The following is a 144179-nucleotide window of genomic DNA, read 5'->3' as shown; positions in this document are numbered from 1 at the left end:
TTGTCCCAAGTGGGGTCGCAGTGAAGCAGACCCTAACCCAGCAACACAGGGCATAAGGCTGGAAGGGGAGGGAACACACCCAGGAAGGCACCCCAAGAGAAGCGGGCACCCACCAGAGAGCAGGACCCGGCCAAACCCGCTGCACCACCGCATTCCCTGATGCAGAATATAATTAAATACCAAGACAGGGTATTTAATTGACAGTAAAAATACACTGCGGAATAAATAGGTAAATCTTTCAAAGTCTAAAAGCTGATTATCTAATACTGTAAGTTACCCTGGGTAAAGTTGCCATGTTAATAAAGTATTGCTCCCCAACTGCAGTACATGTGTCACACCAACCCTCCTTGGTGAGGGCAGTGTTGCCAAAAAGAGCGTTGGGTCCACTCATTTCTTGGATGAGAAAGTCACAAGCACAGAAGTGCAGTGCCAGTGAAAGATTTTAACGTTCTTGTGCAAAGTACAGGTTATTTACAAGTCCATAACACATAGTTCTACAAAATATACAGGGGCTGTATGTTCCATTCTGCCTCCATTCTGCTCTCTTTTTGTACCCAGGGTCACCTTACATGCCACAAGCCCCACCCTTCTTAGACCGTACCATTTTTAAAACCAGTCTATGTATCGAGGCCATGGAAAACATAGAATAATATAAACAACACAAAATAATGCATGTAAACTAGCATTTGACACTTAAAACATATTCAGAAACAGATGTATAAATACACAATTCAGACCACAGTTGCCAATACGTCTCAACATCCCTGCCAAAATGGTACATTCCAAGGAAAATGTGGCTATTTTCCATAATGCACTGTAAAGCAAGTCCAAAGGGATTGCTTCTGTTTGACAGTAAGGAAAAAATACCTAGTATGCCAGAGAGGTAGTTTGGAAAAACAGCAGAAAAAAAAATCTAACAAAGGTAAGTGGTGCAGTACCACAGATGTACATGGTTATGGTAACAATTAAGTTTTTACTTGAGTACTGGTTGATGCAATAATTGAATTGGTAGCAGTATGGCTTAATGCTGTGTTTTTGTGTGTACCCACAAGGGAAATGTTGTGATCTTGTTACCCATGTGGTGAAAATGGTTGTGTGTTTCTAGAAGGTTCTGTTAGTGGTCATACTGGGACACCACAGTTTGTCACTTTTGAGAGCAATAATGATAAGTTTGAATCTGTAAATCAAAATTTGCATTACTTCTCGCTGGCCTTTCTCCAACCCATCCATTTCCCTGAACAGCTGAAGTAACAATACACATAGTTTTGCTGAACTCCTCCATCCTGCCTTCTGGATGAAAACATTTTTTTGACCGTGAAAGTGACAGCTCTGCTGAGCTGGTGTTACACTTTTTTCCCTCCCTTCTTTCTGGCAGCGGAGATTCCCATTATGGAGGACGATTCATAAAATCATACGCTATAGATCTCAGCCTTTCAGGTACCAACAGAAAGTGCCAAAGTGGATGAGATGCCACATAATAAGCGATGTGTCAAAAAGCAAAGATCTTAGAAATGCAACAATGGACATTTGTTTTTGCTTGTGCATGAGCCTAAAGTGTATTAATATGCAAGTGTGGCTTTTGAGTAAGTGAGTTTGGATTAAATGCTTTGGTTAAAAATTCAGAAGTGTACACAGAGGAAGGATTTACATCACATTCGCAAAACACACTGTTCATATTTTTTAAAACTCTCATTTAGTTCTGGATCCGAAAGGGGTCGCTGTCCAAGTTAGGCTTTTTCATAACTTGGTAAAATCAATATTCTGAGATAGGTGGGGAATGGAGAGCCGTTAAATCATTCAGCTCCAGGGCTGATGCAGGTGAATAGTTGAAAAGGTGAATGCCTTTGATTTTTCTTCTCTTCTTCTGAGAATCACGGAGACAAGCATTAAAAAAAAATCAGGTAGCTGATGCAAGGACTTTTCTTGGTGTGAGAGCCTCAAACACGGTCACAAAAAAAAAAAAAAAACCATACATTTCATCAAACGTGTTTGCTTTTTAAGATTTATGTCTTCCAGAGGATTTGTCAGTAAACATTCTGGGGTACATGAAAGCTGTATAAAGAAAATAAGTATATAAACAGCAGATCATCAAGGCAGGAGTGTTGTACGTTGAACTTTTTCTAAGTCCGGTAACTTCTAATCATGGTCAGTCACCCTGGTAACAAAGGATGACTTTTTTTGCTGTTCTATCTATCTAGACCCTCAGCACAGGGGCGTCAAAGAAGACAAAAAAAAGTGTCTCTTTGTCGCCTCGGCTTAATTAACACAAGAGACTGAGTTTAGGGATTACTCCAGGAGGGGCGGCGAATTAAAGTGCAGCTAATGAGTTGAGGCTTCTTAATTTGTTCTCCTCCGTAATTCTGGTATGGATAAGCTAGTCTTTATTCGCCTTCTCCCTTCGATTAGCACGCCACTCAGTTTAGGGTTTGGAAGGCAAATCGGGGGATTACAGAGCTTATGAGGAGACTAGCTTGACGGATTCGAGGTGTTTGCGAGATAAGGGAATTCACCTTTGCTGATTGGGAACACGGAATTGTTCCCTGCAAAAAAGAAGCTTGGTGCTGCCTCGTGGACTTTGAAAGGAGGTGATGGGGATGGGGGAGTTCATCCTTTGTTTCTCCCTGACCATTAGTCTCCAAACATCTCCAGAGTATACTGCCATGCAGAATGGCATACAGGGCACTTCAGGGTCCTGAGGCGGAGAATGTTGTTTCGTGTGTTGGGAGCTGTTGTTGCCGCGGGATTTAAATTAATCCATCTGGTTATTTGTTGATTTTTTTGTTTATAAATAACAAAACAATGCTGGGTCACAGCAACCCAGGGACAGAAACAGTACATTGAGAAATTACCAATACGTTTACATACATACCATAGGAGTGAAAGGCTGCAGTATTTCATAGGTGTGATCATAGTGCTCCCTAAGAAGTTCCAAAAGGATGTCCAGACCTGCCAGTATGCCTTTGAATTGTTGTGTTTATCATGTTATTTTTTGTAATAGCAGAAAGTTAAACACTGCTCACCCATATCTTTACAGAAGGAACTTCATGTTTAGACCATAAAATAAAATACATTTCCTTGGCAATTATGTAAGAGTAATCAGCGAATGTTTTGAAAATTCATCAAGAAAAAAAGATTGTGCTTTGTGACTCAACAAGAAAATGTAGAGGAACAAATCAAACTTTTTAATAGACTTTTTGGATAGTTGAGTGAACACCAGTCCAGTAAGACTGTATCCTAGGCCAGTTATAGATGTTGAAGTGGGAGGGAAAATGCCAACAAGAGGGTGATCTTTTGGTTTAAAAGGCCATGAGGGGTTCCACACCCACTTGAATGGCCTCAGAGGAAGGCTTCACCTTCAAGATGCCCCAGTCTGTGCGCCTGCCACGGGCTGTGGCAAGAGATATGAGTTCTTCATTTAAGCCTCAGAGGCCTGGAGCATGGTGGGAAGTGAGGGCGGTCAGCCAAATACAGGGCCAGAACCTGGCGTTACACCTGACCCTGATAATTAAAATTGACAGGTCCTCTTTTAGTCTATCAGTTCTCATGCCAAACTGCATCCCATCACAGCATCGCCAGAGGGGTAAAGCAAGCCCCCCAAAGGCACAAAACCCAACTAAGCAGGTCTTGTTCTCACCCCCCACCTGTTTAGTCAGCAATGGACAAACATACAGAGACAAAACTAATTATTGCGTATCTACACAGAGCCTCGCATACAAACACACTGAGTCCAAGAGCAGACGTCCAGTTAATTAATTTCACAGTCTTACCTCAAGTGCCCTGCATTTACCCCTCTTACGCAGAGGAAAGGGATACGATAACCAGAGCATAATGAGCTGCAGGCTTTTCAGCCGTCTTTAATTCTTTTTCTCTGTTTTGTTTATTTTATGTGTATTAATTGCAAATTTCATTTTCAAGGGGCTGACAAACAACAATCAGCCTCACAGGTTCTTGGCTTCAAAACGTTCAAAAATGTCACGTCTGCCTCAGAGTGGGACCAGGTGAACACACAAAAGAACAACTTAGGCCATTGTTCAACAGGTAAACATACTCCTTCCCCCATCCAGCCCTGCGTTGTCTGGCAGTGCGATCCTTAGGGCTCTGGCCAACAGGCACAGTGGAGGAGATCGTGTTTCCACTGTCTTGTCTGGGTTTGTTCTGGGTATATCATTTGTGCAGCCCATGTGCAGGTATGTGTTCAATATGTTGTTTATGTTTATTTGGATTGACAGACATCCTCTGGCCAATCTGGCCATCTCTGCTGCCCCCATTATGTCCGGCATGGGCAACCGAGATGGCAGGTATTCACAAGCTTAAAGGAGGGTTTTTCAGAAGTGGTAATACTGTTGCGTTGAATTGGAATGGTACCCCTTGCATCACACACAATGTAAACCCTCATTAAACCTTAGCAGGTGGGTGGAAAAGCATTTGGGGAACATGGCAGCTCAAGGAGCATGAAATAAAATACCTTGAATTAATTCTTCTGTGACCTCCTCCGCATGGAAAGGCACGTCAGAGCACGCCACGGTGCACTCCTGGAGATGTGTGGCCAGAACCATGAATTCAGAAATTTAGATGGTGACCCACCACAGGTCAAGTGGACACCCCGGCATCTCATTTGTGTATGGCAAACAAAAGGATTGTTTGCCAATGAACCTAAAACAGCATATTGCGATATTTGTTATCGCTCGTGATGCTGGTTGTCAAACGTGTAGGTACTGCTGTGAGCTTAACAATCATAATGTCCTGATCACTAATTTTCAGAGACAAGACTATGGAAGATTATGAACTTTGTGGTTCTTTAATGCTAAGCCATGTTCAGATATTATAGTAGCAAAAATATCTCAGCCAATATTTTCATGCAGTGACACGTTTGTTTGTGGTCCACATCATCACGTACTGATAGGTTTAAGGACTGAAAAGCAATCCATTGAGCATCCCTTAAAAATCCTTTCCTTAGTGATGGTAATTAAGGTGAAAGGAAAGCAGTAGGAAGATAGGAAATAGTGAGTAAAACCAAAAATCCTCATGTTAACACTAGAGTGGCAACTAGGCTTCAGCTGGTGTCTATCCTCAGATTTGTCCAAGCAGAGCATAGACCTGCTTTGTGCTGAAAGCCTCCCCTCAGTTCCCATTTATGCTCCAGTTCAGGAAGAGCTGAACAGCATGGGGCATCAGCTCAAGACACAGCAGCGAGGCCTGGGGTACTTCTCACGTCGTGTGATCTCGGCAGGTGCCCTAGTAGCTTTTGGGCGAAAAATGAGCCAAAAAAAAGGAAAACATATTTACATGCAACTCTGCCAGCTCTCCACTCAAATACTATTTGACTTTTTCTTGCTCTCCTACTGTCCGCAAAAGGACGCCTGAATAACATTTGGTAACAGGTTTCTGCAAACGTAACGACCTACATTCGGCTCACTTGCTTCCCCATGAGCGTCCTGGCGTACGTTACCCGCATGTTTTGAAGTGGGACAGCTGCCTGCTTTTCTCATCAATGCTGCTAATTTCAGATGAGCACCTTCGGAGGTGAGTGCATATGCAGTTGTGGCAAAGTGGCGTCTTGTAAGTGGCTTAATGGCCATTTGTGCATTAGCTCATTTACCGTGATTAAGTCATATGTAAATGTTTTCTTTCTGCAGTGCAAAGAGTTTGGTTATATGACTGCCCATGCATAAATTATGAAATACAATATGGCAATCAGTCTTATCCTAATCTAGGCCCATTTTGTCAAGGTTATGCCTTTAGTACATCATGTCTCTTTTATAGTAATGGTGCTTTGAGTTAAGCTCCCTTAATTGCCATCTTTGAACACAGTAAAATGGCTCCTGGAACCCCAAGGTGCACATATAATGGGGACAAAAAGAATACATTTATTACGTGTTGAGGTATATTCTTTTATAGAGGAAAGATTATTGCATTACTCATTTTGAAAAGTCTGAAGAAAAAAAGCCTACCATCATTGTCATTATTTTTTCTCCAGAATTCATGATACAGTATATTTGTCAGGCTTCTTCCATACCTAGTTTGGTGATTATCGTCTGAGGTGGCTTATCCCTTGGCTCAGGTTCTGCTCGGTTTGCATATGGAGAAGTAATATTGCGATGTCGAGGCAGATGCACTTACCTGGTGCATGTTGTCTTCTAAAAATTGCATCCAGCTTCACCTTTTGACTGTAAGTGCACTGGAAATATGAAACAAAGGCAGAAAAAGAAAGGAAAACTGCAAAGTGGCATCTCTCAAGTCGAGAGTCACTAACATCTGTTTGATACGGAGGCCTTAAAGTTACTAATATGAATTTCTATCCTAAAAATGTGTATGGTATCAGTGCAGATCTAATATGTGTATGGAATTAACCACTCTTTCTACTCCGTTCCTGTTAGGGCATCCATCAGTTAAGACCTGATATGGTTTAAGCAGAACATGGGCTTTTGGTATCAAGACTAAATATAGATATTTGTTTACTGTTTTTCCCATGGGATCAGTGAGATGTCTGCTTTTTGAGGTTACCCTGGGGCAAGCGTGCTCATGTTAGGCTTTGTACCAGAGGAATGGCACCAGAAACTGTGGCAGCAGTCCATGGTGGTGATGTCAGACTTGACGGCTTTCCCAAGCTAGAAGAAATATATCTCCACTTGGGCAACTAATATTTTTGTCAATGTTTTGCTTAGTGTTTGAGACGGACGAACTATCCAAAGCTTTCTGTGCGGTAAAACACCCTGCGGTCCAATTCTCATGTCTGAAATGTGCGTCTGTATGTTGAAGGCAGCAAAGAGGCAGGTGCGAGTACACATGATATCCTTGTGAATGTGATGGGATTGTACCTAAGTTTGCGATCAGTTTCCCCCACATCTACATTATGCCCTAGTTACTCATGTTGGCGTGGTGTCAGAAGCTTCCTCGCACCACACAGGAGGAGCCACTCTGCTCCTCGCACCTCTCTGATGCTGACTCACTCTGTCAGCTCTGGCACCATGCTGTCCGGATGCGTTGAGGGGGCAGCACCCCCTCTGGCACCATGACCGCCTGGCCCCAAGACGTCAGTGGAGACCCTTGTCACGAATGCCAAGGTCAGCACCCCGCGGTACTATTTCATTCTTTACCACAGATGCACAAGTACTCGCAGAACTGCTAGAATACACAACGACACACACAAATCACAAAAACAGCTCTGCAAGATTCCATTACACTTATTCGGAAATTCCCTATATTTTCCCATATTTTAAACTTTGGGCCTTGGGACACAGATGACATATCTTTGAGTCTAGAGAGACTGGAAATTAGAACACCATCCAGTTCCCGTAATCATCCGAGGCTATTCAAACACAAAATTAAACTTGAAGATTGAAAGCCATATTGTTGTGAAATGCTTTTTTTTCCCTGCATTAAATAAGGTAACATAAGAAAAAGAATGCTTAAGTGGCAACGTAAATAATGGCACAAAAGCGCTTTTTCGGTTAATTTTTAGAATCGCAGTTAAAGCTAGGATATTAAATGTAGAGCGCGTTCTCCCAAATAACTCAGAGTAATGGCGTAATTGTGAGGATTACTAAGATGCAGGATTTCTTGACGACTTTCTGGTAATCAGCATTAAGGATTTTCCATCTGCAAGCTTTTAAGAGCGACCTCCAGGTGTCTAATCAGATGCAGCTGGAATATCTGATCTGAGAGCCTCGCTATGAAAAGTCGAAGTTAACATCGCGCTCAAAACCAAAAGCCGAGGCACCCATGCAGATCGAGAGCAATGTCAACGCTGGGTCGGTTGAGCTCTGTCCATTTGGGTCAAGTTAGAGCGACGGCGCCATGTGTGTGAGGGGCTTCAGCAGCTCCGCACGTGTGTGTGTGTGTGTCGGGACGAAGAGCTCTCCGGGGCTGTGTAAGTTAATTACAGGAACTGCACTAAATGGAAAGGACAGGCTCGCTGCAGAGCAGAAGAGCGAAGATGCTCGGATGGGATCCTTTGATGTGGGCACAGAGAGACTACCCTTCCACTGCCCTGCAGATATTTAGGGAGCCAAGTCTCCAAAACAGCCCCTAGGTGGTCTGAGCAGAAACCCTAAACACACGGTCAATAGGTAAAGCGCTGGCAGAGATGGGAAACTGCTAAAGACATCAACGGAACGGTCGAGCCAAGCACGGAGACGGGCTGCGACCGACTGGGACAACAGCACGGCTGGCCCTGGAATGGCCACTCTGCTCCGACCTGATAACATTTTCAGAACCCCAGTTATATTTCAGAGTTAAATGGGTGTTTGTATCAGGCAAACATTTTCAGCTCCCCCCTGGAGTAGCTGTAGCTGTGGAAGGTGGCACATTGGGGGTCGGGGGGGGGAGGGTCTGGGTGGGACAGAAAGAAACATTTTTCCACCTACTGCGAAAACAAGACATCACAGAGGTGTTTGGGGCGAAAAGGTCACGCCCGCCCCTTCCGAGCGTTATCTTTCCGAGACCACGTGAAACACCTCGCTGCCGGTGTAGAAATGCATTCCCATCCAGCCAAAGCGGTAATGATGAAGCCCACCTCGTATGAAAATGGGGTAATCTTTAAAAAAAAAAAAAAAAAAAAAAATTACCTGTTTTTTTTTTTCCCCTCCCCACTTTAACTTGGAGCAAGTAGACACCCACTGGTGAGCTGGAGTATTGAATAAACAGCCTGTGGAGAAGGGCCCTCGATCCAAAGCATGTATATGAAACATGCTTCTTCACAAGCAAGAACTCAGGAAAAACTGACATCAAGATGTTCACTTATTACTGTTGCTATAAGATAACATGATAATATTCCAGTCAAAGATTAAACTTGTTAAAAAAAAAAAAAGGTACAAACTGACCTAGACTCCCCATAATCACTGGGAAACCAAACACATACTTCAAGTGTGTGTTGAATCACACACACATTTTCAGAACCGCTTGTCCTATACAGGGTTGCGGGGAACCAAAGCCTAACCCGGCAACACAGGGCGTAAGGCTGTAGGGGGAGGGGACACACCCAGGATGGGACGCCAGTCCATTACAAGGCACCCCAAGTGGGACTCGAACCCCAGACCCACCGGAGAGCAGGACTGCGGTCCAACCCACCGCGCCCCCCCCTGTTGAATCATCACGCAGTAAAAAGAGTGTTCTGCATTTCAACTGCGCTATTTTTACTTCGTAGGACTAAAGCTAAAAGACATTTTGTGGAGCGTGTGATGAAGAACATAACCTATATGCAGCCGTCTTATGGACAGAACACCGGCGTGAACATCGATACAGAACAAATAACGGAGGCCTGCTGGCTTGTGGCTGTGCGGGCTTTGCCTGGAGGAAGTGCTGCCTTTTCAGAGAAATGATCATAATACATCAGAAGAGGAGCCTTTGGGCAAACCGAGGGGGGTCCCGGGGGTGCGGTTCCTTGTTTTCAAGGTAGCGGCCGGTCAGAAATAGAACATATCATCTTCTATGCGGGGAGGGAAAAACAAAGTGCAGAATCTCGGCGTTATTGTCTGAGCCGAATAAACAATGCAGGCAGGAACTCCGTCGAGTGCGGGGCAAAAGGCCCTTTCAATAATGAAAATTCACTGGGTTCTACTTTCCCCTGTTGGGTAGCCTCCGGTATATTTTTTTCGATGCTTGTCAGCGCACCCCGCCGCATGAATAGGAATTCCTCTTTGGTGCGCTGTTGCAAGTCCCGATGCATGAGTCCACTGTGACCTGAGCACAAGGGACCTGCCGCGCGACCGGAAAAGGGAGCCCTTTGTGACTCTCAGCTTGAAGTGAGAGCAGAGCAGCCTCCGCAGCGATGGAGGCAGGCAGCAACCGACTAGGAGAATGGCTCGGTGCCCCCCCCCAGAGGGTGGCGGATGAGATAGGGCAGCGAGACAATGCACTGTGACTCTTCCCCATCCATGACTGCTGTCATAAGCGAAAATGGTTTCCTCCCTTTCTTTGACTCCTTGCTTGCTGTCATTTCTCTGAAGCCACCGTTTCTCATTAATTTGTGTACAAATAAAATTAATTTGTGTGCAAATTGTATTTTCAGCAGGAACATGCGCACGCAATCATATGCAAACAGTTCTTTAACCCCACAATTATCGAAACAGCAAACAAAAAAAAAAAAGCATAAAAACATCCTGATGTACTCTCCTGCCTCATCGGACTGTGCGCGTATGAGAGCCGGTCTGTTCTTGATGCTATTTTTGCCGGATGTTTCTGTGTGGCCCTCTTTAAACAGCTGGGAATGAGCATGGCCCCTCTCCAGAAACACAACACAGCTGAGGCACATGGCCAGATAAAGCAAATGTTTCTAATTCAGACAGATGAGGCTCAAGTCTCACTCGCACACCTGTAAAGAGACAGGGGGTCATACCTGAAAACGTGACGGAAGGTCTCATGATGGCCACGTTGAATCTCCTCTACCAGAGCAGCAGGTCACATACGACTAGAGCTGCCACCTTTGTGCCTGAAGGACGCAGGTTTGAATGCATCCTCCTTCTGAAGGCCCTTACCCTTGAAGTTAATTACCCTGGTGTATAAATATGTAAGATTACCCTGCTTTTAAAGGTGTAAATAACTACGTAACTTAATGCTGTAAGCTGTTTTGGTGAAGGGGGCGCGGTGGCGCAGTGGGTTGGACCGGGTCCTGCTCTCCGGTGGGTCTGGGGTTCGAATTCCGCTTGGGGTGCCTTGCGACGGACTGGCGTCCCGTCCTGGGTGTGTCCCCTCCCCCTCCGGCCTTACGCCCTGTGTTGCCGGGTTAGGCTCCGGTTCCCCGCGATCCCGTATGGGACGAGCGGTTCAGAAATGTGTTTTGGTGAAAACAGTGGAGCTTCTATCACTTTGACAAGGAAGAGGTTCCACCCACTATTTTTGCACACTCTGATTTTTGAGCAGTCATCTTGATGAAATGGGAGGGCATCCAACACTTTTCTGGGGCACCTGCCTTGGTGGGGCATTTCCAGTATTTTTCCTCAATCCCTTCCACTTGCAGAAATTGATATGGACCAATATTTAGTCTGGGTACCATGGAGGTAAAGGCAATGAGTGCACAGGAGGCCCTTATCTAAAATGGTCAAAGCTCAGTAAAGATTACAGATTCTTTGCAGTTGTCTCTCTTAAGAAGTTACTGGCTATTAGCTCAAATGGAACGAGCAGAAAAATGAATATTAAAAACCCTTAACCATCAAGTACCAAGACCGCAAGCTGCCGTGCTCTCATTTTCATAAGGCGGTACAGTAACCCCTGGTCATCATTCTCATTGCAATGCTAAAAACGGGATGAAGAACATGATTCAGTTCTCTCTGTTTCCTCATGCCATCCCAACATGTAATTAGGAGGTTTTGCCCTTCTGGTTTAATAATCTGTCACAGCGGTAGAACTTCGTAACGATTGTCTCCGGAAGAAAAAGAAGAAAGTAATTCTGCTTTCCAGCCACAGGAGAACAAGAGGAGTGTGGGAAGTTTTTGTAACTCGCGCAGATCGTGCTCCCGAGAAAGGCCCTCTTACCCTCCGATGGCGAGCATGGAGGGGCCAAACGTCACGCCTCAGGTGCTCGGGGAATGCAGAGTCAAGAGGCTAAGGATCTCTGAGCGCGGTGGACCGGTGGGGTGGGAGGTTATTTGGAAAGAAGGAGCGCCCCAGCTGCGGTGCGTCACGCTTCAGCGCTCAAGGAGGTGCGTGTCGGAGAGGCCACGAGAGATGGGGTGGAGTGAGGGTGGGCCGAAAGGATGAAACTGGAGGGGGGAGGGGGGTAATCCCCCTCCAACCACTTCATAGAGCAGACAGCGGATCCTAGGCCGCCATGCATATGCCCAGAATCAATTTCTCCCCTGGGTGAGCTGCAGCGAGATGAAGCCGCAAACACAAGTGGCTCCTCGAGGCCAGCCCCAGTGTGGATTTAACGGATACACGCGCAGCGCAGCCGGAGACCTCGGCCGTCCCCTGCGGCAGGCACGACGGGAGCGAGGCATCGACTCGCGGCTTTCCCACTCTTTTGTCGCATGAAATCGTGAGGCTCGCAACTTCTGGATTGTTTTCCTTGCTTGTACAGCAATGCCACAGTTTCTGTTCTGGTACCCATTTCGCTCGCTCGCTTCTCAGCGAGTCCACAACTTGAGCATCGGGTGCTATGTTCTGGTTTTGGAATTAATTCTTCCTCAGCCGTGTTTATACCTGAAACACCAAGTGAAGTGGCTTACTGTACAGACAGATGGTGCTGTGAAGCTGAGAGGTGAGATGCGGACACCCCGATGTTCTGGAGGACCGGTTGTGTCAAGCCCAGTGCCATTCCACGCTTTTGATCTTTCCAGTAACCGTGGCTGGTGTTTGACTTGAACCTGTACACCCTTCCCTTAACCCATCAAAACTCCCACCTGTCAACATTAGAGCCCAGCTGACTTGTCCAAATCAGACCTGCTTGCTGACAGCATGCAGTCTCGCTGCTTTGGCGAAGTGGATTTGAACCTTAGATGAAAACACTTAACATCCAACTTTGTGCTATGAAGATGAATTATGGAGTTACGCGTGCCAATATTAGCGAAATGTTCGTGGGCAATCAGTTGGCGTACACCTCTGCACTCGTAACGGGCAAACTGGATTTTAAGTTATTAAAGTTTGTTTTTCAATCCATATATATAGGTTGCTCATGCTTATAAACAGACGTTTCCTTGTACAGAGTCTGCAGCCCGAGGGCAGGCATCAGATGAGTGGCGTGTCCTGGAAGGGGCTGTCATTACAAAGCGTCAGGAAACAGGTTTCCATTTTCCTGTGGCATTATGAAAATTCAGTACGCGATAATAAGCCATTATTATGATACAGGAACACTGCAGATGGGGAGATTTAATGCTCGCTTCTTATGCGAGTTTGCTTATCTGCAGAGTTTTATTACCACGGAGGGTTCTGCTCGTGATGGGGATGAGGGACTATACTGAGCTTTGCCTCACTCCTCCTACCATCACCAGCACCGGCCCCCCGTGCTCACAGCCCTGGGCGTTGCTAGGGATAGGTTCATCTTGGGACCTGGGCTTGCTGCTTTGAGCCCCCACTCAATGAAATTTTGAAAGTCAGGGGAAAGCAAACTGCAGCTGGCAGAGGAGCAGGCGCAGGTACGAGTCGGCACGACAGCTGTGCTTATTCAGGCGAGCTGGCGGTATGAACAGCGCCACACTCGGCAGATTCCTGTCTGGCTGCCCCCGGCAGCATTACCCCCCCATCTAATCCATTGGGCCCCTAGCTCTCACATACAGCACCAGAGACACGGGCCTTAGAGTCCTGGCTGTCAGTGAAAATCAGAAGAAATCCTTGTAATTGTTTTTCTAATTTTTTTTCCTTTCATTTTTGTCACGCTTCTCGTAATAATACAACTAAAAAAAAGTATACGGGATATATCTGATTTTTTGTAGAGTGGCTTGCACGCCCGGCTTCATTCCATTTCCCCCGACAAACAGCATACAATAGCAGCACAGCTGCTATGTGAACTGTGGAGCTATAAGTAAAAAAAAAAAAAAAAAAACACGCTAAATGAATTTTTCAGCGCAAAGAGCAGTCTTCGTAAAAATGGAATTTAAATTTGTCTTTCAGAAACGCTCATTTGCCTCCTTGTATTTGCATGAGTTAAAGTCTAATATCTTGCCTAACATTACTCTATGCATGGAGAGGAAAAAAAAATAAATACACGCAAAATGAAATTTCACATAATATAGTGCATCCCCCCCGTCAAAAAGTTTTTCCTTCCGCTTCCACGTCCCAGGCCTACCGCTGCGGAGAAAATATAGTTGCTCCGGTTGTTATACGCTAGCCGAGAAGTGTTCCATCAGAACCATCTACCTGCGGCTTTTCAAGTGCACCAACGGGTACCGTGCAAAGATGGAAAACAGAGAGGAGAAAAAAGCTCATAATCAAATGGGAAAAGGCCATCCATCACCCCGTTGTCAGCTGGTTCCATGAGAGTGCTGCCTTGTGCTGTTTTTAATGTTAGCATTATTACAGAAACCCCTCCAGCCTGATGAACGGGGGCATTTCCAATCAGTCACTGTAATACCAATCCTTCCCTTTGCTGTCGAGAATGAAAAGGCTTTTTTTCCGAGGGCCCGTTATACCCGTCTGCCTTCTTTTTTGACAAATTCCATCGCGTGCCTTTTTCGTTCGGTTACGCCTTTTCTGTTCTCGGTTTGCGGAATATTCTCCGGCCGCGTGCCCCGTGCTTCGTTCCGCACTCGCGGCTACGCGCGATCTTGATTAAATACGAAAAGAAGGCCGTGAGCAGCTAACCAGAGTGCCCCGTTTCTTTTTTTCCCCCCGCATGGAAGTGTTCATGCCCCTCTCTTTCACTCCCATTGGCTGTTGGGCAAGTGTGAAAGGAAATGCTGACGGAGAGTCTGCCTCGCACTCCGGGGCATTATCCTCCCCCAGCCCCCTGCTCCTGCTCCTTCTTCGCTGGGGAGGAGGCGCTAGAACCCCGCGACCGTGCGGAAGTCGACAGGCCAACGGGCCTCGGGATTAAGTGACGTGCTCTTGCGTGACTGAGCAATTAGGACAATCTGCTGATGGCACGGGGGCTGGGTGTCCTCTGGTACTAGGGCAACATGGACAGCTGCTTCTTAAGGCGCCAGCACCTTGACCACATCGAGGAGGCATCGCATCTGATGACTTGTTGCAACGCTAATGACCGAGCAAAGGTCGGATTAAAATGGCAGGTAATCAATACCTAAAAGTCACTGAGCACATAAGACACAGCGTTGACGTGTTCATCAAATGTTCATCAAATTTTCTATTATCACGCTTCAGGAATGCAGCTGTCTTATTGTTGCTGAGGCCAGCTTAACTTAATCAGCTTTTTTTTTTTTTTTTTTTAATAATATATACATTTAAGTATAGAGAAGCAGAGCTCCCAGGACTCAAACCAGCAACCTTTCCCCCTGCTTTCTTACCTGCTGCTTGAGATACCTTCATTTGCTGTGCACCGCAGCAGATTTTGATAAGGGAGGGATGCAAATATTTAGAAATTTTTGAATTTCATGCATATTTACAGATGCTGTTGCTTTCGAGCGTGAAAGAGGACAGAGAAGCTGTGAATTTCCATTCCCGACCACCTGCCTCACTCAGGACTCTTACTTTCATCCTTGCTTTCTGGGGCTGCGTGCGTGTGTGTGTGTGTTTGTGTATGAGGCTTGCTTCAAAGCATCACTCCCTTACCCCTCCCACCAGGAGGTGCCTTGCATCGTCAAAACCTGGTTCACCCCGTTTCTGCTGTTCCTCTTAGGACAGCAGTCGCAAAGTACAACAAATACCCCTAATTGCGCTGCTCATCTTGATTGGCCGAACACAGTCATCTGAGTTCTGCCATTGTTGGCAGAGCCCAGCGGGGAAGGGAGGCTGGCACATGGGATTGTGTCCTGGGTGTGCACTACAACAGCAGCAATTTGTGCTCCAGGTAATTGCTGACATTTTCCCTGCTTGTGTGTTTAATTGCTGATTTACACCAGGCCTAATGGCATCTGAAGCCTGATCAACAATCGGGCTCGGAACCCCACCCCTCGGCGTCCTTTCAACACCCTTTCCCCACCTCCAAGAGTCTCTTATTCCTTCGGTGGCATCCTTCATTTAAGTAGCCTTTTAAGAGGCCCCATTCTTCTTGCAAGACGCCAAGGCAAATGTTATTTAAAGCCCTGATGAATTAGCCCGGATTAATTTTCCCCTCTCGTTTTCTGTCATTCCCATTGAGGCGAACCATTGAAGCAAGTCTCGTTAAAAAGTTTAAGCAATTGATTAGTGGATGCGGTGCAATGCGAGCTAGGCCGTAAAAACCTCTAAAGAAATAACCAAGCCACAAATAGACAACGCTTTGTTTGAAAATGTCATTGAACACAATTTACCTTGTGTACAGGTCCCATTTTTGTTCGCATTACCAAGAGCTGTAGTGCTGCTAAACAACACGGAACAGTTATTGATTAGTTATTATATGCGCTTCAGGATAACCTCTCCTTTGTTTCCTCCTGGGTAAGACAAAGCGCAGATGATGCCTGGCAAACATTCAAAGCAATCATCCTTGTTCAATGAAACTCTGAAGGAAGGGGGAGGGGACAAGGGCATTGGTGGGGGTGAGAGAATGGGAGGTATTTTTTGTGCTTCGATAAATCCTCTGACAAACATCTTGACGGATGATATGCCAAGCCAAGCTGAAGAGCAGTCATGCAGGCGTACTAGATGGAAGCAGAGGTATCACAAGGCATGATAAGCTACCACCATCAAGCCTTCGGACTTTCGCAAGCTACAGACATAGGGAAGCACTCACCATCCAGAGTGTGCAAAAAGTGTGTTTAGCGCAGTTACAATGGTGAATTCTGTGTTTGGGAAAAGAGGGATCCCACTTGTGAGCCGCTGATGCTGCATGTATGCTAGACCTTTGGGATGACAGTATTTTAAGTTAAAGAGTATATAATAGTGAGGGGGTGCGGTGGCACAGTGGCGCAGTGGCGCGGTGGGTTGGACCGCAGTCCTACTCTCCGGTGGGTCTGGGGTTTGAGTCCCGCTTGGGGTGCCTTGCGGCGGACTGGCGTCCCGTCCTGGGTGTGTCCCCTCCCCCTCCGGCCTTACGCCCTGTGTTGCCGGGTAGGCTCCGGTTCCCCGTGACCCTGTATGGGACAAGCGGTTCAGAAAATGTGTGTGTGTGAGTATATAATATATACAGATGTTTTCACTAATGTGTAATTCTTAAAGGAATGTGGGTTTTTGTCATATGTATTTCAGACAGGGCACCGTCAGTACAACTTGTTTCAAATGAATTGGGTCCTTGTATTACCAATGACAGCTTAAAATTTTTTTAAAATATTTAAATGAAATTTTCCATGTTATTTTTAACTGTATTTTCTTCATGTGGTTATTAAGATGCGCTGGTGAGCTAACCTATTTTAAATGTAGCTCAAAGTTTATTAAAGTCCATCCAGCTTCAACAACTGCTTCTCCCGAGTGGGGTCGCAGCAAGCTGGAGCCTAACCCAGCAACACAGGGTGCAAGACTGAAGGGGGAAAGAACACACTCAGAACAGGATGCCAGTCCGTCGCAAGGCACCCCAAACAGGGCTCAAATCCCAGACCCTCCACACAGCAGGCACCAGCCAAACCTGTTGCTCTACCACACCCTGCTGTGCAGCAGCTTTATTAAAGTATTTTTATTTATTACGACAGTAAGTACTATTTACCAGTGGGGGGCACGATGTCACAATGGGTTTGGCTGGGTCCTGCTCTCTGGCAGGTCTGGGGTTCGAGACCTGCGTGGGGTGCCTTGCGATGGGCTGGCATCCCGTCCTGGGTGTGTCCCCTCCCCCTCCAGCCTTGCACCCTGTGTTGCTGGGTTAGGCTCCGGTCCACCACAACCCTGCCTTGGGACAAGCGGCTTCAGACAGTGTGCATGTGTGTGCATACTATTTCCCAGATATTTACAGAATCTAACCTGAGTGAGGTGTGGCTGTATTAATAACCATGTATTGATTGTGTGAATCTGAAGTTAAAAATAGCTTTCCAGGTCCAGTTGGGTTTTGCTGTTCCTCTTAGGAACCCAACTGCGTTCATAAGCTGAGGAAACACTGTACTGTTCTGGAATAATGAAGAATAAGAAAATGACAGGTGTACATAAAATGCAACATAACAATAGCATTCTGAATAATACAAGAAAATGCACATAGAGACACTTAGTAAATCAATGTTAGCTCTAATGTGTTTGAGAGAACTTTTCATTGGATACTTTTCGTATCAGTGTCAATAGATTATCTTCTCTTTTAGATTCATAGTGATTGTAGGGATTTCAGTTATGTAGACTCCATCAATGTATGTTGGTAGATACGATCAGGCTGGCAGGATATGCTGTCTTCATGTTAAATCATGTCCCCAGTGTCTACGGTTCGGACCTAAGTGGCTTTACCAGAACAACAAAATGAACAGACAGGAAATAATGGAAGGAAGTGTTGTGTGACTTCACACAAAAACCACTTCAGTTCCGCACGTGTTGTGTGCTAATTGCATCAAAGACATGGGAAGAGTTCATGGGGGGGGGGGCGGGGTGTTTGGGAAACAATGCATTCCTCATAATTACATTACAGCCATTTAGCAAAGATGGCATGTCACAGAATGTGTGCTGCCTAAGAAGGGCGATGAAGAGTGTAAGTGGAAATGACAGTAATGGTTGCTCCAGCCCTTATTAAGCCCCTTCATATTGCGGTAGGTGCATTTTTCTCTTCCCCAAATGCTCCCCCCTTGTCTCTTCGTACCCAGACATTCGCAAATGACATGCAAGCTTTACACTAATGGCTGCTTTGCATCCGCAGACGCCATCCTGTTTGTGGCTGTGAACATATGCTTGGTCAAAAAAGCTTGGATAATTCAAAACATACACTCAACTTTCTCCCAGGCTCAAATCACCACTGGAGCATCACTTGCCCTCTTCTTTAGCTCATTACAAATCTACTCAGCGACTTCACAGGCTGCATGAGACGTTTTTCCATCCCCGGTTTTCGGCAGTCAATGAATGGCATGGAGGCAGAATGTGATTTAAATGTGATTTAAATAATCACGGCGGATGCAAACGGAGTGTGGACGGACACATTCAAATTTAACTTAAGGATTCAGTAGGCCATGTGCATATTGACATTTCTGACAAATCAGCTGTAGCTTTGTATTCTGCTCTACACAAAGCTTCAATTGGATTTGGTATAACTAGAGCCGTCCTCGTCAGATGTATCCGGAATATCCACTAGAAGCCATATTTTTCATTCAGGGCATTGTCGGCTGCAGAAAGGCGATAATCTTCTGGCTCTTTTTTTCTATTTGTGTTGGTTGGGTGTCTGATGAAATGTCTCATTATTTTGAAGTAATTCCTCGTGTCTGCATTGTCGTTTGGGGGTTGACGACAGCTTGCAAATCGCTCAAGCATCTCCTTCTCCCTTGGATCACCTTACCGTGTTGAAATCTTACCTGCCCTGAGCATGTTTGTCAATTTTTCCCCTCTTCTGTAATTCTCCTGCATCAAGGATGGCTTCTCATTCTCCTTTCACTAAACAGAGTTTGTGTTTGGGCTCAAAGCTTGTTTGGACACATGTTCAGCTTTCTTTTGTTTGTCATCCGTTATCTCATCCACTTTATACTTGCATATCTGTATAATTGTTGATTTCGGCTTTATTGCTCCATATTTTCCTTCTGTTTTCTCTTTGCGCCAAGGGCGTTAAATTATGTTCACCGTTCAGGGTTAGGTAAAACAAATGCTGTGAGTCAAGATGGCTTTGCGCTACAAAGTTTATTCAAATCAGTCCAATGAGCACTTTCAGAACTACTCAGGGGCCTGAACGTTTGGAACAATAGGGCAGTATCAATTAAATGAATGCAATTTCAAAGCAAATACGTGCAAAGCATTTATTCCTAAGAATTCTTAAAAGATAAAGTGCCTTTCTGAGCGAAAATTTGATCATTCATTCTGACGTTTAATAACCCTATTGATTTATCGGGCATAGAGAGGGAGCACGGTATTGAATTACATAGGGGGTACAGAAAATGGAAGGTAGAGAGGATCAGCTACACCCACCGTGTGATTGCGCTAGATGAAAAGTCACATCATGTAAGGTCCTGCATTTGACAAAGGTTCCAGGGAGAAGCTTCCGTTGTGTGATTTGTGTATTAACGCCTGCCAGAGCTCCGCATCCACATACTGTTCACTCTTGTGAGGCGGGTGGTGTAACCTTCCTCTCCTCATTTGAGAGCCCTGAATCGACCAGCTCCTGGGCAGCCGAATTTACTGTATACAGTTTGAAATGAAACACTGACATTTTCATCAACTCAGATCTGTTGTTTTCCTTTAACCCCAGAAAATAGAACTGTTGGAATCTCGTTCCGAGTATGGATCAAAATATCAAGACCGCTTTCTGACAGAGGGCGTTTGTTCTTGTGATCGTGAAAAGGTTTCTGGTAGTCATACTTCGTACTTGTGAATAGTCCTCCTCAGCAGGGCGCCCAGCACCACTATTTCCATATCTGAAGGGCTACCTTTAATCCAACCTTTAATATAAGAGTAAGTTGTCCTCCAATGTAATCACACCCTTGTGTAACATCAGTACTCCCCTACAGAACTGAAAATAGGGACTTCTTTCATTTACACTTTCACAATTTATAGTTCCTCAAAAGCAGGCGGACAAAATCAATTCCCCCAAAGTGGAGTGAGCCAAGGATCTCTGTAGAAAAATTTGGTGAACAAAGACTCAAAAGAGAAAAGCTTGTACTAGGAGGTCCATCACAGAATTGATTCACTCTTGGTAAACCACACACTGGTTCAGTAAAAAATACCCCATTGTGTTGTGTGGGTCAAATTACACTATAAGCTCTTTTTGAGGATGGGATATGGGCACACTGGGTACCCTCACACTTCTAGGCTGTCAGTTTGGATGTAGGTTTTAATCCATCTCAGTCTGGGTGGAGTTTACATGTTCTCTGCAGGCACATATGGGTTTCCTTCCATAGTCCAAAAACATGGGTGTAAATGTATGAATTCGTCAATGAATTACCCTTTATTGTATGTATGTAGGGGGTGTGGTGGTGCAGTGGCGCAGTGGGTTGGACCACAGTCCTGCTCTCGGGTGGGTCTGGGGTTCAAGTCCCGCTTGGGGTGCCTTGCGACGGACTGGCGTCCCGTCCTGGGTGTGTCCCCTCCCCCTCCGGCCTTATGCCCTGTGTTGCCGGGTAGGCTCCGGTTCCCCGTGACCCTGTATGGGACAAGCGGTTCAGAAAGTGTGTGTATGTGTGGGTAAATGAGTGTCTGTGATTGGCCTGAAATGGACTGGCATCCTGTCTAGGGTGTACTCTGCCTCTTCCTGTACTTCTGGGATAGGCACCATATCACTATGACCCAGCATCGGACAAGCGGATATTGTTAATGGGTGAACAATATTCTGTTGGGTGGAAGTGTCGGCTAGGGGACAAAACAATTCAGTGAAAAGTGAAGGACTAACAACATTATGAAAGAGGAGTGCATAAAACTAACACGGTCAGTTTGACACCATGGGGGTTTTTTGATGATTGTAACAAGCATGTTTACATTCAGGACCCCCTTTCGTCCGTGTGCCATAGTTACAAATCATTAGCTACTCGTGGCAAGAACTAATGCAGATTTCGAATGAAACGCATATTTTTGAAGTCGGGATTAAAACACAGGCTGAATGCTTGATCATGTTGTAAAAAAGCTGCTCGCTGTGGTCATTCTAAGCTGTTTTTTTTTTTTTTTTTTTAGTTTTCTTTCCTCCCTTTGATTTGTCCCACAGCCCAGAGTTCTTTTAATTGGAAACGCAATTTCAGTCAGGGGAGGAAAAAAAAACACAGAAATACTTTCTGTTCTGTGCAAATCCATCCATTTGTTTCATATCCCTTCAACAAAGAAAATTACAGAGGAGAGCACATAAAAGCTTTTCGTGACGGAACAGGACGAAGCGTGTTTGACAATTGATACATGTAAGCAGTGCACTCGCGAACAAGAGGTAAATCTCGGCCAGAACGTGGAGAAAAGTACAAGGACAGGCTCTCTGACGCGATAAAGCATTTTGCGTTTCTAATTTGAATCCCAGAAAACTGTAAAGCTTTAAAATTGCACATACATCAGTGGTAGCTGTACAGGGGGAAAACATGGGACCACTCCAACCTATTATTGCTCCTCTCACATCTATTGTCCTTGTTTTGCTCTTGGAGTGCTTAATTTACATGGGAAAGTAAAGAGGCTGCCCACCATAATGAATACAATTGGACTTGCAAATTGAACGGATGGCTGTGACGTCACCCTGCTGTATGCCATTAAATATTGGGAATTATTCGAAACATTTTAGCGATCGGTGATCTGCAAATTTCATGCTTCGTTTTGCTTTGTTTTTTTTTTCCCCCTCTCTCTCCATTTTTCCAAAGTTGCAGAACAATACAAAGAGGACACAATAGAACAGCACCTATGATGACAAAGAAGTTAACATGCACAAAGCATTTAATTTGCATAGTTTTCAAAGTTTTTTCTAATCCTTAAGCCTGCTGGAGTGCACACCTGGAAAGTCGTTGAAGTCATGGCCAAGGTCCATGGTTTGAATCCCAGCACCGGCTGCGGTAACCTTGAACAAGATACTAACCCTGGATTAAAACAGTAAAATTACCCAGCTATGTAAAAAGGGTTAACTATTGTAGGTGGCTTAATATTGTACATCTAACACTATAAGCTGATTTGAGCCAAAGTATCGGCTGAATGAATGACTTATTCAAAGATATGTTAGGTGGTGGTCTGCACCTTTTGACCCTTTCTGTAGTGGTCAGGAGAATTCTTCAGATTTTAACCTTCCTGCTGGGGGGCGGTGCAGTGCGGGGCGGGGCAAGTTTGGCCAGTGCCTGCTGTGTGGTGGGTCTGGGGTTTGAGCCATGCTTGGGCTGCCTTGCAGCGGACTGGCATCCCATCCGGGGTGTGTCCCTTCCCCCTTCGGCCTTGCTCCCTGTGTTGCCAGGCAGGCTCTGGCTCGCCGCGAACCCGCTTGGGACAAGTAACTGTAGACATTGCATTGCATCCTCCTGTTACTATCCTGGGTCACAGATTTTGGGGCAAAGTTGCAAATCTTGTATCAACCCACTTTTTACTCTTGTGTGTTTTACGTCCATTAGGGCAGTCATAATGCCGGGATACACAGGAACTCGGGGAGTAGAGGTAATAATAGCCCGACAGTGAGGCACTCAGTGGTGCCAAGGTTGCAGGGGGCTGGGGATGGCAGTCCCTGCTACACAAACTTTACTTCAGGCTGACATGTGATGGCACCTACCATCGACTACAACCGCTGATACACTTGTCGGCTCCAATCAGGTTTGCGGTCCCCTTGGTGACACAGCTGACTGCGGAGTAAACTTACCTCTGATAACCATAGCTAGACAGACAGCATTTGGAGGGGAGGGGAGGGGGTACCATGGAAGGGTCGAAATACAGCACATTTGATCAAGGTCTGTAACCTTAACGATCTCCAGGGAAATATCCAGCTGTGTCTAAAGCCATAAGTTGCTTTTGAGTAGAACTGACAGCTAAGCAACACAAAAATATTACTGATGTCTTGACCTTCTTGGAAGGCATTAGGTTGTTTATTTCTAAGTGTATCTCGGTTCCTCTGCTAGAACAGGTTTTTTTAGTCCAAAAGTTGGATTATTTTTACTTCCTATCATGCTTGATATCATTGCTTAAAAATGGCTTTAGCTGCAAAGTTCTGAACATTTCTTGCATCAGCCAGCAGCTTTTCTTGATGAAATGTTGTATTACAGTATATATCTGTGTTGCTGTAATGTCTTGGAAATCTGTGATCATAAAGCCCAAAGTCAAAGATTGTGAGAGAATTTATTTTCCTCACATGCATAAGGCATACATTTTAAACAGCTTCTCCTTCTACTGTCGAACTACATCACCTGCCACTCAACTCCATCCATTAGAACTACTTTCAGGCCATGAAGTGGATCAGCATCAGGAAGATTTGACTTCTGCCCCCTGCGTTTATGTTTACGCTTGGGCCTCCAGGAAGCTTGGTTGCTGCTGTCAAGTTACCAGGGCTGTGGACGGATGCACAAGGATGTGCGTGTCCCTCTAGTTAGGATGAGGTCACACCATCAGAGAAGAGGTACGATCTTAGAGCTCCCACCCCCAACCCCAGTGCCCATCGCCCGACCTTTATGTCACGCATTAGCTCTGACAGGAAGTGCCTCCTGCCATCTGTCCATCTGGGACATGGTGCAGTCTGGCTTGGATCACAGGGGGTTGAGGCAATGCGCAAGGCCCCAATTTCACCCAGTCATTCTGTGTTCCGGAGCATGAAAATCTCCACGCACTTGCTTCAAATGCACATCTTTTCCACAGAGGATTGTATAGACGCCAGACACTCGAGCTGGCGCAAAGTCACGGCGCCGCAGGTGCCAGGTCATGTGGAGATTTTTAAAGGGTAATGCATTATAATGGAAAGAGGTGACCCAGCGCTCTTGTGTTAAATGTGAACCAGAGCGTTGACATTTTTTATAGTATCATTCAGTGGTACAAAGGTCTGCAGTCACAGTCTGGCGACCTGAATCCAACAATATCCCACTGAGCTCTCATTAGAGTCAAGCAGTTGGAGACCCCCTCTCCCTCCACGAACACTTAGCTGCAGTTTAGTGGCAGTGCGATGCGGCCAACAGGCCTCCCAGCTCGGCTCGCTAATCAGCTCCGATGATCTGTAGCTGTGCTAGTGAGCTGCCTCGCGTCGCCGTTAATGAGATCGAAATGTCCTGTTCCTCCTGGTTTTTCCTGAGCTTTGGGCCATTGCCGGGGCTTTAATTACCAAGCGTTAGCTCCACGTTTGGGCATCCTGGCGGTCCAAGGAGGGAAACTAGTCGCCCCTCAAGTCTTTTGACTAGTGCACAAACAACGGCACGAGCGCCAAACCCCTGTCTTCAAGCTGGGAAGAAATCCGGCGAGGTGTGCGTCGCGAGCGCCAAAGGTGTGTGTCTGCGATATATGGAGATATCAGATGAACAGGACAAAATCCAAGATGCGACGCTGAAACGACAGCCCATGTTTGGACTGACAGCGGTGATCTCAGCATCACGCTGGGAAGGAGGGCAGGGAGGCAACAGCCAGCAGCACTCAAAGCGGGCAGGCAGCTGGGAGTCGGATCATGGCCCCAGGCGGTGCTGGCAGTGAGGGAAAGTTCAAGAGGCAGAGAAAGAGTGTGAGGAGCGGTGGAAAAGCTCTTCTGTAGCTTTACACAAGCCTCCCCTCCACACCCACTCCCCCGCCCCAGCCCCCCGGCCAACCTCTGCTCAAAGAGGATTCGGCGGAGTCCCCAATGAGGTGAGCACAGCAAACCTGTGGTAGCCCTGGGGGCAAAGATACGGCTTCGCTCTCCTCCCAAACCCGTTCTCGCTAAAATCACACCCACCGCTCTGTAGACAGCGCTTGGCCAGCCAGCCACGGCGAGGCCATGTGGCTGTTCAATTCACCTCAAAGCCTCGCAGCACTTGAGGGCTCGGGCAACTCCCACCAACATTTGCTAAACCTGAAATATCCAAGATGGACAGGATGCTGTTGGGTTCATGGTCAGAGGTTAAAGTGAGAGATTACAGATTACAGCCAGGCTGACTAACCCTCCTGGGTTGGATTCCCACATTGCTGACTAAGTTCCACAAAAGTATAACCGGCTACAAGCCTCTCTTGATGACGGCTACACCTGAGGTGGTTATTTTATATTTATAAAGCTCATACTTTTTTATGATTAATGAAACACCTTTCACAGTGATTTTGAAGAGAAGTATAAAGCCTTCATCTTTGTAAATTGTGACATTCAGCTCCCCAGATCCCACCGTACCATGTTAAGTATAAAAAAAAAAAAAAAAAAAAAACTGTTTTTTTGATAAACAGCTTTTTTGAAGATTGCTTGATCTACAGTTGTGACATTTGAATCTTTAAAGAGAACTCTCTGGAAGGTCGCTCACTTATTGATGCGCTTTACCCCATTGAGGATACCAAGACTGAAAAACAAAATAAATGTGATATATTTTGGGAATATTTCCCACGCAGTATGACTGCTTCCACCGCGGCAGAGCTTTTATATCATTAGCACCTTGTTTATAATCGTTGTAAAATCATTTAAATGCAATTCTTTAAAAAAAAAAAAAAAAACCTGGAGAATGTTTCTCATTTATGACATTTGTTGTTGCGCCGCAATGCACATAAAATATGAATCACTTTGTTTTCTATCTCTGTTTTCCCTTTTTATTTCTGAGGTCCCATTTACTATTTAAAATTTGATGTAGTTTTACGTCGTCGTATTTTCAGGGTGTGGAAAGGCAAATTTGCTGCGATCACTTGAATCTCTCTAAGTCTTTCTGCAACACTGTGAGAGCCTGCAAGTTGGCCTAAAATCCTATGGGGTAAACTTGTCTTTGATTCTGCGGACAAGTGGACTACCTTGGAAAGTCTACCCACGGAGGTTACTCGCAAAGGACATTCCTATTTTTTTTTTTTTGTGGAGAGCAGCCAATTCCTCCAGCCCCAGTCTCTGACACTGATATCATGTCTACCATCGACCGCTGGCTTCATCTAATTCCTCATCCTTTCACCCATGTGGCTGGTCTGATAGTCCCAAGATGAGTTTATAAATTCCAAGAGATTTCCTAAGCTTCCGGTGCCTGTAACAGGATATATTTTTTTAAATTATTTGCTAGTTTACTCCAGTCATTTACCTTCGCACCCTGGTCAAAGATACAGCATGGCTATGTCCAAACAATGTCATGGGGGGGGGTTAGATATTTCATATAGATTGATATCACAGAAACCTCCAAATAATAAGTTCTTAATAAGTTTAAAGCCTAGAAATAACACACTTTAAAGAGGCAGTTTAGTTGTCTAACAACATCTTTCTTTTCTCAGCCTGACTGGGTTTCTTAACATAATAGATGTTTGAAGCAGTATTTTGAGCTAGGAATTTTTAGGCACACTTCCACCTTGATAGCTGTTCTATACTACCCTTGAACCTGGCAGGGTCTTTGCTAAAAGCATGCTTTTCACTCCCACTCTGCAGAGTGCTCTTATTTCACCTTGATGATAGTCCAACTATGGACACATTGTGACAGTCAGAAGCTTATTAGACTCCAACTCCACTGTCTTTTGTTGGTGAAGTAACCAGCTTTTCTTATCAATTATTTACAGTTATTTATGTAGCTGACCCTGCTCTCCAAACCAGCTTTGTGTTAAGATACCTGCAGTTATTTAGCCATTCATACAGGCAGAACATTTTTACTGAAGTCATTCAAAGTAGGCAACTTAATCAATGATATTGCAGTAGGAGGTTGGATTTCAATTTGCTATTCCAAATGCGGCAACTTTAACCACTATGCCACCTGCTGCTCTATCAGCGTGGTTGTTGTATCATTACCCACCACCTTTTCTATTAGCATAAGAAGGAGTTTAGCACTAGCCCCGGTACTGCCTTCTGAGGGTCAGAAAGTCGTTCGACAGGTTAATCAGCGCCTACAGACACTGCAGTGCAAAAGGATGCATTTTGGCTAAACATGTCAAAGAAGCCGTCCAACCCTTCCCCGGGGATGTCTTTAGACTCCGGCTTCATGCTGTCGATCTTTCCGACTGGGGGAGTCCCTTCTTCTCCACAGCTGGGACTAAAAGAGAGTTTCCATCGCATGCAGATGGGTTACAAAGCATTTGCATTTAGATTCCTTCTGCACAAAAACATGGTTCAGCCACACGCCGTCATTAACCGTGACAGTGGGTAATACAGCCTCTTTATAAAGGCGTTCCAAAGACAGCGGAATAGCCAAGATGACTGCGCTCATCTCAGTACCTTCTGCGCCAAATGTCTTTGACGTCAAGGAGGAGGCTGAGACACGAGGCGATGGCTGCAGCAAAAATGTGCCGGTGGAAAAAGTCACATTCGCAGCAGGCTGTGAAAATCCTAATTACAGGCTTTGGTGACCACAAACAAACCGGGAGCCATTATGTCAGTGCTGTGAATGCCTGACGCAGCCATTTCCTGCATAATGACCAAGAAGGCGACAGGGTTTGATGTAACCGTAAGAGGCGAGAGAGGGTCCTCGAATCAAGCCTAAGTAGACGATTCATCAGCATCCCGCTGGGGACGGAGCGGGATACTTACACCGGGACACACTGGGCCTGATTGGCATACATGCCCCCCACAACCCCCCCACCTTGCCCCGCTTCTCAGCATGTCAGCTCCCATTTAACCGATCCCTGTGACAGCGGGGGAAAAGACAAATGTTTTGATTAGAGGTCTCCTTCAATGTCACTGGGGCACCAAGCAAAAAAATAAATAACGCGAAAGAGTTCTCGGCCCACAGAGGATGAGGATGAGAGGAAGATGGATGCTCGAGCTCTGAGATGACACTAAAAATCCCTTTTTTTATGAGCATGCAAAAGTTCAGAGAGGTGCCAGGGTTATAGGAAATTTATGATAAAAAATAAAAACATTCTCATATATGTTTCCCCCCCCCCCCTTCCCCTCATTGTATTATTGCATTTTCCAGATCCCCCTGCCTGGTTACTGCGCTCATGGGGACACTTGTCTTCTGAGCGCAGTGCTGGGCATTGACTCCTCTGCATTTTGTTCTTGCAAATAGTTAGAAATCATAGCTACTGTGGTGCTACCTGCAGTTTGAGGTACGGTGGGTCAGACTCCCGCATTGCTTCTCGGTGAGGGACCTTGCATCCAGCACGTCTCCCATGCTAGCGTGTCATTACCGCTCCCCTTACATTTGCATAACGCGCTGTAGGTTTTTCTTCCTCATTGTCATTTGAGGCAACAGGGAGTTTAGGATTAGAATCCCATTACTCCAATGCCACCGAAAAGACTCGCAGCCTTCTTTTCCCCCCGCAAGCGGCCACATTAGCCGCGGTTCTCTCGCGCAGGGTTTTGCTCTGATGGTAATTCATTGTAGCAGACCCCCGAAGAGCCACCAAAGAACTTATTAAAATTCCTCAGATGTGTTTTAATGGACTTCAACCCCGGGCACTTCTCATCCTGGAAAGGAGATGCGTTAACTTAAGCCATCTCAAGCTAGCTTTGTTCGTTTAAAAAAAAGGGCAAAAAAAGTGCATTTTGATTTGTAAAGTTGCTCTCTGATTCCACTGTTTTTTTTTTTTTTTTTTTTTTTTTTCTTTGGCTGACGGCCTTGGGCTCCGTTTTTAGAGTCTTTTGTACTTGCAGCAGGAGAATCAATCGGAGGAATCAAAGTCATCGGGGCTGCGCTTCTCTTCTCTCTCTCGCCCCTCTGCTTGTCTTTAATCCACAGAAGACGAGGCACACCAGAACCTATTGTCTGATGTGGGGAGATTTTACGCTGAGCGGGTACAACATTCCCTGACACACACGTGAAAAAAAAAAAAAAAAATCCACATGTTATTCTTTCAGATTTATCGTGCTAACCCAGGGCACAACAAAGCCCTTGACAGAGCTTGTGAAGATACGGAGCTGTCAGGATTGCATTAACACCGCATGGGTCCGACTCGTTCATTTACACATGCCACCACGTCCGCAGGTATAATTATGCACAATTAGAGAAAGACACAAATGAGCTTCTCAAAAGTGTAGAGTTGAGGCTCCCACTTCAGGCAAATTTGTTGTTCTGACAAATCAATCACAGTTAACACTTTACAAAAGCTTCAGTTCAACAATATAAGTTCATGGCATGGCACAGCAATCTGCAATCTACAGCGGCAGACACGTCTTTATTGTTGATCGGAATTTATGGCTTTGTTTTTTTACTCCGTCAAAATGCTTCTGTCCCCTGCAAGTGTAAAGAATATATATGGGGATTCTGACCATACAACACAAACCCTTATGTCACACCGTTTTAATAGTCTCTCATCTGGTCTGACAGGCCGTAAATTAACTTTCTGTTATTATTATTATTATTATTATTAGTAGTAGTAGTAGTAATAGTAGTAGTACTGGTAATTATAAGTATTATTATAATTATAAGTTGTCTATTTTTTATTTATTTTATTTACTTTTTATTTTGTCATATTGGGACATAGAGAAATTAAAATCTTATCAGGACCCTAAACAATTGCCATGCGAAAAAAAAAAGAACTTTTTTTATGCTGTAGGCTTTTGGTCTTTTTTTTTTTAACTTATCATTACAATTATTTTATTTCATCTACAAATTGTTACCCAGGGGACCTAAATGCCACAATGCAGGGAAATGAAAGCTATTTTTATTAAGAATGTACAAAAGTGCCATCAGCAGCATTCATATTTAATTGCTGACATGGTCTGTTGTGCACTTTTTACCTTTCCCCGTTGGCAGCAACACTTAAACGAAGATGACAAATTATCACTTTATATCTATTCAGGAGGAAAGGGGATAGAATGGGAAAAAAAAACTACAACAACAAATTACACATGCATCCTTTTTCTCAACATTCCTTTATATAGGTTAATTAAGAACACAGAGGTGGGGGGAGCGTGAGTAGTATTTTGTTGAATGCTGTTTGTTTGATTAAGAAATTACCGAAACTACATCCATTTATTTGATTAGGGACTTTAATCTAAGTATATTTTATCATTATGGGGTCTTGGTCCCAAGTTAGTGAGGAATTAATGATGCACCATTTAAATAGTAGATAGAGATGAATGAGATAGCAGCCCCCCCCGCAGCCCCCACCCACAGCACCATTTATAGTATTATTGTTTTTGAATTCTGCAATAAAATATCTCTGTTCTCGCAAATTCTCTGTGCCGCTACCTTCATAATCCGTACAGCCCAATTGCACGGTGCTCTGAGGACAGGGAAACAGTGACTGTCTGTGATCCTCTTACTCCAAATCTTCCTCTGTTTGTACAGCATGCAAAAAAAAAAAAAAAAAAAAAGAAAGTGGTCTTCAGCCCATAGGAACTGAAGTATCACACACCCAAATTACATTTTCTCAGTTTTAAAATTAGCAGCATATGAATGGTTTACATTTTCATTTAGCTGACACTTTTCTCCAAAGCAACTTACAATGTTAAGGTTACAATTATTTACCCATTTATACAGCTGAGTAATTTTACTGGAGCAATTCAGGGTAAGTACCTTGCTCAAGGGTACAACAGCTGGAAGTGAAGCTCAAACCTGCAACCTTTGAGCCCAAGGGCAGTTGTTCTAACCACTACAATACCAGCTGTCCTGTATATATATATATATATATATATATGTCCTCTTGCCCACCCACAAGTTTCAAATAAAGAGAGATATTTTAACTGATTCCTCTCTGTGAAGCTTTGTATACCAACTTACAATTATTTACCCATTTAAGCTCTTTTTTTTTTCACTGGAGTAAATCAGGGTAGATTCTTTGCCAAAGGTATCACAGCCAGTGCAGGAATTTGATTCAATGGTCTTTGGTTGTAAAGCAGAGGCTCTAACCACTACGCAACTCACTGGCCGGAGTCCCAGTGCTGCACAATAACTACAGTTTAATTCTAGCCAGCTCATGCATTGTGGAATTATGTAGAAGACACAATTAATGTTCAGGTGTTTGTCATATTAAATCTTTGCAAATCCATCAGCATGAGTAAAATGAAGGAAGACTAGCCATGGTGACAGAATGGGACTTTCCAATGCTTTGGAATCCCACTGAACTCAGACTCAATATCCTTATCCATTTACATGGCTTTTACATGTATAGTAAACACAGTTTATGATTGAAAGAATTTGATTTCTGGGAAACAAATAAATAATACTTTTCACCAGGTACATCTTTTTAAATTTCATCAATACAAGCTTCATGGGGTTAAACCTTGTTATAGTGCATTAAGCCAGGTCCAGAATAATATGCAATTTGCTTTGAACAGAGGTTACCTTGGTAACCAGAGAACTGTGTTTTCTGTTTTATGGTGGACATTATAATTGGGGGTCAGATTTGTACCATTGTTTACCACACACAATGATGCAAAAAAGACACTATTTTGCATTTGCATCAGCTCTGCATTCCCACTAACAGGTCAGATGTCCTCACAAACGACGATCAAATCTGCACTCCCATTACAACATGAAAAGTATGAAAATTTAAAAAAAAAAAAAAAAAAAATTAATATCTCACTAAGCTGTACAGCACTTCTTAGTCTTTTTTTATTAAATCTTTTGTGCTGCCCTTTTCATAAATGTCTATAATTCTAAGCACTTTAACGGGTGTTTGTAGAATCGCGGATTTGTCATTATTTTCTTGTCTTTTTTCTTTTTTCCCCCCGATGGCTTTTGGGTAAAAGATCCTCTAGGCTTACCTGTCACGTTTGTAATTTTATTTATTTAATTTTTTAAACTCATCGTCGCAGACAATCCGTCTTGATTGTGCTGCCGTGGATGTCTTGTTCTCTAATGTGAGATATGAACAGGGGAATAAATATACAGGCTTCCCGCAGCTGTGATGTTTATCTTCACTGCTCTGTGTGTTAACGCTTGCTGAGACAAATCTTTACGGCTACAGAGGCTATCACGCTCTTGGAGAGCCGCTCTATCCTGGCCTTGCTGTATCTGTTTTACCGTTGGACATATAGCGGAAAATTAGTTTATACTTCGTGTTAGTGCAGACACACAATGCCGTTTCCCCAAGGTTGATACAATCCAGCTTTCAGCCTGATTTATTTTATGTCGTTTTCAAGCTACCACCTCAAGCGGTTGCCACCTTCAGTTTTTTTCTTCTCTTTGGCATTTATGTAATGACACTATTAAGAAAAATCATGAGGCCGTACATTTAAATCCAGGGAAGCGATAACGTTTGTATAATTCCATCAGTTCCTTTCTGTCATCCTTGCATCCTCTTCTCAGAGATTGTTTAGAATCGACCCTTGAAGCACTTTATCGGGTTTGTCAGAAATGTATTCGTCTATGGCAAGACCAAACAAGGGATGTGGTTTTACCATTTACTTCCGAGTCTTACTTCACCTAACAAATCTCAGGGAGCGTCGCTATTCTTACTTTTCCTCAGTAAAATATCTTTAATGGCCTTCTTTCAAAATGCCCCGACTCCATCAAATGTAATTTACACCTTCCAGAAACTTCTGTGGCAAGATCGAGATAAAAGAAATTTCTCCCAAGGCCCCAGCTCTTAAAAGTCAGCACAATTTTAGACTTCTGAACATCTTGTTGGAGTTTTTAGGTGTAATACCCAGGTCTCATTTGGAAGTGGCAGTTTATAAAAGGCTTTTTTAAAGCCTTGCTGGCAAGTTAGTTGTTTGTTCCACCTTCTCGTGATTTGTTTGGCATGTCAGGGTGCCCTGGCCTCACATGTGTCCACCGCTTCCTGTCACAGACGTGACTTTCACACCTGGACTCCCAGTTGGAAATGTATTTTGGAACTGTCGCGTTCAGCATTACTGCGATTTTGCTTCCAGGCCGATGCTCCTCTCCAGAACAAATTGTAATTTTGTTCATGTATGCAGCTGGATATTTGACCGACACAGTTCTGGTTAAAGGAAGGGGAGGTTAAGGAAACTTTGCCCAAGGGCATTTGATCAAGTGAAGCTCGCTTGATCAAATCATGATACCTTCTACCCTTCATAAAATCTACAAATAATAGTCTTCGATTAACTTCATCACTAAAAAATATAGAATAAAGTAACAGCTCAGTTTAACTTAAGAACACTGTATTTGTGATGATAACAAGTTGAATAGCTATTAATATTTTATTTTGTGAGATTTATATAACTTGGCACTTTTTTACTGTATCAGCCCAGGTTAAACTAAACCCCACTACAGCAAGTCGGATTCAAACCGTGGATCTTTCATTTGGAACCTGACAGCTCTAACTGCTACACTTCCTTGTTCAAATGATGTGTCAAATTTGAAAAGTTTTTGGTAAAATTAAATATTAAAGACAAATATCAAAATCATTGACAACACTTTAATTGGTGACCTGTGTCAGCTCTGCAAGGGAATGTTAATCCGTATTTCGGTCTAATCTTCTTCCGGACACTCATTACTGAGTTTTTATGACACATTTAAATGTCTCGCTCTGCTTGCTCATGCTATATAGCAGGGCTGTTCAACTCTGATCCCTGGGGGACTTCTGCAGTTTGAAGAAAATACTTTTTAATTATTGCCCAAGTGACACTTGAAATACCAGGTGAGGTGAAATACTACACCACTAACTACTTCAATATAGCAATTAAGAGCTGAGGCTGAGCCAAAAGCAGCCCACCCTGCGGCCCTCGAGGTCCAGAGTTCAGTACCGCCAGTGAAAACACGTGGTAATCCACTTCAGTTCATGCACAGGATCTGTACCTGACTCCCGGTAACATTTCTGTTGAGTTTTTCCCTCCGCTTATAAAACTGAAAAAATGCATCCCTCTATGGGAAGGAGGAGTGTTACGCTTACCGACCCCCCGAGATCTAAACGACGTAAACCCACAAACCCAGGCGAGTAGTAATAGATGCACTGCCTCTCTGATTTACATCCCCTTAATTAATTGATGCGCCTCTCAGCGAGGGATTGTGGGATCGTTGAATTAGTGATTGCACCGTGGATAATTAAGAGCATCAATCAAGGAAGCGTAGCGCCATGCCGGTCATGCCACAGTGGGTCCGTGGCTTACATTGTGCTCACCCACCGCCATGCCAGCAGGGGTAGGGACTTGTCGTGAGCTTTGCCCTTTCTGGGACAAGGACCACTTTAGGTGTGAAGAGGCGGAGCTCAGTCCACATCGGTGGCTCAGAGGCAAAGAGACTGCTGACATTTGTGGATTATATAGGATGACCTCCACCAGCACAACAGCTTGCCGTAATGTGTTACCCAAGGTGAAATGGTGGAAAATAAAGGGGACTGAAGTTTACTGTAAGTGAGTGTACTTATGTTGTTTATGTATACAATTCGAGGAAAATATTCAATTTTTAAAATGTTGGCTTAAGTGCAGAAATGTTTCTTCAAAGGTATAATATGCCACGGGCTTTTTAAATAATTATACTCTCCTTTCCATCCTGAAACTATCTGCATGTACATAGACTAAACTTAGGTGAAACTCCCTCAAAAGTAAATTTTTTGTCAATAAAAGAGAATATGGGAATAGAGTTCCATAGTGTATTTTTAGGCTTCATTTTGTAATTTTCATACATCATTACTGTGAAAAGACTGAACTGCAGCTACAGTACTGTGCAAATGTTTTAGGTACTTGGTTGGGGAAAAAAGCTGTAAAGTGAGAATGCTTCCAAAAAATAATGCTCTTAATTAATGAACTTCTTACGAAGCTTAGTAACCATCCATCGTCAACAACCGCTTGTCCCGAGAGGGATCGCGGCGGCCTTGGCGGGAACCCGCTCTCTGGGGTTCGAGACCTGCTTGGGGTACCTAGTGATGGACTGGCGTCCCGTCCTGGGTGTGTCCCCTCCTCCTCCAGCCTTGCTCCCTGTGTTGCTAGGTTAGGCTCCGGTTTATCGCAGCCCTGCTTGGAATAAGTGGTTTTAGGCTCTGTGTGTGTGTGTGTGTGTCTGCATACTTCCTTTCTTTAATGACATATAAAACCCTTACTGTAATACTATAACTTTTTTACAAAAAGAATGCTTAGAAATCTAAAATATGCTCTTTCCCATTGACACTAATGCAGAAGACACTGAGTAACCGTCTAAAACAAATATTTCTGTGAAACATCTAAGTGCCTAAGACTTTTGCACAGTACTGTTTGTTATCTGCCGGGCCTTGGGAACTGACATTTTTGTCCTATCCGCACACGCTGTCCTCAGTTACCTGAGTTTTGTTTTTAAAAATTCTCCTTCATGTAACTTGATAGCTGGCGCCTAAATTCCATACGGCTCTCATAAGCGTTTTCTCTTCAACATATGTTGCTGTTATGGCATCTGCTTTTTCGGTATAGTTTTGTTTGGTGGCAGAAGCCAAGATGAATGCCGTGGTGCTTTGTGTGCGAGTGTTTTTTTTTTTTGCACAGACACAAGTCTGTGTTTATACTGTAGCTGCACTGGGCTTAAGCGATGGGAATTAGTTAACCAAACTGATGTAGAGGACGTTAAGCTTGGGGGATGAGCCGAAAACAAACAGTGTGATATGGATCCATAGCTGGAAAGACGCAAAGTCCAGATTGATCTCGTGGCAGGGACACTGCAATCGGTACAATTCAATTTGGCCAAGACGGAGCTACAGTACTGCTTGAAAGTATGTGAAACCCTTGCGCCCCTTAGTTTTACCTCATCGTGCTTATTTAATAAAAAGAAGTATTTCTGTTCTGACCTAACAGGTGCGTAATGACTAAATCCATATGTAGGTTTAGAGGAAATCACATATATGGTAGAAACAGGGAAGTAGTGCAGGTGCAAAAATAAGTGAACCCCTTGTTCCATTGGTTAAACCAAGTAGGTGAAAAAAAATCAGGAGTAATTCATAATCATTTATTCATGTTATAAGTTTAAGATTTAAGATTGAAAGGTTATAATTTAATTTTAATAATTTACACAAAAATAATGTTTATCCCTTTAGGACTCACATACTTTCAAACAGCACCGTAACACCATACACCATGCAACACCATAATCCATATTTCCATTGACTCAAATTCTCAGGCACAGCATATTACGTCTCTCGCCATTATTATATTCCCAAACGCCATGCACTGCTCCCATACAGGTGCTTAAGGCTCGGAGCCCAGTGCTCCCTGTTCGCCAGTGGCTCTGTCTTCTGGAGCTATTCATAGAAATCCAATGAAAACAGAGGGTGGAACCATCGAGCATTGCTTGTTTGTTTTACACTTGACTGAGGTTGTTTTCTAATTTATTTATTTATTTATTTATTTATTTATTTAAAAGAGAGGACATTGATGAGGAGCAAAACAGCAATGCCATTTTGTCATTCCTTTTGCATGCTCTTTACCAACAGCTCACTCGCCGGGGTCCCTGCAGTAAACAGGAGGTGGATTAAGCAGCGGTGGACGGCTTCCACAGCTAATGAACACACTTATGCCATGCGGAGACCTTGGGGGAGTTGGGGGGGTGCAGTGCATTTTGCAGCAGGAGCCCCTCAGATCACCATGTGGGCACCAGGCTCACATGAAAATCCAAAGAGGCACACAGCAGGATCCACTAGGTGGCGCCGGCACACATCTCTGATTTGCGGAGCGGCACCGTGCTTTAATTGCAATTTCCAGTAGCGATTGGCTGAGTGCTCCAAAGTCGTGGGCTTTCGTCCGACAGCACCATTACGATGGGCAATTTAGTGGTTTATGCAAATGCCCCCAAAGCGTGCGGTGCGGCCGCAGCGGAACGGTAAACAAATTACGTGACAGGAAATGGTAGTATTAAGAGGATGCCTGGGAGTCACGGTAGCACCCTCAATGGCATGATGATGCCTACACGCTGCGCAGGAACCCCTGCTGTAGAAACCAGACATCCCTATGCCCCTTTTCCCATCATGCCCCAGCAAGGCCTGTTGAGCAGTCACAGACGGCCTCCTCGCGGTTCGTTGGGAGGTGGGGGATAGCAGGCGGAGGTTTGCGTGGTCTTTTGTCAGGGCCCCATCTGCGGTGATTAGAAAAACAGTTGGAGCGAGACAGTAGAAATTCTGAGCTCAGATGTCGACGGCATGTGACTGCAGATGAGGGGCGGGGGGTCCTCCAGGGTAGGGGTGGAGGGATGTAGGGGGTGGGCACCCCCTGAGGTAGTGCTAAATGGCACTCTCGAATCTTCATTAGGAGCTTTTGCGTGGGGGGACGGAGCGTATCACTCATGAGTGATTGCCTGGCGTGTTTACCGCTGAGGCAAATGTCACAGGTGCCTGGTTGACGGCGCGGGTGACATCTTCATTCCAGCAGGAGGGGGGCACAGAGTGCAGTAATGCACGCGGCGTGGCTCTGCTCAACAAACACCTGCAAACAGGTGCGAGCTGGGACCGACTATGGACGTAGTATTGATGCCGGGAAACAGAGGCCCGATGATATGATGGCTTACTGATGTGGCTATATAAGCCATCGCTTATTGTTAAGATCTCCGTTGTTTGCTGCATGGACTGAACTCCTCCCACAAACCGTCAGCTGGCTGCTTCGGGCTCTGGTCTTGGATAGATAGCAGATCGGCACCACCCTCGAGCTCATAGCCAATAACCCTTCTCACAGTAATGAGAGTCCTGTCAATAGAGATGGTCAGCAAATTCCTTCTAACCTGTACCCTGAGGAGACCTGAAGAAAAAGGCCACTGAGATTTTAAATTTACTAAACAACAGTGCATTTCAGCAACAGACAGAGAGGTGGCCTGATTTGTGAAATAATCAGTTAGTTCAATCCCACAGTTTTTGCCAGCATGCATTACACTAATGGCTGTATGTAGAACTGACAAACAAGTTTTTTTTTTTTCTTTTTGGAGAAGATAGAAATCAGGAGAGAAGTGAAGCAGGTTTGAAATAGATGTTTTCTGAGATTCTGCTTGAATGTTGGGATCTATTCAGCAGTTCTGGGTGCGAAAGGAAGCTCATTCTACCACATTAAGCCAGGACAGAGAACTTTTGGGCTTTAAACATTCAAACACCAAGCAGCCAGAGGTAGAAGACCATAGTTTGCAGTCTAGTGGGTATGCAGCAAGCGATCGGATCCTGCAGGTATTGGGGAGCAGAGCCATTGACGGTTTTTCAGGTTGTAACCAGATAGTTGATTTTGATACAGTCTGTTACAGGAAGCCAGCGAAGAGAGACAAGGAGGGGAGAATACATAGGATGCTTTGGCAGGAGATAAGTAACTTGTACAGTGCAACTGTGGATCATCTGGAGAGGTTTGAAGGAGGAAGCTGGGAGGCCAGACAAGAGGGAGTTGTAGTAGTCCAGATGGGATATCGCCATGAACCAGGAGCTGTGTAGAGTTTGTTGTGAGATAAGGGAGCTTCGTGTGGATGTTATGCAGGATGTATCTGCAAGACTGGGTTATGGCATCAGTGTGTGAAACTTGAGTCAGTCGTTACTCCCAGGCCCTCAGACAATGAAACAGGTGAAATGAGCGAGTTGTCCAGTTTGAAAATTCGCGATAGGTGTTTGGATCTGCTGGGAGGTGAAGGATTTCAGTTCTGGAGGGGTTCAGTTGTAGATGGTGATTAGTCATCCAAGCAGAGATATCTGAGCAGCAGGGAGTGATATGTCTACAGCAGCAGGGGGAAAAGAGAAGAAGAGATGCGTATTGTTGAAACAGCAGTCGAAGGAGAACCCATGAGAGGTGATGACAGAGCCAAGAGATGTAGCGTAGATGGAGAATAGTAAAAGATATTAATTTATGGGTATCTTACACTTTTTATAATTCTATACCTTTCCTTGTTAACTGATAAATATCATATTCTTGTTATCCTATCACCCAGGTGTTTTTACAGATCATCACTCTTTCCCTACTATTAGCACAGTTAAAAAGCATCATTAAATTGGCTTTCTACCTGCTAGACTTACAGCAGCTGGGTCAAGGCAATCTAACACTTTGTGTACATTGACTAGTATACATTATCCATCCATCCATCCATCCATCCATCCATCCATCTCTTCCGGTGGGCTTGCATCCCATTCAAGGTATACCTTGCTTTGTGTTAGTAGAGTAGGGTTTGGACAACTGTGACCTTCCACTGTACAAGTGATAATGGATGAATAATTACTAGTACTATCATAATACAAACAAAATCAATCCCTCCACCTGAAAATGGATGGACAGACTGAAGCTTGTTTTATTGTCTGCAGCTTGTCAAACCATCTGCTCTTCGGAACCATGTCAGAGGCGCAGAAGAACATGTCGCTTTCACTGGGATAGTCCCAGGGCACCACTGGACCTGCAGCTGAAAATCTGGGGCTGCAGTAATGGTCCCCTCTGCACCCAATGCAGTGGAAAGTGAGGAGTTGTGAGTGGCTGAGTGCCCACTGGCTAATGTCTTTGAGCCTTTGGTCCATCCTCCTTGTTTGTTCATACAGGCCATGTTTGCCTCTCCATAGCAAGGGCATGGTCCAAACAGACCAGTCCTTCTTTTACTGGTGCTGAGTATGTTGGTGATGAAAGTCCACCTGTTGGAGACTAGTCTTGTTCATTAAGCTTTTAGTTATGTTTGATCAGGAAAGGAGGTACCATGCCTTCCCAGCCCTTCAGTTTCCACAGATGTAGGACACTGGTTGGTTGCTTTGCTTTCACTCTCGTGTCCAGTTTGTCCCATTCAAGTATTGGCCAGGTTTCCCAGGTGTGCTCAGACTTTGACTAGTGCTGTAGACCCAGACATCCTCCATTCTGTTGCCATGTGCTCAGCTTTGAGAATTTGTAGCAGAAACTTTCTCACCTGTGTCATTGTGAGACAACAGCCCCACGCAAATACCCCAGTGATGTGCAAAGCGAATGGCAGGACAAAGGAGTTTCCCTCACAGAGTAACATTGGTAGTGTTAGAGAAACACTGGGAGAGGTCTTTTGGATATTCAAAATAAACTCCCCTCAGAGCCATTATTCCTCTATGAACATTTATGAGGAGTTCATTAGATATTGGAATTCACCAACTGCCACGTTTTTTTTTCTTATAATGTCTGCCTTTTTGTTATTCTAATTAGCCCTTAGCGATAATCAAAATAATTATCCAAGGCTGTGTACTAATAATTACAGGACAGCGAGAGACCTGGCACTGGGGGAGTTGAGGCCCTGGCAACCTTCTAGAAAATAATCATAATCTGTCTAATTTGTTAGTGTGACAGGAGGGGGTCTGACAAGGCGGGGAATAGGGACTCACACGGGAAGTTGGATGGGGGAGGGTGGGCCTACAAACTGCCAGCATTGAGACATCTCAGACATCAAGTCAATTAAAGCTCGGGTTAACATGCCGCACAACAGCAATCCTAGTTCGCAGGAAAGAAAGATACAAGCCTTTCCCAGTGTGCAAGTATGGTGGGAGCAAGAAGCTATGAGGGCACAGGGTAGTCAGAGATGTGGGTGTGACTCCCAGAATAGAAACTGCTGTTTTACTTGTAAACGGGGTGTTTTGGGAAAAATTAACAAATATCAGGAAATGTAATAAGATTAACAGTAGCCATTTAGTTCAAGGGCTTGATCTTTCTTTTTCTTTTCTTTTTTTGCTTTTCTAAAAGCAAACTACATACCAAGGGAAAAAAAAGACAAAAAAAAAACAAACCTGATTTCATAACAAGTACAGACTATCGACTATCGTGTCTTACAAGAGAAAAAGCAAGAACCTATGAATACACCCCGAATGGAACGAAATCAGTGTTACACAAATGAACAAATGAGCTAACAAATGAACGAACGAACGAATGAACGAACAAATGAATGAACCAACCAACAAACCAACGAATGAATGAGCACAGGGAGGAAGTCACAATATTTAGTAAAAGCGGCCACATAGTCCTGTTTAAAAAAGTTCCAGAAAGGTGAAAAAATGTTCTAAAAATCTTCTAATCTTTTAAAATCTTCTTCTTTTATAATTAGGATGCAGGTCATACATTAACTTTTAAAGTGGAAGTCATTTGAGTCAACCATGCATTTGTAGAGCAAGTATCTCCAGTCAATGAATTATTAAGGCTTTATAAAGACATATAAGATAAATACCTCATTTCATTCCTTTAGTGGGTCCTTATGTGAAGTGCTGCCAAATTCGGTTTGAATAGTCACTTTCAGAGGGAAAAAAAAAATGACAAGACAGATTCACTGAGTGAGGCTTGCTAAATGCTGCTGAAACAAATTGACGACACGAACATGGATGCAGCAGGTGGCATAGTGGTTGGAGCGGTCCTCTTGCATACTCCCGCATACCACAGATAGTGGGTTTGAATCCCACGCTCCTGCCCTAGCACAATAGAATGAGTGAATGTATATGTGCAGTTGCACATCCTGGCTTCTCAGACCTGGCAGGCATAGGAGAGAACATGACATCTCATGATGCACAGCTCAGGAATATGCTTAAAGATTCATTGTGTGTGTTTCATAACATTGATTTAATAACAGGCTAGTGCTCAGCAACAGGGCTCTGTTAGGAAAATCATCATAAATCAATCAGTGGACTTCACATTCACCTTTTAACAAGCCATTTGTCAATATTCACCACATTCAGGGCAGAGGGATGACTGATGTGTTTACTAATACGACACTTCAGCAGAGAGAAACACACATCACAATGGATCACTGTAATCTCCCGCTGCAGTTTTTTTCCCTCCATTTCTTTCTTTTTTGTTACTGAAACACAATAAAAGCGATAGATTTTTTTTTTTTTTCTTTTTGTAATTAAGGCTCATTAATTACTTTTGGAAAGCATGAAAAGAACAAGCCAAACAGAGTATATAAAGAAATGTGTTAAAGCGAGCAATCCAAAAATAATTATAAGGACAGACACCCATTAAATAGAGAATGAAATCTGCAGTATATGGTTCCACAGCACTCATTTCAAAACAATCAGGGGATTGTTGCAAATCCACTTGCTGTAGGCTGCACGCACATTCGGTATTGACATGTCACGATCATGGACAGTTTTTCACAAACTCTTGTTATGTAAGCAAAAAATAAGAGCTTAGTGAATCCATACTAGAACCTCAGTAGTAGTGTCCACTTTGAGTTGAAGGTTGTAAACTCTCAAAAAACTAACTGCATATTAAAAGTAACTGGTCCCATGACCTATTTTTAAATCAAAATTATTCAAATGTGTATCATCACATACAATTAAAACTCACTGAAGAATGTTAAACCAAGTCATGCATCGGTCTGTGATCCGAGAAATTGGCTTGTGCATGCTTCACCCCTGCATCAATTTTAAAAAAGAATTTAAAATCAAGAAAATCTCTAGATGAAATCTTTAAAAGTTTGTACTTGTAGTTTTGCAGATAAGGTCCTATTTACGGCTGCTATAATCTGATGGTTGCTGGTTTGCTTGTTTGAGGTACCTACCCTAAATGGTATTCTTCTGTTCTTAGAAAATATCAGACCCACTTAAGTATTTAAACTTTATTATTTAAAGAATTATTAAAATGTATTAATTTATCATTATTTAGAGGTTTGACAAACCTCTTTCCACTGTACACATTTGCTTCACAGACTACTATAGATCCAATATATCATATGCAGAGACAGTCATATTCGCAATGCAAAACAGCTACAGGCCTACAAATGAAAAACTCTTTCGATGAGCGTACTTGTACCAGTGACAGTCAACATTTCCATATAATACATTATTTCCAGTTTCAATAAAAAAATGTAAGGCAGTTGCTTGATTTTGCAGAGGGCTGTTTGAGATTTTTACATTCAGGCTCACATGAAAAAAAATTATAGAAAAATACATTATACTATATGGAAGGACCACCTTTTTAAATTGCCAAAAGTACATTAAGTCCAGATCTAAGTCCATCAGTTATATTGCCCTTCGGGCACTAATGAGAAATAAAATTATAATATAATATAAAGCCTATGATAAGATCCCATGATAGTGAACTTAGAGTGACAGAACAGGAGAGTGCACCAACGGAGTGTCAGACACGACAAAATTCTCATTTACCACACCTCACAGTGTGTTTGTTGTTCCAGCTTGGGAACAGGGCGTGAAGACCGTGGTACGAGGAGTCACAAGCCATCCTGGTAAACACCTAGGTGTAAGAGACAACCGTGCACAGAACTCATTTTAATGCCGGAAGCAGCCATGAAAATGCACACATTTCTGTCTGTTTCTCTCTCTGTCTCCTGCCCCATGAGGCATCGCAATTATATGGTGCGTATTCACGCAGGGGGGTTGTTTACACTGTTCGGTACAGCAAATGCTCCTGCTTTGTCTGTGCCGTTTGTCAGCAACGCCTCCCCCTAAGAGCTGAGTCTACTCAAGTTCGTGAAGTTCCTCTCAGCGACCCTCCCGGCTAAATGGGCCTCTACAAGGTGTTCTGTCAGGGTGTGGGCTGAGCTTCCAGCCGACTACGCCATTCCCAAGCTTGGCATGCAGCACACGATATGACAGGTACCTGGAATTTCTGCGCAAGACGGAGGCAGGTCAGGGGCAATTGTGACACGCTCATTTGTAGATGGGGCCTCGGAGGACTGTGGGGACGGCGTGATGCAAGGTGTCACATGGCTCCGCTTTTCACCCGCATTTCCCTACAAGCTCAACGTCTGACTGTTTTTCAGAGCCAGAAAAACTGGGTAGGATAAGAGGAGTCAGGTCCTGTGATTTGGGTAGCTTATGTGGGGCTCTCTCTCTCTCTCTCACTTCTGTTCTCCAGGGGTACGTGCCATGTTCTCCCAGCAACCCCAGGATCTGGTGGTGGTGGCGGGTCAACCAGTCACCCTGCCTTGCTCCATTCCAGGATACCATGGCGTCGTGCTCTGGATAAAGGATGGGCTGGCACTGGGTGTTGGGAGAGACCTTTCAGGTAAGACTGTGACTGCTGCCAACTCCCTGAGCCTCCAACACACACACAGACACACTTTAATCTTTTCAATATGCCCTGTTTTATTATTTCAACTCCTCATTGAGGGATTTCAGATTTTTTTCCCTTGCTGTTTTTGTTTCTCGCCAGCCCCTTGTCATTGACGTGTCAATCAGCGGGCCGACAAGCACGCAGCGCAGCGGTCCTGCAATGCACGGGCTTTCATTTGAATTTAATCACAAATTAAAAACACTCCATGCATCCCCAGAGAGTCCATCTGATTCACTGATAGCTGCTTTTCAAAACCTCATGAGTAGTTTCAAAGGTATTTGACTTTGAGGATTAGCTAAGTACTGACACAAAAGATTAGCCAAAGCCAAATTAGTCTTTCACAAAGAACTAACCCTCTAAAATGCATAAATACAATAACACTTAGCACAGGAATGAAATGCTCACGGCAAAAATACATTTTAAAGGTCTGGTTTTGTTTTAATAACATCGGTAAACAGGTTTTAATGAATTACTTGTCCCTAATTATAATGTCCTTAAATAATTACCTTAGTGGTTTAATTTCCAACAAGATTGCTGTATTTTCATGCTAGCGGGCTGCATGTGCCTTCTCACGGAGACCAGATCAAGATTTGTAGAATCTTATTAATATCAGAAGACGCTAATGTTGTCTTTTATCAGTGTCTTATGGAAATATTTACTGCCTTTAAAGCCACAAGTTTCTTCGATGCTGGTTTGGGCCGAGAGCGAATCACCTATCCATATTTTTAACACCACCATGATTTATTGAGCCATCTGCTGACCTTGGAGGTTTGGAGACTAAAGCAAAACGCATTAATATCGCCACTCTAGTGGCCACCAGCGGTATTGGTTTACGTGGATCCCCTTTTCTGCCTCACTGTTATGTCTTAATACCCTGACAGCACTCTGTATTCAAAGCAATAGATTAATCCCAGCGGGCCCTTTCTAAAGGCACGGGCCCTTTTACGATCCATATGTTTAAGTATACATTCCATGAGAGCCACCCTGGTCTTTTGCCCTCTAATGTTCAGCGGCTGCTCCTATGTGCCACTCTATCACAGATAGCCCTGCTTAATTAAACCCACGAGGGCGACGGTGTCCCTTTACAGCCATTCTGCTTCCCAGGCTTATCATGTTAGCTTGAGTGTTGGTGGGTTAGGAAATGACTAAGAACATTGGCAGATAGGGCCTACACACTGCAGGGTTACTACAAGGGTCTGGGAAAAGGAGGTGCGCTTGGCAGGTGAGGAGAGGCGGAATGGCTCAAAGCAGTGCTCAGTGGGGCCTCCTAGCATCTCGTGCCGTGGGTCAAGCAGCGCTTCTCCCTTTACCAGGGGTCAAAGGAAAAGCAGGGTGGAGTAGCGGTGTTTGTTGCCGCAAAGCAGCCGAGAATTACAATGAACCTATAAAAGCAACATGGGATTTCTGCATTACAGATGTAAAGCAGCAGCACTTTGGACAAAGGACTCATTTAAATGAACTGCAAATCCAGGACCTACTGTTATGTATTAAGATGAATCACGCTTCACATTAAAGAAAACAAAATACACTCGCTAGTATTATTACTACTGCCTATCACACAAAGTAATAAAGTCTACAGTGAGGAGTAATGACTGTATTTGGAACAAGGTGCTATCAGAGGGAGAAAGCGACAAGCATCTAATATGAACATTCAAGCAATTACAAGCATACTAATAGCTAAGGCCACAGGATTGTGGACTGAACAAAGCTGGTTAAGGTACAAAGAGGAATCTGCTGTAATTGCTCAACATCTTCAGTAGAATGAAATTGTAAAAAGCTGTTGAAATGTATATACAGTATATATATAAAAACATATATGTAACAGTGCATGAAGACCGTGGTATGAGATACCATATTATGTATACACACACACATCATCTGAAAACCCCTTTTCCCATACGGGGTCGCTGGGAGCTTTGAGCCTAACCTGGCAACACAGGGTGAAAGGCTGGAGTGGGAGGGGACACACCCAGGACGGGACGCCAGTCCATCGCAAGGCACCCCAAGCGGGACTTGAACCCCAGACCTGTCGGAGAGCAGGACCCGGTCCAACCCACTGCACCATCGCACCCCCCTACCATATTATATATAAAAATATCTAATATTTTTTGTGAGAATCATTTAGAGAAATTATAATATAGTCATGGCTCAAAGACAAATATAGCAAAGAGGTCTCAGATGTCACCTGGGCATTTTTCCTAAGTTAATTTCAGTAAACAATCAGGTATAGGAAACCAAAAGTCATTTTAGGTGGTTTGAGTAAGAAAAAAAAATTCTACTTATAAATAATGTAATGAACACTGGCATTTCACGGAATAAGACTATTCCATTAATAGCAGGTGGTGAAGTGTTTACGGTGGTTTGTTTAGGACGGGCTGCTGCATTGAGGAGAATAGTGATTAAAATTATTTTAAAAATCTATCACCATGCAGACTATTAAATTTGAAGACAAAGGAGGCTGATTCCTATCGGTCCCCCATTCTCGTTAAATCCCCCTTTGTTTCGCTCATACTATTTTAATTAAAAAGGAAGACGGGAGCTCAATGTCGCACCAATACACAAACGACTCTCATGAATATGTATTGTCTGTTGCGCCGCTGTTAACAGTCTGCATATCAAAGCGGTCGGCGGAGAGCCGCACCGCTGGTGGATAGAGCTGGAAGCCACAAAATCTCTGCCGTTGTGCACCACACAAAAAAACCACAGTGCTTTGGTCCACTCTGGCACCCCCAACAGATCCACTTATCCATTGACACTCCACTTTGGTCTCCAGTTTGCCAGTGGACACCCAGAATTAGCTACTGCCGATGTCCATTGGCCCCGCCACCACCACCGTCACCCCACTTGACATGTGGCAGAGATGGCCATGTGCCTTGTGCACTGACATAAATCACTGTTCCCTCCTCCCGTTTGCAGCAATTTCCCCACTATTGATCCCTCCATAAAGGCTAATCCATTCCTCCTCTGATGGATTCATTACCTTTAATGGGGCTATTTTACATCGTTTGCTGTCGGTGACACGCGTTGTCTTTAGGAATTCATTAAGATCCATGGCAGTATTATTTAATACCCCTCCACTCCTCTCGTTGTTCCCTTGTGAAGACCATAAGTGGGGGGGTCCATTACTGTGTCTGAATGTAGTGCGGCTTTCCTTCCCTTGGCCCTCAAGGCACGGATAACTCTCTTTCACGAACTCATAGATCCTCATCAAGTCAGGAGGCAGAGTCCTTCTCCTCCAGGGCTACCACATTGATTGATGCGATGGACATCAAAGGGTCACTCATTTTAGGTGTCAAAATCAGCCAGGTGTATTTACCCTGGAAGGCAGAACAATGATAGCAATCGCAGAACTCACAGAGCAATCACATTCCGGATCGTGAAATTGGCTCACTGAGATCTGCAGCATCATTATTACCTTGCAGCAGTCCAATTGGCTAATGATGTCTCCATAACCTACCACATATGGATTGCAAAATCTAGCTTGCATTTATCATAAACAACTTCCTCCTAGCTTATAAAGTTTCTTGAAATAGTTGCAGTAGTTTCATTGTCTGTTCTCAAAAAGAACACAACACCCACTGAACATCACCTACACTTCCATTATGCTTTCAAGCACAACCAAGCATGACTTTGAAAGAGGGATATGTGAATATAGGCTCTTTATGGCTCTTCATATCATAGGCCTCAATCTCTATTCTACTTACAGGCTTGTGTCTTTCTAACTATTTTCCCCATAAAAAGCACAACAGGAACTCTTTAAACTAATCTATATGAAGCATCTTAGCTCCAATGCCATGAAATACCATGACATAATGTTTTACAATGAGCCTAAAATCGGAGACGGTTTTAGCGTGTATCTACAGAAGTGCAATAATAGATTGGACCGGGCAGAGATAGCTTTTAGCTGAGTCCTTGAGTCCAACTATTGAGACCGCCATGCTACAAAACTCCAATTATCATTCATTGCCTCATTGGATCCCATTCACTTTAATAGACCATGAAGTACCCCTCATTTTCCCATTGAGGGAAGAGTTACTGTCTATTATAGCAATGTGCATTTTATCTTCCCACATACAGCTTTTAATCTCTTATCCTGGGTAATGGAAGGAGGGGACATAATAATAATAAAAAAAAAACATCAAATGTGGGCCATAATAAGAATGGCTGATATTGGTAAGCACTGGCAGAATGGCTGATGCAGGGTCACTACACGAGACAGCCAGATTGAAGGAGACGTGAAAATTAAACTTGGAAAATGCCCCAGACCAATCGCAAAAGGTCAGCCTTCAGTTTAATAGAGGCGAGATCAAACCTAACTGCGCTCAGTAAATAACATTAATGACCATTGATTCTGTATAAAATACTGTGGTTTATTTTGCTGCCGAGGAATCAATAGCTTTGCTGAATAATCTATTAGCGTTTAACACACAGCAGGAGATTGGTTTGTTTGCGACAGGGGTGGAGAGTATTAGCTCTTATATTTCAGACTCCCGCGCTGGTGTTCACATAACCGTGCAGGAGTATATTATCCTTAACTATCAAATCGGATCCATTGTAATGGCATTTGCCACATCAGTCAGCAGATTAATTTGTGCTGGCTTGATCGCAGCCAGACTGTCTTCATTTGGGTGCAATAAAAAGATATAAAAACCACATTATACAGTATTGTCCTTTCTAAAGGCAGATTCGATCCACAGCTCTCTATTCTTGCTTCTTTTATTTGGTCTGCGCCTTGCCTGCAGCTGTACTTGTTTTGATAGGTTACGTGAACACTGGGCTCCTTCCAGTTTTGTTTAATTATTAGCAAAATTTAGTTTTGACCTTGTGCTTGCCCACTTGAGCATTTCTTTCCAAGACAGTTTATTCACTTAGCAGATGCTCTAATTCTCAGTAATGTGCATTGCCAAAGACCCAAAAAAAAAAACGCAGTACATGCAGGGTATCCGCCACGCATTTCACAAAAAAAAAAAAGAAAAACATCACTAAGAAACTTAATAATAGAGTGATTGGTTGTCCTTGAAAGTATAGTAACGACAGTTGTTGTATGGAGAGACTGAAGGGGGAAAATCATAGAACCGTGCTTCTCTTTTTGAGGGCACACATGTTTTCCATCCACTTGATTGATCATCACTTGCGATTACTGATGGAATGCTCTTCCATTCAGTACTTAGTGCCTGATGTCAAATGACAAACAGCGTGTAAAAAAAGTGATCATCTAGGAGGTGTGAGTCGAAGAAGCGCACAACTGCCTATGATACCTCCTTCCAGGCACAGTATATTTGGCTACAATGCAGCAACTGAAGCAACAAAATTGGAGAGGGAAAAAAAAATCCTGAAAAAAATGTTATTTGTTCCAAATTTGACCATTACTTCATCTTAAAGCCGAACAGCTCAAATAATGAGTTTTGCTCAGTTTATTCCGAATACCATCTTGAGAGACTGGGACTGTATCGTAAAACTTTATAATCAAATGTACTCCTTCCTGTGTCCCCATGGGGAATTTCACTGGACATATAATTCGCAATGTAAATTCCCTTATTCCATATTTCAAGTGTTTTAGAGTCACTGGATTTTACTCACATAGTAAAACAGCAGATTTTTCTGAAAAGGCCTCTCTCCCTGTTATTAAACTATAAATTGCCTGACATTGTGCCACCAAAGCATATTTCAATCTCCCCATGTCTAAGCACAAACAGAAGTAATAAAACTATACTAAGAGCCCTAGTACAGAGAGGTTTCCATCCAGAACTTTCCATCATTTTCGGTCATTTTTGTCATTATATTTCAATGTATTGTTTGCTCTTGGGGTTTCTTCTAGACTAACTCATTTGCTCCTTTGTGGTGGACATGTATGACAGACAGCGAACACTTTTTTTAGCAATTTAGAGTGGATTACAGAGTCTAAACTGTAAGCTAGTCATATCTTTTTCACTGTGGTGTTGTTATGTGATTTTTGGAATGAGCAGGTAATAAGTTGGGGAAAGTTAGGAAATCGTCTCAGATCATGCAGCAGAATTTTGTTGGGTAACCATCTGTACCAGGTGGCTGGCTGTAAGACACGAAATACTACTTGTCGGATTATTTGTAATGAGAATGACAGGCCAAGCAAGTCTAATTTTGGAACCTGTCAGTTTCATCAGTGAGGGGGCATTAATGCCTTTTTAACAGAGCAAAAGCTCAAAGGATGCAAGTCTGTTGTTGATATCTTTAGGAATGTAAATGGTAATTCCTTTTACATCTGTGATATGGCTTGTTATAGATAGATCTTCTGTTTTTAATTACATTTGAGAATATATTTGCCTTAGTCTTGGTATGATACATATGAGGTTTTTTTTTTTTTTTCAAATAAAGGTCATATTTAGCTTCAAGCATTTTAAAGGCTTTTAATTGACAGGAGATTAAGAGAAGGAAAGTTCAGGTCTCTCCATATTATTTTCTCTTCTGTGCTTTTTATTCATGTCCCTTTTCTCTGCATGTAGTAAATATGCAGTGATACACACTTACTTTTTTTTTTTTTTCTCAGAATCAAGTGTATCCAGCTAAACTCCGTAGCGCAGCTTGAGTCCATGCTTGTGTGTCCTTATCCGTTATAATACCCACCACCTAAAAGTCTCCTTTAAAACCAAAAAAAATATTTGGAACCCTTCTATGTACACGTGTGTCAACAAGTCAATCCTAATTCACAGCAACCACCCGCATGGTTTTCATGGCAAAGGAGGAACAGAAGTGGTGGCTGGCCATTGCTTTCTTCCATACAAGTCTGGGGGGGGTGCAAAAACAGTTAAGAATATGTAAAATCTTCACAATCTGAGCAGGACTGCTGAGTGGTTCATGAGGAGTGAGGTACTGGCTTTGCCCTCTGTGCCACCACGCTCCTATGTCTGGAACCCTTAGCCAGCTGCACTTATCTACTCCTCCATTCTTGTTTTACTTATAACTACTATTATTTCATAATCCACAATCCCCCTAAAGGAGGACTTTAAAATTCTTCTTTAATATGTGTAAAGTCGTTTTACATGCGGCCAGTTGTTTTATCATATTTATTAATAAATTGTTTGATGAAATTGATTATTAAGCTGACACCTTTGTCCAAGAGATAGTTATAGAAAAAAAGTACAGAAAAATCACATTTTAAAGTTCCCCTAGTCTTCCCCCTCCTTTCCAACTTTCTGAGCCATATTGTCCCTCCTCTGCAGGTCTAAGAAAACACCATTTACATGGGCGAGTATTAATAGAAGAGAAGGCAGGGAAGCTTGCGGTCAAAGGAAATTGGGTGACCTGTTTGCGAGCTGCTTTTCTTTTGCGTTCCAGGCTACCCTCGTTACTCGGTGGTAGGTGATCACAGCTCCGGAGAACATCACCTCCGCATCCAGCGCGTGGAGCTGATGGATGATGCTGTCTTCGAGTGCCAGGCCATACAAGCGGCCATGAGATCGCGTCCTGCCCGCCTTACTGTGCTGGGTGAGTTAGTCGCAGCCAAAATTACTGCACACCGTGCTACGGCACCTACACACAACGGTGATGGCTTATTTAAGTTACCTTTTGTGTCTTTCTTTCAACATTTCTTACCACTCATGTCACTGCAGTTATTTTAACAGTCGCTTTTAACAACATCAGAGTTCAACTCAAGCACAATTAGGACAACAAATGGAGCAATATAGTCTTGTACAAGAGGAAAAAAATATGAATAATGCATTAAGTCTTACCATGGTTTATTAAAGCAGTACAGCTGTACAGAGATCTGTTTTCAGTAGACGTGTCATCAGTCCCATGAGTTTTTACAAACAGCTATGATCTTCATTCTTATTTCTTTTATTTAGATCTACTTTACACCACAATGTGTTTTTAGTCTGCATTTCCTTTTTTCAATCGGCCATCAGCAAACATTTTTTTTTCTTTTTTATAGTTCTACATTTTCTTCCTTCTTGCTGTCTGCACATTTCTGTCTTTTGCACAGCAAGTTCAGTGAGTTAATTGACAGATCTTGGGATGTGAGAGAGGAAAAAAGGGAAGGCTCAGAAGGGGGATTGTCCTCTCTTTGAGTGACCGAGCCTCTGCATCGATCCACTCTAATGAAAAGTGAAACTAATGATCTTTAAGCAAGGACTCAGGCACCCAGGGCAGATGAAAAAAGAAGAGACAAATTATGACCCGGAGTCATTCATGTCAGAGCTCCCTCCTGGATTAAGGAAATTAATCGATGATTATAAGCCCTTACTCTGCTCAGACCTAAGGAACCACAGCGTTGCCATTTTGTTTACACTTCAGAAGTTTGTTTACTGGCTTCTCTTAATCCCTCTTGAAACTTTGGGGCTCGGAAACTCCAGGCCGACACATCTCATAAAGCATCGGTGAGCATCTGTCTCTGGTTCCAGGTTGATTGATGGGGCTCTGATTTAAGCATATTTTTATCAGATTGCCTTTGGGGCAGGTGAAAGGCTCCTGATTATTATCATTAATCCACCCCCTTTGTTCATTGTCCAATCTCTGACTTGCAGCATTTGTCAGTTGTTCTCTTGGAGGCAAGAGAAAAAGGTCAGTGGTTTAAGGTTCATTAAAATGACTAATTACCACTAAGAGGGGACTATTTGTTTTTATTTCGCCTTGGCTCTTTAGGAAAGACAAATTGTCTTTTTTCCAGGACCTGCCTTTGTTTTCAGTTCGTCTCACCCACCCTGCCCTGAACTCTTTAGCTTTAGCACACCAACAAGGTAATGAAATTAGCCTGCAGTCACTTTAACTTATTGGTTGTTGCTTAAGATATGTAGTCATTGATCATTAAAAAAATCTAATAGTACAACCCCATTTTGCACATTTTGAAAATATCCTAGGCCCATCCTCTTATGTACTTGTTGCTTTCTTATACACACTGTCTTTTAATATCTTTTGCACTATCCTATGGGAATACGTTGCTCTCATCAATGATATTTGGGTTCCGCTGGCAGGATTTTATTGGGCGTTCCACCGTCTTTGCGAGAAATGAGTTATACAACTGCACCAAAACAACAATAGTGTACTGTTGAACATTCATTCACCCCACCAAGGTAACCACCCACTTTTATGAAATTTTAGAATTTCAACCTTGAAAAACTTAGCATTACTGTTCAAAAACTGAACATTCAATCTACAGAGGTAGTATAAGACAGTACATTTCCTGCATTGTAATAAATCAACTTAAATTTCTTTCACCATGGTCATAAAGCACAGTTTTTTTTTCCCTCGTCTTGGGAACAAGGCCACGCCGGCACTGATTTTAGAGGTTTTAGACTGTAGAGGAACTTCAGACCATCAATAAAACATGAGATTACTTTTTTGTACAAAAAATCCACTGAACTTTGAACCCCATTTGAGAGGAGCAGAATGTAGGGCTCCCTTCCATGGCCAGACTGCTGAGTCAGTCTTGATGATCTGAATGCAAAGGGTACAAAACGGATAACCCCTGGGGCTAATTATTTTGTGTCCAGCAGGGCGGCGAGCTTGTAGAATTGAGCCTAAGGGCACAGGGTACACCGAGTGGAGCGCCAATCTTCAAAGGTCACCTATGCCTTTAAGTGGGTCTGAGTGGCAAGACGTCTTTTTGTCCCCCTCCAGTTGCTGATATTCATAACATTTACCTTTAAGAGGGGCACAGGCAGCTCTCACAGGCCTGCCACGTCGGCACAAATCCCATCGCTATTGATTCTGCCTGTTCGACATTTGAAGAGCTCTTAAACACACAGACCCCAATGTCTCTTTAAATGAACTGTGCTGTTTGCGTAATTTGCTTCTGCTGTGTAAGGCCTGAGTGCCCCCATCGTTTTCTACTTTGCTTGTTAATTCCCACCGTAACCACAGCCTTCGCTGGCACCAGCACTCTCCAACATGAAAGACAACATTAAAGGGATGCAAAGTATTGCAGCGTGTTGTAATACATACATAAGCATTCCCTCATAATTGGAGTTTAAAAATGGCTCATTACGAACTGTTTACTTTGCAGCAGATGAACTATACAGAAAACTGATGGGTCAGATCTTTCTCCTTCCTTCAGTCACTGTCAAGCAGAGCAGTAATTAGAATGACACAACAATGGGAAGATCGAGTTTCCTTTACAATGACGTTAATGACTGAAAAGCATCGGGCTCGCCAACATCTTCGAGTCTTTGACTGTCCGACACATGCATTCATCACTTAAAGAACAGTCTGGAGCCATTTAGATTATTAGCCCCAAATGGCACGGAATGAAACACTCAATTGAGCAGAGCTCTCCCCTCAAGCCGCCTCTTTTTAAGGACACAAAAGATGAGTAAGGGCAGCTGGCTGATGGCTAAACCCAGGCATGCCTCAGACAATCTTTTTAGTAGCAAAATGGGATTTTTTTCTTGGGAAGCTTTCTAGTTATTATTTTCTTGAATGGTTTAGCCCATCTCAGGCCGTAGAGGTCAACAACTCTGCTGGAGTTCAGACCAAAGAGAAGCCTGGGGAAGCAAGGGGAATATCAAACGTTTGGCCCACTCCAGTCAAAGTTCAATCCTGCAGCCATAGCCAACGTGCATGCCTCCCGTTTTTGACGAATCAAGTTGCAAAAGAAGTTTTATTGTTATGCCCTTGGTGAAATGATTGATAGAGTGTGTGATACAAGTTGTCATTATTTTTATTACTCACCCCTCCATACTCTCCACACATCTCCCTTCCCGGCCCCCAAACATTCAGCACACACCTTATTTCATTTTAAACTCTGCCAAAACAGACAGCCGCTTGAATACCCAGGGCAAAAAAATGCACACCTTTGCTTTGTGCGAACATCAACTTTGTGCTTTTGCCAAATGTGTCCCTTCCTTCAGATTTTTTTTTTCTTTTTTTTTTATTTTTGAAGTCCTTCCTCTCTGAACCAAAATCTGTCTACCTACCAATTCAGCTTTTCAGGTCCCTGGAAAAGTTATTTTCAATTCAGTTGTTATTTGTTCATCTTTTGTTACACAAAGTTAAAGCTGATCTGCAAAGCAAGAGGACTGAATTTTATCATCATTGAAAATAAATGTTTCTGCTGTTCTCAAGGTTCCAGTGTTAAAAAAAAAAAAAAAGAAAACAGTGAAGGAGAGCTTTGAGATGTTGAAATTGAATTTTGTTTGTTGTCTCAGAAAAGAATCAGAAAAGAAACGAGTGATCGCAGGTAAATCACACCATATCAAGGTCAACAGAGACAAATGAATAATAGATATCATCTTTATTTGACCCTGACAAATTGACAGTTGCTGAAATTAAAGTGTGAATAGGTGCAACACAAGAAATAAGAAAGATTAAATAAAAATCTACAAATGTAAAAAAACAAAGAAGACAAGATACAGGCCTTTGGGATAGCTTTCAAATTGTCAAAAGGTAAGAAAAAATGGAGCTTTATGTGTTGCCAGGCAATTTTCTGAGGGAGGAAGTAAAAGAAAACTGGTTAGTTCACAGAAGAAATACTAAACTTTGAATCCGCACACTGTAACATGCCTGTTAGGCTCTTTCAGTCCCATTCACGGTTACGCTCTTTTCTCTCTAAAGTGTGGGCTTCAATTTCCATTTATTACTCTGCTCGTATAGCACTCATCTCCCAAACTTACCTACCGATTATGATGATTCTTAGAAAGAAAGTATTGAAAAATCTCATTCAGCAGTTCACAAAGTCCGCTTGCTCTGCGGCTCTCTTTTATGCGGCCGATTTATCGTTTACAAAACCCAATTTTGCTGAAAGCAGGTGTAGCTACTCGGGTCAGGTCACACAGAAAGGGGAGTGTTCGTTACAGATCCAGAAACCAGGCCCGCCTATTCTATTATCAGTAAATTGAGTTATAAAAAAAAAAAAAAAATGTACGTTTTACGAACATGTAGCAATGTTATAACAACTTTACATCCATAACTCTTATTTGTCCTATTTGGTATAATGTTCTTTCCATCAGATTCAAGTCTAAGCCCAATTCTATTTTGAGGGTGGGAGGGCGACAGATGTGTTTCTTCACAGATGCAGTAAAAACACAGCTGTCCTCTTGTGTCATTCTGCGGCGGTGAATAGCTCTTCTTTCTTCAGCCTTATTTATAAGGACAAATGGCTGCAAGTGCAAGAATGATGAGGAAGAGAACCAAGACGAGGAGCCTGATGAGTTGTGTGTGCAGGAACAGCGTGTGGAGCGAGATGCAGAGAGACCGAATTACTTGCCCCACTTCTGATAAAGCAACTTAAATATCGCACCCGATGTTGCCGAGCAGTATCAGGAAACTGGAGATGGGTGACGTCACTGGTCTTTCCAAACCAGTGGGGGGCAGCTTTGGCTCAGCATTTTGTAGTCCCCTATGACATCAGCTTCCACCTTGTCCCTGCCAACTACGCCACGGTGCGACCTGTAGCAGACACAAAGCGGCATCTGTTTACCGCAACATCTCTGCTGGGTTTTCTAGGTTGTGTTTCCACATCCGTCCATATTTTCAGTGTTTTTGGGTCATGTTTTCCCGCTCGTGAGTCAGCCGTGACAGAGGGATTAGTTGGTGGCAGTTTACCGAGGGGCAGAGCTCCCACTTTTGCACTCAACTTTACTGCAAAAGGAAAAAAAATATTAAAGTCTCACTCTTTTTTGCCGACCAAGCTCACGGGAAGGGGAGAAGTGCGCAAGAGAGGCAACCGCACCATCGTATCCGGTGCAAACAGGTGTAACTTGACAGCACCAAAGGGTCCCTGTGACTGGGGCCGCGGACACCATGCATGTCTTCTGTCTGTGCGAATGCTGAATATTTTTCAGGAGGGGGTAGATCCATGGGCATGTGGGGAGGGGGGTTTATCCATCAGGACCCTAAGAGCTGCCAGCTGCTCCATGTTTCGGGCTAGGAACAGGGAACATTGTGGTGCTAGACACGTCGGCAGAGGCAAGGGAGTGCCGCTTGCATGCCGTCAGCCCCCCTTGTCTCGGTGTGCTCGTTTGAAGGGTTTTCTCATTCGCTCGGTGCTAAATTGCTTCCCCCTCCTTCTCCACGCACAGCTGTGTCAGTGCTTACCAACTGCTTTTCGAGTGCTGGTCCCTTTCAGTTGGGCCACTAATAGCTTCAGGAGTTTACTGCCAACAAACCCCAAAGTTAATAGAAAGGAGGTCTTTCCGTTGCAATCACTGAAGCGACAAACTGCGGATTTAACCACCCCCTCCTGCATAGGTTGTAGGGCCAGGTTGTCTCCAAGCTGAATGGACAGTTCTGTTCCATAGAGTCTATTTGAAATGCCCAACGATATAACAGAAGCCAACAGCTGGATAATGGCATACCTATTTCTTCCCTGAAGGATTTTCTTAATTTTCATTATATTTTTCCTGTGAATGAAACTATACTGGATATGATTCCCTTTGTTGCCTAAAATTTGATGGAAAATGGAACCATGTAGCCTTAGCTAGTGGACATGTGAAACAATCCTCGCCTTATCTGTCACTCCGATGGCCGTTGCATTTCCATTAAATCTGAGCCTTCTTTAATTAACCCCTATGCCATCTCTTATCCAAATGTGTGGAACAAGCTAATGTGTCTCATAACAGGTAGATCCCTACACAACTTTCCTTACTGCAAAGCGATTGCCAGGGGTCCCAACGGAGATTAGCATACATGCCTGTGACTGCTGGGGTAATGGGCACCAACATGCCATTTGCATGTCATGAGAATTGGGGGCATGTGACATCTTACAGAATGATATCCATTCTTCTGCGATGGGCATTCCATGAGAAACATCATTTTATTCTGTTACTAGAACCAGAAAATGTACTAAGAACAACCTGAGATTCAAGCTTTAGGTTCAATAAGACCGGTCATGACCCAACCTTTGCTTCCTTTTACCTCACCTCTGCCTTTTCCTTGCCCTTCACCAAAATGACTTTTCACTTTCTAGTATAGAGGCTGAGAAATAACATGAACAGAATGTGTTGTCTGTTGATTGAGGGGTTTGTGGGACTGAGAAGAGGAGAAACAATATAGCCCCACAGCAGTAAGGAGGAACTCCTTCTAGCCAACCGGTAATTAAAGAGGAGCGATCAATCCATTCCCCGACCAGCCCATGACACGTCTATCGAGAGGCCGCAGTAAAGCACTAATTTGCAGCGATTAAGGTCTGCCCAGTTTGCAAACAGGAGCATAATGATAACAGCTGGTTGTGGCTGGAGTCTTGACCTTTGTGCTGCTGTTTGTGATGAAGAGAAGAAATATCCACTCAAAAGTGAACATCACTGATGGTCTGGATAGACAGGTGAGGAAAAAAGGCCCTTTATGACCATCACTGAGATGCCCTGAGATTCATTTAGCCTGTCGATAGTATTGCAATGAGAGCTTTTTCATGGTTGCATGCTAGAAATGTCTGTGAGGACCTCAGGTGTAAACATGTCCCAGGCTATTGTAGAAAGCTAACAGGTAAAGAAGGGCTTCTTGACCAGCAAAGTCTTGTAATGGATTTGTATTTTCCTTTCCTCGTGTTAGCAGACTTGCAGCTGAAAGGGTTTTCCTAACCATGTCTGCTGTAGATTCTGAGGGCAAGCTGTAACACATGGCAACACGCAGTTAAAGAGCTTCCGACCCCAGTATTGGCAGGGCACTGAAGCAACACACGCAAGCTGCCTGTTTTCTCCAGCTCCCAGCTACAACTCTGGCACATCCTGATGACGGAGACACATGGCAGACAGATCACACCCCGCCTTAACCAGCCCAGACGGCATGGATTCAGGGAGGGAGCGGCACGAGCAATGCAAATTGCCCAAAAGAACAGGAGGGCGGCCGAATCAGACCTCTCAATCTTATCTTATTGCCTGCTCATCCCGTTTTCTTTTTATTTATTAAAAAAAAAAACCTGCAGCTGACAGATCTAGTGAGCCTCAGTTGCATGATGCTTCTCATTGCAGTTTAAGTAGTTGCCTGTAGATTTGTCCTCCGCAGCAGCCTGGTAATTTGTGTGCATGTTCTGGACATCAGCAAATGCAACCACAGTGGTAAAGGATGAGCTGCTCGCCATTTCACACTTTGCTGCTGTAAAGCAAGTGGACATTTTGCGAGTTAACATTTAGCTGCTTTTATTGCAAAGGTCACGAAAGTTTTCCGCAAGCACTGAAGTGGCCAGTGGAAATCCAGCTGCCTGCCCCCACTGTGTGGAATGTGACCATCAGCAGCGCTGGTTCAACATTTGGTCACAAGCAGCTTGGTCGCAGTATTGTTGTATGAAAGGGTTCAGGATTTAACACTATCTGGTCCAGCCATGAACTCAAAGTCAGGAGTGCCACATAAACAGAGAACCTTCTGATCAATCTCAGCCAGTTGACACAACTTTTCCAATTCTAATATCTCCTCTTGCCTTACAAGGACAAATATTGCACACTCATTTTCAAAAAAAAAAAAATCAGAAAGCAGCACACTTTCAGTTGGCTTCAGTGATAAAGGTCTTATAATTGTTAAACTCTAACAAACCCACTGTTTTCAGTACACTTAAAGAATATTCATTATTTCAAAATACCACAAGGATGTATTGAAATATAAATGTAGTGTACTATTAATAATTGAGTTTTGCTTCATCCTGAATTGGCCCACTTAGAGTACACTTCAGTGAACTGCTTCATCATAAGGGCTCTTATTTATCTGAGATATCAACGCTACGACTCCAGGCTCACGGGTGCGACCCCACGCTGTGCCACAGCGCAGTCTTGATGGTGAACGCTATCTCTTTGTTCGACAAGCCGCTCTGCAGAGATGAATTTGATTAATGACGCTGCTGGGCTTGGTAATTTGTCTTGTGCTTCGCTTCACACTCGACGAGTGAGGATTGACTTGGAGCCTATGACTCAGCCATGCCTGGCAACCAGTTCGCTTCAAACATTGGGCAGCTGGAGTGTGTGATGCTGCATTTCACAGTACACTGCTTTTTGCATTGAAATACACATCTTTGCTTGTCTGCAAGGAATAATAATAATAATAATAATAATAATAATGGATTCATTATTCTTTAAGTAAAAAAATGGAATGGAATAGCAAAGTCAGTTGGAGACAGTTAATTAATGTTAGAGCAGCTACAAAATGAGCCCTGACTACTTAAGAAATCAAGTGGTGACTCAAGACTGCCTATTCAGCTGTCACCTTACTCTTCTTTTACCATATTTTTTTTGGGCATGCAAAGAGAAGAAGGCTGTCAATGGGAGGCTTTATTTAAAATCTGTGCTGGATAGAAACAGCTCTTCACTTCCTTTTAAGAGAGTTCGGCTCTCCAGAGTGAAAGGAGAACTAGACAGGAAACACGTCAAAAGCATCTTTCCCATGAAAGCCCTCCCATCCCCTCATACACTGTCCAGTGCTAACAGGGCCCAGCTTCAAAGAGACAAAGAGTACAAAAAGACATCGAGGAAGGGAAGAAAATTGCCTGTAATTCAAATCTGATGCTCACTGCTGAAAAGCGCTTCTGACAGGAACCTGCTCAAAGTCAGGTCCAGGGTTTTATTTTTATACGCAAGTTAGTAATTAGCCCTTCACCCTGGGTCATCAATAGAAAGATGAAAATCTCCAGCTGTGAAAAGTATATGTCAAGTAAAATTAAATAAATTAATTAAATAAATGGTGATTAAAGAGGCATCTGAGGAGGGATAAAGGCTGGGTATGGTGGAGGAACAAGGCGACAGTGAATCGCTGGCACTGAGTCACCACAATTTTCGTTCAATGACACGGCAGGAACTCGAGCTGAGCTGGAATCGGAGAATAGGCTTCTTGGCAAAAACCACAAAGCAACCCTCCACCCGCACCCGTCACAGCCCAATCCTCTCTCGGAGTGTGTCACCGGTAAAAAATCTGATTCTTTTTAATTGATTGTTCTGGAGAGACAGCAACGTGGGTGGAACTGGAAGGCCTGTGTTCTAAATTTATGCCAGGCCTTTTTATCCCGTTTATCCTCGAAGTGACTAACAACACTAAAAATATTGTAAGTACAGACTCAGGTGTGTGAGACAGGCAGCATATGGAGTCTAGGAGTGGACTGGATCTGCGCTTCAGCTGGCAACTGGGTCCGAATTGGAGCACAGTTCACGTGTAACAGAGCCGAGCTAAGCGCACAGTGTTTTGTGCGGGAAGGAAAAAGGGAGAAAATCGTTATTTATTTACTTACCTTACATTTGTATTCAAGTCACAAAGTTCTTCTAACATTCACACTTGTTTTAACTTGATACCTATGTACATCAGCTTTTATCTTTGTCAGATTTAGTGTGTAATTCACTTGAAACTTCACTAACAAAGTAAATGAATGAACGAATAAAGCTGTGTCTAGTAAACTGATCATCGCCAATGATACCTGTACCCTGCTTGTTATTTTTGTGTTCTGGATTTGAACTGCCATTGAAAGTCTGAACACACACACACGCAGTCTGAAACCGCTTGTCCCCAGCGGGGTCGCGGCAAGCTGGAGCCTAGCCCAGCAACACAGCCCGTCCATCCCAAGAAGGGCTCGAACCCCAGACCCGCCAGAGAGCAGGACCCAGCCAAACCTGCTGCGCCACCGCACCCCCCATCCCCTTGAAGGTTTTTTTCCCAAATTTAGTGAGGAATGGCTTGCACTATCATTTTAACGTTAGCTGACTGGTTAAATGTAAAGATTTGCAGGTTTTCTCATCAAAAGAGCAAGTTACATAAGAGTATTTCTTCAGAGCCCGAAATGTCAAAAGTATTGAAATGTTGGGTCAGTCCTTCAGTGAAAAGCTGAGCCAAACTTAGAACATAAATAAATACAAATTTGTACAATGGATGTGTCATTCACCTAAGTATGGCTGCACATTTATTTAGCTCTTTGATTTATCCTTCTTTATCTACTTCCTACTTTATGTACTTTTTATTCTATCTCTTCTCTGCTCTCTCTCAGCCTTTTCTTAATCCAACTCCATCTCCCTCCCTCTTTCAACTGTCCCTCATTCTCTATACAATCCGCACATACACCGGTCTCCCCCACCCCATGGAAACTTCCTCACGGGTGGATGTGCCAGCTGCTCTCTGCCTTTGATTTAGTCTTGCCCCAGATCTTCCCCCGTAATGAGCACCGCAGCCAATCAATAATTCACCCAAGTCTGAATAAAACCCGGGTGATCAGTGCTTGTTTAAGAGAAGAATGTAATCAGCGCCATTCAGGAGCCTGCCCTCTGCCGTTTTCTGCCACTTCTGTCTCGCTAGGAGATTGCCTCTCATTCGATGTGACCCGCAGCCCCTCCACAGCCCCCTCCCCCACCCGCTAACACCTTGCAGATTTTACTTCAGATGACTGCAATTGCTTCCACGCACACAAGGCACATCTGTGCAAAGCCAAAGGAACCAATTTGCATCCCCCACCACTGATGTTGCCTGTTCGTGTTATACACTCAGGCGAGTCTCCTAAGTCCCTCTGCAGCTCTCAGCTCTGGGTTCCTACCCCCAGAGGTATTGTCAGATCTCTGAACGGCACACGCAAAACTCGCTCTTCTTCGCAAAGCTCGCTCGCTCCAATTTGCATGTGACAGATTTTTCAACTTTTGGCCGAGAAGGAGATGAAGTGTCATGCCCGTACCTATCCCTCTCCCTCGCTCTTTCCGCAGTTCCCCCTGACGACCCTGTGATCAGCGGGGGTCCGGTGGTGAGCCTGCGAGCGGGTGATCCCCTCAACCTGACCTGTCACGCTGACAACGCCAAGCCTGCTGCCTCCATCATTTGGATTCGCAACGGGGAGGTCCTTAACGGGGCCATGTACTCTAAGGTAAGGTGCATGCCACGTAGTGTGAGAAATTCAGGCACTAGAAAGGCTTGATGGAGTATAAGATGATTCTCAAAGTCCTCCCAACAAGTTTCCAAAAGATTAATCACTACATAAAAGTGCCCAATGCAGTTGTATGATTTTTAGCATTTATGTGTTTATGTGCTGAATTTGTGCTATTCATGGCACATATTACTTTACACTCTGTTACTCAGTACAGGAGATTAATGTCATGGATGAGAAAAAAAGAGCCAGCCCTAACCTCCAGGTGAAGTTGTGTAAACATCTGGTTTTAGATTATTAGGCTCAGGTCCCTGGAGATCAGAGTCCTTTCCTAGTCCTTAGTGAGATGGTTGTACCCCTTACCCAGCAAAGAGTGCAACACAAGCAAGCAGATGGTGTGATGATAAGGCCACCATTATTGGCTCAAAATAATCTCCTCTCTTGTTTTTTGCCTCCCTTCCCTGTCTGGGGCCATTCCCTTAGTAAGATAGATCCCTCCATATGAAATGAAAAGTGAGGAGTGCCCTCGCTAATTTTCCTGTGGGGAGGCAAGGGACGGGGCCCACGCGTCGCTCTCCACGTGTGGCAGAAACAACCGCGACTCACCACGCTCAATTATTGATGTGTTCTCGGGCGATGCGCTCGTTTGTCATTGATGGGCTGGGGCTCGGTGACAGGAGTTGGCTTTGAAAAGCGCTCCCCCGACAGACCACGCTCCAGAGTGCCTCTGTCTCCGCACGCGCTTCGATCCTTGGGGCACCATGGCTTTGCCTTCACCTCGTTTATGAGTAAGCATCACTTTTCAGCCATACTGGGCTAGCTGACTCTAGAACAGGAAACTTTGATGTGACTAACCCTGTACTTCAACGTACGATTTCCATATGAGCGAGCAGAGTCTGAGTCCCTTCTAAGGAACTGTTTTAACTCATGCTGTCAGATCCCATTAATGGCCCTTCCCTGCCTTTTCTGAGTCAGACAAATTCCGTTGTCAGAGCCGCGACGTGACAACGTATCATCCGAAAATCAATGACCGAGAGGTTTTTCCTCGCCGGTCGCAGCTATGCCTCCCTTTGAATATAACCCCAGGGCTTTTCTACTGCACTGGAGAACAATTAGAGTTAGGCTTCACAGAGGCCATCTCCTCCTATCTGCATTCCAGTTCCATTAAAGTCCAAAGTGCTTAATTAAAAAATAATTATTTTGTCTGGATAATGGAAGTTGAGCACTTGGAAGGATAATTGACTGCCCTTAAATGCCCTCTTCTATAGATAATGAGAACAAATGAGAGCAGATGTTGAGGAGCGAAAGTGTCTCAGCTATGGGTCATCCTGAACAGAAGGTTGTGCTGAACTCAGGTAGTGCTGTGTACTCCAGCCATCCTGAAACTAGCGTGCTTTATGTCTTAAAAATTACTAGACATACTTCACAGACGTGATACTGTGATGTTTTCTAGACAAATCACAAGAGCAAATGAGATATACAATGTTTGCAATGACATTGCAAAGGTGCTGTCCCAAATAGGACAGGTGCCAGCTTAAACAGGTAAAGATGCAGACTGTCTGTGTTGCTTGGATCAAAAGGTGGAGGCCAGCAAAGGCATAACAAACACAAAATAAAATCATGACAGTGGGCGGAGTCACTGTTGTGATAGACAGGCAAATGGGAGTCCTGATTGGCTCAGCCTACTAAGTTCTTCCTTTGGCCTGTCGTTCCGGGGACGTGCTCTTCCGCTCACTGTTTCCCCATAGATAAGTTCCTCTCCTCTTTTTTACAATCTTAAAAGTTGCTTCTCTATCTGCCTCTCAGTTTCATTACTTTCGACTCAGCCTTCATCCTAGTAAATATCATATAATTAGTGGGATTCCTTTTAAATAGCAGTGCTCACTGTGTGGAGGAGGTGGAAGAAAACCTTCTGGAATGACTTGCTAATTAATTTTTGAAAATGTACATATATAATAGATGTCACATTTTCTCAAGCTCTGAAAACAGGTAAAGCACCCAATAGTACAGCAGAATATTGCATTAAAATATGCCTTATTTGCAGTTTCCATTTGATTGGATCAAGTTTTTCATGAGTTTCTTGCATTTACCCATTGTTGTGTGTGTGTGTGTGTGTGTGTGTGTGTGTGTGTGTGTGTGTGTGTGTTTTCTTTTTTCTTTTCAGGATAATTAACCTCTCTGGCTTTTTACAAAACAAATTAAAAGTGGGAGCTGAGAGAAGCTAAAGGAGGCTTTTAACTAATTGGCAAGCGAAAATGGCAGAAGTTAATCTGGACTGTAGGTGTTCAGATTAGATAAGTAAGAAAAATTTTTCTTTTGCCCTCAAACAGAATAATGGGATTTACTTTAAAACACAAGTTGATGGGTAACAAAAGCTTTCACTATTTATTCCTCTCTAGGATACATTGATTTTCGGTTGCCAACAGTTTTTATTTCAGATTATGCTTTGGCCGGTGTTTGCAAGAATCCGACACATCCTATCAAAGCCTTGTTATCCAAGCAGCAGAAAATTAAGGCTGCTCGGAGACCTCAAATTATAAGTTCAGCTATATAATTGAGAGCTTGGGATGGAGTGGATGCAGGCCTCCTCAAAAGTCTCAGCAATGCAGAGAGGAGGGTGTTGAGCATAGCTACCATCTCGAGAATATTTCATCATCCCTTTCCTTCCTTTCCTCTTAATGAAATCGAGTTCATGTAGAACACACTCTGAGAAGTTTAAGTCTGGCATTGTTGTTTGTTAGGGCCTGGACTCAATCCAAAGAGGTAATCAAGTAGAAAACTGGAGGACGAATTGTCTCTCGCTCAATAAATCAAGCAATAAATACTCTTTTACCACAATCGGGTTGCAGACTGCTCTCTTTAGTCCGATATGGCAGCATTTCAAAATATTAAATGTTGACTACGGTGTATGAATAGGAAAAAAATATTGAAGCGTTTTCCCCCAATTTACAGTGTGCACTTAACAAACCATATGTCTGCGTTCTGCACCGCAAATCATTGGCAGTCTAGCAGAGACTATTATTGTCCTGGGTTTACCCGTTTTTCCAATAACACCCCACCTCTTGGTCTGTTTTCCCATCTGTTTATATTGCGGATCAGCACCACTGCTCCCCCCTTCCACGTCTTGTGCGCCACTTTCCATGCATTCTCTTCCATAGGGAGGAACAGCCGCTCGAGGCTTGAATATGAGAAATTATCCGTTTTTGTGATTCCGGGTTATTTTGAGATGGGCCATCAGGCCATGTGTGAGTTCCACGCCATATTGGACCCATGCAAGATTAATGACTCCAGACAGGTCCGGAACAATGAGAGAAACAATCCTGACGGTGTCAGAAAGGATATTACATTGACACATCCCCAGGCTGACAGCTAATACGTTCTGCTTTGGAGGGTATGGGCCAGGCTTCACGAGAAGCGTGTCACTGGATCTTTCAAACCTGCAGGATCGTTTACCGCAGAGTCGGATCGGCAGGATGCAAATCGAGAGGAAACGAGAAGAAGGGGAAAAATGTACTTTGAATCCTTTTTAATAATATACGGCAAGAGGCCTTTGGCAGGACGAACGAATCCATCTGGCTTGTAAATTTTTAACGACGCAACCTTTGTAGCATGTTAAGGAGGTTATTCCTTTCGAATCACAGACAGTTCAATATTCTGACTTGATGACAAAATTGTTGAATTAATATTTCAAAAACATTTTGAAAATATTTCTCCCGTTGCCCTCAGAAGTCTGAAGTTAGCTGACAGGGGACCCTTCTTTGAACTACAGGGAACACATTTGACATGAACTGCCTTCCTGCTACTTAACTGACAACTAGCAACTAATCTTGGAGATAATCTTGGAATTTAAAAACGCATACAAGGGCAGCACCCTACAAAATAAAGAGAATGACAGCATTGCTCTGTGGGCAGTGAGAGTGTTTAGGGCTGGCACTCCTGTTTTTATGATTACTGGAAACATGGAGATTTATTTATGCTATCAATCATCCACTAATGTCTGTTATAATACTGCTTCCATGCACTGGGCTACACTGGTAAATCTCCATGGGGCAGCTTGTTAGGTAACAAGAAAGTAAAGAATGTATGGCTGGTAGTGGTGAGACACGTCTAATGCTTTGAATTATTAAGCCCCTGCTTTGAACTAAATCTTTATATTGACAGTACGGAAGAAGCAGCAGATTTATGGGCACAGTTAGGCTACACAAGGCGGCACAGTGAGGCTGCACTTTTTTGCTGTGCAAAAAAAGCAAACATTTTACGATCACACGTGGAAGGTCGATTTTCCCCCTATTCAGCGGCTCCTCAACCTGCAGAGATAACTGGGAGGTACTACCATAAATTTATTTACTGGCAAGGTATTTTTTAACAGTAAGTCACAATACAAAAAGCTTAATGATAGAGGCATTCCTAGATTCATTTGCAGGGCTAGTTCTGTTAAAGTTTCTGATGCAGCTATCAAAAATTAAAATTAAAATTGTGTAAGACCGACAATGATGAATAGTACACACTGGCTGTAAACTCTTCGGCTACTTTAATAAAATCAGTCCCATAATTCTGTCAAGTTTGGATGCCCTTTGCTGCTATCTATCAGTTTGGTAGGTAAACACAGGTCACATTCATTCTGCTACAAGCACAAACTTCTTTCTTCAAGATAAGAAAATGCCATTTAAAATAAATTGATAAATTGTTAATGTTCCTATCTGTAAAATGTGCCACTGGACTGTTCATAACACCATTTACAGAATTTATTAATTTTTTTTTATTGTAATAGTGCTTCTTATGATGCCACTGATCTGAAATGCATCTTCATTAATGCTCGTACACTTATGTTGGCTCATTATTAATCTTTTCAATACTTCTATTATACATCCAATTGTATTTTTTTTTTTGCTTTTTTAGATCTTTTTTGTATTGTTGACATTTTGGTAATGCACTGCGGTATTATACTGGGCTGTGCTGATGGTTAACTGCCAAGGGTCTTGACATACTTTTTATGAAATCCTACCAGCATAGCCAAACCAAAAAATAAGTGACATTTTGCCCTCCAACTGGAATAATCGCATCCTTCTTGGCATGTTAATATGCATTCATCATTGCACTCATATAAAGTAGGTGGGATAGCAGTGCAAGGCTTCCTTATGTTTCAAGCTTAAACGAGAAGTGAAAAAAACTGCAGCAGTAATTACTGCTATTAAGGAACATGCTGCCGATATTCAGAGGCATGACAAGCGCAATTAACATTTATGTTCTGCTGTGGCTGGGATCTCTGTTTTCACCACCTTCCCCAAACCCGAGAGATGATGATAATAAATGGGCCTGTCAAGAGGCAACGGCATGGGGCACTGTCTCGACCCTTCGTCCCACGCAAATCAAAACCCACATATCGATCGGAGGAAAGTACCAGATTAAATGTAATTGAAAACGTAATTTGTTCGGTGGTGCCTTTTTTTTCGCCTGTGAATTATTCAGCGTATATCCATGCACAAGCTGTGTACCTAAGACTGACTGGGAAATGCAAATTCATAGTCAGACACGATATCATATTAAATGTATTTTGTTACCATAACAGAGTAGAACAAGAGGTCAGGGTTAAATATATGATTGAACTTTAAGGCTGTAGGCAGACTTGCTCTCAGGGGCCCTGCTATAGTCCTACTGAGAACGGTGGTGTAAGTGCCACTGACTCACTCATCTCAGGGCGACCACTTGCATGGTTTGCACAGGAGGGGTTGAAGCTGGTTCACCATTGCCTTCTTCCAGGAATCTCTTTGGGCTATGAGAGGAATCTCACAAACACAGGTTAAAATATGCAAACTCAGCACAGAGCCAGATTTGAATCCCCATTGAAAACCACAGTTGATGAACAAGCTTTTCACCCTTCTCCACCCTGCCCTTGTAAAGAACTGAACTTAATTCGAACAGGCTTAGTAAAAATATTTAGACCTGTAAAGGGTTTGATGTTGCACTGTATCTTGTTCCATGCAAAATTCTCTGGCTAAGCATGAAAATAACAATGATCATGTGTCGGTGGCTTTCTGTTGTGGTATTTTGCTGTGCTTTACATTTCGATAAGCCAGGATAAAGATGTTTTGTAACTATATTTATTTCCACAGTTTTAATCTGTATGGGAGAGAACCACCACTGAACTTTGGAGGGTTATGTTTTATGTAATGGAGTGGTGTAGAGTATCTATAACAAGCTCAAAGACTTTGGTTTCAAGGTGTCTGCAGATCCCCCTGTTGATCCTGTGGTTGTCCACAAGTTTTTGCTTTTTTTTAATGCATTGGACCACTTTGGGCCAGGGTTTGTTGGTCGAATGAATTTAACACCTACTGCCTGCATAGGGCCAATTTGTTCTCGTGGATGACCGTGGTCTGCAGAATCCTGGTTAGGAATCTCCCGGATGCACCCTCAGCACCAAGGTGAGAGTGGACTGGACTCTTTATGAATGTTTCTGGGGGATACCATCAAGGCTTCAAGGGCTCACCAGTGCAGCATGAGAAGGCCTAAAAAGAGGTTTGATTTCCTCTGTGTCACACAAACGAGATTTTTGACAATCCAGGGCCTCCTGGACCCCTCTGGGAAGAGGTTTGAGGAGATTTTCAGATCGATCAGCTTGTGGAACCAGACTGTGGCCAAGGAGGGGTCATCATTTATGGACCTCTAGCCACTGGGTGGACCCGTTCCGCCTGGAAGGAATTCAGGAAGATGCCTCTAAATAAATTCTAGTCCACATTGTTGATAAAGAGTTCTACTTGTAATAGGTCCCTCTCAAAATTTCCACTTTGTGTTTGGTACCTATCCCAGACGCTTCTTCGAGATGGAAGGCGGGAGAGCACTGTCAGCACCCTCTACCTTTCTGCCACCAACATTGAGACCGGTCAGCAGATCATCTGTAGGGCCTCCAACAAGGCAGTACCCAATGGCAAAGAGACAAGCATCACCATTGACATCCAGCGTGAGTATGCCCCACCTCCCCTCTACACTTAGTCCTCTCGTTGGTCCCAAAATGATGCCAAATCCTAGCTATTAAAATCTTATTGCAGCCTTGATAATGGTTGCAACTGTGCTGCAATCACACCAATTAGCTTTCAAAAACACTACATGAAAATTTTAACAAATGAAACTATCTATTAATAATAAAATCTTTTAATAGTTCCATTAAAGCCAATATTATTATTTCAGCCTTTCTAGCAGGCACCTGGTATTTCCAAGCACCATTTACAACTGTGCAGCCTCTCTTAATAGTGCACTCTATGTGGCCTCTTAAATATGTAACTCTTGCTTATTGGTTTTGCTAATCCTGGCAGTCAAACTGCAGATTCAATTGTGCAAACCACAGAGTGGCTTTTTGACTGCCAAATGTGTATATATCAAGACCAGCATTTCACCGTGAAAAAAATGTTAAAAAGAAAAAAAAGCTTTTTTTTGTTCAGTGGAATGAAAAGCAAGTGGGCATGCCCTGTTTACCATGAACGGGCATATTTGTTAAACGGTCTCTCCTGCGCGTCGCACTCACTTCCTCCCCTCCTTTATTTTCTCTCCGCCGCGATCAATCTTTTGCACGAAAGCTTTTTACAGCCCTCTGCAAAACAGAGAAAATAAGCTCGCTTTGTAAAATACCTTCGGCTCCAATTGTCAGAAAATCTTTTTCGATCAAAAAGGCACTCGCCGCAAAAGTGAAGGCTTTCGAACAAAAGGGACTTTGCATCATTCATGGTCCCTTCCAAGCTATTAAGTATGACTAATAAAGCAGAAAATGCTATTTAGAGATCCATTACCATTGACGGCTCCATTCTTTTTACATACGCATAGTGAACCTCCAGTACATACTACTGAAAACAGGGGGGCAAAGGTGTAACAAATGATTAACCATTGTTCCTTCTCCTCCAGGAGCAAACTTTCCTTGCTACCAGGAATTCTCTCTCTTGAATTACTTTGAATCGATTTACTTATTACTTTTTTAATCCTCCATCTTTGCCCCCAGGCAGGAAACTGGACGAGCTTCATAACAGCGACTGTGGCCCACACTGCGATCCAAACTTTAATTAAGCTGCAGAGAGAAATGAAAACATAATTGAACTATGATTTAATTGAGCTTGATATTAATTAGATAACTCCCTAGCGCTCCCCGATTTGATTACGCCACTCCCGTATCTGTAAACAGGGGCTGCTGGGAGATGAAGTCATAATGATGGCACAGTTTTTTTTTAATTCCCTCCAACCTCAGTGGTGTTGAGAAAGAGTATCCTTCAGGGCAGGAAAAGGAACTGTATTCTGTAAGGAGCATAATGAGCGTTTAGAACGTTGTTACCACCCTTGGCTGGCGCCGCTGGGTTCAGCTCCCAGTGAGCACCGCATCAGGCTAAATGAGCTCGTCTCCCTTCGTGTCGGAACACAAAGGGAAGCGCAGGAGCGAGGCACGGGAAGCAGTTTGGCGGAGTGCTGAGCCAACTATCGCTCTCTGGTTTCGCTGTTTACAAGGGGAACAGGTGTTCCATAAATAAGTGATGCGGGCGGGTGGCAAGTGGCAAGGTGGAGGGGGTCTGCGCACACCCTCATCGGGAACACTGAGGACTGTAGCCCCCAACACACGTTTCCCCACCACACCCCAGAACCCACCTCCCCCCATAGGGGGCCGCGGTCACAGCACAGTTAATATTGATGAGAGACAGCTGTCTCGGCTCTGGTGCTGTGTGGAGACGGATGGGACCTGTGCACCGCTGAGATTGCGGGTTTGTGCTGTGAGTGTGCGGGGGTCGGGGTAAGTTGGCAGTGCAGTGTACTGAACTCCAAGAAAACTTGAAGGAGCCCTCATTCCTGAGTAGTCCAGTGCACTCTCAGCGGTTTAATAAAGTGGCAACAAGCTCATCGGCAGCTTCCTCTTTCACGTAATTCTCATTCCGCTTTCCACCCCCTTCCAGCACCCCACCCTATTGTGGGCAAATGGAATTAACCGATGTTGCCTCTCTTTAGAAGTTTCATAGGAAGAAATGAAAAATTGTGCCAGGTTCCGTTTACAGAGAGCCAGGAAAACAAAATAATCCATCGTGCACTCACTGGGGTGGAGAAAATGTTTTTTTTCTTTCCTTTTTTTATGCGTTGGCTGTCTATGCAATCCCCTCCTGCCCCGAGTCCTCCTCATCATAAGAAAGGCAAATGCACAGTCGTGCTCTATAGAGACAACAGAACACCTGCATGACATTTGGACTGATCCTCAAGTCAACTTTGCAAGCAAGTTACACATTCCATCAGTATACACTCTCAGAAACTCACAGAAAGACATCCATACACAAATGAATTCATTGGAAGGCAACAAACATCCTCGGTCTGATAAATTCGCAAATGTAAAATGTATTGTAGGTGATACCGAATATAATAAACTCGCAATAATGGAGGTGCTGTTTTTTGGGGGAAGCCGTTGACTCTTGTGCAACGGTTTGTACATTGCACAAATGTTGCAGTTCCAAGGTTGTAAAATTTGATACCACATCAATGACACGTGTCTGTGCAAAAAAAAACGGTAAATAAGTGGACTTTTTTGTCACCCAGGTTGTGTAAAATCCTGCAATAGGCACTGCTCTGCAACATGAGTGACAACAGATATAATTAATGGCACTTGGATTGAGCACCAGTTGGAATATTTTAACGCTGTTTTCATGCAAAAAAAAAAAACTGAGTTCCAAATTAAAACCACCTAAACAGCCTCCTGTGCATTTCGTTTATGCAGAAACTAAGAAAACTATATGCATTTTGGAAGACAAGTCTAAAGTTCTCTTTATTTCATCACTGAAAACCCAGCAGGCTTGATTTTTCCTGCCATGGGGGAAATATGGACTTAACTGACCTGGGTCAAGACAATTAGCATTTAGATAAGCAATTCACATAGTGACCAAATAAGGAATGACATTTGAAAAGGGGGGTGTGGCTTTTAGACTATTAATCCTATGTATTTGCTCTGTACTTGAGCATATGTTCTACAAACAGGGCAGTTGAATGGTCTCCTGCCTCTGAGAGCATAGTGTCTGATTGATCGCCTGTCACCCTCGGCAGACATGCCTGTCTGTAAATGTGTGTATACGCAGTAATCCTCAAGAAGAGGAGGGAGAAGGACTCCCTTAAGCCCAGCTACCAAACTCCTCTCAATCCATCGTCTCCTCCACACCCTCCTCATTCCAGGACATGACACTTCTCAGATTTCTCACTCTCCTAGAGCCGCTGTGCCACACTCTTCAGTGGTGCGAGGACACTATATAGGGTATATGCATGTTTATGTATGTATGTAGATAAACATAAACATAAACATTCTTCAGGGCAGCTGTTAGTGTAGTGGTTAGAGCTATTGCCTTTGGACCCAAAGGTCACAGGTTTGATCCTGACCTTTGGCTGTAGTACCCTTGAGTAAGATATTTACCCTAACTCACTCCAGTAAAATTACCCAGCTGCTTAAATGGTAACCTTACCATTGTAAGTTGTTCTTGAAAAAAAAGCATCTGTTAACTGAATACATTTGTAATGGGGAATGGGGTTATAGTGCAGCACCATAAGTAAATGTAGTGTAAATATACACACACATTGTCTGAAACCACTTGTCCCATGTAGGGTTGCAGGGAGCCAGAGCCTAACCTAGCAACACAAGATGTAATGGTGGAGGGGATACACTCAGAACAGGATGTCAGTCCATTGTAAAGCACCCCAACCAGGGCTCAGACCCCCCAGAGAGCAGGACCTGCTCAAATCCACTGTGCCACCATACCCATGTTTTGTAAATATGCAGGAAAAAAATGCCATTTGTTAAGGGTGATTAGTGGGGGTTGCAAATTTAATAATGATGGTGGGGTTGAGGAAGGAGAGTCAGCCCAACTTCCCTGCGTATTGTGAATTTCTGTCGCATACACGCAAGGAAGTTGCGAATGTAGCAGGCGAAACAGTAGGTTTCTCTTGAATCTGCAGAAGGTGGAGTGGGTCTTGTAATCTGGCCAAGACAAATCATTCTCCAAAAACATTACCAAAATAAAGATCTCCAACTGGACAAAGTCATGTGCTTTTCTGATGCTTCCTTCCATCATTTAGGGTATTCTGAGATTTTTGTTTCCTTCCCATCCCTTTCGGAGTTGCACTTGATCGCCACGGCGAATGCAGAGCACGTCGCTGTTTATTTTGATCTGTTTTTTGCACCCCGCAGGTATATTTTAAAATTTGAAAGCCTCAGACCTAGGCGTTGCAAACAAAACATCTGTCTTCATTTCAAATAAATGAACCCAATGTATTGTTTAATGCACTAATGAAGGCTTGGACACATTGTGCGCTCGTTGTATATGCCCTATGGAATGAAATCTGCCAAACAACATCAACCATATGGTTATAAATTATATACTATGGCTTTAGTATGCAACAAATCGTCACTGCCCCCCCCCCTCCAAAAGGCACGATGTCTCCAATGGGCTTCATGTTTGAGGAGATCAGCTGTTGAAAGTGGCTGGGAATTGAGCCTTAAGAAAAGGAAAGAAGCAATTAGGTTGGCATGTATAGGGAACTCGGGAGGAGTTGGCCAATTGTTCAGAACGCCATCTGGTCTTCTCTTTGAACTTCCGATCAAACGCTGTCAGCACACTACTGTCTTTTCTCTTCAATAATGTTGTTGTCGTCGCCTTTTCTATTTTTTTTTTTTTTTTTGGCGTAGCCTTCCCTGGTCTCCTCACTCTCTAACCCTCTCCAGATGAATTCAAGGAATTAGCAGGACTGCATATTGATGGCCTGTCAAATAATGCCTCGGCAACTCATGCATTTATACATCAAAGTGACGAACAGACTCACTTATCAAATGTCTGTCTATCACTGTTCGGGTCACAGGGTGGTTATGCGTTATTATAAAGTGATTCGTGAAGCCTCTGCCTTATGAGGGCAAGAGAGAGTAATGCTTCCAGCTGTTCCTGGGGAAAAGCCCGGCTGTATCATTGCATTATTTACCCGCTCAGAAGAAAGTTTTATCCAAAGGGTTTGTGCAAAATTGATTTCAGTCGTTTCGCAGTTCATACATAGACACACACACAAGCCCCCACCCATTTAAATTTATCTGGCATTTTCCTCCAAAGTGACTTGTGATGTTATGCTGCTTACAATGATTTACTCATTTATTCAGCTGGGTTATATTTCATTAGAGTAATTTTGCGATGTTCGTAATCTTGATATTAAATGGTGACAGCAGCAGTAGAAACGCCGGCTGTGTGCGCTGTGGAAGCTGAATTAAGAATGCCCTGCACTCATATTCTAAATCTGAGCGCTTCAGTGACACCTATCATCCGAACATGTCACCAAAAGTTGCATTCTCCCCAACTGAAATTTGAAATTTTGTAAAACAGGTGTGTAGGCTTTATAATTAAAAATACAAAAACCAACTCTCACCTCCTTGACTCTTCAAAAATGTATAATCCCAATCTATTCCTAACAGGAGGAGTCACTGTATATGTGCATGCGGCCCTTGACTTTTGACTGTGTTCTGTTTTGACGATGTCTTCGTAATCCAACTTTGCCGTAAGTTGCAGTCTTATACTCTATTATATAAACCATAAGAATAAATAATTAGCATGTGTAAATGCTACCTTGTTTAATAGCGCTGGTTTCAATTTTTTTTTTCACTAATATCACACATTATTCACTGTGGACAGCACTGTTAATAGCACTACTAGGACACGAGTTCGGTCCCCGCTCAGTTTGTATGGAGTTTCCATGTTCTCCCCATGTCTGCGTGAGTTTCCTCCCACAGTCCAAAGACATGCTGCTGTTCAGGTTCACCCATAGTGTGTGAGTTACAGAGGGAGTGTGTTCCACTGATGTATGGATGAGTGACCCATTGTAAGTAGTGTACATAGCAGTGTAAGTCACCTTGGGTGAAGGTCTTTGCTGATAACACTACATAGTGTTCTTTGGAAGCCACTTTCGAGAAAGCTAATGAAGTAATGTAAACGCAATGTATTCATGTTAAAATAATATGAACTATTAAAGTACTATATTTTCATGCAGCACAATTATTTCCACTTTCATTTCTAAATGTTTTCTTTAGCTGTTTTTTTGCACCACCATTATACTCACACTATTCCTTGCTAGCCATTGCAAAAAAAAAAAAAAAAAACGTTATTTGAATGGAATCACAAACAAAATATGCTGAAAATACAACACATTGGCTGATAGATACATTGACTGAGGCAGTATGGAATATGGGTGTCTTGCGGCAGCACGGTCAGCTGATTACCATACAACAGATGGAACGGACATTGTTCGATTTTACGACCAAACGTTGGGACTCGAAAATAATAAATGTCGGAAACCCTAATGGTTGTAAGTCACATATGTCATAAGTCAAGGATTACCTGTATATATTGCTCCATAAAACAGTCACTGATGGATATTTATCTTTATTCAGGATACAGTTTTAACGCCCATTGTGGGATGTAAAAATGCTACTCTGCTGGTAGTAACGCCAATCTTCAACAACAGCACATCACTTGATGTACAGGAATCTCAGTACTCCAAACATGGAAGCAGGTGCTGCAGCTCTACAAGAGCAAAGCCACTCCGATGCTGTTCCTGCTCTCCTACAAGTCATTCTTGAAAGGTTGGCATTTACATGAAAGTGTCCTCTTGAAAAAAAAATGTTTAAAAATCAGGGGAAATCTGGCCTCCAGATCACAGCACAGGCTGAACAGGGCAAGATTCACAGGCCACAGATGGTTGTGGCCACAGTTGGATGGGGGGCTTTGAAATGGCTGCTCTGAAGGTGGCCCAGCAAACATCTTCTGTGCATTCTCTTGCCCATATTTCTGTTGGCCTTTCTACCAACCCTCTTGTCCACTTAATGATACCTTGACACACAAACCCCATTGGTGCTCGAGCAAAGCACTTCTAGCAGATTCAGGAGGACTTTGGAGGTGTTGCCGTGAATCACAAAAGAACTTGTACCTTTCTCTGGAGTCTTCAGAAAGGTCTGTAGAAACATCTAAAGAGTGTTTTTTTGGCCCTGAGGGTGTACTTTGAGCGGATGGATTTTTACCCACCCTGCCAAAACAAGGTTGCGGCCAAAGAGGCCGGTGTGCAAACACACAACAGGCGAATGGAGAGGAAGGGCACCTATGATCAGCAATCTTTTTCTGGAGCATTGGCCACTGAGTCAATCCATCATAGCTGTGTGCCTGCAGGGCACCTTCCCACCCTTGCTTGGTCTCTCATGTTTCAGAGCAGCATGCTCACCCCCCACCCATAGTCCCTCAACAGCACACTTGTAGTGAGGCCAGAGGAAAAGAAATTAGCGTAACTGTGCAACACGAAAAATGTTCAGCAGAAATATGGGAACTTTTCCAAAGTCATGTTCCCTTCACCCCCCCATCTGGCCGCCCTTATACCGCTCCAGCTTGTCTTATCCTAGGTCCCCATGTGCCAAAACCTCTCCTATTGTGCCTTGAATGTACTTCCATTAACAACTCCTGTATTTATAACTATGTTTTGCTACCCAGTTCGAAGCATCAACCACTGCCGAATTTCAAATTAGGCACTGTAAGCACAGTGTCTTAGGCCAAAAAAATTTGGGGGCCTACAAAGGAGGGAAAATAATTAAAATGCTGAAAAATTGTAGGGAAAAAACTGTGAGAAAAAAGTTTCATCCATTTAAGTCCAGACATAATTCCAGAATTTCTAACCATTTCATAAGAAACTTTCTTTCTTTGGCTTCACCATCAATCACATGGTTTAGCATTGTAATGGTAAGAAATGAATCATGTCAATCAAGGTAATTCAAACAGCATTTACTCCTTTTGTACACATTTCAGAGTGCCTATCCCTGGCATCAGCTGTAATTCAAGCACAGCTGATAGCAAAGTGATAACCATTTTAGTGGAAGATGTGGGCACATCTGGGCACGGGCACACAGACTTATTATCTTTGGCCGTAGAGAGCTACTGTGAAGTGCCGCAAAGTGCTTATTAACACCGGTTATTACCACTTCTCCACCCACGCTGCTCACCTGAGCAAGCTCTCAATCAGATTTTGACAAAATAACAGCCATTAATGCATTACTTATAGACTGCAATTCATGTAAGTCTCATAAAATATATGTATGACTTGGCTTTCGATTTGGTTGTGTGGAACTGTTTAAAGATGCCCTTTGTTGCTGCTAGCCTGTGTGTGCCATGTGTCAAAGCTTTCACAGCAATTAAGCTGTCAGGAAATGAAAATGACCTATAAGACCACTCTTGCAGAACGTAGCACGCATTTGACCCACGTTAATTGCTCAGCTGGGCATGTCATACTTGCAAGATTGATCAAATGAAACTTTTATGGGGGAAGAGAGACCATGGGAAAGAGCAAGGGTAGACTCGACCTGCCAAGAAGGCTTAAAAACCAGTCAAAGTACACATCAGTGCCCATTTAAGTTTCTCCCGGGTGCTGCCCTCTGTAGGTCAGGAGTACTCAAAGCAACACAATCATTTTTTATCACTTTTCCCACTTTACTCAGGCTGCCACTTGTATTTTGGAAGATTAAGAACTTGTGTAGGTAGCATGGTAGCTCAGTGGGTGGCGCTGGTGCCTCGCGACTTCTGCACTATGAGATTGGGTGTGGGTTCGAATCTGAGTCTCTGTGGAGTTTGCATGTTCATGTGGGTTTCTTCCAGTTGCTCTGGTTCCCTCCCACAGTCCGAATATATGTGCCTCTGATTAATTGGTGATTACAAACTGTCCATAGTGTGTCTATGTAGGTATGAAAGAGCATGTATGTGATTGCACTGCGAAGGACTGGTGTCTCATCTAGCAATGTACCCTGCCTCAGGCTCTGTGCTTCTCGGATAGGGTCTGAATCACCCTTAGCTAGCACTGGACAAGTGGTTTTTGATGATGAATGAATGAATGAATTAATTAAAGCATTTCATGCAAAAATTTTAGACTTTAAGGGATTGGTGACATGATTTGGACGTGTGTTGATCACACTTACAACCAGAACAGGTTAAAATGCAGACTGCAATGTTGCCCCCCAGTGCGTTGGAGGGAGTTTGCATCGAGAAGTATGACTGTCTAATCTAACGCCTAATGAAACTCAGCTCCCTCTCCCTCTGCATCTAGAACCTGGTGTCTCTCTGCTTTATCACTGCCAGCAGTAATTGAAAGATGACTCACTTTATTTTAATGAGATGCGCTCGGGACAGAGTAAAATGAGTGAAAAGGAAAGTCATTTCTCTTTGCAATGCAACCACAGTAGAATTCATTTTTCTTAAGAACTTCAAAGGAGCGCAACACCTCCACTGTCAAAGATAAATGCCGTCACTGTTTATTTGACTAGCAAAATTAATGCGTTTGTTATTTTAGGCACAGTTTTAATAGCAGTTATTTTAAAAAAGTTCTCCTTTATAGTTCTTTTAATTATAATTGAATGTTCCAATTAGTCCTTATTTATAAATCAGCAGTTACTGAGAAGATAATTATCAAGCAGTTTGTGTGCCTTTGTCTTGCACAATTTCTCCTTTGTCTTTGAGTGAAAATGATCTATGTATAAAAATGTTTATTTAGAGGTTTCACATGTATTAATGAAAAAAACTGAGTGGAACAGAAAGTATTTTATTATAGTTGCTGATTGTTTTGCGCATTCCTCAAGAGCACAAAACCTTCTGGTAACCAAATTCTTTCTCATTATGGTATCTGGTGCCGATATGGCGCAATGACTGATTGCTGGCTGTCTGGTTGCTCCGTCCCACGCAGACCTCCCACTGGTCAACCTGTCTGTGGAGCCCCAGCCTGTTCTGGAGGGGAACCTTGTCAAGTTCCACTGCTCTGCCAAGGCCAACCCACCTGTGACCCAGTACAGGTGAGAAGCTGCATCATCCACCCATCAAAATTATCACCGTTGTCCGTCACATTCACAGTGTGTGTAGGGAGGGATGTACAGTATATGTCTCCTAAGCGCACTTCAGTGTGCTTTTTACTTGGTTTTACATTGAAATTCGCAGTATGTTGGAAGCACACTTAATTAGCAGAATGTTCTGGAATGCTGCAGCGAATGGAAGTGGTATATTGTAATGTGTCAGTTATTAATGATGTTCAAAGTTAGCTGAAATACATGCCTTCAGTCCTATGACCCGCACACAAGAAAAGAAAGAAACCGATAACGATGTGGAAAAGGCAAGGAATAATCAAGGAGCACAGAGTGGAAAAAGTAGACTCAGATGAACTTCAAAGAATAATAATATAAAGCTCATCTCTGATTGATGTTCCTTGCAGATAATAAACTCCCACATTAAGTCAAATGTGGAGCTTCATTATTGGTCGCATAAATCACTGTCTGTTAGTGCTTGTGATGCCTTCACGCCCTGTGTGTTTCTCCCTGTGTCGAAAAATAAACCTTCTTGCGAAAAACCATGGAAATATCGTTTAAATGTTTTACTGCAAGAATCATGCAGAGAAACTGATCAACATCAGCGCTTGCTGGAGCCGTGCTTTCATTCTTTGTTGACGTTTTCACTACATTGTACAATTACTGCAATGTAAGCTTTTTTTTTTTTTTTTTTTTTTTTTTTTTAATTGAAGCAGCATGTATGAGCCATAGCTCTTTACATATTGATATTTACAACTAGGGGTGTGGTGGCGCAGTGGCGCAGTCCTGCTCTCCGGTGGGTCTGGGGTTCGAGTCCCGCTTAGGGTGCCTTGCAACGGACTGGCGTCCCCTCCCCCTCCGGCCTTACGCCCTGTGTTGCCGGGTTGGCTCCGGTTTCCCGCGACCCCGTGTGGGACAAGCGGTTCTGATAATGTGTGTGTGTATTTACAACTAGGTATTTACTTGGGAGAACATTGGATACCGTCTTGAGATCTAGATCCGCTATGTGGCCACGCATCCAAGTGTACATCAAATTTGCCATTCCGCTGTTTTTATCTCTTACGCTTATTTCTAGCTGCTCTGTTGGTATCTCTCTGCATCGAGACGCTCTGCCTCTTTGCACTGGATCACGTGATGTTGGTGGGTAAGGGTGGGGCAGCAAACATTCGCAGCAGGGCATAGGCACACCCCCGGGGCCATGAATTAGTAAGTTCTCAGAGTTCTTCTGGACTCCCTCGGCCCCCTGCCGTGGCACCGGGACCACCTGTCCCGAGTAAACAGCTTTCTCCTTACCTGCCACCCAGCGGGGGGGGTTTCAACCCCTCATCCAGCAGCTGCCAGCAGATGAATTATGGATCTATCAGAGGCCCAGAGACCCTCCTGGCCCTCACAGCCATCTGGTTAATGCAATCTCCTGTGCAGAGGCATTTTCCTGGGGAAAGGTGACAACTATAAAGGGAGGAAGAGAATCCAAAAACTCACCAATGTCCCTGATAAGTAATGTACATATTTAAATGTAACCAACCAACAGTGTGTGGCAGTTTGCCTATTACTGCGTTTTATGGTTCAGGCAGAATGATAATTTTGCATATTTCTTGATGTCTATGTGGCTAAGTAGAATGTCATCTTGAAAGATGTCGTCTCAAAGCCTGATGGATGGGCTACAGTAACAAAAATCCAATTGTGCAGCTGACATTCTAATAGAAATAGCTTGTGTAATACATGATCTGAAAACCATGTTTCAGAGAGAGTTCTGTGAGAGAAATAAGTTGATCCTGGTTTCCAGTATATTCAGTATGTACAGTACATTTACAAAAAGCTGCGGAAAATATTGTTTCCCACACCGGGGGCGTAGTGACTAGTCTCTGCTTTGCAGTCGGATACCTGGGTTCAAATCTTACTCTTGCTGTAATGCCTTTTGCAAAGTTATTTAACTGGTATGCTAAAAATTACCGAGATGTACAAATAAGTAACTCATTGTAAGCAGCTTAGTATACAAACTTAACATCAAAGTCAGCTTGGAGAAAATTGACAGCTACGTGACAATTTTCCCCTACTCTGTAATTATGTCTCTGTGTGATGAGAGCTCACCTTATACTGGGTTTTTCTTACTTGAGTTTCATGAGTTTCAGTGGTAAAAATTTGTATGCATTCCTCAGCTCCAAAAACTAACCCCATTTTTACTAAAATATCACCAAGTACCATTGAAACGGACATAATTATTTGAATAGCTGACATTATTTATCATAACACAAGGTAGTTTGCCTTCATTAATTGCCGTCTATTACTGCATGGCTATCTGTGATCATTCTGCCTTTCATTACATACCACACCTTTGACACACGCAAACAAAACACAGGTACAAATCATACTCCATTTTAATGTATTAATTCCACCTTTAATACGAAAAAAAAAACTGAACAATGGAGAGAAAGGAAACAATTGTGATTCACATGTACCAAACAAGCTGACTCTGCACCTGGGCTGTGTGATTCAACATGGACTTGATCCTGCTCAGTCTGTATGGAGGTCACATTTTGGATGTACCTCAGGGATAACAATGGGTAATGGTAGTGATACTTGTTTGTATAGGGCACTCATCCTCTAGCCATGCAGGCAAAGGACCTTGCAGAGAGCAGCATTTTCTGAGTGTCAAACCATCAACCATTTGTTCATAAGCCATATTGCCATTCAGAACGTTGGGATTTGTTGGTATTCAGTGCAGGTATGCAGAAGGAGCTTATACTGAGACCCCCTACCTGCCCACGCCAGGGTCTGTTGCTGGGGAGATGATATAATGGCACCAATAGTCCACCTGGGGGGGCCGCCACAGTCACAGCTCCCATTTCCACCACCACAATGACAGATGTGGCTTTCACAAATAATTATACCAAAATGTTTGCCACCTCCTCATCATTAACGGGAAAGGAGAATAAAAGAAAGTAGCGAGTTATTTAAACAGTTCCTCTCCAAGGCTTCGGAAATCCGGTAATGCGGGAGTGATTTGTTAGACAGGCTGTTCAGTGCAGGATTTTAAAAGCAAAAAAATAAATGGAACAAAATCAATATCAAAGGGAATTGCCCGGTTGATAAATCTTTACAGAATTTGGGAAAAGCCGCCCGGGTTGCATGGAGCACGGAAGGCGCACCGGTGAGCTCGGGCGCTTTGATCACCGAGGTCCAATGAAAAATAGACATCAAGATAAACAAAGCATGTCTCCAACTCAAAAAGCATTTTTATACTGGAGAAACTAGAGGCTGGTTGGCTGTGCAAAGTAACAGCCTAACAAATGAGGCTTTGTCTCTGTTGCCTCCCGCCAAACTTTTTGAGGGGAGTTTCTTGACACCCCCTATCTGACTCCACTCAACCCTGGTTCGATTTGAAGGCTGCCGGTATCGGGTAGCAACCCACTTCACGAGTGCCCATTTTAACAACTCATCTGACAATCAGGGACACACACGTGCCCATGTGCTCACGCACGCACTGGAAATCCCGAGTTTAGGTGAGGAACCACCAGCCCTCATGTTATTTATATCCAACAAGCTGAATGACAAGTGGTTCTGCAGAATAGAAGGTGTTGCGGGGCTTGTGCATGCATACATGCATGAATGTGTATCTGAGTGTGTGTGTGTGTGTGTGTGTATACGTGTGCTGAGGGAGTAATCTATAAAAGTAAATCAAGCATACATCACACTGAGGGAAAAGCCGTGAAGGAAACACCCGGAGGCAGCTTGAGGAACAGGAACCTAATGTCTTCATTACCTCGAATCAGAATGGAAGACACAGTAAACCACAACGCTTCAAGACACAGACTGAGATGGAATGATGATGGGTCATATTGATGGACTGAGTTAAACTGCGATGCTGTGATGCACGACTTCCTTGGCAAATTATCCAAAGCTCATGCGCTACTTTGGGAGGTGTTTTATCGAGGTGGGAAACATGCAAATTAGCCTCCTGATTCCTTTATAGAACCCTTTTTACAATGAATACGGGAGCGATCCGTATTAATGGAGAAAATAAGGACATCACAACACAAGTAAATCACCTAAAGTCTAGTGTTGTCCAACAGCAGGTCTTCTCTTCCACTGCAACGTGAGAGAAACAGCAGGCCGAGGCTGGTAAGATATGCAAGAGTGCGGTGTAGTGTTTTTTTTTTTGTCAGTGCGTTTTTTTTTTGTCACGTTGTGCTTGCCGTGTTCTCGTCTCAGAAATGACTAACAAAAAGGTACGATCGTGCTGGGTTACAGCTATCTGCAAAGCATTTGACGTGCACATTTGCACTCCACACACACCGCTGCACGCATACCGGACCATTTCATTCTCAACCTTCACTCCACCCACCTCCATCCTCCACCCACAGCCAGCCCCGCTTCCTCTACAATGGCTCACAGACAGAACAATGTGCCACATCAACACCTCAAATGGTAAATTAAAGTTCTCTGCGTTGGTCCTCCTTCTGCTCCCGTGTTCAAAGATGTGTGGCCCTATTTCATATTCTGACTGATTCTGGGGATGCGGGAAAGAATGTCGCGTTGTATTGTGTTTCATCTGTGTTCGTTTTCCAAAAGGAACAAACTGGCTTTAGGCTTGTTAGAACCAAGAAACCAGGCTGACACTCTCGACTCGTTCGCTCTTGGCCTCTGCCTTTTGGCAGCATGTCGTTACATTAGTCTCTGTGTGGAAGACCTCCTCATCCTCCCCTTCTTGTTAATACGCTGCCAGCTGTACAGTGCCAATTCTACTGACAAAAAATACAATATTTTGTCAGAAGTCCCGTTTTTATCATGGGTATGATGATGTCTTGTGTGGTGTTTTTTTTTTCACAGTAATGGTGTGTACAGTAATCTTACCCGATCTACATTTTTTACACATAGGCAAAGCATCCCGTTAAATGTTTGCTGCCCCACTCTAACCTACCAACATCACATTATGCAAAAATGGAGTTTAACTTTGAAGTAACTAAATCAAAATTACAGACGAAGCTGCAAAGTTGTCTTGATTGCCAATTATCAGTATGCCCCAGGTATAAGACAGGTCTTATAATTAGCAATTTGCTATGTGAGTTTTCAACGAAACATGAGACCGCTAAGAGAGTTCCAATAAAGACGATGTCAGCCAGGTAAAAAAACACTGCCTTCCGAGTAACAAAAGCTGCAAAATCTTCTAATGTGTCAAGGGGAAAAGTCTCGAAAAAACAATGGCAGTATATGCCAAACATGGAAGAAAAAAATTGCACTGATGAAGATAAACAGACATTTCACAGGATAGTTTCTAAATGCCATAAAAGTACAGCCTCAAAAATTACGAAGGAATCGAATCTCTGTGAGCCAGTCTCGAAAACTGTATATCATGAGCTTTACAATAGATTTTATGGCTGGGCTGCCATTAGGAAACAGTTTGTTCCAAGGCCTGTGCACAAAGGTGCATAGCCTGGTGTAAGGAGCACTAAATCTGGACCCCACTGCAATAGCAAAAGCAATATAGTCTGATGAGTAATTTTTCACCCATTTTTCTGCATTCATATGGGTCTATGTCTGGAGAAAGCGAAAGTGCCTTCATCCCACAATGTCTGTTGCCAGCTGTTAAACATGATGGAAGATCTATAATGGTATGGGCAGGCTTCTCTTGTTAGTCATTAGGTCCAGTGACTGACCTGCATGTTTGTTTCATGGCCAAGGAATATGGGACCATTTTCCTGGACCAGGTGCACCCAGTGGTGTGTGGTTCCCATATTCCAAGACGGTAGTGCCTCCAGACACATTGCTAAACCCCAGGATGAAGTCAAACACCTTCCATGACCTCTCCAGTCACCAGATCTAAATATCACTGAACCTTTATGGCAAGTATTGAAGTGCAGAGTGTAATATTACCTTTTTCATCCCTCAAAAAGATGGAGACTTTTCTCCTTGAAGAATCGTTCAAACAGTTAAAGACTTTTATGACAACATTCCAAGCAGGGCTGAAGCTGTTCTGAAGGCAAAGTGTGGCCTGATCCTTCTTAGGTTATAAGGTCCTTGATATGAATATATTATATTGTTAAATATTTTTACAAATGCTGTAACAAACCTATGCATACTAAATTTATGTTGTATATACTGTGGTCAGAAGTCAACAGGAATTCAAGTGCCCTTATCAACAAAAGCAGCCCTATAAAACTACTTCAGTAGTTTAGGGAAAAAAAAAACAGCCATTGATTTCATTTCCTGTCCCTTTGGAAATGCATTTTATGATAACAGTCTGTAAGAAAAAAAAAATAAAATTTTTGAAGTTAAGTTTCATGCGTGTGGGATATAACAGAAAACTAGAACAACGCAAGGGGAGAAAAAGTTATTAAAAAGTTATTACAGAAAAGTTATTACCCAAAGCTATGGCAAAACAAACTATCTTAGCTGTATATAGATGGTGACCAACTCCCTTTGAAAAATCCTTTACATTACAGTTTATTTCATTTTGTTCATAACATCTCTCAGTTTAATGAACTGCACAGGTACCGGAGGCTGTGAGTTGTGTGATATGATTACATTTTTATGTAATATGTATCATAAATAACAGTTTCATTTAACCACATTTAACGGATAGAAATAACATACATTTATATGTTTTTCCTTCTATCTTTGGTATTTATTACTAATGTGTTACATTATGTCCGTTGATTAAAAAAAGGACACGGTGAAGAAATGTGTGAAATCACAATCGGCCACACAGTATGTCTCACGGATAAGCCTACAACCCTCATACAACATTGAAGAATTACATTAACCAGTCTGATTCGGTGACAATGAGGCTCTCGTGACTGGCATTTGGGTGGAATACAAGGTCACACACATCATCATCATGTGACCTTTTCTGGAGCAGACCTCTCTACTATGTGGACCCTGAAATCTCTGCGTTGGGTCTCGCGCTACTTAGGGAAGTGATGCTGCGATGTGTGCTGTGTTCAAAACACTTTGGATCCCCCCTTAGATCAGAAGTTTTATATAATCTGCTGACAGAGCTTGGCTGACAGTGCGCCATGTGTTCGAGTCACTGGAGGGGTTGGGTGGGGGATCCCTACCTACTGTGTAAATTTTATGGCCCTTTTTAACCCTTGCCAGTTCTGCAAACCCAAGATCAGATTAAGTTTTTTTCTTTTTTTTGGACTTTTCTGATTTCGTACACCATCAATGAATGTGGAAAAACCAGTTAGAGCCTTCCAGCCCTGTTGAATTTGAACAAATACTCTAATTCCAAATGAGTGAGTGAGTTATGCTGAGTTGTTCATTAATTTTGCAGTGCATGTCAAATGCATATGTGCCATTTGGTCGGGGTAACTGGAGTCATTTGTCTAAGGAATTGCAGAGTACACAAAATGACAGGGTCAGTGAAATGAACAAGCAAATCCACTGAAAACATTGAGACTTTTAATGGAATTTCAGCAGCTTTTCGAGTTTTTTCCTCTTTTTATATAATCATTCTAAACTAAACAATGTTGATGTGGCTGCAGTGGTTCTTGGGGATCTGAAAAGGTTCTAAGACGTATGTGCCTGTATTTCCAGATTTTACACACCTGTCTCACAACTGCAAACATGGAGAATTAGTTTAAAACGATGACTGCTGTGCATTTGTTTTTGGTAAAATCTTCTAGTCTCAGTTGGAAGTTGTTTTCCAAAGTGTTTTCAGAAAATGTCCACATTTAACGAGAAAAGCCCATTCTAGGTTTTTCCATGTTTGGCATCCTTTTTTTTTTTTTAATTATCCCACATCTATCCTTCAAATGCCGCTGCAAAAGACACTTACCTCACTGTTATTATCATTGTCATCACCATCAACATTGTCGTTGTCATCATCATCGAAATACCAAAAGCTCTGAAAGCTTTTGATGGAATGGGATTTGAAACATTTATATGCAGATGAGAGCTAATCAGTTCCGAAACAATCGCGTGAAATGACAGCGCACGACGGTTTCAGTTGCAATGTCTTTGGAGCTCGAGAGGCCCCGAGGTGGATGGGGCCAACTCTCGTGCCTCTTTCATGGAGTAAATCAGGAACCCGTGGACTGGAAATGATCATTTTCAAATGGATTCTATGAAAGCAGGAGCCTGCAGTACTCCCTTTTACCCCTGCAGGCATAATATTGTCACATGTATCAGTTTGTCTCATCAATTTCTGCAAAAACAGCTCAGCCCCCTTCAACCCATCCTCCGCCCGCCTTACAAACAGCCCCCAGTCTCAGTGTTGATAGGGAGCTGTCATCTTCGTGGTGTGAGACAGCGATGCTATAGAAGCACTGGGCCAAGATACCAAAACATTGCACCACAGGATGCGATACAAAGCAAACAATCACCTATCATGCAACCGGGTTGATTTTTTAATCTAAAGTTGCTTCCTACCATAAATACGTTATGTGCCGTCGTTGGGGTCCTGCCTATTTGCCATCTCGTGGTTGGTTTTTTCTTTCATTTTTTTCTTTCCAGTGTTTCTTTCATAATAGCTATGAAAGCCTGTCTATTCTTTTTGTCGGAACTGCTCGTCACCGGAGGAATTTGCCACCATGAAACATGCTGAAGCAAGCAGAGATTGTTCATGCCGATGATTTATTTATATAACCATAGAATAACTTCAACATCAAAGGGAGAGAACCCCGAGAGGAAAGCACATGTTTGAATGTTTCCTGTGCAGTCATCACCCCTTGAGCTCCTTTGCTCTGGGAGCCTTCACATTTAGTCAATGTTGAATGTTTGAAACAAAACGACACTGTACTTATTTTCTTCAGGTAATCTCTGATTTGGCTTGTTTTTAAACCGGAGACAATGCAACCAAGCAATGCTATACATTTGCTAAAAGAAGACGTAGCCCCTCTTTTCGTCTTTCTCCGTTAGTTTCCTTTGCCCATGTCAAATTCAAGAAACTTGATCGCACCCAACACCACAAAGAGAGCTCTGTGCTCCTGCTCTGTCCACCTGGTGGTCCCAGTCATAAGAGGTCTGACATCGAAAGTCTCTAGGTTCTCGGCTTTATGGAGGAATGAGTTTTTGTTGCCCCTTGGAGCTGCTGAATCCAAAATCAACATCTGAGAAGAGTTTCAAAACACATCTCTTTCAGAGCCACTTCTCTCCTGGTTTCCCACCAGGTCCATTTGTTTGCATCATGCCACCAGTCATGACAACCTTTGTATGTCCTATAAATTCTAAAAGTAGCTTCTTTTGTAATACGCAAAAGCAAAAAATTGTGGTATTGGACAAAATAATTGTGTTTTGACAATCACGTGTCTGTTTTGAAAGCTTTTTCTCCTGTTGCGAAATACACACACACATTTCCGGAACTGCTTGTCCCATACGGGGTCACGGGGAACCGGAGCCTACCCGGCAACTCAGGGCGTAAGGCCAGAGGGGGAGGGGACACACCCAGGACGGGACGCCAGTCCACCGCAAGGCACCCCAAGTGGGACTCGAACACCAGGCCCACCAGAGAGCAGGACCCAGTCCAACCCACTGCGCCACCACGCTCCCCTGTTGTGAAATACATTTTATTTATTTTGAGCTTTAAGGCACTTTGAAAAAAAAAGCATTTGCTACACAAACTAATTTAATGAAATGTAGTGTAATGTTGATATGTGAAATGTTCTCAAGAGTTAATCCTGATTCTCCGTAGGTGTTAATTTTAGCTATGTTGGTCCATCTCTGTTTACAGGTGGGCCAAAGGTGGCAACATAATCAAGGAGGTATCTGGGGACACGTACGAAGTCGTCGTAGACCACTCCTTCTTCACGGAGCCTGTTTCTTGTGAGGTTACCAACCCCTTGGGCAGCACCAACATCAGCCGGAACGTGGATGTTTACTGTGAGTGCCTTCAGTATTTTCTCGTATATGAAAACTGAAGAAAAGTTCTGTAAGATGACTAAATCTGGCTAACTTTTGCTCACAAACACACAAATTAGATTAAAAAGCAATAAATGTATGTGACTGACCAGGATTACATTTACATTTATTCATTTAGCTGAGACTTTTCTCCAAAACAAATTACAATGTTAAGGTTACAGTTATTACAAGCTTAAAATTATTTACCCTTTTATACAGCTGGCTAATTTCGCTAGAGCAGTTTACTGGTGGCACAGTGGCACAGCGAGTAGCACTGCTGTCTCCCAGCACCTGGGTGGTGCAAGAGGATGTGGATTTAATCCCTGCTCAGTCTGTGTGGCATTTGCATGTCCTCCCTGTGCTTGCGTGGGTTTCCTACAGGTGCTCTGGTTTCCTCCCAGAGTCCAAAGATGTGCTGCCCAGGTTCACCCATAGTGTGTGAGTGACAGAGAGTGTGTGTTCCACTGATGTATGGATGAGTGACCCATTGTAAGAAGTGCATCTAGCAGTGTAAGTCACCTTTGTGAATAAGGTATGTGGGCTGATAACACTACATAGAGTTCATTTGGAAGTTGTGTTGGACAAAAGTATCTGCTAAATAAATAAATGTAAGTACCTTGCTCAAGGGTACTACAGGCAGGAGTAGGACTTGAACCTGTGACCTTTCAATCCAAAGGCAGCAGTTCTAACTACTGTGTTACTGGCTATGAAATAAAATTAGATTGAAAGGAAAACCTGCAGTCAGCACAAAGTCATTTGATCTAGTATTTAACATAGAATTCATCTGCTGGTTGGACATGTCCTGCTCTTATGGCCAGATGTCCTTCATTGTTCCTTGACTGGTTCCAACTTGGTTGTGGTCTCGCAGTTGGGCCACGGATGGCAGCGGAACCACAGTCGCTGCAGGTGGACCAGGGCTCAGATGCTGTGTTTAATTGCGCCTGGACTGGAAACCCTTCTCTCACCATCGTGTGGATGAAGCGAGGCTCAGGGGTGGTATGTACTGTTCACAAAAAGACATTCGGTGTTTCAGTCACCAATCAGGTTCCAGCTTCCTCTGTGGTCTTCAGTTGTCTATTGCTGCCTTTATCCTACATTTGTAATTGGTCTATGCTCTTGCTTTTTTGCCTCATTACACAACAATTAGATCCCAAATTAAAACCATTTATAATTAGCTAAAGAGATAATTATTATGTTAAGGCGTATAAATACTATTTAAGGTCCACGGTCTTGTCTCATTTTTTATCCACTATTTTTTCCTACACTGATATAAATTAGAGATAAAGACCATTTTTTTATGTCACATATTTAGGCACCATGTGAAAGAATAAGAAAATTTTTTATGCATATTACCCTTCTACAGATATAGAGCAACACAACTAAGACAAGTGGGTGTTTGATTATTTTTTTTTGTTTAAAAACATACACTACTGTTTTTGTACTTCGCTTGATAATACTGTTTAGAATAACTGTATTTTTAACACAAATACAGTTTATTGAAGATATTATAAATATGCGTAGATTAGCATTTTTATCGGCATGTTGTACTGTTCGTGACCACCTTGCAGATTGCACTACTACCGCTACGGTCCCTCCACCAGAGGCACATACCACATTTTTGTAATCCACAGTGAGACTTCGAAAAAAAAAAAAAAAAAGTCATACTGCTATAAGGCTGTTTTAAATTACATTTTAATAATTGATAAGGGTGGTCTTTAAAAAGTATTGAGGTATGGCAGTGTGGTGTTTCAGGTCAACAGGCAATGTTTCTCAGCTTATTCACATTGTGACCTTTGGCTGTCTACGTGACAATCCCGCAGGTTCTGAGCAACGAGAACATCCTGACCCTGAAGGCCGTGAGACAAGAGGACGCTGGGAAGTATGTCTGCCGTGCCGTGGTCCCCCGGGTGGGGGCCGGGGAGAAGGAGGTCACGCTCACTGTAAATGGTAAGAGGCAGAGCTGGCTGAGCTGTTTGACTGCCACTCACATCTGTGCATGGCACCTCCCTCCGGTTGGGAAAGAGAACAACAGTTTGTCTTCATAGCGACGGCAAGAACTGCTAGAAAACAACGTTTGCTTCTTGCCCGGCATACGTTCTTGGTGCGTAAGTGTTTGGATTTGCATGAAGTGTGTTTGTCGCGTGGATATACTGCTAAAACTACAAAGAACTGTGAGCGCCTCCGCCTGCTCGCTTTGCTTAGGGCCGCTCGCGTATTAAACGCGTTAAACGCGTTTTAATGCAGGCAGAGTTCTGAGGGAATCGCGGGAGGTTGGAATCACAGTCAGCGACTGACTAATGAATGTGAGGCAGCGAGCAGGAGATCCAGCAACTTTCAGACAAATTACTTCATTACGATCGCTTGATATTCCAGTGGCGTGCATTAACATTGCAGTGGCATTCAGTTGCAAAATTTACACATCTTTAAAGAGTTTCTCTCTGTGCCCATTTCCAGCAGGGAGGAAGTGCAGAATGGGGAGGGGGGTTGTCATCGGGAATTATTGTGCATGCAGATAAATGGAATATTTTAAATATTACTAATGTCGTGGACAGGCTCTCGAAAAGCCTGCCACAATGCGTTGCCGGCACACTGACGTCTCGTACATCTTCCCCTCCATGCTAATGGGATGTAGAGAAGCTCTCCCCTTTCAGAGGAGGACTGTTTAAATGGATGGGAACTGACTTGGGCTCAGATAATATTAATTCAAACTCACTTGCGGATGCTGTAGGGCGTCTGCTCCGAAAGCGGCCGGGAGCTTAATGGAAAATCGCGGGGCACGTAGCGTGGATTCGTGTTGCCTCTTGTTACCTTGACGTTCGCGATGAATTTGATTCATCCGAGCTTCCGTTTTGAGGCCTGTTGCTTCCAATACTTTTGATATGCGCCCCAAATACGACTGCGGGTAGTGTAGTGATGCACATGAAGAGCCGCCCTGAAGCTTTGCATTGTTCTGACGGCTTCCGCTTCAAGTTCCCAGAAAGGCACTTTTGTGCAAAGTACTTAACCCAAGTTGCTCGGGTAAAAGACCCCACTGTATGGTAAAGCTGTAACTCCATTTAAATTAAAGTGTCAGATAAATAAATAAAAAGATTCATAAATAACACACACACGGCAGCCGGCGATGCGGTGTTTAGAGTCGATGCCTTGCACTGAAGTAACACAGGTTTGATTTCCAGATCATGCTGTCGTACTTTTTATCAAGGTACTTACCTTGAATTGCTCCGGTAAAATTAACCTGCTGTCTAAATGGGTAAATCACAGTAAGTAGCGTAACACCAAGTTGCGTCGGGAAAAATATCTGCTAAATTAATAAATAACCGATTCTTTGTAAACGGGCAATAAAAGAAAATCCTGACTCATGTCGATCTAAGCTTTTTTAATGGATTTGTTTAGAAAATTAAAAAAAAAAAAAAAAAAACGACTTTTGTCTGCTCGTCTCATAGATGTATAAAGCATGTTTTTGGTTGTAGGACTTCACACTGACTCTTTTCTCCAAAGCAACCTACCTAGAATTATTTACCCATCTGGAGCAATGTAGGTTAAGTCTTTAGCTCAAGAATACTACAGCTGGTAGTGTAATTTCTGCCTGTGCTCTTTGGGTTTACTGGAAACAATTTCAAGCACTACACTACCAGCTGCCCAGCATATACATTGTACTGTCACACACCTCCTGGCCTGGATCTGTCTCTGACTTTAAAAGTTGCATCCTTTGCTATCGTTTGAATAATGGAAACGTGGTGTTTCTTAACGATACCAATGTCCTGCAGTAGGTATCTGCAGGCTTACCAAGTCCTCTCAGCAAATCTCACCATGAAGGTTGGTGCGCAAGCCTCTGCTTTGATACTTCTGTGCGAAGTGCATCCCTCAACTTGCCCCCTACCTTTCCTAATTTTCAGAGTTTACCCAAATTGAAGTTCTACCACCAAAAAGCAGAAAAATAAACAAACTAATAAATAAATAGCAAAGCATGGCTGAATTATTCGGGTGCCGCAAACATGCTGTTGCAAATGAGCAAGAAAGAAAAAGAACATTGAGTGCCCCTTTCGCACATCAGCATTGTATGCACGCATCTGTGTCCCGTTAACTGCCATTGTTTATGTGTTGCCACAATGCATGTCTCCGCTCTCCCAGGGCGCTCCCCTAGCGTTCGCTCTCGCCTTACCCTGGAGAACGGCGGCATCTAATTGAAATTAAATAGCCAGCAGGGGAACTGGCTGATGTTGGAATCGCTAATGGATACGTATAGCCCGGTGTGTGATTATTCTTCCCTGCCTGTGAATGTGTGTGTATACATATAAAATCAGTTTGTGAATCAGCCTACGGAGAGGGAAAACATGATAACAATGGCTGGATAAAGTGGCTGACATGTTTTTATACCGTTTCATAGCCGACCGCTTCTTATTATTTTCACCATTAAAGTTTTTCAGGGGGCTAGTGAATTTCTAGTATTTTTCTTTATGGGAATTTTTCTATGCGTCTCATCTCTCTCTTAACGCCAGCAGACGCAGGGGAAAGAAATCTACTTTAAAGAAACAATTTTTGCGAGGAAATGGCATTTAACGTACTGTGCCGAAAGAATTCCTTTGACAGAAACAGGAGCAAATATTACACATTTGAGGTGCTTTGAAATAAATTGTAATGAGTTTGGGGAAATATCATCTCTTTTACAATACACTGAGTGTCAGCACAGACTTGATACACCATACGAGTGATTTTGTGCCACTGGTCTCTAGGAAGACATCAGGGTCTCCTAGAGTCATATCCCATGACCAGATTTGACCATACTGAGAAAACCTTAGGTGCCACCAAATGGAATTTATACCCTCCACCGCCACCGCAAAAACTGACAATTTCTGAAGAGCCTGAAATATGGGGTATTGAGATGAAGTAGTCCAGTTATATTCCCACATTTATGTCCCTGTTCCTAACGCTAAATCAGGTTTTGCCACTCCCACTGGCCTTTAAAGCAGAGAAGGAATCTATCTGATTACGTTTGCAGTGGGAACTCCTCCACCACCAAAGTCCATAATGTCATTACGGCTCCTCTTCCCTTGTAGATTTTCGTGGGCGGCCTGGTAGAGTCAATCTGGCGGTAATATTTACATCTCCACATAGCGTCTGAGGAAAACCCGATTGGTATGCCGCAGACTTGCTACTGCACAACCCCAGTTCAACACACTTCTCAGCATTTGCTCACAACGACATGACCAGTCGGCATCTCATCAAAATGCTAATGTTTTCAAAATTAGGGACGGCTAATAAACTGCAATTATGGATGTTTACAGAGACTTATGCCCATTTATTAAGGGTGTTTTTGAGTGCACTCAGGTTTTTGTGGAGTATCATGAGTCGTATTTGACAGTATCTAAACATGTTGTGAATGCCTCGTCAGCTGTTTTCTGGAAGACTCTCACTTGCTCAAGAGTGCATGTTGGAAGACCTGAAGTGATGGGCTGCTCAGTAGCGTCTGGGGTCATCCTTCAGATTAACCTCAGATGGACTCCTCGAAACATGAACCAAAGAGTCCAGTTTCATCTCACCTGCACAAATCACCTTTTTTCCCCAGTAACTGAATTGAAGCCTTCCCACACACAGTCTAAGGGTTCACAGAGTTCAAATGTGTAGGTGTGTGATGTGGTTCTATGTGTTCATGTAATGTGCATACTTCACAATGACATTTAACCTCGATACTGAAATGACCGTCTAGCCTTTTAATGTAGACATTACCACTTTGACTAGACCTGTTTGGTAGTGGTATGAATGTGTCACGCCATCATCATCAGTGTCATCATCCAATGAAGGTATTTAGCAGCAGCTTCACTTTGAGGAGAGTTTTGAAAACAGGTTTGTTGTTGGATGTCCCTTGTGAGTGTCTCCAGATTTAAAACGTAATGCATTGTTATTTTACCTTTTAGATGCAGATGTTTGCTCCATGTCATGCAAGTTATCTAAGAAGTCAATGTGCATAACTGGATCCAGCGGTCTACTGGTCTGTAGCAAGCTTTCGGTATTGTAAGATAGTTGAGGGGATATTTTCCTGTCCCACAGGACCACCCACCATCTCCAGCACCCAGACACAGCAGGCCCTCCATGGAGAAAAGGGCCAGATCAAGTGCTTCATCCGCAGCACCCCCCCTCCAGACCGCATTGTGAGTACAAAGAAACGATAAGAAACGTGGAACCCCTAGAACCCTCTGAGATCGAAACACAAGGCACACACATAACAGCCTCGCATCGAAGCGAAACTATCCCCTCTGATGCAGCAGTGAACATCTGGTTTATGACAGGGCTGCCCTCACAGAGAAGGGCCAGTCTATTTGACAGGTTTCATTTCCTGTTTATGGCGTGCTTGTGCTCCATTACTGGAGATCCCATTAAGATTCATAGCCCTTAGACGAACAATGTGCTCTCAACGATCCTTTTAATGCTATTTTTTTGTACGCGAGCATGCATGCCCATAAGCGTTTGTGTAAGCCCTGTGCGTGACTGGGTGTGTCGTATGAGAACCAGGGAGTCACTTTGCAATGGCGCTTGTTAAATGCTTAATATTGTGCCCTGTAATTGAAGGCCTTTAACTTACTCCCTAATTAAATTTCCTTGTAACTTGACAAAGGGGCATTGTAACTGTTTTATGGTATACTGCTGCACCTAATAAAACTATATAACTTTAAACGGTAGAGTTGAATCAGCAACTTCCAGCCTAACACCGCATAATTAGCTCAATAAGCACCTTATCATTGTAAATGGATAAAGATGAATTATGCATAACAAAGCACTGAAGGTCTCCATACATTCTAGGCGTGGTCCTGGAAAGAGACGGTACTGGAGTCAGGTACGTCAGGCCGATACACAGTGGAGACTGTCAGCACGGAGGAGGGTGTTATCTCCACCCTCACTATGAGCAATATTGTGCCCGCCGATTTCCAGACCATCTACAACTGCACGGCCTGGAACAGCTTCGGCTCCGACACGGAGATCATCCGTCTCAAAGAACAAGGTGGGAGGCAAGGTTCGGCAGCCCTCCTTCTCTTCTACAGCACATGTCGCCATACGGATGTAATCCAGGAAAGCAAAATTTTCCTGCAGTAGGAAAGCAAAGGTTTTAAGGGTGTTTCTATAGGCCTGCGAAGGCTTGGAAGTTCATAATGTTCCACTGGAAAGCTAACCTTTCAATCTCTCATTTCCTGCAAATTTACATAATCATAGTAACATGATGAAGCTTATATTGACTTCAGTCATTTTATGAACATGTGGTTCAGGTTTACAATCAGTGCATTCATGTTAAGTATCAGACATAAGCAACCAGTCAGATGGTTTGGCAATCCAAGGGTATCTTGCTATTAGAAATCCAGTTTATGGTTTCTTTTGCTGAAATACTGGTTGACAGCAATGACCCAAAAAGTAAGTTTTAATATATTATGACCTTTTGTTTTTAGTTAAATTTCTACTATCGTATTGCTGATGGTTACATGTTTTAATGACTTGATTATGTAGAATATTGATGTTCATTTTTTACAAGCCATGATCGCTTAAACTGTTTGGATTTTTAGGAAGCATTTTTAATGCTTTGTTGTTCAGTGCCATGACAGTTTGATGTATTTCCCCTGTTTAAGCAGGAGGGGTTTCCTTCGATTCATTTCTCGCAAATGAAAACATATAGCTGACTTACTTCAATGAGGCATTGATTAATGAAGACATTGAATAGGTATTAAGTGTCTGAAAAGAACCTTGTTGTGCTGCATTTAAAGCAAGGAAAGTAAACAATGTTTCGGCAACTTCTACCACGAATCAAGCGGTCGGTATGTTAGTCATGTCTGGTGATGCCAAGACTTATTTCGAATGTGCGGCTATTGTAAATCGTCCAGAAGGTGTTAACATCGTATGAGTTATCTGACTGATAACGTCACGGAGGAAGGGAGCAGCGTGCCGGAAATTTCTGTGATGTGTTATTGTAGAGGGGTGTGTCTTTGCATTTCAGAGTCCCTCCCTGTTGCCGTCATCATTGGCGTCGCTGTTGGAGCCTTCGTTGCCTTCATCGTCCTCATGGGCACCATCGGGGCCTTCTGCTGCACTCGGTCCCAGCGCAGTAAGTTCTGCTCCTTGTGCCCACGCTGATGTGCCGCTAAACCACAGGGGCTGCTCTGAGGTCAGATAGTGAAAGCTTTGTTAAGAAGTCTCCTCTCTCTTTGTCGTAGATAAGCCTGCCTGTCCTCTCAAGTACCTCCAGTGTTCGTACAGAGCCTCAGGTTAGGATAGTTAGTTGTTTTTTTTTTTTTTTTTTTTTTTTTTTCTTTTGCGGTTGCCAAATTCTCCTGCATCATCCTCTGCAGGACCCATGCTAGCATTCAGCATTTTGTTGTTGTATACCGCAGAAGATGCGCACCTGGCTATGCCCTCTGTGCCCGTCTCCATCTGTGCTCACCAGAGAGAACATGCAAGCAAAAATAAGACAGAAAGTAAGATTTCGCTATACGACAGTCTTAAACACACTTCCCAATGAGCTTGCGGGACTGTGGGAATGTCTGTGGATGTCCCTTCTCTCGACAGAAGACAAAACTGGGTGTTTTATTCTGCCGTGCCATTGTTGGACACCCATCCACCTATCAGGGAGGGGACAGTACACTGCATTTAATCTGCATGGGAAAAAAGTGCAAATCTGCAGTGCTGGGTTTCAGCACCAAGCTCATCGCAGCTGCATTTCCCAGATCTCAAAGGGGTGGTATCGGCGAAGAACGACATTCGCGTCGAGATCGTTCACAAGGACCACAATGCAGCCCGGGAAAGCGAGGATCATGCAGCCATCAAGCAGTTAATGGTGAGTGAGAGGATACACCAGCCCTCTGAGTTGTTGGCCCATCACCTCCATTGATACCACCAGTTTACCCCACTACAGGCCAGGATACTTCCTCCCGCTTTGACACCCATGTTTAATGAGCTGTAATTACTCCACCCCCGTCCTCAATACTAATTATAGGGTTGACACCATGAAACTAATCACAAGTCTTTGTGACTGGGGCAAGATGGCCCTTGCATGCCAGGACACCTTTTTTTGCCATTCCGTGACAAAATTCTCCAGCAGCATGACTCTTGCCAGCCATAAAACTGGAAATTGAATCTCAGCAAGACTCAGGACACAGTACTCCAAACAAGTGAAATGGAAATATTAATATAAATATTAACCACAGGATAAAGTATTTGTTACATGTTTTTAAAAAAATATATACTGTACATTCATTTTAAAGTGGTAAACCCTCTTAAATGCAGCAGTTGCACACCTACATAGCTGAAAAGAGGAACATTTAGTGAGCAGCGGTGTACAAATGAGCGGTATTCCATAAGACAGCTACACATGTCATTTGTGATTTCTGTTTATTTGAAAGCATTTTATATAAAAGTTACAGAGAGAAATAGGAATGCCTTTGATGCTGAAAGCTGAGCTAAGACTTGAATCCATGGGTCTGCAGTTATGTCAACCCCACACCTCTTCTCACCCTCTTGGCTCATGGCAGATGGAACGGGGTGAATTCCAGCAGGAGTCTGTCCTGAAGCAGTTGGAGGTTCTGCAGGAGGAGGAGAAGGAGTACCAGCACCTCAAGGTGGGCACCGGGAGCTCAGAAGCCATTCAGGCAGTCCTTGAGAAACAGGTGTTGTTCATCCATCCGTCACTGTGGATCAAGATTATTCACCTTATTAGCCTCCTGGAAGCATGAAATCAGCTTTGTGCAGGAGGTTCTCTCTCCAATGTGCCAGAATATGCAATCAAATAATAACAGACTATGGTGGCCATATATATACCATCTGTACCTGAAATTGTGTGAAACCTCACAGTAGTTCTATAAACGAGATATTTCTACTGTAAAATCCCTTTATGATCAAAATATGCCCATAATTTTCTGAAAGAAAAAGTTTATATCTGTGAATTCTTAGCGTTGTTTCAAATGAGCTGATGGGTGTTAAAGAAGAAAAATGGTTAAATAAGAATCCAGTCATAAATACATGAATTCCAAGGTGCATAAACTGAGTCAATAAGGTAATTATAATCAGCTGGGTGGAAAAAATTGAATACCAACTTAACTAATCGAAGAACAATTTTCCAGGGCAAACTCTGAGTCTGACATACTCTTTCATGTGTAAAAATAAGAAACCTATTGAGCTTAGTTTTACCCTTACACGTTAGTTAGTACACTATCACGTGATCTGGAGTCGCCTGAGGTCCATATTCTGTTCAACTTCATCTGAAGAACAAAAGGTTGATAATATACCTCGCTGACTGAATTACCTTGGGATATACATAGTGAATGATGTACTTATGTATTGAAGTTGAACATAGAAACTGCATGACAGCACATCTGGAGTCCTTTGTCAGATGCTTTATAAGGGTTTATTCACTGGAAATATAAATGGACTGAAATTCTAACACAATTAGAATTGATAAGGCGTAGAGTAAGGGAAATAGTTAATTTTTTTCACCGGATAGAAAACCATATCATTTATTGTAACATTCATTAGTTATGCTTCAATAAAGAACAATTATTGTTGCTCTTTTATAATGAAGGTTCACCATGTCTGCAATTAAATTTAATATTTTAATTTTCAGAGTCAATCTATTCAACCAAAACCAATAATTTCTTATTCACAGTTATAATTGCTTTTTTCCCTTCCTCTTGCTGATCAATTGCAATGAAAAACCACTTTAAAATGATGACAAAATTAACCAAAAGCTTTGAACATATTGTAGTAAACTCTCTATATTGTTATCAACAACAAGAGGAATAGAAGTCAGAAGAATAATTATTGAAATTAACAACAGAGTTCATGGGTAGCACTCATTGCAAATAAATAAAAATACAAAATACACAAATTTTTCATGTCATTGTTTTTACAGGTGGTAGAATGAACTGAAATCAGATAATTTTTTCTAGCCATTAACAAAACTTTGTTAAATCAAAGTTTTAAAAGAATATTTTATAATTTGAAATTACATTAGGCTTAGCAATTACGTAACTATGGCAAGTAAAGCTATCGCTCATCTGTGAGGAAAACAAAAATATAACATATTGCACTTTTATACACAATCATTGCAGCTAAACTAATACACATAGAATACTGGTGATGGATGCATAGGAGCAAAGTTGCAATGCAGTAAAAATGTGGACATGCGGCAGTCTTATGGATATACTATTCATGCATGACACATTTACAGTTTTTCACAGTGGTTTCAAATTAGTCAAGACTTTAAAGGAAAAGCACAGGAAAAAAACAAACTATGTTGAAGGGCACAGTGCCATTGTTCTGTATTCAGGTCAGATGTAACATCATGTTCATAGCTGGTGCTGCCTATTTTAAGATTAAAAGCCTCTATACTATGGTTGACATATTTTAGCATAAACGAAAAAAAAAAAAAAAACATTGCGAAGATGCAGTATGGGGTCTTTTTAACAAGATCCCCTTCTCCACAGGTATGCTAATTCATCAATTAAAAATAGGAAGAAAATTACAGTACGGCCCAAGGTTTTTCATTACATGCCACAAATAGCTTACTACGAAGCACGGCCAGTTTTTCCATTCAGTATTAGGGAAGCGTGAATATATTTTTTTAAATGCCTTGGTGCGTCAAAGTGCCAATGATAAAAATTGCATTTTTTTTCCCGTTGAACAGCTGTGAACTGGGGAATCACAGAATCTGCAACGAGTTTGAATCTGACTCACGATGGATGATTAAATTCTGACACTGTGCAAAATAGGTCAGCCAGCGGAGTGAGAAAAAGCATTTATATATTTATTTTGCAACTATCTGTTCATGATGCAATTAAAAGTAAAATGTTAGCAAAGTTTTGGGAAATGATTTGTTTGGCACCATATTGTGAGTCATTAAAGTTCAATCTAATTAGTTGGTAGCCATCTTGCACATATACACTTAGCATCGATTCACACCTTTAAGTCATGTTGTTCTGTTCTCCACATAATACATGTCACAACGTGTTGCCTTACTAGCTTTCTGTCTCGATAGCAATTAATGTCAGTTTGACCTTGACTTGGCCTTCGTTTTTAGGAGAAAAAGTGCATGAGAAATAAGGATTTGTATATTTTACTCTTCAAGATTTTTAACATTTGCTTCTCTGCAGACGTGTTGAAAATATCATTTGGAAATGTCATTTTAAATACGGCTAAGACTTTCAGAATTCTGGCACTTTTATTTTCGATTTATTCTTATTTAGCATTAAATTGAAAAAACCATCATGAAAGCTCTTGGCATTTCAGAGACAGCTGTTCCGTAGCATTCTTTGTGTTATCTATCATATTATCTGCTGTATGTGGGGCTTAGCCAAGACTTGTGCTGTATCAAAATTGACTGCTGTCATGGAAATTAAAGAAGTTTTTCTTTTTTTCTGTCTCTCTCTCTTTCTCCTTCTCTCTGGTTTTGCACCTTCAAAAGGATCCAACAAATGGGTATTACAGTGTCAACACTTTCAAGGAACACCACTCAACTCCCACTATCACCCTGGCAGGAAACCAGACCACAGAGATGCGCAATCCCACTTCTGCCACCACTGGCAAGCAGAGAGTGCCCACCGGCATGTCCTTCACTAACATCTACTCTACACTGGGAGCCGGGCCCAATCGCCTGTATGACTACAGTCAGCGCTTTGTCCTGGGCATGGGGAGCAGCTCCATTGAGCTGTGTGAGCGTGAGTTCCAGCGTGCTTCGCTCAGCGACTCCAGCTCGTTCCTGGATGCGCAGTGCGATAGCAGCGTGAGCAGCTACAGCAAGCAGGATGGCTATGTGCAGTTTGACAAGGATAGCAAGGCATCGGCCTCCTCCTCCTCTCACTACTCGCAGTCGTCATCACAGAACTCCGACCTCACGCGACCCTTGCAGAAGCGAATGCAGACCCACGTCTAGCCTGGCGGTGCCTCTAGGGTCTGGACCAGGAAGAACTCCCAGATGGTCTGAGGACACTTGATTAGTGTGTGCATTTATGGGGTGGTGTTAGAGTCATTCTTGCAGACATTTCCAAACATTTCCTGAGCTCCAGCTAACGTTTATAGCTCTCGATAACAACTACGTTCTGTTTAAGACCCACTTGAGGTGCAAGGTGCCCAGCCACACCCTCAGACCCACAGAAACACCCACATTCCATAAGAATAGGATTCCACTACAGCATATTTGCCCACAAAATTGAGCTCAAATGGACAGCTTGCAGCTGGGCATAGAAATGTTTTTGTGCTCCTTAAAAACCATGCGTTTTATTTGGGGAAAAACATGATGCTGACCACAGCAGCAGGATTTCCTAGCTCCACTGAATCGTAATGTATGACAATCTAGAGATAAACTATGTCTAGCAAGGTGAACTCACTCATTCTTGGCATCTGAGCTCTCCTGATTCATTTCAGCTCTGCAACCGCTCCGCTACACCTTGCAGAAGAGGCCATCTCTCTTGAATATCAAAGCACAAATGTGTTTGTGAATAGTCCCAGAAAAGAGACTTGTTGCTTTCCTCCACGGGGTGGACCGAGTCAAGCTGCAAGCGATCGCCTCCTAAGCCTTGCCTAGAGACTTTCCAATTGAATAAATAACACTTTCTGTTTCCATGGTTCCAGTTCTGAGTCTCCAAGATAAGGATGGGAGAGATTTCTACCAGAAAAAATAAAGCATTGTTATACAGTCCAGAGAAGTCACTGCTTGGAGATAAAAAAAGAAGTTGGGTGTGAATCCCTTGTCTCGTTTCAGTTTAACTTATTCTCCACTGCTTTTTATTTTTATTTATCCCTGTAGACTTTTTACTGGGAATTGAATCCACAACATGTTGTGTTGTTTTTTTTTTTTGTTTTTTTTTTTTTTGCCTTGAACAGGACGTTGTGATCCAAACAGGGCATGATTCCCAAGGAGTGGGATTGGCGGAAAGAAAACCGTTGTCCTTTCCCGGTTCATCTAGAAACAACTAGAATGTCATGTGGATTTGACAGGGAGGAATTTCACAGACAGGCATTTGCCCATGGAATGTGAAGTCTTTCGAAACTCCTGCAGACCCTTGGATGTGCGTGCCATACACTCATTGGAGCCAAATACTATCTTTCTATCAAAACATTTTCGTCGCGTGGCTTTTCCATGTAAAGCTGAAATCATGGTGTTTACACTGGAGCTCTGTAAATCCAGCATTTTTACCTACTGTGATGTGGCTGTTAAATAACAGGATGGATACGTTTTTTTTTTTCCTGTTCTGCCTGTTGAGATTGTCGAGGGGTTTTCATGGGAATACGTTCACTGTTTTAAGTGAGCCACAAGCTGATGTGTGGCCATCTAATGCAACACATGACAAATGCAAAGGAAGACAATTATTACACTATTTTTTTTTTGGTTTAGAAAATAGAGACCATAAAACAGCTGGGATAGCTGCACAGCAAGTCTTAGAACCATCATACTTCACACCTGTCATCCACCGTGCTGTGTAGGGCAACATTCTTGAGGCGAAAAACACAAATTGAGCACAGTGCATGGAAAGTTGGGAGTGATTTCATTTGACTGTCATTATTTTTGACGTATACGCTTGCTTCACTCTGATCAGTTTGGTATATGGACCTGGGATTGTGCAACAGGATCCTAGAGAACAGAGCAAACCATGGCCAGAGATAGGAGAAAGACCATCAGCAATCTTCCTGACACTGAGGCTGGTGCAGGAAGGAGTTCTTTTATCTAGTATTCCATTTCAGCTTGTCCCACTGTAGCTCCTCCCCTTAAGGTGCGGGGCTCCCATACTGGCTTGTGGGCGCTGGATTTTAGAAGGCTGCTGTTCCGTTCAGAATAGCACATAACACGATGACCGAGCAGTCCTCATTGTTGTGTTTATTTTTATTAATCCACACCAGCAGTTATTCATAGCAATGAAATTATTTTCTTATTGTAAAACGAAAATACATAAAAAGGAAACATACAAAATGCATGGACTTTCAGTACGTCTAACTACAGGCAATTAGAAGAAAACGGGTGTGGAATATAGATTAATATGAAATAATAGATTTTCTTGACCTGTTTCAGTTTTCGTGGTCATTAAATCAACCCCCTCCGATGTTTCTGCCCCTTCTTTCGATTGGAAATCTAACCGGACAACTCTGCTGCAGTCGTTCAAAGTAATTCGGTCACAGAGACAGATGGAAGGCTGTTAAAGAGGAGGTTACTGTCTCTTGTCCTGTGGAAATCTGACAATCCTTTGTGTGGTCCACTTTAAGAGACACACTCACAACCAACAGCTACTTTCTGCTGTAAGCACTTTACATATAAATACATCCAAGTCATTTCAGTGGGTTTTATACTTGAGTAGCGGTGCAAGACTTTAAGCTGTTTAATGGGCACCAATCCATTTGTAAAATGGAACATGAAAGGTCTGTTTCAACATGATAATTCAGCTGGACCATGGACCACTGTATATAAATCTCTCAAGCTCTCTGTATAGATTAATTTATTATTTTTTTTAGCAATTTTGTATTTTAGGTAAAAACTAATCATCCCACCATTACCATTGTACAGACAATCAGGCATAATTTTCTTCATTATTCTGTAATCTCCCACTATGCTTGTTTGTGCTAGCTGGCAATTCTTGCGTGCATTTCTCAGTGGCGAGTTCCATCGGCCTAACCCTTCTGACACGGGCAGTACCGCCAAGCTGCTGTCTCTATTTGTGCTATAAGCTTGGGAAATATTACCCGGCCAATATTTCCCTCAAAATCTTGGAAACAGCTTCTCCGTTCTGTCCGGTTGACTGGTTTTCACTCCAGCTTGGCCCACCTCAGTTCACATTTGTGCTTTAAGCGCACACCGCCAGTGAGCCGGTTTCTGTGAAATCTCAGCCGCTAAAGGCGGATTGCTCCGCGCTGCTTTAGAGTGGCCTTTTTTTTTGGTGAAGCGCAAACAATGAGAAGTTCTCAGACAACACAGCTCATTGTAACAGAAAACAACCGACAGGAGCAAGCCAACTCAAGCCCCGTTCGCTCAAAAAACTCATGCAGGAACCTTATTGATGTTCCCGCCTTTAAGCATATGAATTTCTGTCAGTAGCTCTCCTACAAATTTGACCCTCATCTACAAGCATATTTTCTTCTTTGTTAATACCCAGTTCGCACCACGTTTGTGTAGGGGGGGAACGGCTGTCGACATGTTTGAACTCATCAGTTCCCCGCCACTCTTTTTTTTTCCCAACCGACACTCAGAGTTCCCCTCAAAAAGATCCCCAGCATCCACCTACCTCTGCGCTGCCTGAGCATGTGATGTAATTCAGCTCGGGCTGCACTGATCTAAATGTAATGCGCCTCTGTGCGCTGAGTTACAGCAGGCTCGGCAGCAAACACAAGGCATTAATAATTGATGCCCCGTGTTTGATGGGCCTCCGTGAGCCAGCAGCCACCGCGCTTATCAGCCACCAACCACCACCACCCCCCCTCCGCCCCACGCTCCGAAGGAATCAAAGCCTACCCGGCGGAAGAGTGGAGCAGATCCCAGCTCGTCCCGCGTCGGATGAGCGGTTTGTTCAACACCAGCTGCTCACGTTTGCCATGCCAAAGCAGGAGCGGGCCAAGCAGATGTATAAACACACCCCCCAAATGTCACACGATGCTGAACCCCCCCCCCCCCACACCACCACCACCACCACCACCACCACCCGCCCGCCCCCGACAAAGTCTGACATCTATTTGTGCCCCTGTCTTTGAGAATGAAAACTATCGAAAAGGCATTCCAAAATGTTATGTAATATTTTGGAACTGATTATTTGTCCGCCTGCGTTTATTTATTTATTTATTGATTTATTTATCTATTTATTATGGAGAAGCTGTTTCTAAAAAGCTGGGTGGGGAGATAAGGAGCTTAAGGGCAGGAGTTAGGTCAGTCTTAGCTCTAAGGTTTCCATTCCGGTAAAACATTCCGCAGCGAGCCCACTGTTCATTTCCGGAAACCTGTGCCAGACGCCGACTTCCTCTTCACACATCGCTTTGCTTGAGGGGGAAAAAAATGTAGTTTTCAGGATCCGGTTAAGTATCCATCTGTTTCCCCAGTCCTGGCCTGTAACAGGGGGTCCTACACTCTGAGGCTGTTGTCCTGCTGTCGCTGTTTAGTTCTCACAGGAGAATTGACTGCAAAAATTCTCAAATCACAGTGTAAATGTACCGAAAATGCCATAAGCACTTTCTGTCAGTTTTTTTTTTCCAACCAATCAATATCTTGTTAGTCCTTCAACGACTACAGTGCTACAGTATATACAAGAAGAGTTGCAAAAATCAATATTTACCGAATCAAAACTTATATTCTGTAATGTAACTAAAAAAAAAAAATAAAAATAATGATTGGATAAACCATTATTTTCATGCAGTGGCCCTCTCTGTATTTAAGACGAAAAGCTACAATGAAAAGTTGTAATTTACTTGTATTGGTTTGTGAATTTATGATGCTTTTGCTCTGTATAACTGAGGAAAAAAAAAAAAACAAAAAGATATGAAAATAACCTTTCTATTGTTGTGAATTGTTCTGCATGGTTCCATTCATATTTGAGAATTTGGGTCAGCCTGACTGTATAGTGACACTTTCACCTTTTGTGTGTCTGTGTGTGTGTGTGTGTGTGGCACATCACTGGTTCTACACCTAACTCGCAAACACTTGGTAGTAAAAAGTAAAGAATGTAGTAAAAAGTTGTCTGAAGGGAGGGCGACCGCCATAATCCACGGAACAGACGCTCCCACATCGCCCTGGAACGACAGTTGCTCAAGTGGACAATGTTTGCTCAGTTTCTGTGGACTTCTTGCCCTCAACCCTAACCCATACAGGGACTTTAGTGCTGTTGCCACCTAATGTGACAGTGATTTTGGGGGCAGCGGGATCACGCCCTGCTTCCTGCTGCAATACCTCTGAGGAAGGTACTCAGTTCAAAAATGGCCCAAGTAAAAATAACCCAGCTGTATAAGTGGGTAAATAACTGTAAGCAGCTCAACACCCACAGCATCAGCTAATGAAATAAACGCAAAAATATGACTACACTTCACCTTTATTAGCTTCCCTGCCTGCAGTTTCAGTTCACCTGCCGAAATGAACCATCCACTTGGCACAAATATGTACCTGTACTAGAGCAATGGTCAATCAGCTGAAGTTAAATTATTACAAGTATCTTAATATTGTAAGTCGCTTTGGAGAAGCACTGTTCACCTAAATGAATAAATGTAATGTAATGTACATGTGTCGATCACACCGATACACCGGACCTTCAACAGCTTCACAGTCTATATTATAAGATGACTTTTATGAATTGCATGGTCAAAGGTGCTGCCTTTGGGCACAGCCATTGCTCCTACATGGTGTTATGTGTTTTCACAGTCAGGTAGCATGGCTGGAAACATATCTCCTCGTGTACCACCCTGTGTTTGCCCAGCATTGCTTCCCAGTGGGGGGTCCAGAGCTCTGACAACACGTCTTCTTTCCCACACCGTGAAATTCTCGCTGATGTTGTGACAGGCTGACGGATCACATCCATTTGGGCCTTTTGAAAATGAGTTGAGGATCTCGAGCAGTGGTTCATCGCAGCTGAGCCAAGAGACACTAGCATTCCAAGCAACTGTCAATCATCTCACACATTTATGAAACTGCTTTCAGAATTAATAAATATTTTGAGGTTGAGCACACATAAATAAATTTGAAATCTGACCTAGGACCATAACTGCAAAAAAATTAAATAAATAAAATGATGATAAAAAAAAAAAAAAAAAACAGGCCAGAACTGCATCTCACCACATGGGAAACGAAGTGAAAATTGCTATTCCTCTGATTAAATGCCTATCTCTTTTTGAGCATGTCACCGTAGTTGTGAAATTGCTCTAAATTGAATCACACACTATTCTGTTTTCTGAATGAATGGTTGGAACAGGTTATTTTGTTTCCAATTACATTCCTTGATAATTGGATTTGAAATCAGATTTGACAATGGAGGGAAAATGGAGCGGGAGGTAGAATCAATGCCTGATGCAGTGAAATACTCCATTATGGAATTATCTAAAAGCGCTGTTGCCGGCCACAGGGGTTAGGAGGGGGGGCTCCGGGAGGCAGGAGGGAGAGCAGCGAGAGGCTGGCTCTGTGGCCGTGCATTGCCCAGCCAGTCGCCTGGCAGTCAGCCTTGCTGGACTGCTCTTCCTCTTTCCATATGCAAGAAATTCAGGCGAGCCCGTAATGTCACCGCCGATCACCGAGCACCGACTTGCAGCCTTGCCTGAAATTAGATAGTCCCAGCTGGCTGCCGCTTACTCGGGGAGGGGGCGCAGCCAGGCGGACCCTCCGTCCGAGGGATAGCGGCCCGCTCCTCGCGGCCTATCTGGTGTTTACGAGAAGCCGGGGTAAGAGGATGCCGTCGGAACACCGCCGCACCCGCTTTCGCTGTTTTCCAACCTCATAAATTATTTCCCCTCTCTCCGTTTTGATCTTTTATTAATGCAGCTGGTAATTGAGTTCTGGAATTAGTCACGTTCGGTAAGATCCCATCCGACTGATCTCTCTCAGAAGGTAATTACCTGAATCGCATACAGCATGCGATACACAGGTGTGCATTTTATGATTTTTTGTCCCCATTTTTTTTTATATTCTTGCTTCGGTAATGTGCTATACCTGGCAGCAGCAGTGCATCTCTCAGGAAAAAGGCCTCGCGAAGTGCTAAAGACACTTAATCTCTTTTGCTCCCTTCCGTGTGAGGAAGTTGAGAATTGCCAAGGGTAGGGGGTGCTTTAGTGTTTCTTTCTTTCTTCTTCTTCTTTTTTTTTTCGCAGAGCCCTTCAACGCTGTAGCCCCGGCGTAATTGCCTGTAAAATGCCTCCCTCGCTATCATTTGTTTAAAGACAGCTGTTTCAGAGGAAAGCTCATTTTACCAACATCTGTCCTTTATTGGATTATGAATCTCCAAATCAGAGCCCCCTCCTGGCAAAACTCCCTGGAACACAGCTAATTCCAGACTGTGGCACAGATGGAAATTGTACTTTTCTCTCTGCTGCTACTTTTACCTTACCTTTCTGCTTTTAAAACATATATTTTTGGGGGGGATTGCTTTCACGCGTATATTTCGGAGGAAAAAAAAGCGGCCATCTAAGCCGGTCCGGGCAAAAACACCTTTCGCTGAAAGCCAAAATACGGCTGCAACCTTCACAGCTGTTTTTTTTTTAACGGGGTCTTCTGGTGTGAACATTAAGTATAGTTAAATAAATCTCCCTCGGTGATCACAGGCATACTAGAATCGAAATCCCAGGGAGCATCTTAAATGGATTATTGATCCGGTGACCTTTCTCTGTTTTAAGGTTTCTGTTGTTTGTTCCAGCAACGTTGTCTTAACTCACAATACAGACAGAGGTGTTTGATCAAACATCAGCTCCAATGTTAGACTATTAAGCTCCTCCAATATTTGCCTGCAGAGTAAGCAGGTGACACAGTGGAGCTTTTAAAAGGAGAGCAGGGAATCCTCTATATATTAATTGTTGCAGTGACAGTGTAATCACTGCTGCAGGTGTTCGCGACACACATAATTAAAATCATTACCATCACTGGCGAAGATACCGATCACATTCGATGGCCAAAACTGAGGGCGGATTTATTCAGAGCTTTTCTTTTTTTTTTTTCTAACATAATAACACGTTGCCCTCAACATATGAAACTGGAAAACGAAATTAAATCAATACTTTCCTGGTTTAGGGGTACAAAAAAAAAAGGCAAAATAATATTACCAAAAAGGTGAGACGTATTTTCAACTTGATTGCATTTTCCATCACTCTGAATCCGGAGAGGCTGGCGATCCAAATGGGTGCTGTTGGTTCCTTTCAGCAGAAATTAAAGGTTACAGACTCAGGTAGGCAGGCAGAGGTCCTTATATCATTTGACGGGAGTGACGTGGGAGATGTAGCACCGCAACGCAATTTCCACGTGATTTACCGTCCGTGAACATATTGACATTCTCCAAATGTCGACATAAGGGAGGGAAACGATCCGCTGAGGTGTCACGTGAACGGCCACGTGGCTAAATGCGAAGAAGCAGTGCAATCTTAGGTAAATTGTTCTCTTGCACTTTTGCATTCAGCACACTGTGTAAAGCAGCGCTTCCAAAAGATTCCTCGGCGGCCGCAGAGAATTTGCTGCCGATTACAATTTGCCATCGCGCTGCTTTTTTTAAAGACTGCACAGAGTTTTTCGGGTTTGGATCGAAGCGTGTGAAGAACAGCAAAGAACGGCTCATTCCGCAGCACGCAAAGGCTGGAATGCAAAGACTCGGGACCTTTAGTGGCGTGACATTTGTGTGCGTCAAGCACTGGATTCCCACAAGGACCACTCACTGCTCTAGGGACTGGAGAGCAGTTATAGAGAGACCTCCCCTATGGGCATCTGTTTGGGGTCTGAGGATGAGGCTTGTCGTACCCACATCCCCTCCAAGAGCCGCCCCCACCTCGCAGACGGCCCTCTGGCGTGTGAGTTTGCCGTTTGGGGGTGACTCTTGGTGTGACTCACTGTACCATCTCGGAGGCCCCCGGGCTGAGATAGCGCAACAGAAGACCTTGATTCTAAGTCAATGATAAGGAGAAAGGCAATGGGTTCGACAGCAAAGGACAGAGCAATGGAGGCCTGAGCTTGAACACCATGAGCTCAGAGAGAATCCTAGAGGCCAAAAGTGGAAAGAATAATGGCTTAATTACCGCAGATGGGAGTATCGAGCTATTGATGCTAAGGAGGTTAAGGAAAGGCAGAAAACCCTAGGGTTAAAGCTGCTTCACTCATGAAAATGAGTGTGACCAAAGAGGACACATAGGAGTGCCTTTGAAAATTATACCTCCCATTCTACCTTTATTTTTAATGCTTTACCAGTTAGGGAGGTTTGCCGATACTTTTTGTGCACAGAAACTACACAACGACTATTAATATTCACACAACCTATATAGTCCGAACTTCTCTGTTTTGGAGGCTTTTGGACATTGAATCGGATCGGTTCCAGCCGTTCATGAATGGAGCCTGACGGAGAGAGAAAATAAAAAATATATATATCGCAATATTATTTTTATGTTATTTGGTTAGTGTGAAAGATAGTGAACTGTGTAAATGTTAAAAAATAAATAAATAAAATTAAAAATTGGAAGGGTTATTTCCTGGGATACAAGCTGTTATACCAGAATTGCTGTAAAAACCCCCAGCTGCAAATGCGTTTAATGCTTTGTATGAAGTCATCAAAATAATAACTGTAATGATAATATCTACAAGCGTGCATGTACACAACATGGTAAGAAAAAAAGGAAAAAGACAACGCACATAGGTCCATTATGACACTCTTGTGTATTCCAAAAAGTTGTTTCTGTACAGAATGTCTTAAGTATTACCTTTTTTTGTTCAATAGAGAGGCTCCCTCTTAGAAGTGAGTAAAACAAGATATAGAGAATGGAAGTTTATCTATAAACCAAATATGTAGCATGAATCTTGCCTAGAAGCTATCATAATTTTAAAGTATATTTCATTAGTAGCTGACTATCATTTGCATTATGATCATTTGCAATAAAGCAGCAGTAATATATCACAGCGTCTCATCATGGAGATCATTAACAAGTTAGTATGTTTCCCTTCATGTGCTGTGAATCACTACCTCCCCCTTGTGGAGGGTACGAGTCATAACTGGCAATGTAGCTTCTAGGTTACTTTTTAGGTGAAGCAGCAGTTTGCTGAGCTGTGTGCCCAGTAGTATTAGTCCTGTCTCAGGCCATGGTCTGCAATATTAGTCCTGTATGAGCTCATGGTCCGTAGTATTAGACCTGTCTCAGCTCATGGTCTGCAGTATTAGTCCTGTCTCAGGCCATGGTCTGTAGTATTAGTTCTGTCTCATCTCATGGTTTGTCTCATGGTTGGTAGGATGCGTCATGCCTCAGCCACGTATCCTAAGTATGTATCCTGTCTCATTTATGTGCCCAATAACATGTGTCTTGTTTCAACCATGTGGTCGGTAGTAAGAGTCGTCTCTTAGTTGTGTGTCCTGTAGTACCGATCCTGTCTCCTCTGTGTCCAGCAGTATGTGCCCCGTCTCAGCCATGTGGTTTATAGCAAGGCTCATGTTGCATGTGACGTGTAGCATGTGTCCTGCAGTCCATGTCCTGCCCAACCAGTGTGTCCTGTCTTTGTTGCAGTCTTTCAGAACATCACCTGATTATATTAATTAGGTGCCTGTCTTGCTTTGGCACGAGGAGCAAATTGTTAAGACTGAAGCTGTGTTGCACATGGCTGGAACAAATGACTGTAGGATCTACTCCCATGAAGACGGGGAAAGAGCCCCGCTGAGGACAGACATGGGAATGCGGAGAGCTGGAGAGAGCCGTGAGCTATTTATCATTGTCGTCCTTGTCTTCCCTGAGTTGTCTTAGCCGACTCGCTGCATTGCTGACTTGATTTTGCTGCGTTATTACTGGAACCTGTACCGGAGTGAGTGCACGCGTCTGCGCTGAGTGATGTACCGTCGCCTGCTGTGCTCGGCGCCCTCAGCGGGGAGACCATGTGGCTGCACCTCTCTGTCGTTGAAATCCCAGCTTTCATTCACTCGTCTGTCGCTTAGCCTGGAGCGCCAGAAGCTGCAGAGCATGACTATCCCAACATCTTCCCTTATTACACTAATTACCACAAATCTGAATTAGAGACACCCCCCCCACCCCAGTCCATCATTACGTCCGCATATTACACCTATTCCCACCGAGATCTTATACTATTTGCTTTTATCCTTATCTATTCCATTACTTGCTCTTATTTGCATATATCCACAGCTCAGGCAGGTCCTTGCAGTCTTTCCAGCTCTCCAAATAGACTAACCAAGGATGGAAATGGGGGGTGGGGGTGGTGGGAAAGAATGAGGGGTGAACAGGTGTTCCCTGCACCTCTGTATCCGTGGCCATTGCAGCAAAGGAAAGAAATCATCCCCGACACACGGCATTTTCCTAGCGAGGCGACTAGGCAAGAATGAGTAGAAGGAAGGCGTCACCTTTTCCGGGTGGAACCGGCGCGGTGAGCCAGCTGCTGGCCGACACACTTGACCTGGGCTGGGAGTCAATCGCCTTTCAACGAACGTGCTTTGCTACTGCTACATAAAAGCGCTTTTAAAAAATGCATGCGCCGACACCCTGCCCTTCACCCAAACTCTTATTGAAGTGCAAATGCGGATATTTTGAAGCAGCGTGCCAGCGAACAGGGGGGCAACATGTGCAGCAATAAGGATAAATAAGAAGACCAAATTTGATTATGCACTCGAAATGGACCAAATTAAGCCGAAAATGCCTTAAATGCCAAGCAAATGAGTTGGCTTATTGAATTACAAGACGGAACAAATCTGCAAAATGTCTTCTGATGAGTTTTGCACTTCATAATCTGCACTTTGCGATACATAACAGTTTTGGTTGCACTTGGGGAAAGTACTCCTTGACTTTGCAAAGTAAACTTCAGATATTCATCCATCCATCAATTTGTGATCAATAACTTGTCCGATGTAGGGTCACAGTAGACCACAGTCTATCGCAGAAGCATAGGGTGTGATGCAGGGTACACCTTGGGCAGGATGCCAGTCCATTACAGGACAATCTCAAACACTTATTAAATCACATATAAACACTTGAATGGCAGTTTAAAGTCACCAATTTGCCTTGGAAACATATCTTTGACTGTGGGAGGAAACCAGAGCAGATGTGGGAGCGCATTCAAACTCCACACAGACAGAGCTGGATTTGAACCCATGTCCAAACCCACAGCCCAGGAGAACGAGGCACCGGCGCTACCCCATGTGCTGCCATGCAGCCCAAATAGACAACTGGCACCGTTACAATTTAGCTCCCAAACTTCTGATGCTTTTTTTGAGCTTCAGCAGTGACTCCAGAAGGACCTGTCCAAATGCATTTTTGTAGAATATGTACGGAATAGCATAACAACAAAGCACCACCGGTAAAAACAGCAGAATTCACTGGCGTCTCCACCTGCAGCTAGAGAGGACACATCTGTCGCTAACAACGCTAATGTCCTCGACGACTGCTTGTTGCAGCGGTTGTAATGCGGGGCATTTTTCACTTCTCTGGGCAACCTATTTGACAGCTGGGTCACTGCCTCAAGGTCCCTCATTAGAGTTTGAATTATGGGGTCAAGTCCTGTGCAGCAGCAGGACACCGAGGGTCAAGTCCTGTTAGAGCATTAGTGACGTTATTTGCTGATGACGGTGTCAAGGGTGAGATCATATGGAGCCATAAAGACACGGCCTCACATGCACGGGATGTGAGGACACACTCCCCCGCAGCACACACACCTCAGTAACCAGAACACAACTACAACGTCTGATTGCCTCCGAAGTGCGGTCTACTGCTAGAGTAACAAGGGAGGTGCGAGGTGCCTCCTGGAAAACTGATCAGCATTGGTTCATTGATTGGTTCGGGGGGCGGATGGAAGGCGTGAACATTACGTTCACGTTCAGGTGAGGTGTGAAGGTACAGAGGTTAAGAATCCCTGGCCTGCTGTTAGTGCGAACAAGCGTAGAGCAGCAAGCAAACTTTACACCTGGCGCACTTTGGATCACGTTCGACGGCAGATTCCGCAGTCCACCAAGTGAAAGAATAAATGATAAAACACATTCCCTTTATATATGTGGCATACGGGTCGAAATCGTAGCTGTTGTCAATTAGCTCCTTTTTTTGCTTCAAAATTGTGATGTTTCTTGTTTGTATTTCGATCACAGAATATCCTTCTGCAATTATGCAAATGCGGCCTGCTCACACTGTTTAGTCGAGGTATGTGCATTGTTTAATTCTGAAAGCATTAGCAAACAGATAAATATCTGCCTTTTGCCAACACCCTGTTGTCCCGCTAATGATAATTGCCTGTTTTGTGCAGAAGATTACAACAGAATTTCAACACATCGGTAAATTAAATAATATGCACTTAAGCACTGCGTAAAGACAAAGGAGCAATATATCCGAAAACCATTCTGAACAACGATCGTCTACGGGTCCTAAAATGATGTACGTGTCACGCCACCTTAACCGCAAGCCCATTTGTGCAATTTGTCAATTGGAATATTCAAATTAATCTTTTGAGTGCAGATGGAGTACATGAGCAAATACTCTTAAGTTATTTATTTTTCCATTTGCTTAGTCATTCATTTACTTGACCAAAAAGCTTTCTGTTACATATCGGTCGAACTGGAATCTGCATAAAGTGAAATTATTAGCATGGCCAGGTAACTGATTTGATAACCAGGGAGAGCTCTGTTGTTGACTCCTCGAGAGAGAAACTTCACCCAAATGAGTCCAGGAAAACATACAACTATAGAAATCTTCAATAACACGATATGGGTGTAAAAGCCGGACGTGTAGGAAAAACACATAGCGGCTTGAATGCTGGTGCTGAAGGAAACCTTTTGGGATACCAGAGACGGCCAGGAAAACACAAAGATGGATGTTGGATCAAATGAGAGCGGAGCTCTCTCTGGAAACACAGATTGTGATGTTTTTGAGCTTCCGGTAACAACTGAGGGTGGGCATGTCCTATAATGATTGGATTCTCTTGAAAAGATGAATTCTTGGAAAAACTGCAGTGAAAAAGGCAAGGACGACTGGCAACCGGATGGATGGACTCATTCACGATGACACTGGACACAATGTCCTTTAACAGGAGTGACACAAAGGATGGACAGGACATTCTAGAAGCACTCTTTTTGTGTGGCCTTGGTTTCATGACCGCATCAACCGTATGGAACTTAACAACACACAAATCGGTTCAACAGTAGGCCGATTTGGTCAAAGCACACACACACACACACACACACACACACACACACACACACACACTGTCTGAAACCTCTTGTCCCGAGAGGGGTCGCAGTGAACCAGAGCCTAACCCGGTAACACAGGGCGCAAGGCTGGAGGGGACACACCCAGGACGGGACGCAAGTCCATCACAAGGCATCCCAAGCAGGGCTTGAACCCCTGACCCGCTAGAGAGCGGGACCCGGCCAAACCCACTGCGCCACCACACCCCCTTTTAGACAAAGCATCATCTAAGAAATGAAATTATATATTGAAGTTACGTATTAAGGGCTAATACTGTTAAAAATGCCTCTTCTCTCATACGTATTATTAGAATTTGTAAGATCTGAGCATACTGTACAATACGGCTGTTTGCCTTAGTAGTGAACTTACGCTTCAGTTTCGCATTTTTGTGGGTTGCTTCACACCACCCAAAGGATGCGAATGTGCTGACGCAACTGCGAGCTGCGGCACGGTCAAAGCAAACTACAGCCTTACTACTTGAAAAGTAGCCAAAGTCCACGGAGCTCCTCCTAATCCTGTTTTACAGCCGTTCCTGCTCCGAAGGTACTCGCCTCGCGTGGCGCGGCGAAAGGTGAAAGGGTCCTCTCAGGAGGTGCGGGACACCGAAGAACAAACGATGGGATTTAAAGTCTTGTAACGTCGATACATCGTAACGGGCAGCACCCAGGCAGCTCAGAGACAGAAAATTCAATAGCGTTGTGCAAGGTGATATTGACTCAGAAAAAATATCAGTCTAGTAAACAAAGCCGAGACTCACCAAACACAGAATACAAATAGGACATAAAAAGGTGTAATTAAATGCACAGACACTGCAATGCCTGTTGGATAGGCCATGCTTTAACACATACGCTGTTAACGTATGCAGTACGGATGTGACCGCGTGCACACATAGAGGCTCACGAACATACGAGCGGATGTGGGAATTGTCCATTTGTATTCGTATCGTATGTATTTATGGGACAATAGGGATAGTAGATATGGAAGTGAGAAAAATCCAATATCTCGCATGTAACTCTATCAGGAATCTGAGCACGTGTGCTTTTCAGTCCCAGGAAGACCGCCAGGGAGCTCAATACGGGGGATCTCGCAGAACCCAGGCCCCCACCCCCACTCTGAGACGGATTCAGGTGGATAAGAAGTTTCCTTACTTCATGAGGACATGAGAGTGCTGGAAATCCAGGCACTAGGTATTTAGAGATGATATCCATGATGGTGTTATCCTTTTTTGTTATTGTCATATTGCTTCGCTCATCCTTTGAAGGATTGACTCTTGAAACCTATACCTATCCACATTGTCTGAACCGCTTGTCCCATAGGGGGTTGCGGGGAGCCAGAGCCTAACCCAGCAACACAGGGCGCAAGGCTGGAGGGGGAGGGGACACACCCAAGATGGGACGCCAGTCCGTCGCAAGGCACCCCAAGCGGGACTCAAACCCCAGACCCACGGGAGAGTAGGACCCGGTCCAACCCACTGCGCCACCGCACCCCCTTTCCATACCTATCCATACAGGTTAATTTAGCTTAAGCACAATATCTTGCGTAAGCGTGCAACATCATGCCCTGCTGGAAAAAGAATCTTCAGTCTTTCTAACCACTTTGTGTGTGTGTGCTTGTGTGTTTGTGTGTGTGAGCTCGCGCTCTCATGGGTTTTCAGCTGAGGAAGGTTCCTGTTGCTTTTCTCTCCCCATTAATGTAAATGAATACATTTTTTCCCCAAGCCAATTGTACATTCTCGGCTCTGTGCTGGCAAGTAGCATCCGAGCAAACAATATAAATAATCCTGCCCTGGTATTTAGGAATGTGTAAATTCAATCCCTGAGTGCTGTGTTCATTTCTGAGCTGCCAATTTCACCGGTGCCCGCTGAGCGATAATGTGATTTGACCTTCAAGCTTTGTATTAGCTCTTTATAAACCTTAGAATTCTTTTCCTTTTTTGCCGTTCCACTGTGTTTGAATGAAAAAGAGTGATGCTTCCTTACTGCTCATCTTAGCAAAGCAACTGAGGGCCTGCATGCCAGGAGAACCCAGCCAATATCCCAGGACAACAGAGGCAGCATCCCGCTGCACCCTGGCTGACCACACAAATTCTCTGGGCCGTTTCATCAAATCTGCATAAAAATACGTAACTGGCCCTGTCTAGCAATTAGGGAAGAAAATGACGCCAACCACCCTCCAACGTATGGCGATAGCACAGCCAAGTGACGCCGTGCTGCGACACTGCCGTCGCTCTGCTCTGACGGCCACAGTGAGGGAACATTAAATGTTTGGCCCAGGAGATGGGAACCGTGTGCCAGTCCCAAAGCTCCGGAATTCTGGTTACTAATGGATCCCAGTCTGCATACACACTTTTTTTTTGTAATTTTAACTGTCATTAAGGTAAATGTGGTATAGAGTTTTCAGTAGTTGGATGAGGCATGTGGGCGTTGGTTTGTGTAGGGGACGGGATACCTTTTACTGCAGAAATGACCCCTATTTGACGATAAGCAAGGAGAACAGAGGGATTGTACTATCTGGGTGTTTGTAATTAAATAGCGAGAGAGCTGTATTTACACCCAGACATATTGCCGAGCTCGCAGTCTGCCGGGCCCGCTGCTGTCGATGCGATTCAGCACGCGGATCGCCGAGGTTAATTAAAGCCCCCCGCCCCCTTCCGCCCCCACCACTCTGCACTAGCGCCGGTGGACGGGGGGCCCGTAATTAAACTGACACCTGTTCGGTCACATTGGCCGGTCTCATTCCGCCCCAGCAATGAAGGCCAGCGGCAGAGCTGTGGAGTGGCAATCACCAAGCGGGGGACTGTAATTGCAGGTTCCTCTCTCGATCCTGTCCGGCAGAGGCCTCTCAATAGCAGGGACCTCTGTTCTGCAGATGCCCGGTCACCCTTCCTGTTTTTGCACTGTGGTCCATGTTCCCTTAAAAGTGCAGTAGTCCCCCTCTGCTGCAGCTCTCTACTCAAAGCAGAAAAACACACCCAACTGAAAACACCACAGCTGTACAGAAATTAAGCATGTCTCCATTCCCAGCTGCTGCACAGACATTAGCTACCGCTCCTGGAATTGAGCCAAATTTTAGATGATTAAAAAATTAAAAATGAAACGGATTAGCCTATTAATGTATTTCATTTTTTTCAGTCATACCCAAACAGACAACAAAATTTAACATGACGGTTTTCTTTGTTTAGGTTAAGTCTGAAGTAACTAAACTATGCATATGTCCCAGGCTGTGGGTTCAGATGATGTTCAAGTTCAGCTTTGTACAGAGTTTGAAACTCTGATTGCATGCATAATGATTGTGCCTCAAATGACAGTCTGGCACTAAAGTATGGTGGTGACAGCATCATACTGCGGGGCTCCTTTTCTTTAGCAGGCTCTGGGCATCTTTTCTAACAAGAAGGCATAATGGAAACAACAACATACTGGGAAATACAGACAAAAAAAGAAATAGGGGTGCAGTTTACCTTTCAGCACAGCAGTGATTCCAAGCACAAGACCAAAGCAACACAGCAATGGCTCAAGAACAACAAGGTGAATGTTCCATAGTACTCCGGCCAAAGTCTTCATCCCACAGCTATCAAGAATCTGCTGCATTTTTTAAAAAATATCACCCACAAGTGTCAACCAGGAAAAAAGAACACCCATGAGCAAATCTACACTAGGAGAATGGGTCAAAATCACCCTCAAAGCTAAAGCTGGTCCTTACTTACCTCAAACTTAAAGCTGTTATTGCAGCAAAGTATTAATGTGTGGGAATTTGGTGCTTATGCAAACAATATAATTAAGTTTTTTTTTTTTTAATTCTTCTTTAAAATACTTTTACATGAATCCAATTTCACCTGTATTCAGTCCCATATCTAAAATTATTAGTATCCAGGTGTAAAGGTAAGACTGGTAGCTGTTGTAGGGGAGAAAGATATAACACAAAAATTTACTGTTCATTATGGTTTTGCTCCTGCTCAGTGATGCTTCATCTAGTTCTGAAAGGCATCCAGGTTCGAAATTCAATCCTTCTGCTACAGTAAGACGAACATGATTATCTCCATGATTGGTAAAGATTTTCCCTGATGTTTAACGGTTATCTCTGATTCTGATTCTGTTTCACACATGAGCTTTCACATCCTTCAACCCCAGCCTGCTTCAGAGGTCCAGATGAAGTAGACCTTCTCTCCTCTGTGACATCTCACATAACATCCTGCAGCTTCTCATAGGGAGGTCAACCTTGACACCAAAAGCGAGCTAACTCCCTTCCCAGACCTACACACACAGACAGATTCTCTCAATCTGTCTCTTACCCTTGGCAGTATGGTGTTGTCTACCACTAAGGAACTCCAGGTGACAGTCAGTTCATGACGTAGCTTAGACTTAAATTGAACTGAGCGCCGTTACTGCCGGAGACACTTAGGAGCGTCGACAGATTCACTCAGAAGTTTTAAAAGAGACCTCCGTGAACCCTTTCAGCGAGCAAGGAAGCTGCAGAATGGAATAGTATCAAACTAGGAGCACAGGGAAGAAAATCACGCAATGTGGCAGCTTTTCCAAATGCTTTTTCAAATCGAGTTTCTCAGCACCAGGGCCCCTGAGGTGACAGGCTGTGCCGCTCCTGAGCAGGATGAGCCGATCCTACCCGATCAGTCATACGGTGCTTTCCACGGCAGCGGCATCCGGCACACGCGTGACAGAAACTCAAAACGAGTTAGGCTACGCAGGATCACTCACGGGGTGCAGGCCTCATCGAGAGCGACGCCCACCCACCGAGTAAGCGCGGCGTGACCGGCGGGCGGGTGTCGGACCACTGTCACATCTGTCAGTTTGTCGCGTGGCGACGTGGACGACAGGAGCACGGGACAAGGTTCGAGAGGATTTCGAACAGGCCGCCAAGCGGCAAAAATGGAGAGGAGGTGAGAGGGGAGCGCCAATTTCCATCGGAAAAACGGACAACCTGCCTGACAAGAAGCACTCGACGTTGCATGAAGCCGCAAGATGACTCATGCGCCACTTGTTGTTTGATCTTTTCCTGGTTTGTTTTGTTTTTCATATACTGCTCAGTTTTATTTTGGTTTGCTTTCCTGTACAACGGTTTCATGCGCTGAACACGGACGTGTGTCAGCATTACGATTCCACCCCTACCGGCCTTTTACATATTTAAACTAACGGAATTTTATTTTAATGTTTTCCTCGATGCTTTGGCCTTGTGAGCAGGGGGCAGGGCTGGACTGCACGTACACACTATGGAGAACGCCTTGACCCTGTGCTCAAACAAGCTTATCCCCTCCAAGCGCAGCTAGATCCTCCAAGCTTGGGTCCCAACTCAGCTCTTCAGAACTTTGGAGATTATAGCTCCGAAAGTTCTTTGACCATAGGCTTCCTTAATTCCTTCACGCCAGCGGAACGAGGAGAAAATCATAATGCTCTCTCCCGGGCTCTTGACGGACTGTTCCAGAATCATCACACACTGGGTCATGATCACATGTCTAGTCAGGTGTGTGCTCAGCAGTGGGTCAGACTGGAAAGTGCACTCAACTGTAATTCCTTTATTCTGGGTTTTGTGTTGTTACGCCAGCTGTGTGACGTGCAGAGCGTCACCAATAAGGTACCCACAGCTGCCGAGTGTCTGGCCAATACCTGGCAAAACCTGGTTTCTTTTGTTATTGAGAAAGGAGAAGCTAAGACACAGTCACGTTACCATTTATACAAAGATGAATATTTTAAAGACCAACTAATAATCCTCTTAGGTTCAAGAGTATATCAACAGGACCACTGATGGACATTAACAAAGTGAAAGAGGTAGCATGGAAGTTAGAACTGTTGCTTTTTGTTGAGAACATCTTCTCCTGCTCCTGATGTATTATTCAAGAACTAGCTATTAACTCTGAATTTATACATCTGAAACTACATCAAGCTGCATAAAAGCAAAAATAATTGTAAGTAGCTTAGTGTATGAAAATAAGTTGATCCAGACAAATGATGTTAGATAAAGGAATAAATCTAAAGGAACGTGTTTCCCTTTGCAAGTGTGTGTCCTTAACCACTGTGCTACCTGGAGCCCCTAGTTCCTGCACTTAGTTCATCCATACAGTGAATTAACATGCAAATGGTAAAATCAGACATCCAATAAAGACCTTTTTATGACACCCGTCCCTAACGTTATCTCGGTTCCCAGTGTCCCTGATCGCACCCGTCTGCGTTCCATTACGATTCCACAGTTGTCCCATGCCGGATTTCATTCCTGCTCCATGTCTGGTTAGGGTCAGCCATGCTTAGCAGAGAATGACTTCAGCACTGCAAAAAGGATTTATTAAATCAACATGGTTTCCCCCTTCAGGTTCCATTAGCCATCCTCATGTCTCTGTTCTGCCCCCTTCCTTGTGAACCTGGAGAATGCTGGCGTTGACTGATAAGCAGTCGACCTGAGAAATTATTCACCAAAATATCTTTCAGAATGAAGGTTTGGCCCATCAAAATATGTAATCATTGTCTATGTGCCCTGAGTCACCCAGTTCTATTCATGAACTGAAGTAATACCCATGGTTTTTCATTGGTAATGTTGACTTTCGAAGAGATACAGTTCAGGTCTGGTTATCTCAAGAACTTTAAAGTCATGGCAAAACTTTAAACACAACAACTGCAAACTCTTTGCAAATGAACCCATCTGGCTGATTGTTCAGCATCGAGAATTTGTCATTTTGCTCTTCATCTTCTAAATGTGACCAGTCCTAACTCTAGCTTTTCTGGTATCTCCCTGTCTTTTAAGGTAATGGTCCTGGTGTCTCTCCAGAAGGTGGAGCATGGAAAGGCCAATGTTAGATAGCAACGCCATGGTCCAGCATAGCTCAACTGCAGCTTCTTTCACAACGACATCAGTTCCACAGATTGCATCACTCCTCATTGATGATGGTCTTTAGTTAGAGGAAAGTAAAATCTACGTGATTGCAGTTGAGAAGTGGCATTATTGCTGAAGCAAAGGATCTCGAACTTGTCACGGGTCTGTCAAAGAGCTGCAGCTAATGTGCGTTATAACTTCCAAAGAAACTGCAGAATATATATGCTACACCAGCCCTCGCTATTTTGCTTAAATATGTATTTCAATTCACCTGCCGTAACCGAGACAAATTATGTTTCAAAAACTTGGAAAATTGCTGCTTGATATTTAGGTTAAGTACACGATCAAGGGTGCATCAGCGATTTCCATTCATCATTTGAACCGGCAATGTTCTTCAAAAACAAAATCCTTAAACACTTCTACATTGCCCTTATATGTATGAGATCAAGTTGAAAGGGTGTAGATAGTAAACGGTTTTCACCTGGCTTTGTTCCGAAATCAGCTCAAGCCTTATAATATGGAAAGTTATCCTTTGACCATTTTTTTCTCTAATATTACTTTTTCCAGCAGTGGCAGTAATTAATGCGTCTTCCTTCTGGAACTGATCCAATTTAATGAGATGCCCACAATCCTATTGGCTTTTTGTGCGTAATATCGTGTGTGTGTGTGTGTGTGTGTGTGTGTGTGTGTGTGTGTGTGTGTGTGTGTGTGTGTGTGTGTTTCCTGCATTTCCTCATAAATAGAAACAGTCTGTGATGGAGTTACGTGGGGAAAACTGTTATGCAGTTACAGATTGCCGTGTGGGGATCTTTATTAAAGAAGGATCAGCAGCCCATCTTTTAAACTGATATATAGATGCGCAAAAAGACTCCCATTTCGTCTTTGACATACAAGAATGAAGATTTATCAGTGGCCACATTAAATTTAGGGGAGATACGTGTAGCAGCAACAAGCAAGTGGGCTACAGCATTGGAAACTAAGTTTCCTATTTCACACACCAGAAAAAATGCAGATGATTTTTTTCCTTCTTAAAAAGTATGCAGAGCAAGTATGTGTAACTTTACAAGAACAGTAAATAGAGCTGATTTGTTTTCTGAAAGATGCTGATTCAAATCCCAGAAGGAACCCTGACATTGTACCGATGAAAACGGCCATTAACCTAATTTTGCTGTAGTGAAATAATAAAAAATATTTTATTTATAAAGTAATACTATTGGGGGGGGCACGGTGGTGCAGTGGGTTGGACCGGGTCTGCTCTCCGGTGGGACTGGGGTTCGAATCCTGCTTGGGGTGCCTTGCGATGGACTGGCATCCTGTCTTGGGTGTGTCCCCTCCCCCTCCAGCCTTACGCCCCGTGCTGCCGGGTTAGGCTCCGGCTCCCCGCGACCCCGTATGGGAAAAGTGGTTCAGAAAGTATGTGTGTGTAATACTATTGAAAAGGTCAGACTAAAAAGGGATTTACAGTAATTGTAATTTGAAAAATTTCCAGTTTCACAGGGTACCGCTGTAACTGAGGAAGTGTGCGTAAAGAGATGGATTAACTTAACTAATTTAGATGATCATACATTCCCTGCTGGTATGCAGTTTACTTATTCAGGAAGCATGTTGCAGATGATATGTAGAAACCTCAGATTAGTCACATGAGCAGATGGAGGGAAGATTCTGCTCAGCAGAAGCCCCCTCTGGGAATTTTACCCTGCTGAGACACTGATGAAACCATGTGGGTGCTGGAGATTTCCTGACCCTGGGAAAGAGCTGGAACCCAATGAAAGGGCCAAAAAATAAACTGGCAACACAAGTGAAAATAAAGACAGATGCCATGTAGCCCATGTTCTACTGGCCATAGGGGGTTTCCTCAAAGGCTGATCTGATTTCAAAATAAGCAGCACTGAGAGGATGATTGCTTCCAACCTGCCTTACATAGGTGGGATGCTGAGCCAAGGTTTGAAGTGGCATTGGATGGCTGACAACTCCATCAAACCCTGGCTTGTCCTGGGTCATGGAGCCCGGGGTGTGAAGGTCAGCCAGCTTATATTTTGCTGTTCACCCAGTGGTTCTCACCTGGCAGGGTACATTGTCCTGCAGATGAGTGAGATTGAAACCTGAGTGAGGTATCATACAGGGACATCTGGTGGGAAGCACCATGGTCCAGACATTCAACGCTGTGACATGTGGCCTGGGAAATAAACTGAAATCCTGCACCATAGGACAGACCATTTTTTCCAAGATCTTCTATATTTCTGAACAGTCCTCTGGAGTTTGCAAACATGGCACCGAAGCCGGGCCAGCATTCCGATGAGGACAGTATCTGCCTATGACTTCCCCGCTGCCTGTGGATTCGAGCCCCCGCCGCCTGCGAACCCTGGAGATTCATCACTCCGAGCTGATCTCTGAGGCCATGTTTATAGATGAGTAGGAGTAGGAGAGGGGGAGGCTCAGTCGACAAATGGGCTGAGTGTAGAACATTAGCATGTGTTTCACAGGTGCGTTTATGCGATCTTAAGAGAAAGTCCATTTGTGTGTGTGTGTGTGTGTGTGTTAGCGAGAGTGTGTGGGTGGTTTTTAAAGGAATAAAAAAGAGTGGATATCCTTATCGTTTCACCACTCTGTCTTTTTTGTCTGCATACTATTATGTTCCTTGGTGCAATTTGTACTCAAAATATAGCAGTGGAAATTCTCCATGATCTTATGGAGAACAATTGATTTGAATGCAACTGAATTGAATTGAATTGAATTGGGTGGCACCACCACTTACTTGGGACGGAGGTCGGAGATAGGTCTGAATCCGATTCTGTGTGGAATTTGTATGTTCTCACTGTGTTTGTGTGGATTTCTTCCAGGTGCTCTGGTTTCCTCCCACATTCCGAAGACATTTAGTTCAAGTGAACTGGCAATTCTAAATTGCCCGTAGTGTGGCATCCAGGCCATCCAGGATGTCTCCTCCAAGCATTCTGACCAAGGATTCCAGAATAGGCTCCAGACCACTGTGACCATGACCAGGGTAAGTAAAAATAAATGAACCGAACTGAATTGAACTCACAGGTGGTGTGGTGGAACAGACTGTAGCGTCTCACAGGCATGGGATTGAAGTTGTGTAGATTTTGCATATTCTCTGCCCATTGAATGGGTTTCTTCAACACAAAGATATGTTTTTCAGGTGCACTGGTAATTTTAAATAGTGTGTGTGTCCTTGCCTTGTGATCGATGGACTCTGAGTCACCATGCCCAAGCGCTGGACAAGCAGTTATTGATAATGGATTGACTAATTGAACGTAGAGCTTTCTTTTCCCTCATTCTCGCTTGTTCCCTCTGTCTCTTGTTGAGGTTCCATCAGCTTCCAGAATTACAGCGTGCATTTAAACACAAGAGAATATAAATTCTTGTCATTTTCAGTCCTGGGTGCACGGGTGTTGCTTTTTGTCAACAGTGGCAATTTCACTACTGCGTCCCATTAACCTATCAGTGGGAAAAGAGTAGAATTCAAAGATCCCTCCCAACCCCCACACCCCACTCTCACCCTCGCTTTTTTCACCTCTCGCTGTTAGCAAACTTCTTAAGGTGCTAAAATCGGTGAACGCAACATTGAGCTGTGCTTCAGGGCTAAAAGCTCTGCATTGATGGACGTGGCGATACGTTCGCAGTGCATGTGCGGTGCGGGAGCTGACTTGGGGAGCGTGCACTTACAGGCTGCAGGTTCGAGTGTCAAGGGAACCCTTGGTAATCCCCGAGCGAAAATGCTCAGCTGTGCAAATCGTTGGAATCAGACGCTGGGCAAATTGCTTTCAGTGCAAGCGTTTGCAAAGGCAGTAAATATCGTAATTTAAAAACATGCTCTGCGTCACGCCTTGTGTGCTACTATTGCCGGCTGAGAGGACTCTTATATTTAATCGTTCCACTGTAATGCACAGGAACACAAGACAGTACAATGGCTTTTAAATCCATCCACGCAATTATAAGAGTGGCCCACAGCAATGAATTGATTTAAGGCTACACAGAGGACTCGGGGCTTGTATATTCTAAATACCTGTCACCAGGTTTCCCAAACTTAATTTCCAGCATCAAGGGACAGGGATTTCTGCCGCATTAATCTGCCGTATAATAACACAACTGCTCCCAAGTTCTGAACATTTCAAGAAGGGAAGTTTCTGCAGAAATGTCAGGAATCAGGCGCCAAGGGTGAGACGCACATCTGGACGCATGATCTCGTCAAGGGAAGCGAGTGGCGGGGGGTGGGTGGGGTATCGCTGGCGGAGGGAGACCAGCTGTTACCCCCAGTGGTGGTGATGGTGGGGGGGACTTCATGAGATTCTTGTCAATGTCTTCAGCCGCATCTGTCAGCATCGCATTTGAACACCGGACTGAAAATCTGGCGTTTCTGCTAAGAGAAGTGACATTTCTCTAACTAGTTGCGTGAGTGTGGGGTATGAGTGTGAGATGTGTTCTAGACACAGAAGCGTATAATTATTTTTGCGATTACAGAATTGAACTTTTTGCGTCTGACCTCTATCACTTTGTCTGCGTGGATATGACAGCTGAAATAATTAAAGTTCCCTGTTCAAGGGTGCAGCAACAGGGCCTCTCCCAGGACTTTACCGCAAGTGTGGCAACCTCTTAATCACAAGCCTGGTTCCTTAACCACATGCACCCTGCTGCCGACTTCAGGGAGCATTCTGGAAGAAAAGGGGGAAACAAAGCCAGGAAATTACCAGGTGAGAACAGGGAAATAATTAAGGCAAAGAGCTGATAATATGCAGCTGGATAATGGAAGCAGGTCGAAATAACTCGGGAGGTGTCTTCAGTGTCTTTAGTGGACTTCTTTGAAAATCCGCTGGTTTTTACAAAAATAAAAAGGGGGAAGGTCAATAAAATGGCAAATACGCATTCACACCATGCCCCCTGGAAAGACAAACAGAGGAGAGCCCATGGAAGGAGGCCAGGCTCAAATCCCCTCTGATGCCGGAGAACTCATTAAGATCCACGCGATCAATAGTCAGGGATTTTGGAGCAGAAATGGGAACGGAGGATGACCGCGGCTCACTGGCTCATTTTAGATCTCTGGCAAAAGCAGGCACCCGCCCCCCCACCCCTTCCCCGAGCTGTCCGCCCCCAGCCGAGGTGCAGAGCACGTCCGAGCGTCCGCTTGTTACCTGCCAGCTCTGAATGGCAGCCCATGTTCAGGTGTCATCCTTGGCTCCCCTCCAGGGCCGGCGGCGCCGTTCTGCACAGTCAGACAGAACCACGGGCGAAGCGTATCTATCCTCCGTCCCATCCCATAAGACCACTTTCAGAATGAAAACTTTGGGAAATGTGATTCTGTCACCGCGCAGGGCTGTGTGGAACCATCCAGAGAGACGGCGCTTTCCCAGAGGTCGAAATGTACCATTTAAATGAATCAATAATTGTCACGAGTTACATTAGCGTTAATACCGTTTAGTGCAAGCGTGTCAGCGCTGTTCCTCTGGGATGCGAAATCTGGGTGTTCTACAGCAGGCGGAGAATAAACTATAATGTAATGCTGTCAATACCAATACTCGGGGTCCGACCGGCACCATTTTCACCAGTTAGCGCTCGGATTACATCCAGTTTCATCATTTTTTTTTTTTTTACATTATGCTTTTCTCCACCTCTGTGGGAGGCTGAAACAGGGTAACAGGGCTGCTTTGCATTCACGCAGGCCCGGCCCCCTGCCCCCCTGCGCACGCCCCCGCCTCCTATCCTACCCTACCCCACCCCCCCACCCTCTCTCGCCAGCGCGGCTCCAGGGGTCGAGCGCTGCCATCTCCTGGCTTAAGCGGAAACAACAAGCTCGCGCGGGAAAGAACGGACCAGCGTTGCTGCTTCTAATTGCATCACTCGGCTCATTTTCCCGTGGTTATTAAGGGGGAGAGGAAGGGTGTAAAAAAAATGGAAATGTTCATGAACCAGGCCCCCCGTTTGCTACGGAGTCACGTAAGACCGCGCCTGCTTCTTTGCCCTCCTGTCCAGTCTGCCAGGGCAAAGGAGGCCGGAAGCTGGTCCCTTGCCTGGGCTTTGTTTAAAAAGCTACCGTAGCCCATTAAGCTCATCCGCGGCTCCTCTAGGATGGTTAAAAGCACCTGTCGGCCAGCTCCTCTCATTACCGCCGAGCCTGTAATGATCCGAGGGGTTTTACTGTTGGGCTGCCGCATTAAAGTCGGAGGTTCACCCCAAATGATCGCCTAAATGGAGATGTGTACAAACACCATTCCTCTTCCCTTGCCCGCCCACACGCACACATGCACACGCACACACATTTTCAGAACTGCTTGTCCCATACGGGGTCACGGGGAACCGGAGCCTAACCCGGCAACTCAGGGCACAAGGCTGGAGGGGGAGGGGACACACCCAGGACGGGACGCCAGTCCGTCGCAAGGCACCCCAAGCGGGACTTGAACCCCAGACCCACCGGAGAGCAGGACCGTGGTCCAACCCACTGCGCCACCGCACCCCCCACACACACACATATATATATATATACGCAGGATGATCCAAAACCCATTAGGGGAGTTACTGCCTCAGGACCATTTAATCAAGAAACATCCTCCCACCGCTCCCACCTCCACACCCCTGCCTCTATCCACCCCCACTTCCACCTCAGCACCTGACTATTATATTGTATTTATAGACAGATCTACATACAGAAAATATAATGATCAAAATCCATTGATGTATTATCAATAGCTGCTTGTCCAATCTAGGGTTTATGCAGGGCAGTAACACTGTGGTCAGCAACTTCTTGGACACACACCTAGTCGACGAGATTGACAGCTAAAAGGGGTGAGAACAGGACCAAGTGTAATCAATCATCTAATGAAGAGCTATATAAAAGCCTCATACTATGAGAACCTGGGGAGAGAGGAGTATGTTCTGAGGTCTGATGGCAATGGTTGGGGTGTCCTGAATTTAATAAAGTGAGATTAGGAGCTATGTTCTGGTTGTGGAGTTTCTGGTTTTGTTTTGGTGTTGACTTCCTTGTGGATAATGGCCATAAGAATTAAAGAGCCTGAATTCTTCCCAAAATCATTCCCTGATCGTTCTCCAGACCCGGCGCATCCGGTGTACCGCCCATTGGGAATTTAGTTATCAATTCACCCGAAACATGTCTCATGTCTTTGGACTGTGGCTGGAAACCTGAGCACGTGCAGGAAACCCACAGGAACACAGGGAGAACATGCAAACTACACACAGGCCCATAATGGTAAAAATGTCTTAAAAATGGTGTAGGGCATCTGCCTCATTGCCACCATAGCCGTTCCTGTTGTTCCTTTCCCATGTTACTGTGATCAAGAGAACATCACAGTAACACGGGGACCTTACAGAACCTGGACTTCGAAAAAACTTATAATAGAACTTACCCTTGGTGATGTCTTGGGAGCCCAGAGGAGTTTACAAGTTGGACGTTTCGAAGATCCCTGCGGAGACCTTGCCTTTTTATTTCCCTCTTCCCAGGTCACTGTGTGAGCCAGTGGGGTTTCGGGCCAGAACAAAGCACACGCTGAAGCCTTTTCATCACATCATTAACTGGAGGATGAGGATCAAACCGCTGGAGGGACGAAGGTGTGAAGCACACACAACTGTGATGGCGAAACACTTCAAAGCAAGTGCAACACATTTCTTTTCAGCACTTTATCGATGAGCTACAGCGTCTTGATCGCTCCAAGCCTACCCCCAAACTCCTTTTGTAACGCCTATGGTCCATACATGATCCTGATCATACATGATCCTGATCATGTATAGACCATAGGCGTTACAAAAGGAGTTTGGGGGTAGACACATCCCTCCCAATATTGAAGCAAGCCTAAAGTCCCCCCAGGATTCTTGTGGAGCTATAATGAGCACCACTGCTAATATGTTTTGGTCTCTCAATATCTCTCAGCACCTGTTAAATCAACGGTATGGAAAAAACCATAATACAGGAACATCAGAATACCTCTATTCTGAATTTCCTCAGCATCTACCATCCTTATGAAAGTAACAGGTGATGCAGCAAAGGCACTCGCACTATCTTCAGTCCTTGTGTTCCTTTACTTCATTGTGGGCCATCTGTAAACCTTTTTAATACAAAAGAGGTCGTGTTACTAGGTTAGAAGAAGGCAACATGAGGCCTAGTGTTAAGAGACTCAAAAAGACATCAGTATATCTCTAAATCTAAGATGATGTGTAGATGTAGCACAAGGATGTATAAAAGGAGTGGTGTACATGTGGATGGTCGTTTCTCAGTTGGAATGGTTATCACTCTCCATCACTGTTCAGCACATTGTTCCCACTCCTGTTTATTCTGTATGGGCTGCTGTGCTTCGCGTGAACTTGGGGTCGAGGTCCATGCAGCTGCTTGGATTTCTATTTCCCCAGTCTGCGGAGTGAATCTTAAGGATTAAAAGGGCCCCTTGCTAGACGGGCCCATCCAACGTGGCATTTATTGTGCTCCTATCTCGACAGTGGCAGACACCAAGGGATTTTAGCTGCATATCTGAACTTTCTTCTTGGGTTTTTTTTTTTTAAAAGTGTTTTGGGCATCTGTAAAATAAGAAATCTCTGCTTCACTCTCAATGTACTGTAGGTCTGTATACTAAGCTACTTACGTTGATTTGCCAGTTTATGTCGTTTGGTACCTTACTGGAGCAATTTGCAGTAAGTACATCGATCAAGGGTGCTGCAGCACGAGGTAGATTTGAACCTGGGTTCTTCCAGCTGGTACAAATTAGCCCTGACCACTACACCCCCTGCAGGCCCAGCAGCTATGTTTGAGCTGCACACTTAAATATCTGATCAAATTAAACACAATATCCATTCAATCAGTACACATTTCCAACCGGTGACAAGCAAATGTAGAGCATCTTGCTTTGTGGAGCATCTCTTTAGATCCATTCGCATGATCCGGCAGCTTCCTCGCCGAGGCTGTTGCTGAAAGCCACAAACATAAATCTTGTCAATCAGACAGCGGCGGATGTGACTTGCTGTTGCTGTGTGGTGACACGAACCAAGGGGAGAACAGAATGATCAGCACACAAAGCACATCATGTCTCACCAGCAGAGAAGCACACTAACAAGAACAAATTGCACGGGCCTGTCTGATTTCTTCCGACCGCATTTTGGTGTTTTTGTTTCCATTCTTTTCATTTTATGGACACTTTTTTTTTAAGAAAGATGTAGCAAAATTACACAAAACACTCTAGTGTTTACATTAGCTCCAATAGCTGCCTGCTGGAAAAACACATTTAAAACATCAACGGTACAATAATGAAAGTGCCATTCAAATAATTAAGATGAGTTTTCGACAATGGATGGCGCCAATTAAATCTATGCCTGTTTTCATTATGATTTATTTGTTATGTAAAGCAAAAGGATTTGAATAACGTCCGCATGTTTGGAGTGTGATTTACCTTTCCATACAGAAATTTTATGCTCAGTTAATGCTAATATATTTTCTCATTTCAGCATGATAATGTATGCACTATTTATGCATATTATGCTGTTCATCATTTGCATTCATTCTTAAAAGCATATGTTAGCGACTGACTTTAATAGATATGACAAGAAATGTGTTTCATTCTTGTTGTATTCGAAAGATGACTGCACTTCAGACTGCAGTGTCCCAGGATTGACAGCTAATCATTGGGACTCTAGTTCAATGTTCCAGCCGTCAAAGATTATAACCGTGCTGAGGGTACGAGTGCCCCATTATGAAAAAAATTAACTGATTATTTGTCAGGTACTAGGGGGTGCGGTGGCGCAGTGGGTTGGACCACAGTCCTGCTCTCCGGTGGGTCTGGGGTTCGAGTCCCGCTTGGGGTGCCCTGCGACGGGCTGGCGTCCCGTCCTGGGTGTGTCCTCTCCCCCTCTGGCCTTACGCCCTGTGTTACCGGGTTGGCTCCGGTTCCCTGTGACCCCGTATGGGACAAGCGGTTCTGAAAATGTGTGTGTGTGTGTGTTTGTCAGGTTTAAACCTAAAATAAATCACGCCAAAGCGTATATGTTAACAGCTTATATGAGCAGTCTTCATCAATGGTGTCAATTATGGAGAAATACACACACACACACACACACACATTTTCAGAACCGCTTGTCCCATACGGGGTCACAGGGAACCGGAGCCTACCCGGCAACACAGGGCGTAAGGCTGGAGGGGAGGGGACACACCCAGGACGGGACGCCAGTCCGTCGCAAGGCACCCCAAGCAGGACTCGAACCCCAGACCCACCGGACAGCAGGACCGTGGTCCAACATTATGGAGAAATACTTGTAATAAAACTGCTTAAACTCATTGTCTTTTTTTTTTTTCCCCCTGGCTTTTAATGCCCTAGCCTCAAAAAGAAACTTTTTTAATGCTCCTGTTGCTTAACACATTTTGACAGTTATGCAGAATTGTAAATCTAGCTTGTGAATACAGTAAGGATTAAACGAAGTGGTGGCGCAGTGCCACAAATTACAGCAACTGCTGTGAAACAAATGTTCAATGACATCAGCTGTGGACAGTGTTAGATATAACAAAATGGCCCATTTTAACTACCCGGCAGGAAATATTTTGTTCTCAAACTTGTATTGTGCACTTTTTCTCAGAAACGTGACCCCCCCTTTACTTGTGCCACTGCTCAGATAAGAACTATCGTTAAGAGCTCCCATCTTGCAGCAGTTTTCACACTACAATTTCCTCCCGATGCCACCAACAACAGAGAAAGCCCGAAGATTAAACTGAAATAAAGTTTTCAAAACAATCTGTTATTTGTTATGAGTAGAGAGACAAAAGCAAAACACCCAAGGGATAAAAACACAAACCCCCCATAAAACCGCCCCTGAATGTGGGTGAGCCCCGGAGGGATGTCAGACCACTGCTGTAAATTTACAGCGTTTAGTCAGGGATTAATCCCAGCGATTTAGAGTATTTCTACACATACTTGCCTGTGAGCAAAAGATACAGGAAGAAAGAAAAACAATGTTAATATTGTCATTTTTTTTACAAGAGGCTTAGCGCTGAAGACATTGCCGTGTTTAGTGTAGATGCACACAGTTAAGAGGGTGGCAGATTGAACATGAACGACACCATCGCCCACCAGAAATATGCCAAGTGTTCCTTCATTGGGAGGTAATAACAAAAATGCAACATTGCATAAATAGTGACCAGCATGCGGAACGGAGCAGATGTTATCCTTCTATCCTGTAATTCTATCTGTGGATCCACTATTTACCCAGTTATTTTTGGTATTTTTGGTGGCCAGTACAACACGTAGATTGTGGCTGTTGTCATCATGTTATCGCTCTTAAAATACTATTAAAATAATCACCGTTTTGGTTTACTCAAAGACCCTGACTGAGCAGAACCGGTCGAAAAGCTGGAAAGATGAGGTTCTAGGTAGCACTACTTGAACACAGACGGGGGACTGATCAACCAGGGTTGGGTCTCCAGGGCCAAGGCGTCAGATGTTGAAAGGCCTTAAACACCCAATGACCCAGCTTACATCAATGATGATGCAATATGTAATAAATTTGTTATAAATTGTGTGGTTCTGGTTTTCTTTCCACAGCTCCACAACACACATCTGAAGTGGACTGGCGAAGCTAAGTTGGCTCTGTTGTACGAATAGGTTATTGAGTGATTCCGGGATAGGCTTCAGACCCCCACGATCCTGGTAAGGATAGGCGGTAATTGAAAATGGATGGATGGGTGTAGTAGCCATCATGTTGTGTTGTGTTGTTGTTACCAAAATACTTAACTCTTCCGTTGTTTTGCTGCTAAGAAATGCCAAGGTGTCCCATCTCCCGGAGTCCCGTCTCCCATATCCTTTACCAAGAGCGTGATCGAGGACGTTGCAATATCGGTCTTAAATCAAAACCGCTGATTTGCACACTGTCTTGTAGATTCCTGTTGCCCTATTGTTCGTTCCAAACTTTATCAGGCAAGTGGCAGTATAAAAATATCATGGTACTGTAGTGTTGCTTTCTTTTTGATTTATATTTTATTCTTTCAAAATTGCCTGGTTTTCAGTAACAGTACAGCAGGGGCGTCAAACATGAGGTGTAACCAATGAACAGCACGGAATCAGTGCACAGCACTGTAGGGGTATAGTAAATATAGCCGCCAGAGTGTATAGTGGCTCTGAGCAGTGCCCACACACTCCGATAGTCATTGCCTCTTCTCTTAGACATTAACATTTATTCATTTACAATTTACAGCTTTTCATCTCATCCCTCCAAAGCAGCTTACAATGAATATGCTGCTATATTTAGCTGACACCTTTCATCCATTGTGACTCACACACACACACACACACACACACACACACACACACATTGGCTGAAGTCACTTGTCCCTTGTCACGGTGAGCCGGAGCCTAACCCGGCAGCACAGGGCGCAAGGCTGGAGGGAGAGAGGATGCACCCAGGACGGGACGCCAGTCCATCACAGGGCACCCCAAGCGAGACTCAAACCTCAGACCTGCCGGAGAGCGGGACCCAGCCAAGCTCCTTGTGTCACCGCACCCCCCTCCATAGTGACTCACAATGCTACAAACTCCTTGTCAGTCATTCATCTATACACCATCTATACACCGTGGCAATATATTGTGTTATACACACACACACACACACACACACAATGGGTAATTCAGGGTCATCAATTCACTTGAAACACAGGTTTGTGGACTGTTAGAGGAGAACATGCAAAATCCACAGAGCAGGGATCAAAACCGTGTCCTTCCGCACCATCCGGGCAGCATGAGACAATCGCTCTACGTGCTGCAGCACTGTGCCGTGTTCATAATACAAATCTGATGAACAAAACCAACCCAACCCCCAGCAGGGGGAATGAATCCTACCTGACCTGCTCTATGAAATCATTGTCGACCAGTTCACTGATATACACGGTCTTCTCCTGCAAGCTCCCCAGTCCAGCATCTCCTAAGAAAAGTTCCTGTGTCCTTGTTGGTCCACCTCTGCCCATTACTCATCATCACCATCATCATTGCCACCACCGTAGAGAGTGGTTGAGGACGGTTCACCTACAACCCATGTTAAGGCCAATGAGCGCATTTCTCATCCCGGTAATGAGCTCACCTTACGGGTGGTATCGTTAATCATTAGAGGACCGGGTTGACATGACAGCTTGCCTGTCGTCGAGATGCAAAGCCATTGAGCTCCTTCTTTAGGGCCTTGGAGGTGGTGGGCGGCAGATATGGACCATCAGCGCACACCGTGCAATGTATTACAGCCGAGCTCATTAACTGGAGCGCGGAGACAGGAGCGGCATATTGTTCCAAACCGGCCACCGCGTCCCCCGCTTCCTCGCCATCTCGCTCTTTAATTGCTGTCATCTCGGCGGGGGGAGCAGGAATAAAACCGCCCACACTCTGCACATCCCTTCTATATTTAATTTTAAATCACTGCGTGGACCTGATCAAGGTCAATAAAGTGCTTAATTGAGTTACGAAAGTCGCCGCCTTTGTCTGAATTAGAAAGCTGGACCTACAGTTTCGCTCCTGTTTCGTCCCTCTAACTCCAGCCATTTATTTATTAGCAAGAACAAAAGTGTATTAGTATTTTTCTTATGGACTCTGACCTCTTTTTCTTTCCACCGGCGATATCATTGCAGCAGATTTTCCCAAGAGACCGTTCCTGCGGTTTGCTTTTTTTTTATGGCGCCGTCACTTAAGACCGGTACCTGCGAAGGCAATTTTTAAAACCGTCAAAAATCTGTCTTGGAGATGATTGTACATCACTGGATTGTTTTTTTAAAGGCTTCAAAACTGCATTAGTTCAGGGTTTGGTAATAAATGATATGAGGTGAATCTTTTTTTTTTCTTTGCCTGCCATATAGCGACTTGATGTTTCAGGCTTCCTTTCTGTACTTGTCCTCCTTACGCTGAGGACCCTTTTGTGGCGCCTCGCCTCACGTAAGGAGCTCCTGCTTCAAGGAGCTTCTCGCCAACTCACGCCAGGCTCTTCCTGCATCTCACTTCCCGATTATCATAAACTTTGCCGTTTTCAGGCTTGTTTACCGCTTTGAAATGTTTAAACTATTACAGTGTCATGGAAGTCTTGTCAACAAACTTTTCCCGCATTTATATATAAACAAAAAGAGAGAGAGAGAGAGAGAGAGAGAGAGAGAGAGAGAGAGAGATGAAAAAACACTTTGCGTCAGTTCGTGTGGCACTGAGAAGAACACCTGTGTGACAGGGATTGTTTCATCGTTTGAAATTTCCCTGACATGCAAGATGCAGGTTTACTTATTTATTTTTATATTATGTATTTATTTTTTCCCTTAGTATATTCAGCTCAGAAGGCTGTTTTTTTGATCGCGTTGCTTATGATAGGAGAGAAGGAAAGAGGGCGGAAGGGCTGCTGGTGCTCAAAGAGACCTTGAGGCCCACAGGAGAAGCGTACTTATAGAATCTCCGAGAAACAAACACTGTCAACACACTTCGCTTTATGCGCTTAGAGGAATCGGCCTGCGTGCCGACGTAAGGTACATCTACAGGTACTTATAGTCTGTTTTACATCAGTGGAGGCGGTTCTGGTGTAACCTGAAGAAATACCTTCTGCAAGTTGTGTTTCTCTGCAAAGACAGCAACACTATTTTACTATACTAATTACTATATAATTACTGTATTGTTATTCTAATCATGGAAATATAATGCAATAGTGGGAAAATATGCAAATATCAATGTTGTCTTTTATTTTCAGCAGCCATTTACGTTTATTTATCAGATGCATTTCTCCAAAGCGACTTCCAATGATCTCCATGTAGTGGTTCCAGGGTCCAAGGATCGCTGTCCGTTGTTTTTTTCTACAGAATTGGTTCCTGCTGGGGACCAGTCATTATGGAAACACATCTGGCCCGTGGGACCAGGTGACTGTTTACAATATCAGTCAAAAGTTTGAGTACTCTTACTGGAAATTACAATATTTCTGCCACGCCCACGCCAGCGGAGCAACGAGGCACACCTGGGGCTCGGCCGGGACAGAGGCATATAAGGTTGCGGCAGAACCAAGGCTGACGCGGAACCTTGTTCGCCTCGCGCTAGCCAACTCAGTGACTCAGCCTTCGTGTTTTCCCTGTCCTCGTCCCTGCTCCTTGTTCCCTGACCTCCTCCTGACCCAATTCTGACACCCTGTGTTTTGGACCTATCGCCTGTTACTCGACCTCGCCTTTCGATTGCCCGTGCAACGAAAAACGCACCTCGAAGACCCTCACCGGTTAGTGACAACGCTTCTGGATCCTCCAAAAATAAAAGTCGGTTCACCCTGCGCTTGGGTCCGTCTATTCATTTCCAGGAAGGAGCATGGCAATTTCGTAGTTGTCTGTGTCGTTATTTTCAGTTATTCTTTACTTTCCTTGTTTGCCAGATAGTTTTTTGCACATTTTTCAGGTGTGCGTCAGGCCTTTATCTTACATTTACATTTATTTATTTAGCAGACACTTTTCTCCAAAGCAGCTTCCAATGAACTCTATGTAGTGTTATCAGCCCACACACCTTACTCACCAAGGTGACTTACAGCGCTAGATACACTACTTTTGATGGGTCACTCATCTATACATCAGTGAAACACACTCTCTCTGTCACTCACACACTATGGGTGAACCTGAGCAGCATGTTTCTGGACTGTGGGAGGAAACCAGAGCACCCGGAGGAAACCCACGCCGACATGGGGAGAACATACAAACTCCACACAGACTGAGTGGAGATCGAACCCACATCTTCTCGCACCACCCAGGCACTGTGAGACAACAGCGCTACTCGGTCTTTATATATACAGTACTGTGCAAAAGTTTTAGGCACTTGGTTGGGGAAAAAAGCTGTAAAGTGATAATGTTTCCAGAAATAATGTTCTTAATTTATAAACTTCCTGCAAAGCTTAGTAACCATCCATCGTCAACATGAGCTTGTCCCAAGCAGGGCCATGGCAGGCTTGGCAGAGTCATACTCTCTGGCAGGTCTGGGGTTCGAGGCCTGCTTGGGGTGCCTTGCGATGGACTGTCATCCCGTCCTGGATGTGTCCCCTCTCCCTCCAGCCTTGAGCTCTATGTTGCCGAGTTGGGCTCTGGTTCGCCGTGACCCCACTTGGGATAAGCGGTTTCAGACTCTGTGTGTGTATGTAGTTTCTTTATTTAACGACATACAAAGCCCTTACTTTAACACTGTAAGTCTTTGCAAAAGGAATGCTTGGAAATCTAAAATATGCTCTTTCCCATTGACACTCATGCAGAAGACATCAAATAAATGTCTAAAACAAATATTTTTGTCAAACATCTAAGTGCCTAAGACTTTTGCACAGTAAATGCTTGACCAATGGAGTTACAGAGCCTATCTGGGAAGCACGGCACAGGGCACCCTGGACAGGACACCAGTCCATCACAGGGCAACAACACACTTTCACTGAAACACACACACACACACCATGGAGCACTATGAGTTGCAAAGTGTCCTGAAACACACCTTAGGGTGGAAACCAGAGCAGCTGGAGGAAACCCATATGAACATATGGAGAACACAGGAACTTCATAAGACAGAGTCAGGTTCGAATCCATATCCAGTCCCAGAGTGCAACAGCTGTTAGGCATCAGTGCTCCCACCTTCACTGCTATTATATATGATACTGTGAATGCCATGTGATGCGCACGAATTTGAATTAACTAGTAATTCAGACTTAGCGTAGGTTTTTAATGAAAGGAAGTGAAAAGTTACTTCTTTAATAAGATGGATAAAGTCAGATGCAGAGTTAAGTGTTTTTAAAGACAAAAACAGATGGATGGCTCCTGAAGCGGAGAAGTTCTTCTATTCTCCCAGTTCGCCCTCGCAAGTGCGGAGCGGTATTACGATATGCGTACCGCGCAGGAGCCATATGCATGGAGGAGCAGAAACAAACAAAGAAAAACCATTAATCGCCTGCAAAAAAACAATTTACTAAATATAGATGTTGTTCAGCTCGGAAATAAATGCTAAAAGGAGCTGTTAGAGGCATTTTATGCAGGCCGCACATCTGAAGACAGTAATTAAACACTTTTAGCGGGCTGTGCAGAGATTACCACGGTAGTTTGTTTGTACACTAATGATTATTTTGCTGGCACGCTTTCTCAGGATAATTGTTTGTAATTATGCAGTGTTCTATCAATCTGAAGCAGTGGGGTGGAAGTGTTTTTTACCTACAGATTTAATGACAGGGTTCTTTCTGCCTTTGTTGTACCACGGTATCTTTCTGTACAGATAGAGCCAGAACTTGCTCTTCCAGTTTATAACCTGTTCATTATTTTCCGCATTCAGAAAACCTGGAAAAATCATATATAGGTTTTTATACATATATTTACACATATATACATCCTTCAACTCCATGCTAAAAGCCCCTGATTATATGAAGCAATATACAGCATACGTACCTTTCTAATACTACTGTTTCTGCCATTATTATATTTAATATGCTACAACATATAATATTATGGCATATAAAATTTAATAGAAGGCCTGCAGAGAGTGTAGTGGTTAGAGTCGTTGCCATGTAATCGGGTTCAAATCCTTTTCCTCCGTAGTACTTACCCCTGAACTGATACAGTAAAAATTACCTTACTGTGAAATTTCCCAAATAACTGTAAGTAGCTTAGGATACAAACCTAACATAGTAAGTCAACGTGGACAAAGGCATCTGCTAAATACATTAATGCAAGAGGAAGCTGGTAGCATAGTACTGCTGTGTTGAGACACCCAGGTTCGAATCCCACCTCCAGCTGTAGTACCCTTTTCCGTAATTGCTTGAGTAAAGTTACTCACCCATATGAAATGGTAAATCAGTGTAAGTAGTTTAACACTGTAAGCTCACACACACAGTATCTGAACCGCTTGTCCCATACGGGGTCGCAGGGAGCTGGAGCCTAACCCAGAAACACAGGGCGTAAGGCTGGAGGGGGAGGGGACACACCCAAGACGGGACACCAGTCCATCGCAAGGCACCCCAAGCGGGACTCGAAACCAAGACCCACCAGAAAGCAGGACCCGGTCCAACCCACTTCGCCACCGCGCCCCCCATACTGTAAGCTGCTTAGGAGAAAAGTATCAGCTAAATAAACAAACATAAGTCAAAAAGTGTCTATGTATACTTTTTCACATAAAAAAACGCTAAAAATAAATGATGTACTTTGACACTAATACAATAAAACAATCTAATTATTATATAGGTGTTAGATTAATGTTAAATTAAAATAAATAATTAGATGCAAGATTAGACGTGTTAAAAACGTGTTAAAAATTAAAAACGTGTTAAAAGTTTTACAGTGTTGGTTTGTTGTTATATACAGTATATAGTGGCTAACATTGTACTGTATTATGTTCCATATGATGTGATTAACGTGTCTTACAGGTCATTATTACGAAAGAAGAGATTTTACTGAGCAAGTGCTCAAAGCAAGCGTTAATAGTGCAAGCCATGTCACTGTGAATTTTTATATATAGTTATGTATATATACTGTATGAATTTATATATATATTATATATGTCGGGAATTAGGGAAAGAGTTAAAGCAAAAGGGTTGATCTGTAACATCTTCAATAAAGTCCATGTCTTTAATGATAAAATAGCATTGCTTCATGGCAATGACGTGTGGCAGTGTCTCTTATAGATGTCCTCATCCAGGTGTACATTCAGAACCAATAAACGTAAATCTCGTGCAGAAGAACAGCAGGAACTTCACAGGTGGCCTGGTTTTGCTTTGGAGCAGTTTGCTGATTTTCGAACCTCTGTCAGCAGTAATAGATTTAAAAGGCAAAAACTGATGGCAAAAGTAAATAAATAAATAAATAAATAAATAAATAAATAAATAATACAGTTCCCTCTGTGAACAGGAGTGTATTGACTTGATGCCTTAATTGTCGTGTTCAATCAGACTTGATCATCCAACAGTGGCAAAAGGAAGAATAGAAGAATAAGAATAAGCGCTTTGGTCTGACTTCAGACGTCATTTGCTTTTGCCCGTTTTCAAACCCTTGATAAATCCCCTGACAGCTTTCTTCCTCCACCATAAAAGCATATAAAATCACGTAGCTCCTTTAGTGTCAGAATGCCACAGCTTCAGCCAGCTGAAGCAGAAATTGTACAAATTGAAGTACAACCTTATTCAACAGTCTCGGTTGAGCTCGGCTTCCAGCGGCGAAAAAGGTCTGGAAACCTGAAGAAACGCTTCATATCGCTTAGTCAACTTCCGTGAGTCTTTCCCCTACAAGTGTCGCTGTGCTCTTAGATGAAACGTATGAAAACATTTCAGCAACATTTTTTCCCCTTTGGACAGCAGGTGGCGCAGTGGTTAGAGCTGTTGCCTTGCAATTAGAAGGTTCTGAGGTTAAATCCCACCCGCTTAGGCACTAACCCTGAACTGAAACAGTCAGAAGACTAAACAGACAAAGATGTCGCGTCAAGTTATTATAAGAATTATTGGCATAAGAAGGAGCTACTGGGAAAGAAGAAAGAGTAAGACAGCTGTAGGTTTAGCAAGGGGTGTGGGGGTTATTAATTTTTATTTTTTTCTTTCCCGACAGCTGGAAGTAGTCTAGCAGTCCCGCTCCACTTCTCAGTAACCAGTAGATGACAGAGCCACTTTGTGGGCCTTCAGTGGTCTAATTAGTCCTCTCTCTGACAACACACCCCCTAACCCACAGACTTCACCCCCTTCCAAACAGTAAACACAGCCCCCCCGTGTAGATGGATGAGAGACAGGGGCCAAATTCCTGCTTCTACGTATTGATGGCAGGCATATTTGTTTAGCAAAGTTTAGGGATGCTGCTAAGTGAACTACACCTTTGGAGTAAAACGTACCACATGTAGGGGTAAAGTGGCCTTTGTTGCTGTTGTGTTCCACCTTTAATATTTCTTGTTGGAAACCCACCTCCTGCTGTTGCCGCCACGATCAAGGTGCTTACCTTGCATTTATACAGTGAGAATACCCTCCTGTGTAAACTGGTGAATTACTGAAACGTCATCCGTCTAACACTATAAATCTGGGGTTGATGGCTATAATGAAGGTAAGGTAAGTAGGAGCGGTTTATCAATACAGTATGTATGTGTTGGAAATGTAGCCTGCAGTTCATGTAATATCCAGCAGATAGAGCCTCTTCACCACTGGATGCTCAAGTTGCCCCCCCACCCCCCCGCCACACACACACACATTCCTCATCGACATGACACCTGATGTTCGTCCCTGTTGAATCAACGCTTATTTTTCTGCTCTTGTTCTTACCCGGTGAATAACGCTTGACCTAAGAGCGACGGGTTATTCACCGGTTTCCGCGCGAGCGTCACGGACAACGAGCCGACTCCCTGCCCTTCTGCATTCTGTCTCTCCGCAGCGTATCACTTCGACCCAAAACGATAATTCCGCTCAAAGCGATGAAAAGTATCTCCGTTGCCTAATGGCGAAAAAAAAAAAAAACATTAAAGGGCCCTCTAGGTACATGTAATGTGAGAACACCTTTTAAGCTCCATCTGCAGGCCTGACAGAAGAGGGAAACACATCTAAGAGTTTTTGCACGTTTCGTTCATCCGGCTGACGTGTTCGCAGCCGTAAAATAGAGACACGCCGAAGGACCGTTGAGTCGCAATATCATTTACCGCGGTTAGCCTTGACTAGGGACGTCATGTACATCAGGTGTGGTACTTTTTCCACGTGCGAAGGACCTTCCCTGAGCGTTCGAAGCGCGCGGTGTGTGAAGCGTGTGTGTAAACAGTGACACATCGAGCTGACAGGAGCTCTTAAGAGCCCTAATGTCTGTCCTTCCCTAATCACTTTCCCCGTGAGCGCCTGCTGGCAGGACAATGACAGCTGGCATCCAAACCTGGACTCCTTTTGTTTTTGAACTATTCCCCCAGCCTGCCTCACTTAACGGGTCAAGGGGGGCAAAGGAGGCGCCATTTGAAGTGTGCGAGCGCCCCGCATCTTATTCACGAGCACCCCAGAGCCAAGTGACCCCCGCCCCACCGCCCGACTGAGCATTTGCCAGCCCTCCTCTTTGCCCCCAGATCAGAGGCAACATCGCCGACGCCACAGTGTCGCATTCTGGGGATAGCTGGGCAAGGGGACGCTGTGATGTGCCACCTGGCTTTGCCCTGACCCTCCGCCACTGAACTAGACCCGTTTGGGCATCAGAACCACCACCGCGGTGTCGTCGCGTGGGTCTGGGGGTGGGGGTCGGGTGCTTAGATCTCCGAGGGTCACAGGGGTGAGTTTCTGTAATGAGGATGGGCCAG

General features: G+C 43.7%; 1 protein-coding gene across 1 annotated transcript; it reads left to right on the top strand.

The window, feature by feature from the left end:
- Positions 1–43692: 43692 nt before the first annotated feature.
- LOC108932189 (kin of IRRE-like protein 3) lies at positions 43693–102199 on the top strand. Its single transcript, XM_029255688.1, has 16 exons — positions 43693–43831; positions 51191–51340; positions 62443–62600; positions 69408–69558; positions 79344–79449; positions 89129–89277; positions 90164–90291; positions 91116–91242; positions 95344–95444; positions 96094–96304; positions 97274–97381; positions 97491–97541; positions 97668–97751; positions 98001–98110; positions 98805–98891; positions 101732–102199. Exons 1-16 carry the CDS (start codon positions 43693–43695, stop codon positions 102197–102199), a joined length of 2328 nt encoding a protein of 775 aa, XP_029111521.1.
- Positions 102200–144179: the final 41980 nt, after the last annotated feature.

Source organism: Scleropages formosus, chromosome 10, assembly GCF_900964775.1.
Source record: "Scleropages formosus chromosome 10, fSclFor1.1, whole genome shotgun sequence".
In the NCBI taxonomy this organism is placed as follows: Eukaryota; Metazoa; Chordata; class Actinopteri; order Osteoglossiformes; family Osteoglossidae; genus Scleropages; species Scleropages formosus.
This window is presented reverse-complemented; position numbering and strand designations above follow the sequence as displayed.

Bases quoted from the DNA above. Each gene is read 5' to 3' on its own strand.
- LOC108932189 (XM_029255688.1), top strand. From the start codon at position 43,693: ATGTTCTCCCAGCAACCCCAGGATCTGGTGGTGGTGGCGGGTCAACCA. The intron at 51,341-62,442 runs GTGAGTTAGTCG...CTCTTTCCGCAG, and splicing joins TGCCCGCCTTACTGTGCTGG to TTCCCCCTGACGACCCTGTG. The intron at 62,601-69,407 runs GTAAGGTGCATG...TACCTATCCCAG, and splicing joins ACGGGGCCATGTACTCTAAG to ACGCTTCTTCGAGATGGAAG.